Here is a 144,179-nt window from a genome sequence, read left to right on the forward strand (position 1 = left end):
CAATGGCAGCGCACTGGCTGCTATTTCTGGCCTCTCCTCCATAGGGAGAGCGCCGGAGCAACAAGTATCTATCATTGCTACATCCGGTTCTCATGCTAACCTGTCTGCGCTGCATCTGCTGTCTCTGTGCATTGTCTAATGCTCTCGGTTTCCACAACATATCAGTATCCTTTGTTACCTGGTTATATCAGCAACCATCTGGGCCTAAGCCATCCCGTTCCGCCTACAGCCATCCGAGTTCAAGGACTGTGTGAAGGTCACTGGACTCCTTACCAACTAACTGGATCCAGGACCCAGCGCATTACGGACTCTGCTGTAACTTTTGTTATCCCTTTTGGTTCTGCTGGGACAGCTGCCACGTGTTCGGGGTCTAACTGGAGGTAGCACCCGTGTCCTCCGGGTATTCCATTCTGGCCCTGCCTGAGGGGCTTTACTACGGGTGCCCGGGGCTCACTAGTCATGCCCCCTTCAGAGCCCCCCGGACTGTGGTCCCGAGGTTCCACTTAAAAAATAAAAATGAATGTGAACTTCACCATCTCTGTCTCCGCTTCCATTCATTACAATATGCCACCCACAACCTCCATATGCCAGCTCCCTGTATATGCCATGCACAACCTCCATATGCCACCTCACCCCTGTATATGCCATGCACAACCTCCATATGCCAGCTCACCCCTGTATATACCACACACAACCTCCATATGCCAGCTCACCTCTGTATATGCTATCCACCACCTCCATATGCCAGCTCACCTCTGTATATGCTATCCACCACCTCCATATGCTTCTTCCCCCCTGACACATACCATCAACCACCTCTCATATTTTTGCCTCTGTTCAAAAAGCATTATTACTGGCCCTTCACCTCTGCAGCCATGTTAGTTACCAATGGATGATGTCACCACCCCACTCCTGTCGTTGCTGCAGCACAACTGGTATACAGCAGGTCGTCTTGTCTCCAGCAGCTCGCTGGGTCTACGGCAGGGAGCAGCTCGTCGGGTCTACGGCAGGCAGCAGCTCGTCGGGTCTACGGCAGGCAGCAGCTTGTCGGGACTCCAGGAGCTCGTCCGGTATCCTGTCCTGATCTCCTGCAGCTCCTCCGGTAGGCGCAACGTGACCATCCAAGACCTGTTATGCCAGAAGTGAACAGTACAGCTTCTGACATAATAGGGCTTGCGATAGAGTGTAAATGGAGCTCAGCGGATAGCGCTGGCCTCTAATAAAATGGCGCCTGGCCACACATACAGCTGTGAATTGAGAAGCCCACAGAGGCGTACCCAGATCACAGCTGATGCGGCTGCAATGTTAGAGATAGGGTCGGTGTCCGACTGCTGTCTCCTATGCCCAGGGACTGCCGTATTTGAGGATGGAAAGTGTCGTTCAGCAAACCATGCAAACTAGTGACAGAAAGTAAATTACTTATTGTCATAATTCTGCAGCCCAGATATGTACTGAGATTATGTGAAAAGCCCGGACAACCCCTTTAAAGCATAAACATAAATGCCGTGCCTGTTGACCTCACAGGTCTCAGCGGTGTTCACGTACGGTATATGGTTACAGGACTTGGGCCCAAGACACAGGGTCGGTGTCCATCTAGACCTACCGTGCATGCGATGGCGCAACCGCGGACGCCCCAAGTGCTGCTGACTGCAGCGCGGTGACTGAACCAGCCGCTGTACGACAATGCCCAAGAGGGGGCGCACTGTTGGACACTAGCACTGTGTAAATGTGCAATGCGGCCTGAAGCGTGCCACTGACTGGCACTGACTCTAAGACTAACTCCCTATCCACACACGTAATATCAGAGGGAGGGGATCTTAATGAGTCATTCGCAGGTACATGCATCCATCATCATTCACACAGTAGCAAGTAAAGTCTATACTAGCGCATGGCCGAGTGGCCATATGGACCTTTTATAGCCATGCGGGACCATCCAGATCTCTGGGATGGACCAATCAGATCTGGAGAAGGACCTGAGCACGTGACTCCCGATCTCCAATGGGAGATCGTCTCGTGAGCATGCCCAGTAGCGTGACGAGAGGACTTAGCCACTGGAGTGGCTTGCTGCAGGGCAGCCTGCGCTGCTATTGCTGACCCAGAGGTGGCAGCAACAACCAGTCCTACAGAGCTGGTCTGAGCAGAGCGCCGGGGACGCCGAGATTGCTGTGCAGGCCACTGAGCAGTTGGTGGAGAATGGGGGACCACTGGATGCAAGGCTCTGGATTCCCGCTGTGCAGTCACAGGAACCCGACGCCTAACATTACTGTACCACAAAACAGGCAGATAACACATAGCACAGTACCCAAGATGGGGCAGATTACAGAGTCTCACCCTTCCACTGACCCGCCTTGATAATGGCAGCTGTAACTACAGATCTTCCAGGATGGCTACCTCACCTGTAGCACGCACACAGAGAGGAGGTAACAACAAGTGTAGGAAGATGACAGTCCATACAAGGCCAGTTGTTCCGAGGATCACAACCTGGCTTCTCCAAATGTATCCATGGTTCAGCGATGGTCAGTGGAGCAGATCTGTATTCTTCCAACTGAGGCTGAAAACCCCTAGGTTGTTTCCTATAGAATGATAGATCAGTGTCCCTCGTAATGGAGCCATGATGTAAAATAGCTGCTGTCCTGTCTCTGGTCCTTTTGAGATGTATGGATGTCTTGGCAGAATCTTTTCCTGTTTCTCTCTCTCAGTCTCTTTATACAGAGGCATGTAACCTATTTTTAGACTTAACAAGTGTCCCTCATTCAGTATTTACATAAAGGGTAAGAATGGAGATGAGATTATTATAGCATTACTTGATTATTTAAACGATTTGCATAGTTTTCCCTCTCTGCTTTAGAGGTCAACAAACTGGCTCCATAACACAAGGCATAATTAGCATATCAGCAAACATCAGTAGTGATCAAGGATAAGAGCACAATAAAAGTCAATATTACTGGCTTACACAAACAAAAGTCTGTTTTCTTGACCAACCAGAAATCAGCACTTAAATATGAAAGCCAACATACAGATAACATTCTATTATTCTTCATCTGCTAAAATAGTCCTCTGATTAATTAAGATACAATGCGGTAAAAAATAAAATAAAAATATATAAAAGTTCAAATTACCTCTTTTCGCCCCATTCAAACTAAAACAATAAAAAAAATAAAACATACACATATTTGGTATCACCACATTCAGAATCACTTGATCTATCAATATAAAAAAAGAATTAACCCGATCGCTAAATGGCTTAAGGAGAAAAAAAGTCAAAACCCCACAAAGAGGGTTTTTTGGTCACTGCAACATTGCATTTAAATGCAATAATGGACGATCAAAGGATCGTATTTGCACCAATATGGTATCATTGAAAACATCAGCTCGGCGTGCAAAAAATAAACCTTGACCCAACCCAAGATCATGAAAAATGGAAACGCAACGGGTTTCGGAAAATGGCGCAATTCTTTTATATTTTACCTAATAAAGTTGAGTTGTTTTTACTGATAAATGTTTGTTTTGGGTCGTTTATTTTCTGTTGGTATTTGGTTTATTCTTTAAAACTTCCATATAATATTCTCACCTTGAATTTATCCTATAAAACTCCCATATACCGCATACACTCGAGTATAAGCCGGCCCCCCTAATTTTGCCACAAAAAAACTGGGAAAACTGACTCGAGTATAAGCCTAGGGTGGAAAATGCAGCAGCTACTGGTAAATTTCAAAAATAAAAATACATACCAATAAAAGTAAAATTAATTGAGACATCAGTAGAATAAATGTTTTTGAATAGCCATATGGAATTAGTAGCCCCATATAATGCTCCATACAGTTCATGATGGGCCCCATAAGATGCTCCATACAAAATAGACCCATAATGCTGCACAAAGGTTAATAATGGCCCCTTAAGATGCTCCCTAGAATAATATGCCACATATGCTGCTCCATAAATGTTATGGCCCCATAAGATGCTCCAGAAATTATGCCCCAATATGCTGTCCCCATAAGATGCTCCACAGATTATGCCCCCATATGCTGTCCCCATAAGATGCTCCATAGATTATGCCCCCATATGCTGCTCCGATATGCTGCTCCATAGATTATGCCCCCATAAGATGCTTCATAGATTATGCCCCCATATGCTGTCCCCATAAGATGCTCAATAGATTATCCCCCAATATGCTGTCCCCATAAGATTCTCCACAGATTATGCCCCCATATACTGCTCCATAGATTATTCCCCCATAAGATGCTTCATAGATTATGCCCCCATATGCTGCCCCATAAGATGCTCCATAGATTATCCCCCCATATGCTGTCCCCATAAGATGCTCCATAGATTATGCCCCCCCATATGCTGCTCCATAGATTATGCCCCCATAAGATGCTCCATAGATTATGCTCCCATATGCTGCTCCATGGATTATGCCCCCATATGCTGCCCCCATAAGATGCTCCAAACATTATACCCCCATATGCTGCTCCATAGATTATGCCCCCATATGCTGCTCCATATATTATGCCCCCATATGCTGCCACCACAAGATGCTCCATATATCATGCCCCCATATGTTGTCCCCATATGCTGCTCCACATATCATGCCCCCATATGCTGTTCCATATATCATGCCCCCATATGCTGCTCCATGTATCAAGCCCCCATAAGATGCTCCATACATTATGCCCCCATATGCTGCTCCACATATCATGCCCCCATATACTGCTCCATATATGCCCTCATAAGATGTTCCATGCCCCCATATGCTGCCACTGCTGCAAATAAAAATAAAAAAATGACATACTCACCTCCCTGTTGCTGGGTGCCAGGTGCCGATGTCGCTGCTGCCTCAGGACCCGGCACCTGAGACATTCACCTGTCCTGCGTCCATCGCTGCTCATCGCTATCTTCCACGTCATCTGTCAGTGACGATCAGACAGCAGAGAGCACGGTGCGTACTAACCACATCACCGCGCCCTCTGCTGTCTGAATGTCATTGACAAGAGGACACATCAGACAGCAGAAAGCACTGATGGACCGGGAACAGGTGAATATAGCCTATTCTTACCCCGTCCTGGCTCAGTCTCTGCAGTCTCGTTCTCCCAGTCTTCCTTCCTGCCTTCAGTGGTCACATGGTAGCACTCAAACTCATGAATATGCGCATATTCATGAGTTTAATGCGCAGTACCATGTGACCGCTGAAGCTCCCATATACAGTAATATTCTACAGTAATATTCTAACCTTGAATTTATCCTATAAAGCTTCAATATTATATTCTTGTGACGAACATCCCACCGCTGCCACCAATATGTGATGAATGGGCGGACCGCTGTTGCCAAATTGCGACGGACAGCGGACCCTGTGCCACCAATATGTCATGATCCCACCACCAACACGGGTTTGTCAGCTGACGGAGGGACGCGACGCACTGCTGGCACACAGCTATCACAGGCACAGTGGGGCTTATCTTAGTTATCCCACCACCGGCATCACGTGACAAAAATACAGCAAGCTAATCTTGCTCTAACAATTTACCGCAGGTGGGTATTTTGGATGCCCCACCACTGCTAACAACCTTCCAAGAACTGAGAGGATTTATGTATATCCCACTTTCTCCGTTCCACTTTGGAACTCGCAGCTCTCCGGCACCCCCCTTACCATCAGGTCAGTCAGGGAACTGCACCTAGGCTAATTAGTCGCCGGACGGGCCTGCTTGTTGTGCACGGGCAATTAGGCTACTGCAGTAAGGGAATTATCAATGCTGTGGCCACAGCCGCCCTTCAGCAATATAAGACCCTTCTGTACTGCCAACTAGCCTAACCCACCGCGGACACCACGCTGCCACCAGCAACGCTTTACTTAATCAAAGAGTTAATTAAGAGGGTCCGTGACAAACCCCTGAAATTAGTAGCGGTTAGCTAAAAAAGGCACGTAGTTCGTTTCTTAGAGCATGGAGGCAAACTAATAGATTTTATCATTTATTCCCAAAGTGGGCAGTGATTAAATAAAAATTGTTATAAAGTTGAGACTAGTGTTGAGCATTCCGATACCGCAAGTATCGGGTATCGGCCGATACTTGCTGTATCGGAATTCCGATACCGACTTCCGATATTTTTTCAATATCGGAAGTCGGCATCGGAATCGAAAGTTCAAAGTTGATTGACAGCCGAAATGACGTCATCATGATGCGCGGTGTGTGCGCATCATGATGCGCCGTCATTTCGGGCCTTCCGGGGGTCTCTGCCGGCCTGCCGGGGGGCTGTGCCGGCCTGCCGGTGGTCTGTGCACCCTGTGGGGGTCTGTACCGGCCTGCCGGGGGGCTGTGCCGGCCTGCCGGGGGGCTGTGCTGATGTCCGGGGGTCTGTGCAAGCATCGTCCGATGGGACTACAAGTCCCATCTGGCGATGCCTGCTACCATGACAGTGATTGACACATTAGCCAATGATGGGACAGTAGTAGTCCCATCATCCGGCTAATGTGTTAAATGTTAAAAAAAAAAAATATATATATATATATATATATACTACATACATACTACATACATACTACATGCATGCTACATACATACTACATGCTACATGCATACCACATATATACTACATGCATGCTACATACATACTACATGCTACATACATACTACATATATACTACATGCATGCTACATACATACTACATGCTACATACATACTACATATATACTACATGCATGCTACATACATACTACATGCTACATACATACTACATATATACTACATGCATGCTACATACATGCTACATACATACTACATATATACTACATGCATGCTACATACATACTACATGCTACATACATACTACATATATACTACATGCATGCTACATACATACTACATGCTACATACATAACACATATATACTACATGCATGCTACATACATACTACATGCTACATACATACTACATATATACTACATGCATGCTACATACATACTACATGCTACATACATACCACATATATACTACATACATACTACATGCATGCTACATACATACCACATACATACTACATACATACTACATGCATGCTACATACATACTACATGCTACATACATAACACATATATACTACATGCATGCTACATACATACTACATGCTACATACATACCACATACATACTACATACATACTACATACATACTACATGCATGCTACATACATACTACATGCTACATACATACTACATATATACTACATGCATGCTACATACATACTGCATACTAAATACATACTACATACATACTACATGCATGCTACATACATACTACATACATACTACATGCTACATACATACCACATGTACCAAATTCCCACACAGCAATGGCATAAAGTGAGACTAGGGACTTTTTTTTTTTTAAGTGGCGGAGGAATACAGTGCGGAAGGATACCTACCTTCCGTCATTGGATTCCTGCAGCCCGTAGAGAACGGCAGCATCAGCTGATGCTGCAGTTCTTTACCCAAGATCGTCGTGGGACACACTCGTGGACTGCTTCGGATCATGGGTGAGTATTTTTGTGGTTTGTTATGTTAATATTTATTCCGTAAAAGACAATGGCTTTGGGGAACAATGTGACAAGTATTGGTAAGTATGTTACTCTATGTTATATGTACTGTATGTCTATGTATGTATTGTATGTAGCATGCATGTAGTATGTATGTAGTATATATGTGGTATGTATGTAGCATGTAGTATGTATGTAGCATGCATGTAGTATGTATGTAGTATATATGTGGTATGTAGCATGTAGTATGTATGTAGTATGTATGTAGCATGCATGTAGTATGTATGTAGTATGTATGTAGCATGCATGTAGTATATATGTAGTATGTATGTAGCATGTAGTATGTATGTAGCATGCAAGTAGTATGTATGTAGTATGTATGTGGTATGTATGTAGCATGTAGTATGTATGTAGCATGCATGTAGTATATATGTGTTATGTATGTAGCATGTAGTATGTATGTAGCATGCATGTAGTATGTATGTAGTATGTATGTAGTATGTATGTGGTATGTATGTAGCATGTAGCATGCATGTAGTATGTACGTAGTATATATGTGGTATGTATGTAGCATGTAGTATGTATGTAGCATGCATGTAGTATGTATGTAGTATGTATGTGGTATGTATGTAGCATGTAGTATGTATGTAGCATGCATGTAGTATATATGTGTTATGTATGTAGCATGTAGTATGTATGTAGCATGCATGTAGTATGTATGTAGCATGCATGTAGTATGTATGTGGTATGTATGTAGCATGTAGCATGCATGTAGTATGTATGCAGTATATATGTGGTATGTATGTAGCATGTAGTATGTATGTAGCATGCATGTAGTATGTATGTAGCATGCATGTAGTATGTATGTAGCATGCATGTAGTATGTATGTAGTATGTATGTAGCATGCATGTAGTATGTATGTAGCATGCATGTAGTATGTAGCATGTATGTAGTATGCATGTAGTATATATGTAGTATGTATGTTACATGTAGTATATATGTAGTATGCATGTTGCATGCATGTAGTATATATGTTGTATGTATGTTGCATGTAGTATATATGTAGTATGAATGTAGCATGTATGTAGTATGTAGTATGAATGTAGCATGTATGTAGTATGCATGTTGCATGTAGTATATATGTAGTATGCATGTTGTATGTATGTAGCATGTAGTATATATGTAGTATGTATGTAGTATGTATATATGTAGTATGTATGTAGCATGTAATTTTTTATTTTTTTTATTTTTTTTTACATTCAACACATTAGCCGGATGATGGGACTACTACTGTCCCATCATTGGCTAATGTGTCAATCACTGTCATGGTAGCAAGCATCGCCCGATGGGACTTGTAGTCCCATCGGACGATGCCTGCACAGACCCCCGAAGCCTGCACAGCCCCCCGGAGCCTGCACAGACCACCGGCAGGCCGGCACAGCCCCCCGGCAGGCCGGCACAGCCCACCGGAGCCTGCACAGACCCCCTGGCAGGCCGGCACAGCCCCCCGAAAGGCCCGTACAGACCCCAGAGAGGCTGTACAAGGCAAAAACAGGGTTTTTCTTATTCCGATACGGAAGTCCCATAGACTTGAATGGGACTTCCGGTATCGGAATCGGCGATACCGATACTTTTTTTTAAGATCGGCCGATCCATTCCGATCCGATACTTTGAAGTATCGGACGGTATCGCTCAACTCTAGTTGAGACATTACATATGTACAACTACAAATATAAAACAAAGTGGATGAAAGAACAGAAAGTAACACTCACATGTGCGTAGTTGGTATTAGGCAGACCATGTGGCTGGGGGAGGGGCGCTTAACCAAACGTCCCCACTCATTGGCACATCTCTCTGGCAAGAGGACTTCAGCTGAACTGACTGGAATTTGGTAGGGAAGACCTATAGCCTAGGGTCTGTGACCTCACAAAATGGGCGGTATGGAGAGGTCCAACCTCCCTCTCTCCAAGTTATGATTTGGCTACAAAACTTAGAATAACTATATCTAAATGAGAAAAGCCCATACAAACACACATAGGGCATCATTGTTTGTGATTTACCAAATAGAATCCGAAGACACCAAGCATGCCATAATTAAGACCCTCCATTTGGGAGCAATCCATATCTCAGTTTCTGGAGAGATTAGGATTTTGCAAGAGCCACCGGAAGCCGGGTCCGCGCAGATCACAGAAATGTTAATTTCGTTTTTCTGTCGCGATCGGAGCCCATGCTAGCCTATTTTAATATCTCTCACAGTTTTATTTCAGACACATGTCCCAGAGGACAAAGGACTTACTTTAGCTGTGCAGGAAGGAGGGAGAATTCTACACTGAGGCTTCAGGTTTCAAAGAGCTGCACGCAGGAAGACGCTGGTGTGTGTGTTGTGGGGGAAGAGGAGGGTTGCAGCTACATGACAGGCTCGTCTCCTCAGTGTGTAGCAATGGGAGATTTCTAGAAGGTTCTAGAAACATCATACTTTACTTTAACATACAGATCTTACAGACATTTTACATTACAATTCTCACCTTGAATTTATCCTATAAAACTCCCATATAATATTCTCACCTTGAATTTATTCTATAATACTCCCATGTAATATTCCCACCTTGATTTTATTCTATAAAGCTCCCATATAATATTCTCACCTTGAATTTATCCTATAAAACGCCCATATAATATTCTCACCTTGAATTTATCCTATAAAACGCCCATATAATATTCTCACCTTGAATTTATCCTATAAAACTCCCATATAATACTCCCACCTTGAATTTCAAACAGAGGCTGGACAGACATCTGACTGGGATGATTTAGCGAATCCTGCTTTGAGCAGGGGGTTGGACAGATGGCCCATGAGGTCCCTTCCAACTCTATGATTCTATTCTCACCTTTAATTTATTCTATAAAACTCCCATATAATATTTTCACCTTGAAATTATTATTATTATTGTGCATTTATATAGCGCCATTTATTCCATGGCGCTTTACACGTGAAAAGTGGAAAAATAGACAAGTATAATAAACATGTGTAAGACAAGGGACACACAAGTACATAAGGAGAGGGGACCCTGCCCGCGAGGGCTCACAGTCTACAGGGATGGGTGAGGATACAGTAGGAGAGTGTAGAGCAGGTCGTGCGGTGGTTCTGTAGACCGAGGATCAATGCAGGCTGTAGGCTTACCCGAACAGGTGGGTCTTCAGGTTCTTCTTGAAGGTTTCCTTTGATGGTGAGAGTCTGATGTGTTGCAGCATAGAGTTCGAGTATGGGGGAAGCACGGGAGAAGTCTTGTATGCGGTTGTGGCAAGAAGAGATAAGGGGGGAGTAGAGGAGATTTTGAGATGCGCGAAGGTTGTGTGCGGGTAGGTACCTGGAGACCATGTCACATATGTATGGAGGAGACAGGTTGTGGATGGCTTTGTATGTCATGGTTAGGGTTTTGAATGGGAGCCTCTGGGCAATTTGAAGCCAGTGAAGGGTCTGGCATAGGGGGGAGGCTGGGGAATAGCGGGGAGACAGGTGGATTAGTTGGGCAGCAGAGTGTAGGATGGACTGGAGTGGAGCCAGAGTGCTAGAGGGGAGGCCAAAGAGTAGGAGGTTGCAGTAATCAAGGCGGGAGATAAGAGCATGCACTAGTGTTTTTGTGGTTTCGTGGTTGAGGAATGAGTGGATCTGGGAAATATTTTTGAGTTTGAGTCGGCAGGGGGAGGCGAGGGCTTGGATATGTGGTTTGAAAGAGAGTGCAGAGTCGAGGATCACCCCAAGGCACCAAGCGTGCGGGACTGGGGAAAGAGAGCAGCCATTGACATTGATGGATAGGTCTGGTGGAGGGGTAGAGTGAGATGGGGAAAGATGATGAATTCTGTTTTGTCCATGTTCAGTTTGAGAAAGCGAGCAGAGAAGAAAGCTGAGATAGTAGACAGACATTGTGGGATTTCAGTCAGTAAGGAGGCGAGGTCGGGTCCAGATAGGTAGATCTGCGTGTCATCGGCATAGAGGTGATACTGCAAACCGTGGGATTCTATGAGCTGCCCAAGCCAAAGGTGTAGATGGAGAACAGTAGGGGTCGTAGAACAGGGCCTTGAGGAACACCAACATACAGGGGGCGAGGTGTGGAGGTGGTGTGTGAGAGGGGGACACTAAATGTTCGGTCTGTTAGGTATGATGAGATCCAGGATAGGACCAAGTCTGTGATGCCAAGAGATGAGAGAGTCTGTAGCAGGAGGGAATGGTCTACGGTTTCGAAGGCAGAGGACAGGTCCAGGAGAAGGAGGACAGAGTAGTGTCGCTTGCTCTTCGCGGTAAGTCGTTAGTGACTTTAGTTAGGGCAGTTTCAGTTGAGTGATGCGGTCGGAAGCCAGATTGTAACCGGTCAAAGAGGGAAAAGGAGGAGAGGTGGGAGGACAGTTCAAGATATACATGCTGTTCCAGTAGTTTTGAGGCGTAAGGGAGAAGAGATATCAGGCAATAGTTAGACACAGAGGATTGGTCAAGGGAGGGCTTTTTGAGGATGGGTGTGATTGAGGCATGTTTGAAGGATGAGGGAAAGACACCATTTGTAAGTGAAAGGTTGAAGAGGTGTGTTAGAGATGGGATGAAGAGTGTGGCCAAGTTAGGGATGAGGTGAGATGGGAGTGGGTCGAGGGCACAAGTGGTGAGGTGTGATCTTGACAGAAGGGTGGAGAGCTGATCTTCTGTCATGGTGGAGAATCTGGCTTTTGCAGAACAGGGCTGAGTGGTTAAGAGGGGCATTGGGGGCTGCGGGCCAAAGTTTTGTCTGATCGTGTCGATCTTTTGCTTAAAGGAGGCAAAGTCTTCAGCAGAGATGAGGAGGGGGAGGAGGTGCTGTGGGACGGAGTAGAGAATTGAAAGTGTTGAAGAGCTGTTTAGGGTTGTGAGACAGGGAGGATATGAGGGATGCGAAGTAAGTTTGTTTTGCGGCAGAGAGTGTGGACTTAAAGCTGGCAAGGGACTGCTTGTATGTGCTGAAGTGCTCAGTAGAATGGATTCTCTTCCATCTCCGCTCAGCGGCCCTGGAAACCCGTCTCAGCTCTTTGGTCAGTCTGGTCAACCAGGGCTGCCTGTTGATTGTTCGAGTTTTGCTCTGCATGAGGGGGGCAGCCGAATCAAGTGTTGCTGTTATTGTGGTGTTATAAAAAGTGGCAGCAGCATCTGTGTCATGAAGGGAAGCTATGTCTCTAAGAGGGAGAAGGGACTCAGAGAGTGATTGTAAATTGAGGTGTTTGAGATTCCGGCGAGGGTGAGCAAGTTTATGGAGCGGGGGTTGCGCAGTAGGAGAGGAGAGGGAAGAAAATGTCAGTAGGTTGTGGTCAGACAGGGGGAGGGTTGAGTTATTGAGATTAGTGAGGGAACAGAGACGGGTGAAGATAAGTTCCAGCGTGTGACCATCTTTGTGAGTGGCCAGAGGACCATTGAGTGAGGCCGAGGGAAGCCGTGAGCGATAGAAGTTTAGAGGCAGCCGGGGTGGAAGTGTCAATGGGGATGTTGAAGTCACCCATGATGATGGTGGGGATGTCAGCAGAAAGGAAATGGAGTAGCCAGGTGGTGAAGTGGTCGAGAAAGGTGGAGATGGCTAGCTCTGGGGGGTGGTAGGTGACAGCCGGTTGGAGGGGGAATAGATGCGGACGGAGTGCACCTCGAACGAGGGAAGAGTAGTGGAGGGTGTCAGAGGAATTGGGGTAAAGGAGCAGGTATCAGACAGGAGCAAGCGAACTCCTTCACCACGTTTGTTGCTGGGGCGAGGGGTGTGAGAGAGATGGAATCCGCCATAGGAAAGCGCAGCTGGAGAGGCTGTGTCAGAGGGAGTGAGCCAGGTTTCAGTGATGGCAAGGAAGAAGAGTTTGTTGGTGATAAAGAGGTGATGGATAAATGATAGCTTGTTGCAGACAGAGCGTGCGTTCCATAAGGCCCCAGGTAAGAGGACCGGGGGAGTGGGGGCTGGATGAATAGGTATGAGGTTATGATGGTTGCAGAAACGAGTAGAGGATCGTGGCAGGGTGATAGAAATGAGTGGGGATGTGTTGAGGAGGGCTAGGATTAGGGAATACGTTACCAGCAATGAGGAGTAGTAGACAGAGCATTAGAAGTTGGGAGCAGGATGAAACATGATGTGGCCGTGCGTGTCTGGAGAAAAAGGATTGTATGTGGAGGAGCAGTTGTGATGATGAGGTGAGAACACTGGGGAGAATGGAGGGGGAGATGAATAGTTCCTTACTAGGAGGGGGGATTGCAGGAGTAAGGGAGAAATAGAATAGTATGGGGGTGATAGTAAAAAGAAGGCGAAACATTGTTGAGGTGTTGTAGTCCGTTACCTTACAGTCAATTCCAGTTCAATTCTAGTCTAATTTAGAGTACTTAGAAATATGTACTTTAAAGTATGGATTTTGAGATACTGTAGATGAAGCCAACTACGTCTGGAGCAGACCCATGGAGCTGAATATATGTGCAGCTAACCCACAATCAGCTGTGAGTGAGAGTGGGGTGTGACTGCCCAGGCCAAATGAGTTAAGCAAACGTCATGAAGGGGTTATCTGTGTGGCAAAGATAACAAGATGGAGTACAATTATGAATACAAGAAGGTGGGTAAGCAATGCATACCATATAAAATACAATGCAGTTCACATGGGGCATTCAGGAGCAAGGGAGGGGTGGAAATTCAGCAATGCATACCATATAAAATACAATGCAGTTGACATGGGGCATTCAGGAGCATGGGAGAGAGGGGTGGAAATTCAGCAATGCATACCTGTGGGAACAGAAGAACTTATCCTATAAAACTTTATCCTATAAAACTCCCATATAATATTCTCACCTTCAATTTATCCTATAAAGCTCCCATATAATATTCTCACCTTGAATTTATCCTATACAACTCCCATATATTCTCACCTTGAATTTATTCTATAAAGCTCCCATATAATATTCCCACCTTGAATTTATCCTATAAAACTCCCATATAATATTCCATCCTTGAATTTATCCTGTAAAGCTCCCATATATTCTCACCTTGAATTTATCCTATAAAATGCCCATATAATATTCTCACCTTTAATTTATTCTATAAAGCTCCCATATAATATTCTCACCTTGAATTTATTATATGAAACTCCCATATAATATTCTCACCTTGAATTTAACCTATAAAACTCCCAAATAATATCATCTTGAATTTATTCTATAAAGCTCTCATATAATATTCTCACCTTGAATTTATCTTATAAATCTCCCATATAATAATCTCACCTTGAATTTATAATACACAGCTCCCATATAATATTCTCACCTTGAATTCATCCTATAAAACTCCCATATAATATTCTCACCTTGAATTTATCCTATACAACTCCCATATAATATTCCATCCTTGAATTTATCCTATGAAACTCCCATATAATATTCTCACCTTGAATTTATTCTATGAAACTCCCATATAATATTCCATCCTTGAATTTATCCTATAAAACTCGCATACAATATTCTCACCTTGAATTTATCCTATAAAAGTCCCATATAATATTCTCACCTTGAATTTATTCTATAAAGCTCCCATATAATATTCTCACCTTGAATTTATCCTATAAAACGCCAATATAATATTCTCACCTTGAATTTATTCTATAAAGCTCCCATATAATATTCCATCCTTGAATTTATCCTATAAAACTCCCATAATATTCTCACCTTGAATTTATTCTATAAAGCTCCCATATAATATTCCATCCTTGAATTTATCCTATAAAACTCCCATAGAATATTCTCACCTTGAATTTATTCTATAAAACTCCCATATAATATTCTCACCTTGAATTTATCTTATAAAACTCCCATATAATACTCCGCCCTTGAATTTATTCTATAAAACTTCAATATAATATTCTCACCTTGAATTTATCCTATAAAACTCCGATATAATATTCTCACCTTCAATTTATCCTATAAAGCTCCCATATAATATTCTCACCTTCAATTTATCCTATAAAGCTCCCATAGAATATTCTCACCTTCAATTTATCCTATAAAGCTCCCATAGAATATTCTCACCTTGAATTTATTCTATAAAACTCCCATATAATATTCTCACCTTGAATTTATTCTATAAAACTCCCATATAATATTCTCACCTTGTATTTATTCTATAAAGATCCCATATAATATTCTCACCTTGAATTTATCCTATAAAACTCCCATATAATATTCTCACCTTGAATTGATCCTATAAAACTCCCATATTATATTCCATCATTGAATGTATCCTATAAAACTCCCATATAATATTCTCACCTTGAATTTATTCTATAAAACTCCCATATAAAATTCTCACCTTAAATTTATCCTATAAAACTCCCATATAATATTCTCACCTTGAATTATTCTATAAAACTCCCATATAATATTCTCACCTTGAATTTATCCTAATACTCCCATGCCATATTCTCACGTCAAATTTATCCTATAAAACTCCCATATAATATTCTCACCTTGAATTTATCCTATAAAATTCCCATATAATATTCCATCCTTGAATTTATCCTATAAAACTTCCATATATTTGCACCTTAAATTTATCCTATAAAGATCCCATATAATATTCTCACCTTGAATTTACTCTATAAAATTCCCATATAATATTCTCACCTTGAATTTATCCTATAAAACTCCCATATAATATTCTCATAAAACTCCCATATAATATTCCATTCTTGAATTTACCCTATAAAATTCCCATATAATATTCCATCCTTGAATTTATTCTATAAAGCTCCCATATAATATTCTCACTTTGAATTTATCCTATAAAACGCCCATATAATATTCTCACCTTGAATTTGTTCTATAAAGCTCCCATATAATATTCCATCCTTGAATTTATTCTATAAAACTTCCATATAATATTCTCACCTTGAATTTAGCCTATAAAACTCCCAATATTCCATCCTTGAATTTATCGTATAAAACTTCCATATATTCTCACCTTGAATTTATCCTATAAAACTCCCATATAATATTCCATCCTTGAATTTATCCTATAACACTTCCATATAATATTCTCACCTTGAATTTTTACTATAAAACTCTCGTATAAAATTCCATCCTTGAATTTATCCTATAAAACTCCCATATAAAATTCTCACCTTGAATTTATCCTATAAAACTCCCATATAACATTCTCACCTTGAATTTATTCTATAAAACTCCCATATATTCCATCCTTGAATTTATTCTATAAAGCTCCCATATAATATTATCACCTTGAATTTATTCTATAAAGCTCCCATATAATATTCTCACCTTGAATTTATCCTATAAAACTCCCATATAATATTCCATCCTTGAATTTATCCTATAAAACTCCCATATAATATTCTCACCTTGAATTTATCCTATAAAGCTCCCATATAATATTCTCACCTTGAATTTATCTTATAAAGCTCCCATATATTATCACCTTGAACTTATCGTATAAAACGCCCATATAATATTCTCACCTTGAATTTATCCTATAAAACTCCCATATAATATTCTCACCTTGAATTTATTCTATAAAGCTCCCATATAATATTCTCACTTTGAATTTATCCTATAAAACGCCCATATAATATTCTCACCTTGAATTTGTTCTATAAAGCTCCCATATAATATTCCATCCTTGAATTTATTCTATAAAACTTCCATATAATATTCTCACCTTGAATTTAGCCTATAAAACTCCCAATATTCCATCCTTGAATTTATCGTATAAAACTTCCATATAATATTCCATCCTTGAATTTATCCTATAACACTTCCATATAATATTCTCACCTTGAATTTATACTATAAAACTCTCGTATAAAATTCTCACCTTGAATTTATCCTATAAAACTCCCATATAATATTCTCACCTTGAATTTATTCTATAAAACTCCCATATATTCCATCCTTGAATTTATTCTATAAAGCTCCCATATAATATTATCACCTTGAATTTATTCTATAAAGCTCCCATATATTCTCACCTTGAATTTATCCTATAAAACTCCCATATAATATTCCATCCTTGAATTTATCCTATAAAACTCCCATATAATATTCTCACCTTGAATTTATCCTATAAAGCTCCCATATAATATTCTCACCTTGAATTTATCTTATAAAGCTCCCATATATTATCACCTTGAATTTATCGTATAAAACTCCCATATAATATTCTCACCTTGAATTTATCCTATAAAACTCCCATATAATATTCCATCCTTGAATTTATCCTATAAAACTTCTATATAATATTCTCACCTTGTATTTATTCTGTAAAGATCCCATATAATAGTCTCACCTTGAATTTATTCTATAAAACTACCATATAATATTCTCACCTTGAATTTATCCTATAAAACTCCCATATAATATTCTCACCTTGAATTTATCCTATAAAACTCCCATATAATATTCTCACCTTGAATTTATCCTATAAAGCTCCCATATAATATTCTCACCTTGAATTTATCCTATAAAACTCCCATATAATATTCTCACCTTGAATTTACTCTATAAAGCTCCCATATAATATTCTCACCTTGAATTTATTCTATAAAACTCCCATATAATATTCCATCCTTGAATTTATCCTATAAAACTCCCATATAATATTCTCACCTTGAATTTATCCTATAAAGCTCCCATATAATATTCTCACCTTGAATTTATATTATAAAGCTCCCATATAATATTCCATCCTTGAATTTATCCTATAAAACTCCCATATATTCTCACCTTGAATTTATCCTATAAAACTCCCATATAATATTCCATCCTTGAATTTATCCTATAAAACTTCTACATAATATTCTCACCTTGTATTTATTCTATAAAGATCCCATATAATAGTCTCACCTTGAATTTATTCTATAAAACTTCCATATAATATTCTCACCTTGAATTTATTATATAAAACTCCCATATAATATTCCATCCTTGAATTTATCCTGTAAAACTCCCATATAATATTCTCACCTTGAATTTATCCTATAAAGCTCCCATATAATATTCTCACCTTGAATTTATCCTATAAAGCTCCCATATAATATTCTCACCTTGAATTTATCCTATAAAACTCCCATATAATATTCCATCCTTGAATTTATCCTGTAAAACTCCCATATAATATTCCATTCTTGAACGCACGCCGCGCGCATCATGTTTTTGTACAATTTGTGAATAATATATATAGGTTCTCCCCGTCTGAGTTATTTTTAAAGGTCAACAAAATACGATTTTCCTGTAATTCATTTCTCACACTCTAGGTATAATAATGACTTTTACCTGTGTGGGATTTTTGATAAAAAGGTTGACAACTAGTCGTCAGAGAGCAGCCGCAGCCCTGGCTTCCTGCCCATGTTCAATACGTCCGAAGGAAGGAACAGTGAAGCTGCCGCTGATTGGGCGCAGGGCTCGTGTGATGTGAGAACCTCACATAAGCCCCGGGACAGTGAGTCTCAACACCGCTGAAGTGGAGCCGGCACGCCAGCAGAGTATGAGTGTTTTTATTTTAATGAGGCCAAACATGAGGAACGAGTTCACTGAGAAAAAAAAATATATGTACCGTGTTTTTTTGGACTATAAGACGCACCTAGGATTTAGAGGAGCAAATTAGGAAAAAAAATTGAAGCAAAAAATGTAGTAAATTCTGTACTTAATATGCCCTATCCTGGTATGCACGGCCCCCTCATCCCTTCCCTGGTATGCATGGCCCCCTCATCCCTACCCTGGCATATATGGCCCCCTCATCCCTATCCTGGTATGCATGGCCCCCTCATCCCTTCCCTGGTATGCAAGGCCCCCTCATCCCTTCCCTGGTATGCAAGGCCCCCTCATCCCTACCCTGGCATATATGGCCCCCTCATCCCTATCCTGGTATGCATGGCCCCCTCATCCCTATCCTGGTATGCATGGCTCTCCCTCATCCCTATCCTGGTATGCATGGCCCCCTCATCCCTATCCTGGTATGCATGGCTCTCCCTCATCCCTATCCTGGTATGCATGGATCCGTCATTCCCATCCTGGTATGCATGGCCCCCTCATCCCCACCCTGGTATGCATGGCCCCCTCATCCCCACCCTGGTATGCATGGCCCCCTCATCCCCACCCTGGTATGCATGGCTCTCCCTCATCCCTATCCTGGTATGCATGGCCCCCTCATCCCCACCCTGGTATGCATGGCCCCCTCATCCTTAGGCTAAGTGCACACGTACCGAAACTCTCGCGGAAATTACAGCGAGAATTCCGGAATTCCATTCCGCGGGAAAATCGCATTTTAAATTCCCGCGATTTTCCCGCGGAAAAACTAGCATTTTGCAAGCGTATTTAGCTTGCAAAATGCTAGCGTTTTCCAAGCGATCTGTAGCATCGCTTGGAGAACTGATTGACAGGTTGGTCACACTCGTCAAACATAGTGTTTGACGAGTGTAACCAACTTTTTACTACTGAGGCCGCCTATGCAGCATCAGTAGTAAAAGATGGAATGTAAAAAATAATAAAAAATAGTGTTATTCTTACCTTCCGATGTCCCGCGCATCCGTTCCCAGTAATCCTTTGCGAAAATGCCCGCGATGACGTCCGTTCTCGCGGTTATTCGCGATGACGTCGCGCGAATGACCGCGAGACTTCGCGATCCCGCGAGAACGGACGCCATCGCGGGCATTTTCGCAAAGGATTACTGGGACCGGAAGCGTGGAGAGAGGCGGGAATGCTGCGCGGGACGCCGGAAGGTGAGAATAACAATATTTTTTATTTTAAATTCTATTTTTTACAGGGATATGGTACCCAAAGCCTGGAGGAGTTTCCTCTCCTCCGGACCGTGGGTACCATCCGCAATTGTTCTGCTTACTTTCCGCATGGTGTACACAGCCACATGCGGGAAGTAAGCGGAACAATGCATTCCTAAGGGTGCGGGATCACCGCGATTCCGCAAATGAGCATGCTGCGTTTTTTTACCGCAAAGCGATTCCGCCGCGGTAAAAACTGCAGCATTAGCACAGCATTGCGGAATCCCATAGGAATGCATGGGATGCTTATTTTTCGCGGTTAAACCGCCGCAGAAATGTGAAAAAAATGCCACGTGTGAACTCAGCCTTACCCTGGTATGCATAGCCCCCTCATCCCTACCCTGGTATGCGTGCCCCCTCATCCCTATCCTGGTATGCATGGCCCCCTCATCCTTACCCTGGTATGCATGGCCCCCTCATCCCTATCCTGGTATGCATAGCTCTCCCTCATCCCTATCCTGGTATGCATGGATCCCTCATCCCTATCCTGGTATGCATGGCTCTCCCTCATCCATGTCCTGGTTTGCATGGCCTCCTCATCGCTATCCTGGTATGCATGGCCCTTCATCCCTATCCTGGCAGGAATTATCGCCCTCATCCCTATACTAGTATGCATGGCCCCATCCCTATCCTGGTATACAGGGCCCCCATTTCATCCTGGTATACAGGGCCCCCCATCTCATCCTGGTATACAGGGCCCCCCATCTCATCCTGGTATGCAGGGCCCCATCAGAAAACATTAAAAAACACAAAATATTCCTTCTCTAGTTTTCTTCTGGACCTTTTTGTGCCCCGTTGTACACTCATTGCATGGGAGATGGATTCGTCGTGTGTTCGTTGTTTCCCATATACATCATTGTATTGACATCATATCTTGCACATGGATACAAGAATTGCAGTTTGGAGGACATCGTATTTCCCTATGTATTCTGCATTTTTTGCATGATTATCTGTATTCGGTTATTTTACAGTTTTATATATATATATATATGTATATGTGGAGTGGGGAATTATGCCCCGCATACTGACAGGGGATCCGGTTCTTTCAGTATCCTCTACCCATTATGCATTTTATAATCTGTTGTATGATCTCTGATTTTTGTTGTTTATTATGTTATCTTTATTCAGTGCTATTCTTTTGATGATTCATGTGTGCTTATGGTTTTTGTATATAACTAGCTCATGCCCATCTCTGTGTACTTTCTAATTGATATTGCCTGTTACTCTTGGGCTCTGGTTGTGCGCATGCCCGCTGTGCCTGCTTCTGTTCGGCTGTGGGGCGAGCGTCTCTACACGTCTCTCCTGGCCTCTGGGAATTTCCCCCTCCCCCTGGCCTTGGGCGATGTGTGACGCTTTGTCCCTGCATTGCCGGCGTTTGCTGTGCCCATCGCGCATGCGCCGCTCTAAACCATTCCCATTGGCTCACCGGCGGTCATGTGATCCGGTCACATGGTGCATAAGAAGGTCCTTCACCCTTCCCTGCGATACTTCCCTTGAGAAAGCGTGTGTTTAAACACGCGAAACGCGCGTCGGGCTTGCCCCTTACCTGGCCCTGGACTCATTCAGCCTCTGTCTCCACCTTTGGTAAGATACCGCTCTTTACATTCGGCGCACTTAGCGCCTCTGGTATACCCCCATACTCACATATTGCGGTGTAGCACTGTCCAGGTGGATGCTGTGCGGTGATACTTACCATTGAACTACACACATTTGTACGCCACGACATGCATGGTGGCTGTCTTTTTGCCCGGGGGTTTCTGTTCTTTTATCCTGCGGTGTTGCTATTTTCACGATTTTATCCATTACTATTTGTTATTATACTTGTTTGTACTTAACTAATAAAGATGACTACTTTTTTACTTCATTCACCCGTCTGCTCTATTTTTCTCCTTGCATGAACAGATTGCTCTTGGAGTGGGTGCTTTGTGGCTTCTTGCCTTAGGGGGGCTGTTGGTACAGCCTTACCTTTTTGTTGACATCTAGATAATGTCACTGAGGTTTGTGTTTACTAACTTGTTCTGTGTTTTTCACAGTTGTCCTCAGCCATATAATGGATTTTCGTGCTCGCGATCAGACTTGGCGTGCACTTATTAATGACACACTGCAGGATGACCCAGAAGGGGGACCTGAGGGTGTGAGTAGGGCAATTCAGGATACCATTAAACAATTTAAAGACCTTCTCCGTAAACGGACTCGAACCTGGTGGAATCATGCATTTCTTGAGAAATACCTCCTTAAGGACCTCATACCACGAGGACTACGCATACAGGTTTTTCCATCTTTTCCGATTCAAGATGATGTCTTTATTAACAATTGGGAAACCCTGGCTAATACATGTTCCAGGGGTTTCATGGAACTCCTGAAAAAAATGAATCAGGAATCATTAGCATCAATTGTATCTGAGATGGAAGCCTTGCAAGTAATTCTCCGTAGAGATATGGCTAGTGACGCCTTAAAGAAATTCAATGAGGAAATGGATGATCTCTCTCAAAAATGGGCACAAGAAATCCAGTCCACAAAGGCCAAAAAATTTCAGAGAGATGTGGAGGATAAGAAATTAGCACGCATGTATAAATGGCGTAACCCTCTGGACCGTTCTAGGCCTCAATACAGGAGCTACTCTCGTTCCAGATCTAGGTCAGCTTCTATCAGGTCCAACATTTCCGGTGAGAATGAAAATTGATCCAAGATTTATCCGGGTGTTGGTCTCTCTGGGTCTAACTCTACAATCAAACGTATCATGACTAGGCAAACTGCTAAAAATAAGTCCAACACTGGGAAGGCCCTCCAATCTCAGGGTGGCCTACAGGTACTTAATTTGTCTTCCCATACATTATCCAAAATACAGCTGGATGTTCTGTCGAGAGGCCTTTCTTTTTGTCCCACTAATTCTTTTCATTTTTTTACAGCCATGAAGGACCTGCATTTATTTTCTCGCAAACTTTTGCTGCGGAAATTGCATGCCAAGAAGACCTCCAGGGAGGTGATGAGTGAGGTCGAGAGAGAAGCTCTTCGCACTTTAGAGGAATTGCTTGATGAGCAGGCGACTCCATCTTCAAGTAGGTTTCCGTCTTCGATTTTGCCAAGGTCCGCAAAGTTCCCCCCCTTGTCGTTAAGTCCGGCTATTGAGGTCTTTACTAAACTAGTTTGTGAGGACTTCAAGGAATTATCAACTAAACGTCAATTTGATAATTTGACTCACGCTCAACGCACTGCTATTTTCGAATTACAATCTTTGCCTGATGTGGTTTTCAAACCGGCTGACAAGGGGGGGAACATTGTGGTATGGCCACATGATAAATATGAACGGGAGGCTTTCCGTCAACTTAGGGATACTGATACTTATCTTCGTCTGCCTTCCAATCCTCTTGCGACCTTCTCTCTCGACCTCCAATGCACCCTCATGGAGGCTCTGGATGATAATGTTATTTCCAAGCAGGTCTTTGATGGCTTGGTGGCCAAATACCCAAGAGTTCCAACTTTTTGATACCAAAGGTCCACAAGAATGCCCTCGACCCTCCTGGACGTCCCATAGTGTCCGGCGTTGATGGGTTATGTGACCCTATCTGCCAATTTATTGACTTTTATCTAAAACCGTTAGTAGAAACTTTGCCATCATACATACGTGACACTACGGACGCCCTGGTTAGGGTCGATGGCATTTCTGTGGACCAAGGGACTCTTCTAGTCACTGCCGACGTGGAGTCTATATACTTGCATTGGACATACTGATGGCATGAATGCGGTCCGCCTCTTCCTGGGTGCCTCCGACCTGGACGGCCCCTTATGTGGGCTCATCCTCGAGCTGTTGCACTTTATTCTTACCCACAATTTTTTTACTTTTAAAGATCAATTTTTATTGCAGCAACGTGGCACAGCCATGGGCGCGGCCTGTGCGCCCGCGTATGCCAATCTCTTCCTTGGCTCGTGGGAGAGATCTTTATTTGGCGACGCGGGCGTGCCGGCCGCTTCCCATGTGCTGTGTTGGCATAGATATATAGATATTTTCTTTTTGTGGGACGGATCGGTGCAGCAGCTCAGGGACTTTATGGAGATGCTGAACCATAATCATTTGAACATTCGTTTGACTTATTCATTTGATGCTGTCAAAATTAATTTTCTGGATATCACTGTGTGTTGATCACACTGGTCGCATCCAGACTGATGTTTATCGCAAACCAACATCAGTAAATTCTTTGGTTCATGCGTCTTCTGCCCACAATCCTTCCACCATAGGGGCTGTCCCGGTCGGACAGTTCTTACGGATGAGGTGGATCTGTTCGTCAGATGCCAAGTTTGAGATGCAATCGGCCGATTTGAAAACGCGTTTTTCGAGCCGAGGCTATTCCAACAGATGCATCAAAAAAGGTTACCTAAGAGCAAGAGCCACTCCACGCGGTAGTCTCTTGGTATCTCGTAACAGGGCCTCTCGACAGACCATGGATGGACGAATTAGGTTCATCTCTACATTTAACCATCAATGGGAAAACATGAGGCAGATCCTTACCAAACATTGGTCGATTCTTGGGACTGAACCTTCTTTGGGTTCATCGTTGGGACAATATCCCTCAATGACTGCAAGGTCAAGAAATCTCAGCGACCTTCTGGTGAGGAGTCACTATCTCCCAGTGTCGACTAATGTATTTGGGTCTAGGGGCCCTATACCTGGCTCCATACCTTGTGGTCACTGTCTTGCATGCACAAATGTCCTGCGCTGCGACACCTTCACCTCCTCCGATGGACGGAGACAGTTTGATATTCGCCATCGGATTTCATGCAGCAGCACAAATGTGATTTATTACGCCACATGTGGCTGCTCAAAAATCTATGTTGGTCTCACGTCGAGAGAACTTAGGAAGAGGGTGCGTGAGCATGTGCGGGACATTTGTGCGTCCAAGACAGTGACGGACTTTTCTCTTCTTAAGACTCTGCCTCGCCTTTTTCGGCAGTACCATAATGGTGATCCTACTTCCCTCAAAATTAGAGGCATTGATCAGGTCCATTTGGGGGTGAGAGGTGGCAACTATAAACGGAGACTGGCTCAAGTCGAAGCTAAATGGATTGTCACATTGGACACCCTGACCCCCAAGGGCCTTAATGAATCGTTATCTTTTGCCTCTTTTTTGTAGGTGATCCTTACTTTTTCTTAATATTCATGTATACATTTAAAAATACAATTTAAAAAAAACCCTTCCGTTTCATTTTATTTGCCCTTTCATGTCCCTCTGCTACCCCCCATTCCAGTGATTGGGGGTTTTTCTTTTGTTTTATTATAATACATTTTATTCATTGTTTTTATTTTTACTTTTCCTTCTCTAGTTTTCTTCTGGACCTTTTTGTGCCCCGTTGTACACTCATTGCATGGGAGATGGATTTGTCGTGTGTTCGTTGTTTCCCATATACATCATTGTATTGACATCATATCTTGCACATGGATACAAGAATTGCAGTTTGGAGGACATCGAATTTCCCTATATATACAGTGGGGCAAAAAAGTATTTAGTCAGTCAGCAATAGTGCAAGTTCCACCACTTAAAAAGATGAGAGGCGTCTGTAATTTACATCATAGGTAGACCTCAACTATGGGAGACAAACTGAGAAAAAAAAATCCAGAAAATCACATTGTCTGTTTTGTTTTCATTTTATTTGCATATTATGGTGGAAAATAAGTATTTGGTCAGAAACAAAATTTCATCTCAATACTTTGTGATATATCCTTTGTTGGCAATGACAGAGGTCAAACGTTTTCTGTAAGTCTTCACAAGGTTGCCACACACTGTTGTTGGTATGTTGGCCCATTCCTCCATGCAGATCTCCTCTAGAGCAGTGATGTTTTTGGCTTTTCGCTTGGCAACACGGACTTTCAACTCCCTCCAAAGGTTTTCTATAGGGTTGAGATCTGGAGACTGGCTAGGCCACTCCAGGACCTTGAAATGCTTCTTACGAAGCCACTCCTTTGTTGCCCTGGCGGTGTGCTTTGGATCATTGTCATGTTGAAAGACCCAGCCACGTTTCATCTTCAATGCCCTTGCTGATGGAAGGAGGTTTGCACTCAAAATCTCACGATACATGGCCCCATTCATTCTTTCATGTACCCGGATCAGTCGTCCTGGCCCCTTTGCAGAGAAACAGCCCCAAAGCATGATGTTTCCACCACCATGCTTTACAGTAGGTATGGTGTTTGATGGATGCAACTCAATATTCTTTTTCCTCCAAACACGACAAGTTGTGTTTCTACCAAACAGTTCCAGTTTGGTTTCATCAGACCATAGGACATTCTCCCAAAACTCCTCTGGATCATCCAAATGCTCTCTAGCAAACTTCAGACGGGCCCGGACATGTACAGGCTTAAGCAGTGGGACACGTCTGGCACTGCAGGATCTGAGTCCATGGTGGCGTAGTGTGTTACTTATGGTAGGCCTTGTTACATTGGTCCCAGCTCTCTGCAGTTCATTCACTAGGTCCCCCCGCGTGGTTCTGGGATTTTTGCGCACCGTTCTTGTGATCATTCTGACCCCACGGGGTGGGATTTTGCGTGGAGCACCAGATCGAGGGAGATTATCAGTGGTCTTGTATGTCTTCCATTTTCTAATTATTGCTCCCACAGTTGATTTCTTCACTCCAAGCTGGTTGGCTATTGCAGATTCAGTCTTCCCAGTCTTCTACAATTTTGTTTCTGGTGTCCTTTGACAGCTCTTTGGTCTTCACCATAGTGGAGTTTGGAGTCAGACTGTTTGAGGGTGTGCACAGGTGTCTTTTTATACTGATAAGTTTAAACAGGTGCCATTACTACAGGTAATGAGTGGAGGAAAGAGGAGACTCTTAAAGAAGTTGTTACAGGTCTGTGAGAGCCAGAAATCTTGATTGCTTGTTTCTGACCAAATACTTATTTTCCACCATAATATGCAAATAAAATGAAAACAAAACAGACAATGTGATTTTCTGGATTTTTTTTTCTCAGTTTGTCTCCCATAGTTGAGGTCTACCTATGATGTAAATTACAGACGCCTCTCATCTTTTTAAGTGGTGGAACTTGCACTATTGCTGACTGGCTAAATACTTTTTTGCCCCACTGTATGTATTCTGCATTTTTTGCATGATTATCTGTATTCGGTTATTTTAGTTTTATATATATATATGTATATGTGGAGTGGGGAATTATGCCCCGCATACTGACAGGGGATCCGGTTCTTTCAGTATCCTCTACCCATTATGCATTTTATAATCTGTTGTATGATCTCTGAATTTTGTTGTTTATTATGTTATCTTTATTCAGTGCTATTCTTTTGATGATTCATGTGTGCTTATGGTTTTTGTATATAACTAGCTCATGCCCATCTCTGTGTACTTTTTAATTGATATTGCCTGTTACTCTTGGGCTCTGGTTGTGCGCATGCCCGCTGTGCCTGATTCCGTTCGGCTGTGGGGCGAGCGTCTCTACACGTCTCTCCTGGCCTCTGGGAATTTCCCCCTCCCCCTGGGCGATGTGTGACGCTTTGTCCCTGCATTGCCGGCGTTTGCTGTGCCCATCGCGCATGCGCCGCTCTAAACCATTCCCATTGGCTCACCGGCGGTCATGTGATCCGGTCACATGGTGCATAAGAAGGTCCTTCACCCTTCCCTGCGATACTTCCCTTGAGAAAGCGTGTGTAAACACGCGAAACGCGCGTCGGGCTTGCCCCTTACCTGGCCCCGGACTCATTCAGCCTGTCTCCACCTTTGGTAAGATACCGCTCTTTACATTCGGCGCACTTAGCGCCTCTGGTATACCCCCATACTCACATATTGCGGTGTAGCACTGTCCAGGTGGATGCTGTGCGGTGATACTTACCATTGAACTACACACATTTGTACGCCACGACATGCATGGTGGCTGCCTTTTTGCCCGGGGGTTTCTGTTCTTTTATCCTGCGGTGTTGCTATTTTCACGATTTTATCCATTACTATTTATTATACTTGTTTGTACTTAATAAAGATGACTACTTTTTTACTTCATTCACCCGTCTGCTCTATTTTTCTCCTTGCATGAAGATTGCTCTTGGAGTGGGTGCTTTGTGGCTTCTTGCCTTAGGGGGGCTGTTGGTACAGCCTTACCTTTTTGTTGACATCTAGATAATGTCACTGAGGTTTGTGTGTTTACTTACCTATCCTGCGCTCCCTCGCAGCGTCCTGCTCCGATGCAGCAACTGCTTTATGCTTGTAAGCAGCACATGGCGGGGACGTCATGTACTGGTCACAAGCAGAGCACAGCTGCCGGAGTACTCACCGTGACTGTGCGCACAGAAAGCAGCGAGTATTCTTTCCTCTTCAGTAGTGCGCAGTGTCAGCCACCGGCTTCCTGCTGCTGCAGGTGGTCACGTGTGCCGCAACTTAAGAGAAATGAATATTCATTGGATTCATCATTCATTCACCAGGAGACTATTTAGTATTGAACTATATTTAAGTGAGACTAGAGGAAGAAAACCCTAAAATCACGTATCATGTTATCCGAAACAGTCAGCCACATATTGGCCGACCCCAAACTATATACTTTTAAAGTTAAGTGTTCCCTGAGCAGTATATACGTTATTGTCACATACTATCTATTCCTGACACTGGAGTGGCTTATAAACTTTCAGAGATAATTTCCATATTCATACTAAATAATGGCACAGATCTCCCAGACATTATGACTGCACATATCCCTAGTCTTTATAACGATATTGCAATCATTCCGACAGGCCGCAGCATGGCCATTAGTTAGAAGGTGCTAATGATCTTTGGAGCAGGTAAGTTTTCCCTGAGTGGTACATATTGGGCCGTCTGAAAACTGAGTTTAGTCTAGGACAATTTGTCTGCACTACTAATTAACAGCTGTTACATTACCAAACTAGGGCAGTCCCTATAGGAGAAAAACACAAGAATTATACTGTATTGTCACACACTATCTATTCCTGACACTGGAGGGGCTTATAAACTTACACAGTATATAGTTTGAGGTCTGGGATCTGCCAATATGTGGCTAGTTTTCTGACTGTTTCGGATAACATGATTTTAGGTTTTTTTTGTCTAGTCTCGCTTGAATATAGGTCAATATTAAAGAGTCTCCTGCTGAGTCGCCTTTGGTGAGGACGATGAAACCCGTAGAAATGAGAGGTTTGGAGAGTGAGTGTGTATACGTCACCTCACCCTATACACTGAACTGTGGGGTATATGTTTTTTCTATTAGTCACCTACTGACTAACCTTCAGGGGGTGAATTATGTGTATAGATTTACATTTGGAATTAATAAAGTTGTTTTATCCTTTTGGCAGCGAACATGAGGAATGACAAGAGACAACCCATTTAAGAAGATTCAATTTTGGTCAAAACTATTCCAACATTATGAATATAAAAAGGCTTCTCCCCTATGTGACGTCTCTGATGTTTATTAACAGTTAATTTCCAAGTAAAATATTTCCCACATTAAGAAAATGAAGAAGGCTTCTCCTCTGTGTGACTGCTCTGATGTCTAACAAGAAGAGTTTTCTGGTTAAAACATTTCAAACATTCTGAACAGGAAAAAGGCTTCTCCCCTGTGTGAGTTCTCTGATGGCGATCAAGAACCGATTTCAATTTAAAACATTTTCCACATTTTGAACATGAAAAAGGTTTCTCCCCTGTGTGAGTTCTCTGATGCTTAACCAAATCTGATTTCTGGATAAAACATTTCCCACATTCTGAACATGAAAAAGGCTTCTCCCCTGTGTGAGTTCTCTGATGGCGATCAAGAACCGATTTCAATTTAAAACATTTTCCACATTTTGAACATGAAAAAGGTTTCTCCCCTGTGTGAATTCTCTGATGCTTAACTAAATCTGATTTCTGGATAAAACATTTCCCACATTCTGAGCATGAAAAAGGCTTCTCCCCTGTGTGAGTTCTCTGGTGGTTAACAAAAGCTGATTTTTGTGCAAAACATTTCCCACATTCTGAACATGAAAAAGGCTTCTCCCCTGTGTGAGTTCTCTGGTGATTAACCAAATATGATTTCTGGTTAAAACATTTCCCACATTCTGAACATGAAAAAGGCTTCTCCCCTATGTGGGTTCTTTGGTGTAGCGCAAGTTTCCATTTATGGTTATAACATTTCCCACAATCTGAACATGAAAAAGGCTTCTCTCCTGTGTGAGTTCTCTGATGCTTAACCAAATATGATTTCTGCTTAAAACATTTCCCACATTCTGAACATGAAAAAGGCTTCTCCCCTGTGTGAGTTCTCTGGTGATTAACCAAATGTAATTTCTGGCTAAAACATTTCTCACATTCTGAACATGAAAAAGGCTTCTGCCATATGTGAGTTATTTGGTGTTGCTCAAGATTCCCTTTATGGTTAAAACATTTCCCACATTCTGAACATGAAAAAGGCTTCTCCCCTGTGTGGGTTGTTTGGTGTAGCGTAAGATTCCATTTTCTGTTAAAACATTTCCCACATTCTGAACATGAGAATGACTTCTTTGCTTTATGAGCAGTTTGTTTTTTATTGCCTCTTTTGTGACTTTGATTTTCCTTTGTAGTCAGTAATGAATCAGAAGATGGGACCTGTTTCATAGGATCAGATGACAGATCTTTGCTGTGAATGGATGATGATATATCTGGAGTAACAGCAATCACTTCAGTTGTATCTTGTAGGATCTCAAGATAATCTGATTTAAAAATTGAAGATGTCAGCTGTCCCTCTGATCTCCTGGTACAGTCATCTGCTAAGATAAAAAAAACGGATTACTTACCGGTAATACTCTTTTGTAGAGTCCACGACAGCACCCACTGAGAGAGGGGATCCGCCCCAGGAACAGGAAACCTACAGAGAGATAAATGGGGCGGTCCCCCTCGCTCCCTCAGTTTGTATTACCGAGAACAACGGAGGAACCGCCATACATGTTTTAGTCATTTTGCTTGGGCGATTCATATATCTTACCCATATAGCCTTTAGATTCGCTAAGTTTAATCACATATTAAATTCTAACTACAATCTCCACCACCAAGGAGACCCATGTGTGAAAAAATTTTTAACGGGGGGGGAAGTGAGCGGGTGCTGTCGTGGACTCTACAAAAGAGTATTACCGGTAAGTAATCCGGTTTTTCCTCTTCGCCACGACAGCACCCACTGAGAGATTTCCAGAGATAATCACTTGGGAGGGCACACCGTGTTAAGGACCGATCTACCAAAGGTCAAATCCTCTGTAGAGGACAAATCTAGTCTATAGTGACTATAGAAGGTAGATGGAGAAGACCAGGTTGCAGCCTTACATATTTGTTCAATTGGGACGTTTGCCCTCTCGGCCCAGGAGGATGATATGGCTCTAGTAGAGTGCGCCTTAATCCCCAGCGGAGGTTCTTCTCCTTTAGCCAGATATGCCATTGTGATCACATCTCTGATCCATCTGGATAATGTGCCTGTTGTGACTCCAGACCCCTTTCTGCTGCCCTGGAAGGAGACAAAAAGAGACCTACTCTGCCTCCAGGGACTGGTCCTATCAAGGTAGGCTAGTACCGCTCTTCTTACATCTAAGGTGTGATATTTCACCTCGTCCTGGTTTGACGGGTTCTCATAGAAGGAAGGTAGGCATATCTCCTGAGACCTATGAAACTTAGTTGCCCGTTTGGGAAGGTAGGCCGGGTCTGTTTTCAAAATCAGTCTGTCTCGAGTTATTGACAGGAACGGAGGGTCTACTGATAAAGCATGAAGATCACTTACTCTTCTAGCTGATACTAAAGCTACTAATGTAGCAGTTTTTAATGAGAGGCACTTCACCGATGTCGAGCTTATGGGCTCAAACGGGGCCTGAGTAAAGGCATCCAAGACCAGAGTAAGGTTCCATGCCGGAAGCCGAGGAATATGCACCGGTTCTGACCGTTGACAAGCTGAAACAAAACGGTTTACCCATCTATTTGCTGCCACGTTATAGTTAAATAGAGCTCCTAGGGCCGATATATGGACCTTTAGAGTATTAAATGAGAGGCCCAATTCTCGGCCTCTTTGAAGAAACTCTAAGATGGGCGTAATGGGTACTTCACCGGCTAGCTCTGCTGGGTGAAAAGCTAGGAATTTCCTCCACACCTTAGCGTATATTTTTGTAGTAGACTCTTTCCTACTTTGCAGCAGGGTATTAATTAGGTTTTCAGAAAAGCCCTTCTGCTTCAATAGTTCCCTTTCAAATTCCAGGCCGCTAGGTGTAGGGCTTTGGCCTGTGGATGGTAGCAGGGTCCCTGCGAGAGAATGTCCTGGTGCAGCGGCAGGATCCATGGGTCGGTTATTGACATGGCTCTCAGCCATGAAAACCACGGCCCTTTTGGGCCAAAACGGGGCTATCAAGATGACCCTCGCCCTCTCTTGTCTTATTTTCCTGATTACCGATGGAAGTAGAACCATTGGAGGAAAGGCATAGGCTAGCCGGAATGCCCAGGGTGCTTGGAGGGCATCTAGAATGTCTGGGTTGTCTGACCTGTAGAGCGAAGCGAACCTCTTTACGCGTCTGTTGGCTCTGGTAGCAAACAGGTCTATTTCCGGTCTGCCCCATTCTGTCGCTATTGTCTCGAAGACGTGTCCGCTGAGGACCCACTCGCCCTGATATAGGACCTGGCGACTGAGATAGTCTGCTTGAGAGTTGTCCACTCCTCTTATGTGGAGTGCCGACAAGGAGTGAAGATGTACCTCGGCTATTTCTAGGATCTCTTCCGCGATAGACATCAACGGTCCCGACCGCGTACCTCCCTGTCGGTTTACATAGGCTACCGCGGTGGTATTGTCTGTCTGGATTCTCACGTGGGTTCCTCTTAACTGCGGGAGAAATTGAGATATCGCATAGTAAATTGCTTTTAGCTCCTTTACATTAGAGGAGGTTTCTATCTCATGTTTACCCCACCGGCCTTGTGTCATGTGCTCCTCCAGGTGGGCCCCCAGCCCCAGGGGCTAGCATCCGTGGTGAGCACCTTGGAGGGAGTTACCCACCATTGCACTCCCTTAGACAAATTGGTAAGATTTAACCACCACTTTAGGGATTTAACAACTTCTGGTGATAGGGACATCCTCCCTTTCAACCGCCCCTGCAGTCTCTCTGTTTCCTGCAGAATAGTCCACTGTAGTGTTCTAGAGTGGAACTGGGCCCATTGCAACGCTGGGATGCACGATATCAGGGACCCCAGCAAAGACATACCCTGTCTTAATGATATTACGGGTCTTTCTGTAGTATTCTGTATCTTATTGATTATGGCCACTGCTTTAGCGTCTGGCAGAAAGCATTTCTGACTTACAGAATCTACTTGCAGGCATAGGAACCTCTGACAGGTAACTGGTTCTAGTCTGGACTTCTCCCAGTTGATTAGCCATCCTAGCGTTTGTAGGGATGAGATAATCTTGGTCATTCTTGTTTTGCACTGAGAAACAGAATTCCCCACTACAAGCAGGTCGTCCAAGTAAGGGACCACTAGTGTGTCATTCAGCCTTACATACGACATCACTTCCAGCATCAATTTGGTAAATACCCGAGGAGCCATGGATAGCCCGAATGGCATTGCCATAAACTGGAAATGCTGAACCCGACCCTTGAACCAGACCGCTACCCGCAGGATCTTCTGGTGCTCTTGGTATATGGGTAGATGGTAATGGGCATCCTTTAGGTCCAAAACTGCCATGTAACACCTGGGAAACAAGTTTTATTGCAGAATTTATTGACTCCATCTTAAATGGCCTCGGCCTTAAGAAGGTATTAAGCTTCTTTAAATTTATTATGGTCCTAAAAGAGCCATCTGGTTTTGGGACTAAAAATAGAGGAGAATAAAAGCCCATTCCTTCTTCGTCCCCTGGGACCTCTATTAGAACCTGTTTAGTTAGTAATACTGCAATCTCCATCTCCAGTGCTTCCTGCTGTATCTGGGACTTCATGGAAGTCAATAGGAAGAAGTTCGGTGGATTCCGAACAAATTCTAGTTTTAGGCCTGATGAGACTATATCAATGGCCCATGGGTTTGATGTTACCTTCCCCCATTGGTGGCTGAATTTCAGTAGTCTGCCACCTACCGGTGTACTGGTATTAGCGGAACCTGTCTCCTCTGAAGGGACGCTTCCCGAATAGATTGCCCCTCTGTTTGGGGTCCTTATTTCCCCAGCGATCCTGGGGTTTAAAGTCCTTCTTTTTGCCAAACGGTGGCTTTCTGTAGGACCTCCTATTGAAGGGAACATACGGGTTAGGAAAACCTTTTTTTCTCTCCCCCGCTTTTGTTAAAATCTCGTCCAGTTCCGTGCCAAATAGGTACTTACCCTGGCAGGGTATAGCACACAGTTTAGTTTTTGTCTGCGTGTCCCCTTTCCAACCTTTCAACCATAAGGCCCGCCGGCCTGCATTGGTTAGCCCCGCTGCTCTAGCCGATAAACGGAGAGAGTCCGCCGAGGAATCGGAGAGGAAGGCCGCTGCTCCTTTTATGAGGGGCATAGAGGACAGGAGTTTATTCCTGGCCACTCCGTTTTTAATATTGTCCTCTTGGTCATTTAGCCATACTAACAATGATCTTGCTGTGCACGTGGCTGCTATTGCGGGCTTAAAAGCTGCCGCACATGCTTCCCAGGATCGTTTAAGGAGTGTATCGGTCTTACGATCTGATGAGTCAGCCAAAGTTCCTGAATCCTCTACCGGCAGGGAGGATCTACGAGAGGTAGAGGCCACCGCCGCATCCACTTTGGGGGCTCTCGATCAAGCTGTCAATTCCTCATCGTCAAACGGATATTTACGCTTTGACGTTAAGGGCAGGAAGGTTTTCTGCCCGTTTTTCCCACTCCCTTTTCACCAGCTCTTTTATAGCTGGGACCACTGGGAATGCTCGGACCTTCCTACGGGATATGCCTGCGAACATTATGTCTTGTGGAGTCTTGGGGTCCTTACTCTCAGGTTGCCCCATGGTATTTTGGACAGACTTAACTAAGTTACTGACGCTGTCCGTAGGAAAACACGCCTGCTCCTCATCCTCTGAGGAAGGGTATTCCTGGGATCTATCAGAGTCTAGCTCCCCGGATTCTGATGGCGACCTTGACGCCGGCGAAGCGCCTCCTCTTGGTGAACTTATCTGTCTCACGGAGGAGTGACCCCCCAGACTACTGGTGCTGCCCAAGGCCCGTAACTCTTCCCTAATTATCGCTCGGATATCCTCTTTTTTCCGTGAGGATTCCTCTTGTAAGGCCTCCTCAATACATGCTTGGCATAATCTTTTAGGGTGGCCGTCTGGGAGGGGCTGAGAACAGAAGGCACACTCTCTATTTTTCGCCTTCTCTGTTCTTTTGGCCTAAAGGGGGTATGGACCAGAAAAAAGAGGGCCATCAGTTATTTATTCTGACTAAACACACTCACCCGTGAGTCTCGTCAGCAAACTACCGGCTGCGGGGTCCGCGCCTCAAGCTGAGGCGAGGCGTGGGATGATTTCTTCTCCTTCCGTTTTTTCTCCAGGGGCTCAATTTGCCTGGATGGTCCACTAGATTCCTTCCTGGAGTTGCCACTTCTTCTGGTGCTGCTGCTTCTCCTAGTAGCACCGCTTTGTCTGCTGCCATGTGGGGATTCCACTGGCTGACTTAGCGGGAGCGAAGCTGGGTCATCTATGGATGACATGACTGCGCACTGGCGCTGCCTCCGTGGCTTCCTTTTATAATCTTACCATTTTTTTTTTTTTTTCCTCCTCCATTTTTTTTTTTTTTTAGCCTCTTCTGCGCATGCGCGGGCGTTCTCTCGCGAGCGCCGCCTCCTGCGCTGATCCCGGAAGTCCTCCATGCTCCTACTTCCGGGTTGCCTGCGAGCGCTGATGCCGCGGCCCCGACAGTGACCCACGCACACGGCCCCCACGTTAACCCCTGCAGGTATGACCCCCGGTAGCGCTGCCTGGCACAACGCTCAGGCTCTTCTGTCTCTCTCGGGGGGGGGGGGGGGGGCGCGGCCACCATCCGTGACATGCCTAATGGCACTGTGTAATGCGATTCGTCCCCTTCCTGGGGGGGGGGGGGAATATACGCCCCTGTCCCCTTAGTGAGCCTTGGCACCATCTTACCTCCGGCCTCACCTGCATTACCAGCCCTGGGGGGGGGGGGGGGAACCATCACCTCTCCGCCCGACGCTGCCTCCGGTCCTGGGGCCCCTGCTGCTCATATTATGCAGGCAGGCGGCTACCAGACCAGGTATCCTCTTCTGCGGGTTCCTTCCTAGGAACAGGAAACCAAACTGAGGGAGCGAGGGGGACCGCCCCATTTATCTCTCTGTAGGTTTCCTGTTCCTGGGGCGGATCCCCTCTCTCAGTGGGTGCTGTCGTGGCAAAGAGGAAAAAACAATTATTATTTTCTAATAAAATATCCTTGAGTTTTATATTTATGAACATTTCTACTTAAACTGTCCATAAAAATGGCAAGCTATGTAAAAAACTTTATTTACCAAGACAATGACTGTTCACAGTCTAATAGAAAACCTTGTTGGATGAACCAGTAGTGTGTGGTGTTCAACTGTTTGTTCATTCTGCCTCCCAAATATCAAATAAAAAGGAACCAATCAATGTTATGTAGGTGAAAATAATACCAATTCTCATCTAACAAAAACAAGTCCCCACTCAGGTCCATCATCTGTCAGTGGAAAACACGGGTATTACATACCTGGTTATGTGTTTTTTCATGAGACATGACGGCACCACGAGAGAGGGGATCCGCCCAACAAGAACAGGAAGCCTTCAAGATAAAAGGGGCGGTTCCTCTCTCCGCATCAGTTGTTTTACAGAGCACGAGAGGAACTCCGCAGATCAGTGTACATATAAATAATACATCCTTTATACTACTAAATTTCCAACACCCAAGGGAGTGTATAATGTTAATAATGCACCCAACTAATGATGTGAGCAATAGGGAGGGAATATAAGGGTGCCGTCATGTCTCATGAAAAAATACATTACCAGGTATGTAATACTCGTGTTTTTCCATTCTACAGTCATGGCCAAAAGTTTTGAGAATGACACAAATATTAATTTTTACAAAGTCTACTGCTTCATTTTTTCTAATGGCAATTTGCATATACTCCAGAATGTTATAAAGAGTGATCAGCTTAACAGCAATTACTTGCAAAGTCAATATTTGCCTAGAAAATGAACTTTATCCCCCAAAACACATTTCAACATCATTGCAGCCCTGCCTTAAAAGGACCAGCTAACATCGTTTCAGTGATTGCTCCATTAACACAGGTGTGGGTGTTGATGAGGACAGGGCTGGAGATCAATCTGTCATGATTAAGTAAGAATGACACCACTGGACACTTTAAAAGGAGGCTGGTGCTTGGCATCATTGTTTCTCTTCTGTTAACCATGGTTATCTCTAAAGAAACACGTGCAGTCATCATTGCACTGCACAAAAATGGCCTAACAGGGAAGAGTATCGCAGCTAGAAAGATTGCACCTCAGTCAACAATCTATTGCATCATCAAGAACTTCAAGGAGAGAGGTTCCCTTGTTGCCAAAAAGGCTCCAGGGCGCCCAAGAAAGACCAGGAAGCGCCAGGACCGTCTCAAAAGTGTTTCAGCTGCGGCATCGGGCTACCAGCAGTGCAGAGCTTGCTCAGGAATGGCAGCAGGCAGGTGTGAGTGTATCTGCACGCACTGTGAGGCGGAGACTCTTGGATCAAGGCCTGGTCTCTAGGAGGGCAGCAAAGAAGCCACTTCTCTCCAGGAAAAACATCATGGACAGACTGATATTCTGCAAGAGGTACAGGGAGTGGACTGCTGAGGACTGGGGTAAAGTCATTTTCTCTGATGAATCCCCTTTTCGATTGTTTGGGACATCTGGAAAACGGCTTATTCGGAGAAGACCAGGTGAGCGCTACCACCAGTCTTGTCTCATGCTAACTGTCAAGCATCCTGAAACCATTCATGTGGGGGGTGGCTTCTCAGCCAAGGGAATGGGCTCTCTCTCAGTCTTGCCTAAAAACACAGCCATGAATAAAGAATGGTACCAGAATGTCCTCCAAGAGCAACTTCTCCCAACCGTCCAAGAGCAGTTTGGCGATCAACAATGCCTTTTTCAACATGATGGAGCACCTTGCCATAAAGCAAAGGTGATAACTAAATGGCTCAGGGAACAAAACAGAGATTTTGGGACCATGGCCTGGAAACTCCCCAGATCTTAATCCCATTGAGAACTTGTGGTCAATCATCAAGAGACGGGTGGACAAACAAAAACCTTCAAATTCAGACAAAATAAAAGCATTGATTTTGCAAGAATGGACTGCTATCAGTCAGTATTTGATCCAGAAGTTGATTGAGAGCATGCCAGGGAGAATTGCTGAGGTCCTGAAGAAGAAGGGTCAACACTGCAAATATTGACTTGCTGCATTAACTCATTCTAACTGTCAATATAACCTTTTGCTACTCATAATATGATTGCAATTATATTTCTGTATGTGATAAAAACATCTGACAAAACACACATAAAAACCAGAGGCCAGCAGATCATGTGGATATATAATATTTGTGTCATTCTCAAAACTTTTGGCCATGACTGTACATGACGGCACCACGAGAGAGTTACAGAGATTTGTATCCTCTTAGGGAGGGATCACTGCTTGTAACACTCATCTCCCGAATGTGAGATCAGAGGTAGCAGATAGATCTAATCTATAATGTTTGAAAAAGGTAGATGGAGAGGACCAAGTGGCCGCCTTACAGATTTGGTCTATGGAGGCGTCAGCTCTCTGCCCAAGACGTCACCATGGCCCTCATGGAGTGGGCTTTTAGGACCGCTGGAACAGCCCTGCCTGCACTACTATACGCTAGCATGATGGCCTCTCTCACCCATCTAGCTATAGTCTGTTTAGAGGCTTTAAGGCCCTTTCTTGCCCCCTGGTATGAGACAAATAAGGCCCTCTGGTTTCTCCAGGGTCTTGTCACCTCTAAATACTGCAGGATACATCTCCTAACGTCTAGGCAATGAAGTCTCTCATCTTTCTGGTTACTGGGGTTAGGACAAAAGGATGGCAAGACTATCTCCTGAGCCATGTGGAATTTCGATACCACCTTAGGAAGATATGCTGGGTCTAATTTTAACACCACTATTGTCCATGACCCGAGTGTAGGGAGGGTCTGCTGATGTTGTGTTTAGTGGTTCAAAAGGACTTCGTCAGAGATGATAGGACTAAATTTAGACTCCAAGGAGGAGTAGGGGACAGGACAGAGCCAGCTCTAGTACAGGCCCGGATAAACCTGGCCACCCACCTATTGTTTGCTAGGTCACAGTTGAATAAGGCTGCCAGGGCTGAGACGTGTAATTTGAGGGTACTGACAGCTAACCCCAACTCTAAACCTTTTTTCAGAAATTCCAGTATTGCCACTATCGGGACTTCCCCTTCTGGTATTGGGACCGAGGTAGATAAGAATTTTTTCCATGTCCTCCCATAAATTCTTGTAGTCACTCGTTTTCTGCTACTGAGTAAGGTGGATATTAACCCTGCTGAGAATCCCTTCTTCTCTAGTAGTGACCTTTCAAATTCCAGGCTCTCAAATGCAGTCCGGACTTCTGATGGTAATTAAAGTGACCCTGTGTTATGAGGTCGTGGTCCTTCAGGAGCACCCATGGGTCCATCACCGACATCACTCTCAGCCAGTAGAACCATGGTCTTTTCGGCCAAAAGGGAGCTATCACAATCACTCTGGCTTTATCCTCCCTGATCTTCCTCAGAACTGCTGGAATGAGGCATATTGGAGGGAAGGCATACAGGAGACCTGATGTCCACTCTATCCTGAAGGCGTCTACTGCCAATGGCCTGTCTGCTGGACTTAGGGAGCAGAATTTTTGAACCTTCCTGTTGGCTTTTGAGGCGAAGAGATCAATGTTGGGTCTCCCCCACATATGCACAATCTGTTGAAAAATGGACTCTTTTAGGTACCATTCTCCTTGCCTCAAGTAACATAGTAACATAGTTATTAAGGTTGAAGGGAGACTAAGTCCATCTAGTTCAACCCATATCCTATCCTAACTTGCCCTAACATGTTGATCCAGAGGAAGGCAAAAAAAACCCATGTGGCAACAGTAAGCTTCACATTGGGGAAAAAAATTCCTTCCCGACTCCACATACGGCAATCAGACTAGCTCCCTGGATCAACGCAATATTAAGGAGACTAGTGTATATACCCTGTAATATTATACTTTTCAAGAAAGGCATCCAGTCCCTTCTTAAATTTTAGTAGGGAATCACTCATTACAACATCATAGAATCGTAGAGTTGGAAGGGACCTCCTGGGCCATCTGGTCCAACCCCCTGCTCAAAGCAGGATTCGCTAAATCATCCCAGTCAGATGTCTGTCCAGCCTCTGTTTGAAGACTTCCATTGAAGGAGAACTCACCACTTCTCGTGGCAGCCTGTTCCACTCATTGATCACTCTAACTGTCAAAAAGTTTTTTCTAATATCTAATCTGTGTCTCCTCCCATTCAGTTTCATCCCATTGCTTCTAGTCTTTCCTTGTGCAAATGAGAATAAAGTTGATCCTTCTACAATGTGACAGCCCTTTAGATATTTGTAGACAGCTATTAAGTCTCCTCTCAGTCTTCTCTTTTGCAAACTAAACATTCCCAAATCCTGCAACCTTTCCTCATAAGACAGGGTTTGCAGACCGGTCACCATTCTGGTCGCTCTTTTCTGAACTTGCTCCAGTTTGTTGATGTCTTTTTTAAAATGTGGTGCCCAAAACTGGACACAATATTCCAGATGAGGTCTGACCAAAGAGGAGTAGAGGGAAATAATGACTTCACGTGATCTAGACTGTATGCTTCTGTTAATACATCCTAGAATTGCATTTGCCTTTTTTGCTGCTGCATCACACTGTTGACTCATATTCAGTCTGTGATCTATTAGTATACCCAAGTCTTTCACATGTGCTGTCACTTAGCCCTATTCCTCCCATTCTATATATGCTTTTTCCATTTTTATTGCCTAGATGTAGTACTTTGCATTTCTCCCTGTTAAAAACCATTCTGTTAGTTGCTGCCCACTTCTCCAGTTTATTTAAATCTTTTTGAATCCTCTCTCTCTCTTCTCTAGTATTAGCTATCCCTCCTAGCTTTGTGTCATCAGCAAATTTAATCAGTTTACCCTCAATTCCTTCATCTAAATCGTTGATAAAGATGTTGAACAATACAGGGCCCAGGACAGAGCCCTGTGGTACCCCACTTGAGACATTCTTCCAATTGGATGTGCAGCCATTTACGACCACTCTTTGGGTCCGATCACTAAGCCAGTTATGAATCCACCTAACGGTTGCCTTGTCCATTCCATACTTAATCATTTTTTCAATAAGGATTGTATGAGAGACTTTGTCAAATGCTTTGCTGAAGTCAAGATATACTATATGTACAGCATTTCCTTGATCCACCCAATTAGTGATACCGTCATAGAAGGAAATTAAGTTAGTCTGACATGACTTATTAGTTACAAACCCATGCTGACTCTGTTTAATCACTTCATTCTTATCCAGGTATTGACATACATGTTGTTTAATAATTTGTTCAAAGATCTTTCCTGGTATAGAAGTCAGACTCACCGGCCTATAGTTACCTGGGTCCACCTTCTTCCCCTTTTTGAAGATAGGAACAACATTTGCTCTTCTCCAGTCTTCTGGCACTTCTCCTGTTCTCCAAGAATTTTCAAAGATTATAGAGAGGGGTTCAAAAATTTCTTCTGCTATCTCCTTCAGTACTCTGGGGTGTAATTCATCTGGACCTGGAGACTTGAATTCATTTAGGCTAGCTAAGTGTTTCCTCACTATCTTTCTGTTTATAGATATCCTGGATTCTTCTATTCCCTTAATAGGACAGTGAATAACAGTTGATGTTACATTTCCTTTCTGAGAGAAAACAGATGCAAAATAGGAATTTAAAAGTTCAGCCTTCTCAACATCTTGTCTTACCATTTCATCATTTAATCCTATAGCATCTTTGACTTTTCTTTTACTTTTGACATATCTCCAAAATCCTTTATTATTGCTTTTGACATCTCTTGCAAGCCTCAATTCATTTTCAGCTTTAGATAATCTGATTTGTGCCCTGCAGGTTCTGCAGACAGCATTATATTCTTCTTTAGATATGCCTCCCTCTTTCCATTTTATAAACATTTTTTTCTTCCTTTTTAGCATGTGCTTAAGTTCTGTGTTCATCCATCCTGGTTTCCTTAACTGCTTCCTATTCTTCCCTCTTTTCGGAATTGTTAACAACTGTGCTTTGAGAATTTCATTTTTCAAGATTTCCCATCCTTCCTGGACATTTTTGTCTTTAAGGTTATACAGCCATTGGATCCCTCCAATTCTCTTTCTGAATCCCTTAAAATCTGCCTTTCTGAAATCTAACCTTGACGTCTGAGTCTTCACAGGTCTTCCGCCTCTAGTTATCCAAAATTCTAAAATAGCATGGTCGCTACCTCCTAGGGTCCCAGCCACTTTTAACTCCTCAACCATTTCCTCCCTGTTTATAAGGATTAGATCCAAGGTAGCAGTTCCCCTTGTTTTCTCCCTTACCTTTTGGAAGATAAAGTTGTCAGCAAGAGAGGATAAGAATTTCCTTGACCTGTTAGTTTTGCCTGAGAGAGATTCCCAACAAATGTCTGGATAGTTGAAATCTCCCATGACAACTATGTCATATTTTTTGGAGAACTTGGCCATTTGATGCATAAAGAGTTCATCCATAGCTTCAGCTTGCACAGGCGGCCTGTAGTAAATGCCTACAATGGTGTCCTTTCCATTGTTCTGTCCTTGTATTCTTACCCAAACAGTTTCCACAGAACTCCCAGTCTCTGAAGCTTCAATCTCTGTGCAGATATACGCGTTTCTAACATACAATGCGACACCCCCTCCTCGTTTATCAAGTCTGTTTCTTGCAAATAAGTTGTATCCTTCTAGTCTTGTATTCCAATCATGTGTATTGTCCCACCAAGTTTCAGTGATTCCAATGACATCATATTTCTTTTCCTGTGTTAGTAGTTCCAATTCTCCTTGTTTGTTGCCCATGCTTTGTGCATTAGTATAGAAACATTTTAGTTTGTGATTGGTTTCTCTTTCTCCAATATTTTTATTAATTAGATTGTTTCGTCTTTGTTCTTCCTTTCCACTTCTAATAGCAGAGTTCTCAATAGCATTTGTCAGGTGTATGGCTTTTTCTGGTCTTTTGCTTCCCTTCCCATGTTGTTCTAGTTTAAAGCTCTCCTTACAAGTGTAGCAAGGCGACTTCCAAATACATGCTTACCAGTCTTCGTAAGGTGCACCCCATCTCTAGCAAGTAGTCCATCGTATAAGTAGTTCACTCCGTGATCCAGAAATCCAAATCGTTGCTGACGGCACCATCGACGTAGCCAGTTGTTCACCTGCAGAATCTTATTCCACCTCCTTGTTCCATGGCCATCCACTGGGAGGATGGAAGAGAAGACCACCTGCGCTCCCAGTTCTTTCACTTTCTTGCCTAAGTCTTCAAAGTCTCTGCAGATGGTTTCCAGGTCGTTTCTTGCAGTGTCATTTGTCCCCACATGTAGTAGCAGGAATGGGTAGTCATCTGTAGGTCTGAAGAGTCCTGATATCCTGTCAGACACATCTTTAATTTTTGCACCTGGAAGACAACACATTTCTCTTGAAGTTATATCCGGTCTGCAGATAGCGGCCTCAGTTCCTCTCAACAGGGAATCCCCCATGACCACCACTCTCCGTTTCTTCTTCACAACATTTTTCTTTCTCCATCCAGGAGGACTCTGAAGGCGTACAAGGTTGCTGCTTGTTGGCAAAGTCTTATCCTGATGTATTTCTTCATTGTTTTCCTGCGTGAGAGCCTGGTACTGGTTTCTGAGCAGTATGGGTGCTGACTGCCTCCTGATCCTCCTGCTTCTCTGGGTCACATGTCTCCATTCCTCTGTTTCTTCAGGTGCACTTCGAATTTCTTCTCTTTCTGTAACATGAAGAGATAATTCTGCTCTGTCCAAGAACTCTTCACCTTCCTTAATGATCTTCAACGTAGCTAACCTCTCTTCGAGATTTTGCAACTTTTCCTCCAACAGGGACACAAGCTTGCATTTGTGGCATGTGAAGTTTGGCTTTTCCACTGGTAAGTCTGTGAACATGTAGCAAGAAATGCAGCTCACCAAATGGCTCCTGGCCTCTTCCATCTTGAGATTTCTTAAAAACGATGAAAGATGAGCCCAAATTCGGCGCGCGGTTTTTCCGATTTCCTCTTTTCAGCTGCAACGGCCAAAACCCAGTGATCGTTGAGCTTGCGGAGACTCTTCACTTATCCCAGAAGGCACTGGGAATATGCAAATGATCTCCTCAAGACTCTTCCCCTGGTTTTCCGATTTCCTCTTTTCAGCTGCAACGGCCAAAACCCAGTGATCGTTGAGCTTGCGGAGACTCTTCACTTATCCCAGAAGGCACTGGGAATATGCAAATGATCTCCTCAAGACTTCCCCTGGTTTTCCGATTTCCTCTTTTCAGCTGCAACGGCCAAAACCCAGTGATCGTTGAGCTTGCGGAGACTCTTCACTTATCCCAGAAGGCACTGGGAATATGCAAATGATCTCAAGACTCTTCCCCTGGTTCATATGGCAGAGAGTTCCATAGTCTCACTGCTCTTACAGTAAAGAATCCGCGTCTGTGAGTATGCTTAAACCTTCTTTCCTCCAGACGTAGAGGATGCCCCCTTGTCCCCGTCACAGGTCTAAGAGTAAAAAGATCATTAGAAAGGTCTTTGTATTGTCCCCGCATATATTTATACATTGTAATAAGATCACCCCTAAGCCTTCGATTCTCCAAACTAAATAACCCCAAGTGTAATAACCTGTCTTGGTATTGCAGACCCCCTAGTTCCCTAATAACCTTGGTCGCTCTTCTCTGCACCCGCTCCAGTTCAGCTATGTCTTTCTTATACACCGGAGACCAGAACTGTACACAGTATTCTAAGTGTGGTCGCACTAGTGACTTATATAGAGGTAAAATTATGTTCTCCTCATGAGCATCTATGCCTTTTAATGCATCCCATTTTATTTGCCTTTGCAGCAGCTGCCTGACTCTGGCCACTAAATGTGAGTTTGTCATCCACCCATACACCCAGGTCTTTTTCAGTGACTGTTTTGCCCAGTGTTTTACAATTAAGCACATAATTATACAACTTGTTCGTTCTACCCAAGTGAATGACCTTACATTTATCCCCATTAAAGCTCATTTGCCATTTATCAGCCCAAGCTTCTAGTTTACATAAATCCTCCTGTAATAGAAAATTGTCCTCCTCTGTATTAATTACCCTGCAGAGTTTAGTGTCATCTGCAAATATTGAAATTCTACTCTCTATGCCCCTACAAGGTCATTAATAAATATGTTAAAAAGAAGCGGGCCCAAAACTGACCCCTGTGGTACCCCACTGCTAACCGTGACCCAGTCCGAGTGTGCTCCATTAATAACCACCCTTTGTTTCCTATCCCTGAGCCAGCTCTTAACCCACCTACACATATTTTCCCCTATCCCCATTGTTCTCATTTTATGTATCAACCTTTTGTGTGGCACCGTATCAAAAGCTTTTGAAAAGTCCATGTACACCACGTCCACTGCATTCCCTTGGTCCAGTCCGGAACTTACCTCTTCATAAAAGCTTATCAGATTAGTCTGACAGGAACGGTCTCTTGTAAACCCATGTTGATATTGGGTCATAAGGTTATTCTTCTCCAGATACTCCAGTATAGTATCTCTTAGAAAACCCTCCAGGATTTTACCCACAGTTGAGGTTAAACTTACTGGCCTATAATTTCCAAGTTCAGTTTTTGTCCCCTTTTTGAATATTGGCACCACATTTGCTATACGCCAGTCCTGTGGTACAGACCCTGTTATTATGGAATCTTTAAAGATTAAAAATAATGGTCTATCTATGACTGTGCTTAATTCCTGCAGTACTCGGGGGTGTATCCCATCCGGGCCCGGGGATTTGTCAATTTTAGTGATTTGTAGACGCCGCCGTACTTCCTGCTGGGTTAAGCAGGTGACATTTAACGGAGAATTTTTATCCCTGATCATGTTATCCGTCATGGGATTTTCTTGTGTAAATACTGTTGAAAAAAAGTCATTTAGCATATTGGCTTTTTCCTCATCCTCATCCACCATTTCACCCAGACTATTTTTAAGGGGACCAACACTATCATTTTTTAGCTTCTTACTATTTATGTAGTTAAAGAATATTTTGGGATTATTTTTACTTTCTCTGGCAATGAGTCTCTCTGTCTCAATCTTTGCTGTCTTGATTTGCTTTTTACAGAATTTATTCAATCTTCTGTATTTATTTAATGCCTCTTCACTACCTACTTGCTTTAATTCTCTAAATGCTTTATTTTTATCTCTTATTGCGCCCCTTACAGCTCTATTTAGCCATAGTGGTTTCCTCCTATTTCTCGCATGTTTATTCCCATACGGTATATATTGTGCACAGGTCCTATTCAGGATGCTAATAAACGTCTCCCATTTTCTTTGTGTATTTTTATGTCTCAGGATATCGTCCCAGTTAATTGCACCAAGATCATCTCTCATCCGTTGGAAATTTGCCTTCCTGAAGTCTAGTGTCCTTGTAACCCCTCTACTACACATCTTATTAAAGGATACATGAAAGCTTATTAATTTGTGATCACTATTACCCAAGTGACCCTCAACCCTTACATTTGATATGCGGTCTGGCCTGTTGGTTAATATTAGGTCTAGCAGTGCCCCTCCTCTTGTTGGGTCCTGAACCAGTTGTGAAAGGTAATTGTCTCATCATTGTCAGAAACCTATTACCTTTGCTGGAACTGCAGGTTTCGGTTCCCCAATGTATTTCAGGGTAGTTGAAGTCCCCCATAATAATGACTTCTCCTTGAGTCGCAGCTTCATCTATTTGCTTTATGAGGATATTCTCAGTTGCTTCCATTATTTTTGGAGATTTATAACAAACCCCTATCAGTAATTTATTATTTTTCCCCCCTCCCCTTATATCTACCAACAGGGACTCTACATTTTCATTAGATTCATATATATTATGACGAAGGATGGGTTTTAAGGATGATTTTACATATAAACACACGCCTCCCCCTCGCTTATTTGTACGGTCATTTCTGAACAGACTATAGCCCTGTAAATTAACGGCCCAGTCATGGCTCTCATCCAGCCATGTCTCAGATATCCCCACCATGTCATAATTATGTTCCAACAACATTAACTCCAATTCCTCCATTTTGTTGGCGAGGCTTCTGGCATTAGTATACATGCACTTTATGTATCTCTCTGTACCTCTATTCTTTCTTAAATTATTAACTGTTCTAACCCCACCCCCCATGCCACCCCCACCCCCAATGTCATTATTTGTGCCCAGGTCTCTATCTGCACTGTCTTCCCCTCCTATAAAAGGAATACCCTCCCCCCCCCCCCCTTCCCTAGTTTAAACACTCCTCCAACCTTCTAGCCATTTTCTCCCCCAGCACAGCTGCACCCTCCCCATTGAGGTGCAGCCCGTCCCTAGTGTAGAACCTGTAGCCAACTGAGAAGTCGGCCCAGTTCTGCAGGAACCCAAACCCCTCCTTCCTACACCAATTCCTGAGCCACTTATTAACCTCCCTAATCTCCCGTTGCCTCTCTGGCGTGGCACAGGAAGTATTTCCGAAAATACCACCTTGGAGGTCCTTGCTTTAAGCTTACAGCCTAATTCCCTGAAATCATCTTTAAGGACCTTCCACCTACCTCTAACTTTGTCATTTGTGCCAATGTGCACCATGACCGCTGGATCCTCTCCAGCCCCTCCCAGTAATCTGTCAACCCGATCAGCGATGTGTCGGACTCGAGCGCCAGGTAGGCAGCACACCGTTCGACGATCCCTGTCTTTGTGACAGATTGCCCTATCTGTTCCCCTAATAATTGAGTCTCCCACTACCAGAACCTGTCTGGCCTGCCCTGCTCTCCTATTTCCCCCCTTACTGGAGCAGACACTCCTCCGGCTTTCAGAGGACATGCCTTGCTGCAGCAGTGCTACTCCTGCACTAACACTCCCCTCATCTGCCAACTTAGCAAACTTATTGGGGTGTGCCAGATCAGGACTAGCCTCCCTGGTGCTCTTCCCTCTACCCCGCCTTCTAACTGTCACCCAGCTAGCTGCTTCATTGTCCTGCAGCTCCAACCTAGCATCCCCCCCCTCATCTATCCCATTGAGCGTCTGCTCAGTGAGCAGAAGACTCCTTTCCATATTGTCTATGGATCTCAGTGTTGCCAGCTGCATATTTAGATCCAGTATCTGGGCTTCCAAATGCACAACGTGCTCACATCTTGCAAAGCAGTATGCACCCTCGACCGGCTGTTCAAGGATTTCATACATGCAGCAAGACGTACACTGGATGGCATTGGCAATAGTGGAGCACATCCTAATGGGGATTGCACCAGACAATAAGATAAGCAAAAATAAATTAAAAAAAAAAAAAAAAAAAAGTATTAATATAACAGCAATTCAGTAAGACCTCCCTTGGAAACTCCCTGAATCCAAAGTCACTGAATCTCAAGTCACACACTTACCACAGTTCGCACTTACGCTCAGGTCACACTCAGCTCGTTCACACTCGCTCAGGCAGAAGATTTAAGAGTTTTTTTTTTCCCCTTTTACCAGCACACCACCTTGCTGCTCAATGCACTTCCAAAAGGAGTTGAGCCCCAACCAGCTGCCCCTTATAAACCATTACTGTATGAACTCCCACCCTTAATTAACCCCTTGTGAATATAGTTACACCTCAAGATTTAAATGCAATATAGTTAACCCTTAAAAACACAGATAGTAAAATAAGAGATTAACCCTGAAGAGAGAAAATATAGGTTAAACAAGCCCCCAAAGCCCCGCAAAAATTGAACAGGTAGAAAGCACTCAGCAACTTACAATTCAGCAACTCACACGTATTTGTTATAGGTTTTCCAAATACCTCTTCACTGAATCTCAAGTCACACACTTACCACAGTTCGCACTTACGCTCAGGTCACACTCAGCTCGTTCACACTCGCTCAGGCAGAAGATTTAAAAGTTTTTTTTTTTTGTTTTTTTTTTCCCCTTTTATGGTTCCTGCTCAGAAAGTCTGTCTTCAGGTTGTCCACGCCTCGAATATGCAGGGCCGATAATGAAAGGAACTGGTGTTCTGCCAGTCATGATCCTTTTTGCTATTTGCATCAGGGACTGAGAACGGGTACCCCCTGGTGGTTCACATATGCGACCGCCGTTCGGTTGTCTGATAGGACTCTCACCTGGTGTTTGCTTAGGTGTGTCAACAATCCTTTCAGTGCCTTTTCGATTGCTAGAAGTTCCCAATCTTTTGAAGATAGATTTCTTTCCTCCTGGGCCCAGGGATCCTGGAGCCATAGTGTGTCTAGATGGGCTCCCCACCCCCAAGGACTGGCATCTGTTGTGACTACCTTGGAGGCTGTGTACATCCAGGGTACTCCTCTCAGAGAGGACTCTATCTGTAACCACCACCTGAGTGACTGGAGTACAAGGTCCGGGAGGGTGAGCTTTTGCTCTAACTGTCCCTGAAGCCTCAGGTTGTTTTGTAGCACACACCACTGAAGTTCTCTTGTGTGGAACTGGGCCCATTTTACTGCTGGTATGCAGGAGGTTAGGGACCCCAACACTGACATGGCCCTTCTCAGTCATTTCTGTTTTTTTTTTATTGTCACGATTAAATTTTTGATCTTTTCTTTCTCCTTTGGGAGGCGACACTCCTGCACCACCGAGTCCATTGTTAAGCCTAAGAAATTCTGGATCATTGCTGGTTCCAGTTTGGATTTTTTGAGGTTCAGCTGCCAACCCAATGTATGTAGTGTCTCCATCACTATTTTGACTGGTTCTTGACAGTGAGAGAGATTCCCACTATCAAGAAGTCATCCAGATATGTTATCATCAAAGTGTCTTCTTCCCTGAGATGCACTGTGACCTCTGCAATTAATTTTGTGAAGACTCGGGGGGCTATCGCTACCCCAAAGGGCAGAGTCCTGTACTGAAAGCGACGCAATTGAGACCTCATCTGGACAGCTACCCTGAGGTATTTGCGATCTTGTTGCCAGATCGGGACATGATAATAAGCATCCTTGAGGTCCAGGACTGCCATATAGCACTGAGGAAAGAGGAGCTTCACCGCTGATCTTATTGTTTCCATTTTGAATGATGGGACTATCAGATATTTGTTGAGGCCTTTCAAATTTATAATCGTCCTCCAGGAGTTGTCTGTTTTTTTATGAGGAATAGGGGGGGGGGGGGGGGGGGGGAGTAAAAACCTTCCTTCCTTTCCTCTTCTGGAACTTCTTCCAGGACATGTTTGTCCAGACTTTCCTGTTTTTCTTGAGAGGACTGTACTGGAGTCTGCATGTATCTTCATGGCGGCCAGTAGTGGAATCTTAACTCCAGACCTGACCCTACAATTTGTCGGATCCAGGTGTTGGATGAGATAATAAATTTTATTTCTATAGCGCCGACATATTCTGCAGCACTTTACATTTCAGAGGGGACTTGTACAGACAATAGACATTACAGCATAACAATAATCACATAGATCATAACAGATACCAAGAGGAATGAGGGCCCTGCTCGCAAGCTTACAGTCTATGAGGAAAGAGGTAGACACGAAAGGTGGGTGGTAACAGTTGCCCTGATTGTGTGGACCAGCCATAATGTTAAATGTGTAACAGTACAGACACAGAGGGCAAATGGATGCATAAAGCATGTGGGAACATGATGCGGGGAACCTGGTTATGGTAAGACTTTTGGCTGTGCCACGCAGGGATAGATTAGGTTAATGTGTTGAGGCGGTAGGCCAGCCTGAATAAATGCATTTTCAGGGCACACTTAAAATTGTGGGGATTGGGGACTAATCATATTGACCTGGGAAGTGCATTCCAAAGAATTGGCGCAGCACGGGTATAGTCTTGGAGACGGGAGGTTCTGATTATTGAGGATGCTAACCTCAGGTCATCAGCAGAATGGAGGGTGCGGGTAGGGTGGTGCTGAGCCATGGAGAGCTTGGTGGGTGAGAGTAATAAGTTTATACTGAATTCTGGAGTGGATGGGTAGCCAGTGTAATGACTGGCACAAGGTAGAGGCATTGGTGTAACGATTGGTGAGTAATATGATCCTGGCTGCAGCATTCAAGACAGATTGGAGGGGGGAGAGTTTGGTAAGAGGGAGACCGATTAGAAGAGAGTTACAATAGTCCAGACGAGAATGAATAAAGAGAAACAGTAAGAGTTTTTGCGGAGTCAAAAGTAAGAAAAGGTCGAATTCTAGAAATGTTTTTGAGGTGCAGATGACAAGAGCGAGCCAGTGATCGAATGTGGGGGCAAAGGAAAGCTCGGAGTCAAGTATGACCCCAAGACAGCAGGCATGTTGCTGGGGAGTAATAGTGGAACCACACACGGAAATGGCAATGTCGGGTATAGGTACATTAGTAGCGGGAGGAAATGAGAGAGCCTTCCCCCACCTGAGAAGGCCCGTCACTGGAAAGGTTTTTTGGAGTCTTTGGAGGGCTTGCCGAAGTAGAAGCCTCTCCCACCTCTGGATCGCTTGTCAGCGTTGTTTCTGTCTCGATCGCTGTACTGCTGTCTTCTGAATTTTCGGCCCTTCTGAAAGGAACGCCGAAAGGCCTGAAATGGCTGTTTTGGGAAATTTTTCTTTTTCTCGCCGGCTTTCTCCAATACGTCATCCAGTGCCGGTCCAAACAGGAAATTTCCCTCACTTGGCAGAGAGCAGAGTTTCATCTTTGCCTGTGTGTCCCCCGGCCAGCACTTGAGCCATACTGCACGGCGTCCCACATTAGTTAAGGCTGCTGATTTTGCTGCTAGCCTGGACGAATCTGCTGAAGCCTCAGCAAGAAAGACTGCCGCTGCTCTGATGGCCGGCAATGCTTCTAAGATAGACTCCCTGGGGACTCATTGCTCTAGCTGATCCTCCAGGTTATAAACCCATATTTTTAAGGATCTAGCAACACAAGTGGCCGCGATAGCGGGCCTTAGTGCACCAGCCAAGGCCTCCCAGGCTGTTTTAAGACAATTGTCTGTCTTTCGGTCCAGAGGTTCCTTTAGGGAACCTAGATCCTCAAAGGGTAGGGAGGATTTTCTGGTGACTTTTGAGATCGCTACATCAATTTTTGGAGCTCTATCCCAGGATGAGGATGCCTCTTCATCAAAGGGGTACCTCCTTTTTAGGGAACTGATTATCTGGGACGACTTCTGATTTTTCCCATTCCCTTTTTATGAGCCCTTCCAGCTGTTCGTTAATAGGGAAGGCTCTACGTTTTTTCTTTTGCAACCCGCTAAACATGAGTTCCTGAGCCGTCTTTTTTGCTCACTCATCTACCAGCCCCATGGTAGATCGGATTGCTTTCATAAGTTTATCTGTCGCTTCCACTGGGAATGTGTCTTCCTCATCAGAGCTATCTGAATAGCGGGATTTATCAGAGTCCTCCTCTGATCCCGTGGAGTCCTCCTGAGAGACCACTGAGGGGCTGGATCTATCTCTTGCTTTGCTATCCGTATCCTCTGATTGTAATGCCCTCACTGATTTACCAACTTCTGATTGAATCAGAGATCTCAGGTTATCCGAAAAAGAGGGCGTTTCTTCTGTTACTGTTTTATTAATACAGTCCTGGCACAATCTTTTACTCCAAGATGCTCCTAAGGGACTATTGCATAAGGGACATTCTTTATTCTTGGATTTTGTCCTACTCTTTTTCGGGGCCTCCTATACTCCTCCCCGCCAATGTATGTAAAAAGAGGGGAGAGAGGAGACGAGAGAAGAGAACAGACATTAGCGTGCTGGACTTTTCTCAAAGCTCACTCACCACTCGGACGCTTCACAGAACGGGTACCGGGTCTGGAGGCTGACTGGTCTTCTCACCGTCTCCCAAAGAGACTAAGGACCCCTCCTTTTTGTGGTGACGATCCGCCCGCGTGCTGCCCGAGCGGCTCCCACTGCTACTGTGGCGCGTCTGGCTCTTCTCTTCTGAGCGAGACCGAATTTCCTGCACCTCCTGGTGCGGTTGCAGGTGCTCTGGCGAAGGACTCTCCATCTTACAAGCCGCTTTTCCTGCTGCTTCTTGACCAGAGTAGTCACACTCGACCTGGAAATGGTTTGGTGACGCCTACTAGCAGTTCTGCTGTGTTTAAATATCAGCACCCTCATTTTTTATTTTTTCTTATGTGTGCGCGCCCCCATCCATCATATCCGATGCACGCTCATTTAGTGCCCACCTTGCTACAATGACTGCGCTCGTGCACCCCCGGCTGAGGCAGGAACACGTGCACCCGGTAACTAGATCCGGTGCGCACTCTGTACTGCTGTCTCCTGCGCGCCCCTGTGCATGACAACCAGAGCTCCCCCGTCCCTGTAAGCATGGACTACAGAGGTGCTGGTCTCCCCGCCGATCGGAGAGTCGCCCACGTTGTGTCCTACCTCCAGCTCTGGCGCTGTCTTAGTGCCGGCCCCAGAAGCGCGCACCCAGTTTACTTCCGGTGCTCACCCGGGTCATTTCCGGTACGTGCCCAGAGCCTACCCCGGTGTGTACCTGCGCCATACACCTGACGTTCTCCTGCCATACAACTTTTAGACCGAGCCACCGCGCTCTGTCATGGCCGTCGGATCAGAGCACCACCCACGCTGTGTCCTACCTTGTCTGGACCGGAGGAAGCAAGAGCACTGCCACTTACTGCAGGTATTTTCTCCCCTGGGGCAGTTCTTCTGGCTCTTACCTGCTCAACAGGGAGGGTACACATATGCGGCCTCCAAGGAGCTTTAATTTCTGCCCGGGCACCGATGTGCCACACGGGCTGCATGGCCACCGTATGTCGACAGGGAGAGAGCACGGAAAGTGGCCTCCGTGGACTTCTATGGGGTATGCTTGGCATCAGGGAGGGAACACCCAAAGTGGCCTCCGAGGCTTCCAACTTCACCCGAGAATTTGCCTCAAGGGCTGTGGCCATGCACTCACTTAGGGGGGCATAGGAATATATGACCCCCGAGGCGACTACCAGTACCTGGTGACGGGTGTAGGAGACCGGTGCCTGCCAGTAATCACCCGACCCAGGCATACTCTTTTCTTCTTTCTTCAAGAATCTTCAAGAGGTTTTCATCTTCGAGGACGGGAAACCAACTGATGCGGAGGGAGGAGCCGCCCCTTTTATCTTGAAGGTTTCCTGTCCTTGTTGGGTGGATCCCCTCTCTCGTGGTGCCGTCATGTAGAATGGAAAAAAACAGTGGTTTCCCACACTGTTAGTGTCTCAAAGGCTGCTGAAAACCAACAAGATTTCCATAAACTAATCCAGCAAAATCCGCTCTCACTTCGGAGTCTTGCAGTGTGCGCAAACATTTAGGATCCCTGTATTTAGCAATATTATAGTGAGAAGAATCCACTTAATTTGCGGTATGTGTCTCCTGGAGCACAATCTGGGCACTATGTGCTGGGTAAGAAAATGGCAAATGTGTAATTTTCACTCTCCAACATCCACTGCGTGTTAATTTCCAGAAAGTGGCTGTGGAGTCAAAATATTCACTCGAAAATATCTTTTTTTTTCCCCAGAAAGAATACGATTTTTTTTCTGTCACAAAAATTTTCCTTTAGACATAATTTTTTTTATTTTTGCTAGAGTAACAGGAGAAAATGGATGATAAATTTTGTTTTACAATTTCTACTGAGTATGCCGATATCACATGTGGGGAAAATCTACTGTGTGGGTGCACTGCAGGGCTCGGAAGGGAAGAGCGCCATATTGGAGAGCAGATTTTGCTGGAATTGTTTGTAGGTGACATGTCATTGTCAGAGCCCCTGAGGTGTCTAAACAGTGGAAGCCCCCAACAAGTGACCCCATTTTGGAAAATAGACCTCCAAGGAGCTTTTCTAGATGTGTGGTGGGCTCTTTGATCCCCCAAGTGCTTCACAGAAGTTAATTACGTAGAAACGTGAAAATAAGTAAATGTTTATTTTTTCCTTCCACATGCCATTCATTCCTGTGGAGCACCTGAAGGGTTAATAAACTTCTTGAATGTGGTTTTGAGCACCTTGAGGGGTGCAGTTTTTTAGAATGGTGTCACTTTTTGGTATTTTCTGTCATATTGACCCCTCAAATTCACTTCAAATGTGAAGTGGTCCCTAAAAAAATTGTTTTGTAAATATAGAAAAAAATGAGAAATCGCTGGACAACTTTTAACCCTTATATCTTCCTAACAAAAAAATTCTGTTTCCAAAACAATCTCAGAATCACCAGGATTCGCTGAAGCTTTTTAGAGTTATGACCTCAAAGTGACACTGGTCAGAATTGAAACAAAATTGGCCCGGTCACGAAGGCAAAAACAGGCTCTGGCGTGAAAGGGTTAATATTTTGGTGCACAACCTTTTGAGGCAATCACACAATTCCTGTAACTGTCAATGAGACTTCAATTCACCTCTTGACAGGTATTTTGGCCCACTCCTCAAGAGCAAACTGCTCCCGTTGTCTCATGTGTGAAGGTCGCCTTTTCCAGACGGCATGTTTCAGCTCTTTCCAAAGATGCTCAATAGGATTTAGGCTCATAGAAGGCCACTTCAGAATAGTCCAAAGTTTCCTCTTAGCCATCCTTGGGTGTTTTTAGCTGTGTGTTTTGAGTCATTATCCTGTTGCAGGACCCATGACATGCGACTGAGATCAAGCTTTCTGACACTGGGCAGCACATTTCTCTCTAGAATCCCTTGATCGTCTTGAGATTTCATTGTACCCTGCACAGATTCTAGACACCCTGTGCCAGACGCAGCAAAGCAGCCCCAGAACATAACAGTCCCTCCTCCATGTTTCACAGTAGGGACAGTGTTCTTTTCTTCACATGCATCATTTTTCTGTCTGTGAACATAGAACTTATGTGCCTTGCCAAAAAGTTCCATTTTTGTCTCATCTGTCCATAGGACATTCTCCCAGGAGCTTTGTGGCTTGTCAACATGTAGTTTGGCAAATTCCACTCTGGTTTTTTTTATTTTTTTTTTTTACAACAATGTTGTCCTCCTTGGTTGTCTCCCATGAAGTCCACTTTGGCTCAGATAACGATGGTGCGATCTGACACTGATGTTCCTTGAGCTTGAAGTTCACCTTTAATCTGTTTATAAGTTTTTCTGGCCTCTTTTGTTACCATTTGTATTATCCGTCTCTTTGATTTGTCATCAGTTTTCCTCCTGCGGCCACGTCCAGGGAGGTCGGCTACAGTCCCATGTAGCTTACATTTCTAAATAATATGTGCAACTGTAGTCACAGGGACATCAAGCTGCTTGGAGATGGTCTTATAGCTTTTACCTGTAACATGGTTGTCTATAATTTTCCTTCTAATCTCCTGAGACAACTCTTCCCTTCGCTTCCTCTGGTCCATGTTGAGTGTGATACGCACCATGTCACCACACAGCACAGTGAGTATCTGTAGCCTCTATACAGGCCACTCACTGATTCCAGGATTGCAGACACCTGTGATAATTAGTGGACACACCGTGATTTCACATGTCCCTTTGTCACATTATTTTCAGGGGTCCCATCATTTCTGTCCAGGCCTATGTCATGATTTTTTTTTATTAATTCTGTGGAAGCATGGCTGAAAAGCAATGTCTGACTTTCTTTTGTTCATTTTCATAAATGTTTTATTATTACTTTTGTCAGATTCAAGTCATTTCTGTGACCATTGTGGGTTTTTCTGTCATTAAACGAGGGGTACCAACAATTTTGACCCCGTGTGTATAGATTATAATCCTCAGTGAATTAATTTATAAAATGGAATCACTTTATGGGGATTTCGACTGTTCTGGTTTTCTGTCATTTAGTTATATTAGGGCTTCTGCATATGGTGTGTCCAATCTCATCTGGGACCTGTTCCTGCTGTCCAGCTGGAGTAATCTGCTCCCTACTTCAGCCAATTGGAAAGTACCACACCCTACTAAAGCGCAAAGCACATGGCCGGAATCTGCCAGATACAGCGCTGTTCTCCTCTGGTTCAGTCCTCTGTGCTCAGCTTGTGTATTTGTTTCCTGCTGTGACCGTGTCCCGTTTATTGACTACTCTTGTGTCTTCTGATTCTGTATTCTGTCCTTCTGGGTCTGACCCAGCTACCTGACTATTCTTCTTGCCATCTAACACAGAATAGCAGGTAACACCATGATCCAAGCCTAGGGGTCCCAGTGTAAGGTCAGATCCATGTAAGGGTGTTAAAGGACGATGAGGAAGGCAATCCTCGGGATATGGAAAGCAGAGAAGATAGAGCCAAGCATGTTCATGGTGGATACCTTTTGAGCTGTCAGGTGACCATGAACAGTCCTCCCAATACATTGTGTCTGCAAACTATTCCAGCTAGATCTGCATTCAAATCGCTAAATGGCGCGCCTTCCCTTCTGAACACTGCCATGTGCCCAGACAGTAGTGTACAATCGTATGTAGGGTACAGTGCGAAGCTGGAAAATAATTTGTAAGATCCATTTGTTTCCTATTATCCTTTGTGAATAATTCCAAAGTTTTCACCACATAAAGAGACACACGTCAGATATTAACCCCTTCCCGACCAATGACGCCTACATTAGCGTCATGAAAACCTGTGCCATTATGACCAGTGACGCCTACGTAGGCGTCATGTTATAAATCACCCTGCTGCGGGTCGGGTGACCGGGGTCAATGAAAGGTCACCCGACACGCAGACACAGGACCCTTTGTGCTTCACCCCAGGGGTGGCTTCGCCCCCCGTGGCTACGATCGCTCTGACTCTTGAAAGTGAAACAGCCAATCAGAGCGATAGTAATATTTCATCAATGAAATTTGATGAAATATTACAATCCAGCCATGGCCGATGCTGAAATAGCATCGGGCATGGCTGGAGACACCGATCCGACCCCCCCAGACGATCGCCCCCGCCACCGACTGACGGCGCTGATCAGCCGCCTCCATCATCATCTGCTCCCATCCCCCTTGCCTCCGCTGCCCCCCACCTTCCAATCCCCCCTCCTCACCCCTCCCCCCGGTACCTCCCATGTCCCTCTGGCCGTCCCAGTGTCCTGTCGTCCCAGATCATGGGTGCCGTCACTTGGAAAATGGCAGGCGCATGCGCAGTACGCCCGCCGGAATCTGCCGGCTGCAGATTCATTCATTCTGATCACTGTGATAAACTCTCAAAATAAAAAAAAGTAAATAAACCCCCCTTTATCACCCCCATAGATAGGGACAAATAATAAAATAAAGAAAATATTTTTATTTTTACATTAGGGTTAGGATTGTGGTTAGGGTTAGAGTTCGGATTAGGGTTGTGGTAAGGGTTATGATTAGGTTTGGGATTAGGGTTAGGGGTGTGTTGGGGTTAGGGTTGGAGTTAGAATTGAGGGGTTTCAACTGTTTAGGCACATCAGGGGCTCTCCAAACGCAACATGGCGCCACCATTTATTCCAGTCAATTTTGAATTCAAAAAGTCAAACAGTGCTCCCTCCATTTCGAGCCCTGACGTGCGCCCAAACAGTGGTTTACCTCCACTTATGGGGTATCAGTGTACTCAGGAAAAATTGCACAACAACTGGAGGCTAAAAAAAAAATTTTTTGTAGAAAAAAAAATGATTTTTTATTTTCACGGCTCTGCATTATAAACTTCTATGAAGCACTTGGGGGTTCAAAGAGCTCACCACACATCTAGATATGTTCCTTAGGGAGTCTAGTTTCCAAAATGGGGTCACTTGTGGGGCGTTTCCACTGTTTAGACACATCAGGGGCTCTGCAAATGTAATATGACGCCCGCAGACCATTCCATCAAGTCTGCATTTCAAAACATCACTACTTCCCTTCCGAGCCCCGACGTGTGCCCAAACAGTGGTCCCCACCCACATATGGGGTACCAGCGTACTCAGGACAAACTGGACAACCTTTGAGGTCCACTTTATCCTGTTACCCTTATGAAAATAAAAAAATTATAGGCTAAAAAAATCATTTTTTGAGGAACAAAAATGATTTTTTATTTTCACAGCTCTGCGTTATAAACTTCTGTGAAGCACCTCGGGGTTCAAAGTGCTCACCACACATCTAGGCAAGTTCCTTGGGCGGTCTAGTTTCCAAAATGGGGTCATTTGTGGGGGAGCTCCAAACTTTAGGCACATCAGGGGCTCTCCAAACACGACATGGTGTTCGCTAACGATTGGAGCTAATTTCCAATTCAAAAAGTCAAATGGCGCTCCTTCCCTTCTGAGCCCTGCCGTGCGCCCAAACAGTGCCTCCCCCCCCACATATGGGGTACCAGCGTACTCAGGACAAACTGGACAACAACTTTTGATGTCCAATTACTCCTGTTACCCTTGGGAAAATAAAAGAATAGCGGGTTAAAAAATCATTTTTGAGGAAAAAAAAAATGATTTTTTATTTTCACGGCTCTGCGTTATAAACTTCTGTGAAGCACTTAGGGGTTCAAGGTGCTCACTACACATCTAGATAAGCTCCTTGGGGGGGGGTCTAGTTTCCAAAATGTCAGATTGACTGACCAATCACAGCGTTCTGGGTTCAGGGACTGACGGCATGGTTCCCCGCACCTCTTCCCATGCATGTCAGCTGTCTGTGTTTACACTCAGTGACGGTTTAAATGCTGGACACGGTCCGTCATGGTGCGGGAACTGACATCCTGCCATGACGGACTGTGCCCATCCTTGGACGTTAAGGGGTTAAACAGTAAACCAGAGTTGCCCTCATTTATGGTGGAGCATTGGAGCTACTATGAATCCTGAGCAGAAGATCAGAGAAATAATATTGCTCCCCATTTCAGGAGAGATTGTGCAGTAATCTGAATTCCTTTGGGTCAGAAACAATGTAATGTATGACGTGGAGTGACTCCATGACACCAGGGCTGGAGCCAACACATCTCCTGCAGGCGGGAATAAATGTGTATTACAGCCCTCAGCCGCGCACAGCTTAGAGATCTATCATGGCACAGGTGGAATGTTTGTCCTGTAGTTTATCACAATCCTCCTGAAGTTAGTTGGTTTTAATACAAATTGAAAGGTCAGGATAAAGGGAAACTCTGCTGTTATTGTGCAGAAATTCACACTTGGCCTCACTGCACATTTACTGGCGTCCATCATAAAAGGGAAGTTTGGCCAGAAAGACTGGACCTGGTCTTGTAGGGACCATGAAACATTCAGCAGCACAGAAGGGAGAGAAGATTCATCCGATAAGATCTCAGGGATCTAGGAAGCCAACAGCATCATTACCCTCCGCTTTCTCTTACAGGCCCAGCATAATACCTTTCTTCAAGTGATTTTCTATCTTGTCAGCACATTCTACGTACGCTGTCATTTGGCTTTATAGTTACAGATCTGGGCAGGTGACGGTCAGCGTCTCCTAATGTGAAGGAGAGAATGACTAATGAAATCAATTATTAAACCTTATACAAGTCAGTTCAGATATGGTGTACCAAGATGGCGTCTGTGTCTTCAGACAACACCTTGGAAGGAATCCCTGGAATGCAGAAGCTGAGATACTGGATACCATATATGGAAGTGAAGCTGAAATGGACCTATCATAGACTGACACTGGCTACTCAGAAGATTGTGTGACACCCATCTCCTGTCTCTTTGTCTCGAGAATAAACTTCAAATGTGTGCAAGTCTTTGCTGAGAAAGGAGTAGACATCTAACTCTGTGCTCGGTGTGACTCTTTAAGAGCGCACTCGGCCTATATTGGGTCAGGTACAAGCAATCATATAGAGCTCGCTTTAAGGGATCACCCTCACACTAATCCCAGTGGGTAGGTGGATCCTCCAGGTTGTAAGTTCTATAGAAAAGGACTTTCAATGCCCAAAGTCATTTGAACAGTTTTGGGTTGAGGAGAATGTTGTGGTCTAGAGGTAAAATGGTGATCATGATAATACGGCCGGACTACACCACCGATAAAGCAGCCACAGCCGGTGACTGAGAAGAATCTGTGACCTCTCTGCATTCAGTGGTTACTACTCACCTTTGTAGTCATATGTGGGAATCTCCTCTTTACACCACTCATCACCCCTCACATATGTCTCTGTAGTATTAATATGGGTCAGATCTTCACCCTGAAACAAATATTGTAAATGTCACCGACAGATGGAGAAGTCCCATCTATGATCAGCTCTAATCCTGCCATCTCCACCGTTCTCATTACACAAGTATAAAACATATAATACTGGTGGATAAAACAAGACTGAGCACAAGACCTTCACAGCCGTCTACACATCATAGGGGAGACCTCCTGACACCTTCTCTCCATCTACCTGATGATCCTGAGGAGCACTGGGATCTTCTTGGTTACAGTCCTGTGGAAGAAGAGGACGGGGACATCTCTCTGGTGTTGTCCTCTTACTGGATAGATCTGGAGGAAACACATACAGGGACTGAATTCATTCTCTACATACAGATAATTATAGGCCGTGTGTATTTAGTCTTGTCTATTACCTGGTGATGTGAGGGGCTGGGGAACCTCCATTATGACGTTCTTGTACATATCTCTGTGTCCTTCTAAATACTCCCACTCCTCCATCGAGAAATAGACAGCGACATCCTGCCACCTTATAGGAACCTGACACATACAATGATACCGTCATCCCCCGATCCCTTCATAATGTTACTGTATAATGTCCCAGCATTCCCAGCAGTGTCACCTCTCCAGTCAGCAGCTCAATCATCTTGTAGATGAGTTCTAGGATCTTCTGGTCATTGATGTCCTCATGGACCAGGGGGTGAGGTGGAGGCCCCGTGATTGGACTCAGGGGTCTTCCACATCCCTCAGACACAGGGTCCTGACAGCGATCACTAGAGGTTTTCTTCACCACGGTGTAATCCTGGTTATGGAGAGACACATTAATAAATCTCACTACAGACATTTCCAGAGTCCTCACCTCTCCAGTTCTGTCCATATGTTATTCCCATAGATAAAAATAATCTTTATTTATATAGCGCCAACATATTCCGCTGCGCTTCAGTTTAACAGTTCCAAACACAAGTCATAAGTAATGTTAACAATACAATAATTAAAGCAAAATAAGCCGCCCCTGCTGGTGAGAGCTTACAATCTACAATGAGGTGGAGGAGATACAGAGTACAGGGGTGTATATACAATGGTGTATTTACAATGAAGGTCCGGCCATCTTGTGGGAGTGAGGGATGGATGGAGATAGTGAATGGGCTACACACGCACACTTACACAGATAATGACTGTGATTAGTGAATGTGATAGGCTGCACTGAACAAATGTGTTTTGAGGGAGTGCCTAAAACTATGCAAATTGTGGATAGTCCTAATTTCTTGGGGTAGAGCATTCCAGAGGATTGGCGCAGCGCGGGAGAAGTCCTGTTGGAGTCGGGAGTGGGAGGTACGGATTAGTGCAGAGGTTAGTCGAAAGTCTTTTGCAGAGCGCAGCGGTCGATTAGGCCGATAGACAGAAATTAGGGAGGAGATGTAGGGGGGTGCTGCACTGTGGAGAGCTTTGTGGGTGAGAACAAGTACTTTGAATTGGATCCTATAATGAATGGGCAGCCAATGTAAGGACTGGCGAAGAGCGGACACGTCCGAGTACCGATTAGCCAGATGGACGACCCTAGCTGCTGCATTAAGTATGGACTGGAGAGGGGATAGTCGAGTAATGGGGAGGCCAATTAATAGAGAGTAACAGTAATCAAGGCGGGAGTGGATCGGGGCGACAGTGAGGGGTTTTGTTGTTTCCATGGTGAGAAACGGGCGGATTCTAGAGATGTTCTTTAGGTGTAAGCGGCAAGAGATTGTATATGGGATGTGAAGGAGAGATTGGTGTTAAACATAATACCCACACAGCGCGCCTGCTGCCGGGGTGTTATTATGGTGCCACCCACGGAGAGGGAAATGTCCGATTTAGGGAGGTTAGTAGACGGCGGGAGCAGAAGAAGTTCAGTTTTGGAGAGGTTGAGTTTCAGATAGAGAGCGGACATGATGTTGGAGACTGCGGACAGATAGTCCCTAGCGTTCTGTAGTACAGCGGGGTAAGGTCGGGGGATGACGTATATAGTTGTGTGTCATCAGCATAAAGATGGTACTGAAAGCCAAATCTGCTGATGATCTGTCCAATTGAGGCCGTGTAGAGAAAGAGAAGAGAAGGGGGCCAAGGACTGGGCCCTGAGGTACCCCGAAAGCGAGAGGAAGTGGATATGACATGGAGCCAGAGAACAAAACTCTGAAGGAGCGGTCAGAAAGATAGGAAGAGAACCAGGAGAGAGCAGTGTCCTTAATGCCTAGTGACTGGAGCCTAGAGAGTAGGAGATGGTGGTCAACAGTGTCGAAAGCTGCAGATAGGTCGAGAAGAATGAGTAAAGAGTGGTGACCATTACATTTTGCTGTCAGAAGGTCATTGGTCACTTTGATGAGTGCAGTTTCAGTCGAATGTAGGGGGTGGAAGCCAGACTGTGAAGGGTCTATGACGGAGTGAGTGGAGAGGTAATGGGTAAGGCTGGAGTAGACTAAGCGCTCCAAAAGTTTAGAGATGAAGGAGAGATTGGAGACTGGTCTGTAGTTGTTTGTGCAGATGGGTCGAGAGTGTTTTTTTTTTTTGTAATGGAGTATCGATGGCGTGTTTGAAGGAGGATGGGAAAATGCCCGAGAGAGAGATTGTAATTAGGTGAGTTGTGACGACTGGAGAGAGAGACTGGAGGAGATGTGAGGGAATGGGGTCGGTAGTGCATGTGGTCGGACAAGAGGAAGAGAGGAGTCTGGATACATAGATAAGAATGATGTAATGTGACGTCATCAGAATCTCTCACCTCTCCAGTGAGACGGAAGAGGATCTCTAGGGTGAGGTGTAACATCCTCTCCGCCATGTTCTCTCTCTCCATATCCATCCTTGATGGGTAAATCAGGAAAATTCTCTTTTGTAGAAGATCTTCACTGAGAGGATCCGATATTGTAGAGACCTGAATGAGAAGATGAGTCGGTGTAACATCATAAGAATCCTGTGTAATAATACAATTACTGGAGATAATAAGGGAAACATATGAGATTTATTATTTTACAGGGTTTAGTTTTCTTCCCTGACATCTACTAATAAAACCTATATATTTAGGCCACAGACAACAAGCAGTTTCCTCCTTGGAGTCAGCAGCTGAACACGTTCCTCATAGACTCATCTTCCATAACGCTAATTCTCGTCTCATTACCGACACTGGAATCGGCATTAGCAATACTGCAGGAGATATTCATTACACGCGACATGAGAAATAACTCCTTCATGATGAGGACGACATCTTCATCTTCAACTACGGCTCTAGAGACAGATTTGGCCAGAGTCGGTCACTGCCTCCATCCCCACCGGCCGTCTATATGAAGGTTTCCCGTCTTCCCCGCACTGGAATCTTCTATCACGTTAGATCTCAGCTCTGAGTCACATACAGAAGTTTGAGGCTTTTAGAAAAGATTTTTAGTTTCCACAAACACAATGGACAGAAATGATCTGATCCCAAAGTCTCCATGTACAGTGATTTATGGGGTTTATTTCTGGCCTCAGGCTTTCCTATATTACAAGAAAAACACCAGAAAAAGCAGATATTAAAATGTTTCTAAAGAAAATTGGCCCCAACAATTCTTGTAAGAAGAAAAAAGCAGAAGACACATTTTATAATTTTTAACACGTTAAACATTTATTACAAAAAAATAATCTTTTGGGTCCCCAGAACATAGATGTACACCGCAGAGACGGCACAGATGAGGCTTCAACAAAAACCCTGAAAAGAAAACATGGCATCTAAGGTGTGACAGAGTCCGGCTGAATGCCCCCCGCCTCCAAGTACTCGATAGTATGGGGCGGCCTAGTTACTACGATACTTACATGCCTAATAATGGGGTCTGGGCTGCAATGTATGAAGAGCTATTAGGCCAGGGGCAGCGTCCAATAAGTTACTGTTATGATTAGGTAACCGAGGAGGATAGCAGGTGAATAGGCTAGGCCACCAGATAACCAGAGAGGTTGGTAACTTAGCGGTTTCCAGACCCCTAAACTGACGACACAACTAGAATTAGCCGTGGGACGTACCTACAATGCCCTACAGTCATGGCCAAAAGTTTTGAGAATGACACAAATATTAATTTTTACAAAGTCTACTGCTTCATTTTTTCTAATGGCAATTTGCATATACTCCAGAATGTTATAAAGAGTGATCAGCTTAACAGCAATTACTTGCAAAGTCAATATTTGCCTAGAAAATGAACTTTATCCCCCAAAACACATTTCAACATCATTGCAGCCCTGCCTTAAAAGGACCAGCTAATATCGTTTCAGTGATTGCTCCATTAACACAGGTGTGGGTGTTGATGAGGACAGGGCTGGAGATCAATCTGTCATGATTAAGTAAGAATGACACCACTGGACACTTTAAAAGGAGGCTGGTGCTTGGCATCATTGTTTCTCTTCTGTTAACCATGGTTATCTCTAAAGAAACACGTGCAGTCATCATTGCACTGCACAAAAATGGCCTAAGAGGGAAGAGTATCGCAGCTAGAAAGATTGCACCTCAGTCAACAATCTATCGCATCATCAAGAACTTCAAGGAGAGAGGTTCCCTTGTTGCCAAAAAGGCTCCAGGGCGCCCAAGAAAGACCAGCAAGCGCCAGGCCGTCTCTTAAAAGTGTTTCAGCTGCGGGATCGGGCTACCAGCAGTGCAGAGCTTGCTCAGGAATGGCAGCAGGCAGGTGTGAGTGCATCTGCACGCACTGTGAGGCGGAGACTCTTGGAGCAAGGCCTGGTCTCAAGGAGGGCAGCAAAGAAGCCACTTCTCTCCAGGAAAAACATCATGGACAGACTGATACTCTGCAAGAGGTACAGGGAGTGGACTGCTGAGGACTGGGGTAAAGTCATTTTCTCTGATGAATCCCCTTTTCGATTGTTTGGGACATCTAGAAAACAGCTTATTCGGAGAAGACCAGGTGAGCGCTACCACCAGTCTTGTCTCATGCCAACTGTCAAGCATCCTGAAACCATTCATGTGTGAGGTGGCTTCTCAGCCAAGGGAATGGGCTCTCTCTCAGTCTTGCCTAAAAACACAGCCATGAATAAAGAATGGTACCAGAATGTCCTCCAAGAGCAGTTTGGCGATCAACAATGCCTTTTTCAACATGATGGAGCACCTTGCCATAAAGCAAAAGGTGATAACTAAATGGCTCAGGGAACAAAACAGAGATTTTGGGACCATGGCCTGGAAAGTCTTAGTTACTCACCGGTTAACGGTATTTTTCGGAGTCCATGACAGCACCACCTGAGAGAGGGGATCCGCCCTTCAGGAACAGGAAACCTACAGATACAAAAGGGCGGCACCTCTCCCGCGCATCAGTTGGATTACAGAGCACAGAGGACCACAATGGTTAATAGCATAACATATACAATACTATACACAACTATTTAAATTACCAGTGTACGTATAAGAGGAAGTGCACACCCAAAATAGACTAAAAGGGAGGGAATATACGGGTGCTGTCATGGACTCCGAAAAATACCGTTAACCGGTGAGTAACTAAGACTTTATCGGTCGTCCATGACAGCACCACCTGAGAGAATTACAGAGAGTAATAACTATTTAGGGAGGGACTACAGCCTGCAGTACCCTTATACCAAAAGAGAGGTCTGTGGAAGCACCCAGGTCTAGCCTATAATGACTATAAAAGGTGCTCGGAGAGGACCAAGTAGCCGCCTTACATATCTGGTCGATGGAGACTTCTGATCTCTCGGCTCACGAGGTCGCCATGGCTCTGGTGGAATGCGCCCTCAGCTTCCCAGGTGGCGACCTGCCTTTTGAAGTGTATGCTACAGAAATTGCTTCTCTAATCCACCTGGCTAGTGTATTTTTTGACACTCTACAACCTTTCCTAGGGCCTTGGTGGGAAATAAATAGGGCATTATCTTTCTTCCAAGGATCGGTAGCTGCCAGATATTCTATGAGGCATTTCCTAACATCCAGGGTATGTAGTTTTTCTTCCTTCTCATTAGCTGGATTAGGGAGGAAGGATGGAAGGACTATTTCCTGAGTCCTATGAAAGTTAGAAACCCCTTTAGGTAAGTGCGCCGGATCAGGTCTGAGTATTACCCTATCGTCCTTAACCTGTATATAAGGAGGACGCCTAAATAATGCCTGGATGTCGCTTACTCTGCGAGCTGAGGTTAGAGCTACCAGGAAGGCTATTTTGAGGGACGGATTTTTAATGGAAGCTGATGAAATAGGTTCGAATGGAGCTTCCGTCATGGCCGTAAGGACTAGATTCAAGTCCCATGGCATGAATCTATCCTTCACTACTGGCCTGGACCTACCTGCTGCCTTAATGAACCTACTGATCCAGTAATTACCTGCGATGTTGCAGCTAAAGAGAGCCCCCAAAGCTGATACTTGTACTTTAAGAGTACTAGTGGAAAGTCCCATATCCAGACCTTTCTGAAGAAACTCTAAAATCTGATTTATTGGAGTTGAACCCCCAGCAACTATCTCAGAGCGCTGCAGGAACTTCTTCCAAATTCTAGCATAGATCTTGGAAGTAATGGCCTTCCTACTCTTAAGTAGGGTGTTAATCAAGTCTGGGGAGAAGCCTTTTCCTTTTAAGAGTGCCCGCCCAAACTCCACGCCGTCAGATGTAGGCCAGCCACCTGAGGATGGAAGACTGGGCCGTGGGATAGGAGATCCGGGATGTCCGGAAGAACCCAAGGATCGGACACCGACATGGTCCTGAGGCATGAGAACCATGCCATCCTGGGCCAAAAATGGAACAATGACTATGACCCTTGCTCTGTCTCTCGATTTTTCTCAACACCAAGGGTAGTAGCGATAGGGGAGGGAAGGCGTATGCTAGCCTGAAGTCCCACTTTATCAGAAAGGCATCTACCGCCAAGGGGTTCTCTCTGGGATTTAGGGAGCAGAATAGTCATAATTTCCTGTTTTCCTTGGTGGCGAAGAGATCTCTACCTCTGGCTGTCCCCATTTTTGTATAATCAGGTCGAAGATCGAATTGTTTAGGGACCATTCTCCTTGTTTTAGTAGGTTGCGGCTTAAGAAATCTGCCATCATATTTTCTTTCCCTTTTATGTGTAGTGCTGTCAAAGATGGAAAATGCTGCTCTGCTAGTTGGAACAACCGTTCTGCCACATTCATCAGGGGTTTGGAACGAGTCCCACCTTGGTGGTTGATATAAGCCACTGTGACCTGATTGTCGGAGAACACTTGCACATGATGGCCCTGCAGATACATAAGTAACTTCTTAGCTGCCTGCTCTACTGCTGTCAGTTGTTTCAAATTAGATGACATTTTTATCTGGTGATGGTCCCATAGGCCCTGGACTAGGACTTCACCCATCTGAGCCCCCCAACCGGAAGGGCTAGCATCCATAGTGACTATGGGGGATATGTCACACTCCCAGGGAACCCCTCTGGACAAATTATCCTTTTCTAGCCACCACTCTAGGGACTCCCTTGTGCTTCGGGACAAGGTTAGCTGGCCCTCCAAGTAACCCCCAAGGATTTTTTGATGCAGTAAGACCTCGCCCTGTAGTGTTCTTAAATGAAACTGGGCCCACTGGACCGCCGGATACAGGAGGAAAGGGAACCCAGAAGGGACATGGCTTTCCTGAGGGACATGGTGGGGTTATTGGCAGCGTTTAGGATCTGATAGTGTAGGCGAACAGGCTTCTCCGGAGGCAGACGGCATTCCTGTTTCTCAGAATCTAGAATCAGGACTAAAAATTGAATTCTCATCGGCTGTAACCGAGATTTTTTGATATTAAGCAGGCAACCTAACCGCTCTAGGGCCGACATTGCCCTCTGTAGCTGTTCCTTACAATGTTTTGCCGTTTTCCCTATAATCAGGAAGTCATCTAAAGAAGGGGACTACTAGAATGTTAGATTCACGTAGATGGGCCATAACTTCCGCCACCACTTTAGTAAACACCCGGGGAGCGACTGCCACCCCAAAGGGGAGGGCCGCATATTGGAAATGTTCAACTGACCCATTTAACTGAACCGCCACTCTGAGGAAGCGCTGATGGGCTGTATGAATGGGTATATGGTAGTATGCATCTTTTAAATCTAACACCACCATAAAGCAGCTTTGAAACAACAACTTTATTGTTGAATTGATTGTTTCCATTTTGAACGGCCGTATAACCAAGAAATCGTTGAGGGACTTGAGATTAATTATAGTCCTAAAGGAGCCGTCTGGCTTGCGGACCAGGAACAGAGGGGAGTAGAAACCTTTCCCCCTCTGGAACCATAGTCAGGCCTTTCTTGTGGCAAAGCTCATGAACCTCGGCCTCCAGGGCAGCTTGTTCTGATGTGGAAGACCTGAGAAGGGTGACCTTAAATCGATCTAGGGGAACCCGGGTGAACTCTAGTCGTAAACCCGCAGCTATCACCCCCAGTATCCAGTTGCTACTAGAGATCAGCGACCAGGCTGGGTAGAAGGCAGCTAATCTCCCCCCACAGCATCTAGTCATTGGGGCGGTTTTTTAGTGTCACGTGATGGACCTTCCTGGCGCCCCCTCCTCCGAACATGAAACCTGTACCTCTCCTTTTGTCGTCCCATCTGCCCTGATCTCTAGACGGCCTTCTTTGGAAATATCCTTTCCTGGTGAAGGGGCGTCTATAAGAAGGATTCGGGAGGCTGGGGAACTTCTTTTTATCGTTCCCGGCTTTCTTCTAAAAGTTCGTCCAGGACGGGGCCAAACAGATATTCCCCCTCACATGGAATGGAGCAGAGTCGTGACCTGGCCTGGATATCTCCTGGCCAGCATTTTAACCAGAGGGCCCTTCGAGCTGCGTTTGATAACCCAGCTGATCTAGCCGCCATCCTTGCTGAGTCTGCTGAGGCATCAGCCAAGAAAGCCGCAGCACTCTGGATGATCGGTAGAGTTTTCCGAATGGATGCTCTTGGGGCTCCGTCCTTCAGATGGGAATCTAGTTGATCTAGCCAGACCATCACGGATCTGGCTATACAAGTGGCAGCTATCGCTTGTCTTAGGGCGCCTGCTGACATCTCCCATGTTCCCTTTAGAAAGGAATCCGCTTTTTTATCCAGCGGGTCTTTTAAGGAGGCCATATCATCGAACGGTATGGAGGGCTTTTTGGAGGCTTTGGCTACTGCCGCGTCCAGCTTAGGGGCCTTATCCCATCTGTTTACCACTGGGTCATCAAATGGGTACCTCCGTTTGAAGGCAGGTGGTAAGGAGCCCCTTTTTTCGGGTCTCTTCCATTCCCTTTCTATCAGGTTCTGGACCTTATCATTTAATGGAAAAGCTTTGTGCTTCCTGGGATCTAGACCTCCGAACATTACCTGTGCCGAAAGCTCTGGCTTTGAGTCTGCTACTGCCATGGTGGACCTTATTGCTTTAACTAGCTTGTCCATCTGGTCTAATGGGAAGCAGAATCGGCTTGAGTCTTCATCCGAAGAGGATGAAGTGGAGGCCGGGGAATCCGAGGAGTCATTGTTCCTAGGGGCAGCTGAGGACTCCGACCCTGAGAAACTAAATTCTCTCCCCCTAGAAGAGTCCCTTTTAGATAGGGCTTTCATCTCTGTCCCTGTAAGGATGGGGGAGAGTGTAAGGGCCTGTCAGTTTATGCCTGGGCCCCCGTCCCCTTCCAACCCCTACCGTCTGTCGCACACATGGCTGACATAGTCTTTTGGGGTGGCCGTCTGGTAAGGGGCAACTACAGAGGGCACATTCCCTGTGCTTCTGTTTTACCGTAGCTTTCCTCCCCTGCGAAACAAGCATAAGGGAACACTGCATCAGGGTACATTCACAGATCTCTTACCCATGCAGATGAGGCAGGTACCGGATCACGGAGGGAGGCAGGGGGAACCTTTAGACTGGAGGAACTTCTGCGGCTCTGCTCACTCGTCCGCTTCCTCTTCTGCTGGCCACTCGTATGAGGCTTCACCGAGGCCTCCTTCTGTGGGCGCTCCTGCACGTCCTGCTGCTCTATGGGGGCTTGTCATATCCATCGCTGGGCCTTCAGAAGCACCCCGGCAGCATCACCTCCTGCTCTTTAAGGCCTCCCAGTATCCGGTCAGCAGGGCACTGGCGCGGCACCTCCCCCAGGAACCCTCCCGCGACCTTCCCCCGCATGCTCCGTCCCCCCGCCTCGGGTACTGCGCGTCCCCCCGGATCGCCGCGCACACTAGGAAGGCGGCCGGCACCCAACTTCCGGTTTCGACGTTCCCGGCCCCGCCCCTTCCGCCGCGCGTCAGAGGCCGCGGGAGCGCGCGGAAAGGAGCCGGCACGGCGCCCCCGGCTCCGGTATGCCCGCCGCCCCCATGCGCGCCAGCCTGCGCTTGCCGACCGGACTCAACCGCAGGGGGTTTGAGACCGGACCCCGGGGGGGAGACTCATCAGGAGGGGCCTGCATACATACCTGGTGCCCGCATTCTGGAGACTGCTGTCCACCGGACCCTTTGCTCCGCCTGCTCTAACCACTGCCGTGGCGACCTACCCGGCCCCGCCGTGGCGCTTCCAGGTACCCAGAGCTTGACCGAGGTAGGAGATCCCCCGCTACCTGAGTCGGTCAGCCGGCCTGGGAATCCCTCGACGACTCCATGATGGACGATCTGAAGGAAGTCCCGTCCTCTAGGAACAGGAAACCAACTGATGCATGGGAGAGGTGCCGCCCTTTTGTATCTGTAGGTTTCCTGTTCCTGAAGGGCGGATCCCCTCTCTCAGGTGGTGCTGTCATGGACGACCGATAAACTCCCCAGATCTTAATCCCATTGAGAACTTGTGGTCAATCATCAAGAGACGGGTGGACAAACAAAAACCTTCAAATTCAGACAAAATAAAAGCATTGATTTTGCAAGAATGGACTGCTATCAGTCAGGATTTGATCCAGAAGTTGATTGAGAGCATGCCAGGGAGAATTGCTGAGGTCCTGAAGAAGAAGGGTCAACACTGCAAATATTGACTTGCTGCATTAACTCATTCTGTCAATATAACCTTTTGCTACTCATAATATGATTGCAATTATATTTCTGTATGTGATAAAAACATCTGACAAACACACATAAAAACCAGAGGCCAGCAGATCATGTGAAAATATAATATTTGTGTCATTCTCAAAACTTTTGGCCATGACTGTAGATGCCTCAGCACAGCCAAAGAATTAACTAAGTCTAAAGAGAGAAATGGGAAAGCCGAGTAAGCAAATGATGGGGCCCAAACTGTCTAGATAGAACAGGAAAGGATACTGTCTGCAATCACGCAAAAACCCTAAGAAAAATCCAACCCGTCTGATATGCAAAAATACTGAGGCCACACGACCTCTCCCCCACTAAATCGGAACTCTGGTGTAAACTGAACGCAAAACAAAGATACTGATATAACAGGGGATTAGAGATACAGACACAAGCTGTGACATATGAAACAGAGTCCAGCACAGGTCCCAGCAGGGAAACAGGCTTAACTCACACCAGCAGAGCTAAAATCAGAGAACAGCAAAAATGAATCAAAATGCAAAAAAGATTCAAGCAGACAAATAACTTATCTGAAAGATGCAGGACCAAGCAGGAGGCAAGCAGACTTCCAAAATGCTCAGGAAGGAAACCAAATCACTGGCAACAACGGAGGGAAGGTTGCTCACTTAAATCTCTCCAGTCTGTGACACCTGACCTCCATTCATCATCCTCAGGTGATTGATTTCTGTCAGCCAGACCAGCTCCATTACCAGCAGCAACCACAAGAGGGAGCCTACACTCAGAAGCCAGGTCAAAGGTGCTCTCAAAAGTACCCCCCCTTGAGGAGGGGTCACCGAACCCTCACCCAAGCCAATCAGGATGGGCCCGGTGAAAGGCGCCATCTAATCTCTCGGCATGAATGTCCGAAGCAAACACCCAAGAATTATCCTCCTGACCATAACCTTTCCACTTGACTAAGTACCGGAGTCTCCGTCTAGCCATATGAGAATCCAATACCTTCTCAACTTCATACTCCAGATTACCCTTAACCAATACAGGATCAGGGGTTGCAGCCATGGGAACTACTGGCTCCACAAACCTTTAACAAAGATTTATGAAAGACGTTGTGAATCTTGAATGATCCTGGAAGAGCCAAACGGAAAGAAACTGGATTAAGGATTTCCAAAATCTAATAATGAACCTTGGCTTAAATTTTGGAGAAGCAATTTTCATAGGAATATTTTTTGAGGACAACCAAACCAGGTCACCCACTTTAAACCGGGGACCTATAGTCCTATGCCGGTTGGAAAAACGTTGGGCCTTCTCCTGAGAGTGAGACAACTTATCCACTACTTGATCCTAAATCTGCTGCATTCTCTCTACCACAGAATCATCACCTGGACAGGCCAAAGCCTCCACCTGCCTTGAAGAAAACCGAGGATGAAACCCGAAGTTGCAGAAAAAAGGAGACATCAAAGTGGCAGAACTAGAGTTGAGCGACTTTGGTTGGATCGGGTTTCATGAAACAAAATTTGTTTCAGATGAAACAGGTCCGACTAGGGCAAAAAAAAGTCAGAGTTTCATCCGAAACCCGACCCCAATGCAAGTCAATGGGAAATAAAAGTCGGCATTGAGCGGATGACATTCATCCACTCAATGCAGACTTTTATTCCCCATTGACTGGCATTGGGGTCGGGTTTCGGACGAAACTCCGACTTTTTTTGCCCTAGTCGGACCAGTTTCGTCTGAAACAAATTTTGTTTCATGAAACCCGATCCGACCAAAGTCGCTCAACTCTAGGCAGAACTAGCCCTATTATTAAGAGCAAATTCAGCCAAGGGCAGAAAAGAGACCCAGTCATCTTCATCAGCAGACAAAACATCTCAAATAGGTTTCCAAAAGTCTGGTTTGCTCTCTCAGTCTGCCCATTGGTCTGAGGGTGAAACGCAGAGAAGGACAACTGAAATCCCAGTTTAGAATAAAAAGCTCTCCAAAATCTGGAAACAAAACTGGACTCCTCTGTCAGACACAATGTTCTCCGGAATACCGTGTAAATGAGCCACCTGCTGTAAAAACAAGGGCACCAACTCAGAAGAGGATGGCAACTTTGGGAGTGGTACAAGATGGTCCATCTTGGAAAATCTATCACAGATCACACAAATAACAGTTATTCTCTGAGAGACAGGGAGGTCGGAAATAAAAATCCATTGAAATATGGGTCCATGGCCTCCTGGGCACCGGCAGTGGCACTAATAATCCACCAGAATGAGAACAGGGTTTGGACCCTGAACAAGTCCCACAGGACTGCACAAAATTCCTGACATCACGAGATAAAGCAGGCCACCAAAAAGACTGACTCACCAAATCTCTGGTACCAAAAATACCAGGATGCCCAGCTAACGCGGAGCAATTAATTTCAGACATTACTCTTCTCCACTGGTCAGGGACATACAATTTTGCCATAGGGCATCATTCAGGCTTGTCCTCCTGAAATTCCTCCAGGGTAAGTCTCAAATCGGGTGAAATAGCGGAAAGAACCACACCCTCATTTAGAATGGTAGTAGGCTCAGTCACATCAAGAGAATCCGCAAAGAAACTCCTAGAGAAGGCATCTGCCTTAATATTCTTAGTACCAGGAAGAAAGGAGACCACAAAATTAAAACGCGTGTGTAATGATAATGTAAGATATGATAAGTACGAAATGACATAAGGTTCCATGAGCATTACACTACAGATGAGACTTCTGCCAGTCACGCGCTGCAGATGTGACCCCCCCTCCTTCCCCCCTTAGCAGCTGCAGCTGTGTGTGTCTCCTCTGCCTGCATCTGTAATAGGACACCAGACACTTCCTGTGCCAGCATTTATCTCCTCTACAGCTAAGGAATGTTAATTAAGCTAAGGGGAAAGAATGTCTTTGTTTGAAGCACCATGCGGCTGGATACAAGTATGGGTAATATTAAAGAGACTGGATCGCGAAAATCATACGCGACAGAGATATGAAAATTACATTTCTGCAAAATGCATGGACCCAGCGTTCTGGCCCATAATTTTCACGGTTCTAGCACCCACGGAATTCGAGAACTGGATTTCTCCTAAACAGTGTGTCATAATTACTGCCTGTTTGGTCTTGAATTATTGTCCTCGACAGGATAAAAAGAATGATACCAAGTGCGTGTTTATACAAGGTACCCTCTGCGAGATATAGTCATTATAAGTTTTGTAGTCAGAATTGTAACTCCTAGAGCAGGGGGAGGAACATCACCAGACCGCCCTTTCGTGATGTCACAAATCCAATGCTATAAAGGTACTCACCCCCCCCCCTAAAATTGTTCATTCCAGCTAAGTGATCTCATGCCAAGAGGTCCCCAGATGATTGGAGACGTGTGGCTCTGCCTTCTCCCCACATGGTTAGCCTAAGACCATCTAAGCAACTGTATGTGATAACCTCTATTTTCATACCTTTTGTTTTATATTTGCATTGTACATATCTAATGTCTCAACTTTGTAAGATCTTTTACCTGTGTAATCACTGCCCCCCTTTTGGGGAATACATTGTAACTTTATTAGCCTGTCTTCATGCTCTAAAAACGAACAAGTGCCTTTAAGATAATTCCGCTACTAATTTGGGGGTTTGCTATGGACCCTCTCAATTAACTCATATTAAGAGATTCGTAGCTGGTGGCGGCGACGTACGGTCTGGGCCCCGGGCACTGCTGGCTGTGACGGAAAGGGATTTTATAAGCCAATTGGGTGGCTGCTGCCAGAGCATTTTACATTTCCCTCAGACTAATGTAAGGTCTGCCGGGTGGCCAGACCTCATTGAAGCAGCCGGCCGGCAACCCATTATCCCATGTGTAGTTCCCTGACTGACAGGGTAAGGGGGGGCGCCGAGAGCTGCAAGTTCCAAAGTGGAACTGGAAAAGTAGGATATATACAAATCCCCGCAGTTCGTGGAAGATTGTTAGCAGTGGTGGGACATCCAAAATAACCCTCCTGCGATAAATTGTTAGGGCAAGACTAGCTTGCTGTTTTTATCACAGGGTGCCAGCGGTGGGATAACCAAGATAAGCCCCCCCTGTGCCTGTGACAGCCATGTGTCGGCAGTGCGTCGCATCCCTCAGTCGGTGACATACCGGTGTCAGCAGATGGGATCGTGACAGGCAGCAATGAGGAGCCGGACAAAACTCATGACCCGAGGTAAGATAAAAGGAAAAGCGCACGCTGCAGCAGTCAGTTTGGCGATAACCAGCAGCAGCGCACAGCTGAGAGAGCAGCGCGCTCCGTCCACCGTGCATCGGTGCTGCGGCAGGCTGCGTTCGCTGTCCGCAGCGGGACCGCGGGAGACAAAGGTGCCTTGCGCCCCATGACAGAAACCAAGAAAGGTGCTATGCACTCCGTGACTGAGTACCGCACACGCGCAGAGCAGAGAAAACCGAGCACCGGACATACATTGGCGGCCTTCCCTGCCAGTTGCTGCACGGCCATTTACGCTTCACTCTGGGAGTGCTGCGGTTTTGTTTGTTTCGGCTGCATTTGTTTATGGACTAGAGGCTCAGCGCAAGGTACCGGAGACCGACCGCTGCCGCCAGAAGACGGACCATCGTTTAAAGGACCCATGGACTATGGAGTTTTGGAGATGTCAGACGGGGAAATTGTGGACTGAGGACATTGCATGTTGGCCATCTACATGGATTTGTTGTACAAACATGGATTTATGGAAGAAAAATAGTTGCATCGGTAACCTGCCTAGGTGATTATTACACCCCACAACCTCAGATCTCCACAGGGATGATTTGTTCTCACTTCTCATTACACTAGCCCAGTGTTTGTTAATCATGGGCTATTAATCTTTTACAGGATCAGTTTTCCATATTACAGAATTGTATCTTTATAAATGTCACACTGATGGGCCGTATGGCATCCAATGCTTTCTGCTCCGACCCATCTGAGTTCAGTCACATTGCGAGTCCAGATGAGAAAACCCCACTGATCTGCCCGGCCTGATAGAAGAACATTGCTCCGAGTGCAGGCCAATATGCAGAGGATGGCACTCAGCTGATTATTATGCCAGCACGAGCGAGACACAAAATGTGAAGAGTCACATATTATACTGAACAGGCAGTAATAAGACAAGGGAAGCAGAACTATCAATATGGAATTCATCACCTTTCCCCCCTCTTACTCTACCCCTCCACCAGACCTATCCATCAATGTCAATGGCTGCTCTCTTTCCCCAGTCCGTTCGCTGCCTTGGGGTGATCCTCGACTCTGCCCTCTCAAACCACATATCCAAGCCCTTGCCTCCTCCTGCAACTCAAAAATATTTCCCGGATCCGCTCATTACTCAACCATGAAACCACAAAAACACTAGTGCACGCTCTTATCTCCCGCCTCGACTACTGCAACCTCCTACTCTCTGGCTTCCCCCCTCTAACACTGCTCCAGTCCATCCTACACTCTGCTGCCCAACGAATCCACCTGTCTCCCTGCTATTCCCCAGCCTCCCCCCTATGCCAGGCCCTTCACTGGCTTCCTATTGCCCAGAGGCTCCATTTCAAAACCTTAACTATGACATACAAAGCCAGCCACAATCTGTCTCCTCCATACATCTGTGACATGGTCTCCCAGTACCTACCCACACGCAACCGTCGATCCTCCCAAGATCTTCTTCTCTACACCCCCTTATCTCTTCTTCCCACAACCGCATACAAGACTTCTCCCGTGCTTCCCCCATACTCTGGAACACTCTGCCACAACATATCATACTCTCACCAACAACGGAAACCTTCAAGAATAACCTGAAGACGCACCTGTTCCGACAAGCCTACAGCCTGCAATGATCCTCAGTCTACTGAACCACTGCACGACCCACTCTACCCTCTCCTAGTGTACCCTCACCCATCCCTGTAGACTGTGAGCCCTTGCGGGCAGGGTCCTCTCTCCTTCTGTACTTGTGTGCCCCTTGTCTTACACATGTTTATTGTCTATATTTCGCCTTTTCATATGTAAAGCGCCATGGAATAAATGGCGCTATAAAAATGTATAATAATAATAATAATAATAATAATAAGGGAGAGTGATTAACAGTGGTGGCCAGAAATATTGGGGCAGTTCATAGATAAGGAGTGTGAGGTTTTAATGTCCTGTGATTTTAGGTCTGATCCAGGGTTGTAGTCTCCAGGAGGTCTGAGGAGCACATTCCTTCATTGATGTAGCAAGACATAAATCCATGTGACACATTCATTCCAGCTCTGTCACAGGTCGTCAGAGTTTTGTAAACCATTAGTAGCCAAAAAATAAAATGTGAATATTGCATAACATTACAAAGATATTTTTCCTCTGGAAAATCTGCCCTAGCCTGTCCCATCAGTGGTGACAGCAGCAGTCAGACCCTCAGCGAGGAGCAGCTTATTTATAAGAAAAAACAATTATGGACAAAAAAAAAACAAAAAAAAAAAACATACAACTGGTCCGGCTGTACGAGCTCCATGGAAGTGCGGGTCTGGTCTACTGGTGAGTACTTACCTGTAGAGAGTTCCCCCCAATAAACCGCAATGTGTGGACACAGCCAGATACAGATCCAACTGCAGTTACCGAATTTTTCGGATTATAAGACGCACCCCAAATTTTGAGGAGAAAAAAAAGAAAAAAAAAAAATTTTTTAATAAAATGGTGGTGCTTCTTATAATCCATGCATCTTATTGCCGGGGGTAGTGGCTGCGGTGAAGCTGTATCCCATGGTCGCTGCTGGAGGAGGCAGGAGTGGGGTGATTCTGCTGGTCGCAGGTAGGGATGAGGGGGTGCTCCGATGTGCGGCGCGCTGGTGCGGGGGTCTCCGGTGCGGCCTGGAGCTCTGCCGACATTTTGCAACATGCCAGAGCACCGATACTTCCGCGTTTCTCTGTGCGAATGCAGTGGACTCAGATACTCTGTCCGCCTCCAGTGGCGGCGCATGCGCAGACGGTGATCTTGGAACCAATATCTCGAGAGATGAGATTTCAGCACTGAGATCTCATCTCTCGAGATCACCGTCTGCCCATGCACCGCCCCTGATGGCGGCCATATTCCCGGTGTCCACAGCACACGCACAGGGAACCATGGATGTACTAGAGCTCTGGCATGTCGCAAAATGTCAGCAGAACCCCGGGCAGCGCCGGACACCCACGCAGCACCGCTAGGCACTGGACACACCCGCAGCAGCGGCCAACAACCGCCGGGCACCCCCCTCATCCCAGCCTACGGGGTACACCCACAGTATCGGTAAGGCATATACACTTTGTAAGACGCACCCCCATTTTCCCATCTTTGGGGAAAAAAAAGTGCGTCTTACAAAGCAAGAAATACAGGAACTCCACTAATGTCACACCGAGCTTTATCATTCTAGAAATGAAAATTCAACCCATATCTGTCAAACTATTTTATTACAAGTCAAATAGAACTAAAATATATAAATCTATGCATACATACAAAAGAATGATAATGAGTTTTAGAAATCAAAACAATTAAGGCACATTAGAGGTTAATGAGAAAAAACAAAACACATTTTGTACCAAAGTCCCTGGCGCTTCAGCTGCAAAAATCGTATTGCGGTACTTAACACAAAATTCCTCTCTCATTGAATCCACTATAGGACACGAGCGTGGGAAAAGGGAAGGGGACCTAGGTGGGCTCTGCGCCATAGATATCACGTCCTAGGATGACCCAAAAAACAAAACAAAGCCCCGAAAAAAGAGAAGCATCAAAAGTACAGCGAGTATGTAAGGCAAATACGGTAAAGGTGAGAAATATTAGACAAAGGAATTGAAAAGGTGGTAGGCCCCCACAGGAGCAACCCTAGCAAGCCATGAGCAGTGGAAAGAGGGGAATATCGGAGATCTTAGACTCCTCTGACATCGGAGGGGCGCTGGGTCACACCTATCCTGGCAGAACACGGATGGTGGAGGCAACAGCACTGCACTTGGTGGAGAGATGACAAATGATGAATTGGCATCCAAAGAGTTCACTACTGTGGTGGGCACGGTGAAAGAACATGGAGGAAACCCACAACACCTAGAATTTATTATACATTTATGTAAGAAAAATCATGCCTAAGTTGTACAAAAAGCCACGGCCGCACCTCCCAATATTCACACCGTGATCTAATGCCCATCAGCAACTATGTACAAACCGCATGTAAAGTAATAACCTCATGTTCACCCATGTCCAGCAGCATGCGCACCCCCGCAGAAACCTCGCACATCTGACTCTATTCTACCACTGTCCTCCATATCTTCATGACACAGACACTGCCACTAGTTTCTACAATGCCACTCTTGCATCAGCCATCGACTCAGTCGCCCCTGTCATGCATAACAGAGTGCGACGAATCAATAGACAACCCTGGCACAATAACACCACTAAAAAGCTTCGGCAAGCATCCAGAATTGCAGAACGGCGCTGGAAGAAAACGCATTCCCAAAATGACTTCACTGCACTCAAACAACCAACACTTGCATTCAAATCAGCTCTCACCTCTGCTAAACAGGCCTTCTTTACATCCCTTGTATCTTCCTTATCCCACAACCCCAAACAGTTGTTCAATACTTTTAACTCCCTCCTCCGCCCACCACTGCCCCCGACTTCGCCGCACACTTGAAAAACAAAATAGACCAAACACGGCAAGTCTTTATTGCCCAACCACCACAACCCCTTTCTATACCAGACCAATGCCCAAACCCCACAACCTCCTTATCTAACATCACTGAAGGGGAGTTTGCTCATCTTCTCTCCAAATCACACCTCACCACTTGTGCACTTGACCCTAACCCATCCCACCTCCTCCCCAACATCACCACTACTCTTATCCCATCCCTAACCCACCTCTTCAACCTATCACTAACTTCTGGTACTTTCCCTTCTGCTTCCAAACATGCCACAATCACAACTATCCTTAAAAAGCGAACCCTCAATCCAACAGCCACATCCAGCTATCACCCAATATTGCTGCTCCCATTCGCTTCCAAACTCCTGGAGCAGCACGTCCAGGCTGAACTTTCCTCCCACCTCTCATCTAACTTGCTCTTTGACAATCTACAATCTGGTTTCCGCCCCCATCATTCCACTGAGTCAGCCCTGACCAAAATTACCAACCACCTACATATAGCCAAAGCTAACTGACAATACGCTATACTCCTCCTTCTAGACCTGTCCTCTGCTTTCTACACAGTTGACAACTGCCTCCTACTACAGATCCTCTCCTCCTTTGGCATCAAAGACCTCGCCCTATCCTGGATCTCCTCATACCTTTCCAACCGCACATTCAGCGCCTCCCACACTACCTCCTCATCCCACCCTCTCTCTGTTGGAGTCCCCCCAAGGCTCTGTTCTAGGACCCCTACTCTTGCCAATCAATACACTTGGCCTGGGGCAACTCAAAGTCCATGGATTCCAGTACCACCTTTATGCCGATGATACTCAGATCTACCTCTCTGGCCCAGACATCACCTCTCTGCTCTCCAGAATCCCAGAGTGTCTATCAGCCATATCCTCCTTCTCCTCTCGCTTCCTCAAACTCAATGTGGACAAATCTGAACTGATCATCTTTCCCCCCCCATCTCACAGATCTTCCTTACCCGACCTTTCTATAACAATTGACATCACGCTTTCCCCCGTACCGGAGGTCCGCTGCCTCGGAGTAACCCTTGACTCTGCCCTGTCCTTCAAACCGCACATCCAAGCTCTCTCCACCTCCAGCTCAAAAATATTTCCAGAATCCGTCCCTTCCTCAACTCTCACTCTACTAAAATGCTTGTGCATGCACTCATCTCCCGCCTCGACTAATGCAACATCCTTTTCTGTGGCCTCCCTGCTAACGCCCTTGCACCTCCCCAGTCCATCAACTCTGCCGCCCGACTAATTAATCTCTCTCCTCGCTACTCCTCCGCAAACCTCTTCACTGGCTCCCACTCCCTCAGCGTATCCAGTTCAAATTACTAATACTGACCTAGAAGGCCATCTACAACCTGTCTCCTCCATACATCTCTGAACTAATCTCCCGATACCTTCCCTCACGTAATCTCTGGTCCTCCCAAGACCTCCTTCTCTACTCCACACTTATTCGCTCCTCACCCAACCGCCTCCAAGACTTCTCCCGAATAGCCCTAATCCTCTGGAATTCCTTGCCCCAACACGTCCGGCTATCAACCACACTCGGATCCTTCAGAGGGAACCTGAAAACCCACCTCTTCAAGAAAAGCCTACAGCCTGCAATGACCCCCGCTGCCTCCTCACCACTACCGGAGCTACTGCCTCACCATCACTGGAGCTGCTGCAACTCACCAACCTACTGTCTCCTTCCCCACCATCCTGCAGCATGTAAGCCCGAAAGGGCAGGGTCCTCTCCCCTCTATATCAGTCTGTGATTGTTAGTTTGCTGTAAGTGATATCTGTAATTTGTATGTAATCCCTTCTAATGTATAGCACCATGGGACCAATGGTGCTTTATAAATAAATAATAATAATGTTCAGATCAGCCTGTATGATCACTACCACATCATAGTGACCAAAACAATGGGTTCCTAGCCTTAAAGGGAATCTCTCACCCCATTTTTGGCCTATAAGCTGCGGCCACCGCCATCAGGGGCTTATCTACAGCATTCTGTAATGCATTCTGTAATGCTGTAGATAAGCCCACGATGTAACCTGAAAGATAAGAAAAACGAGTTATATTATACTCACCCCGGGAGGCGGTCCGGTCCAATTGGTGTCACGGTCCGGCGCCTCCCATCTTCTAGCGATGATGTCCTCCTCCTTGCTTCTCCCTTGGCTTCTGCGCAGGCATATTTTATCTGTCCTGTTGAGGGCAGAGCAGAGTACTGAAGTGCGCAGGCGCCGGACCTCTCTGACCTTTCCCGGCACCTGCACACTACAGTACTCTGCTCTGCCCTCAATAGGGCAGATAAAGTACGCCTGGCATTTTTATTTTTCCATTAGGCTTGGAGTTAAATTGAGGGGTTTCCACTGTTTAGGCTCTCCAAACGCAACATGGCGCCACCATTTATTCTAGTCAATTTTGCGTTCAAAAAGTCAGACAGTGCTCCCTCCATTCCGAGCCCCGACGTGTGCCCAAACAGTGGTTTACCCCCACATATGGAATATCAGCGTACTTAGGAAAAATTGCACAACAACTTTTGGGGTCTAATTTCTCCTGTTACCCTCGGGAAAATAAAAAATTGGGGCTAAAAAAAAATTATTTGTGGAAAAAAAATGATTTTTTATTTTCATGGCTCTGCGTTTTAAACTGTGAAGCACTTGGGGTTTCAAAGTGCTCACCACACAGATTAGTTCCTTGGGTGGTCTAATTTTCCAAAATGGGGTCACTTGTGGGGGATTTCCACTGTTTAGGCACATCAGGGGCTCTGCAAACGTAACATGACGCCCGCAGACCATTCCATCAAGTCAGCATTTCAAAACGTCATTACTTCCCTTCCGAGCCCCGACGTGTGCCCAAACAGTGGTTCCCCCCACATATGAGGTACCAGAGTACTCAGGACAAACTGGACAACAACTTTTGGGGTCCAATTTATCCTGTTACCCTTGGGAAAATAAATAGCGGGCTAAAAAAAAATCATTTTTGAGGAAAAGATAGGCACTATCGGAATTTCTGTGGGAAGAGAGGTTGTATAGAACTGCAGGAATTTTCTCCATATTTTGGTGTAAATTAGGGTGGTAGACTGCTTCCTGCTCTGTAAGAGCGTACCAATTAGAGTTTCGGAGAATCCTCTTGATATTAGTAGCTGCCTCAAATTCCACACCGTCAAATGTAGGCTGTCCACTTGGGGGGGGTGGAAAAAAGGGCCTTGGGAGAGTAGGTTGGGGATCGAAGGGAGGACCCAAGGATCTGATATCGACATGGCTTGTAGCCATGAGTACCACGGTCTCTTAGGCCAGCACGGTGCTATTAAAATTATCCTCGCCTTGTCCTCTCTGATCTTCCGAATGACCTGTGGTAGTAGGATTATCGGAGGGAAGGCATATGCCAGGTTGAATTTTCATGGAGCCTGAAGGGTGTCTAGTATGTCTGGATGATCCTTCAAGGATAGGGAGGCAAATTTTTCTACTTGTCTGTTCTTTTCCGTGGCAAAGAGGTCTATTTGAGGCTGCCCACATAGAGATACTATGTCCTTGAAGACGCGATGATTTAGGCACCACTCCCCCTGCCGTAGTGTATATCGGCTTAAGAAGTCCGCCTCTTGGTTGTTTTTTCCCCGACATGGAGGGCAGAAAGGGACAACAAATACTTTTCGGATAGGATTAAGATTTTTGCTGCGAAAGGCATCAGTCTCTGATCGAGTACCTCCCTGTCTGTTTAAATATGCCATTGTGGTGGTGTCGTCCGATAAAATCCTGACATGTTTTCCACAGAGCTGTGGAAGAAAATGATGTAATGCATAATCTACTGCTGTCAGCTCTTTTAAGTTAGACGAATATTGTAGTTCCTCCTTACTCCACCTTCCCTGATAGAAGCTATTCCCCATATGGGCTCCCCATCCGTGGGGGCTAGCGTCGGTGGTTAAAGTATGGGATGCCGATATTACCCATGGAACACCCACGGCCAAATGGTTACCATCTAGCCACCATACTAGAGAAGTCAAGACTTCCTGGGATAAGGTTATCTTCTTCTCGAGGTGACCGCAAAGCCGTCTGTCCTCTTGGAGAATGTGATGTTGGGCCCACTGAACTGCCGGGGTACAAAAGGTGAGGGACCCCAATAGCGACATTGCTTCTCTCAGAGATATGCGTGGTCTGTCCATTGCTGCTCTAACCTTATTTTTAATGAGCAAAATTTTTACCTGAGGAAGTAGACACCTTTGGGTCGTGGAGTCTAATCTGAACCCTAAAAACGTCTGGAGGGAGAGTGGAATAAGTATGAACTTCTGGAAGTTGATGATCCAGCCTAGATCCTGCAAAGATGAGACCGTATCAGCCAAACGTCTAGCACACTGGGCGGTCGAGTTCCCGATAACTAAGAAGTCATCAAGGTGTCTTTTTGATGAAGAGAGGCCATCACCTCCAACATCACTTTGGTGAAGATCCTCGGTGCTGTAGAGAGACCGAAGGGCATGGCCAGATTTCGCCTTCGAATGCTACTGCGACCCTTAGGTACCCTTTGGTATCTGTCATGGATAGGGAGATGGTAGTAAGCATCTTTTAGATCAATGTCCGCCATCATGCAGTTTGGAAAAAGAAGCCTAATGGTGGACCTGATTGATTCCATTGTATATTACTAGTTTTTGAGAAACGTATTGAGCTTTTATAGATTTATGAATGTTCTAAACGACCCATCGGGTTTGGGAACTAAAAATAAAGGAGAGTAGAATCCTCTACCCTCTTGCCCCTCTGGGACTTTCACTAAGACCCTCTTGGATAATAGACTATGAATTTCCATTTCGAGGGCTTTTTGTTGTATTGGTGAGCTAAGGGATGTTATAAATGAGTCGTGGGGAATACGAAGGAATTCTAATTTTATTCCTTCTTTGATTATATTTAAAATCCACGAGCTCGATGTTATTCTTTCCCATTTCGGAAAAAAAAGGTTCAGTCTACCCCCTACTGGGGGGACTGGTTTGTCAGGATCCTGACAGCGCCGGCGTACAGCCCTAGCTGAGCAGGGACTCACCAGTGCTGTAGGGGTCCCGGGGACAGTAACTGCTGGAAAGTACAGACGCACAGGACCTGAACGCTGAAGTATTAGCAAGCAGGCACGGGACCTACGGTCATGTGACCACAAGGGGGCGGGGCTTAGCGTCCTGCTTACTGAGATGGAAGAACACTCAGTCGGGCAAACCAGAGATCATACACAATACAGGCGAACGAGGTACAGGAGGGACAAGCAGATGGGAGGTCAGACGAAGCCAAAGGTCATACACAAGTGGGCGGTGCGGTACAAAAGGGACGAGCAGAGAGCAGTCGAGTCACAAGCAGAGGGTCATACACGAGAGGACGGTGCGGTACAAGAGGGTCAGACAGAACTCGTAACAGGGACAGAACCAGATCACAACCAAACAAGCAACAAGTTATCAGGCACACGTATACAAGAGGTCACTTAACTCAGCCGAGGGCAGGAGTATAACTGACACCGGACCTAGGTCCAGTGAGCATTAAATAGCCGCCCTCTGCCAGAGAGAGGCAGAAACAATTAACCCCCTGTCTGACCCGGCCGGTCAAAGCAAAACCCCGTCCTGGATCATGACATGGTTGTTCAGTATTTATTTTCTTTCCGGAATCCTGAACCTCTAAACATGGTACCCTTTTGCTTTTCTTCTTTTGTGGGCCATCTTGTTGATCTGTCCGTTTGTCTCCTCTTTCCAAACGGCCGCCTTTTAAAGGCTCTCCTGTAGAAAGGGATAGAAGTCAGAGAAAGCCTTTTTCCTTTCTTTTGCTATGGTGAGTATGTCTAGGGCTTTTCCAAAGAGAAACTCACCCTCACACGGGATAGCGCAGATCTTAGATTTCGACTGCGTGTCCCCCTTCCAACTTTTCATCCATATACTAATGTATTCCTGGGCTGGTGGGAGGAAACACTCATCTTTGGTGGTGAGGATATGTGGTGGCACTCCTATATTACACTATGGGCCACATATATCGGTGATATTCTGGTATTTTGGTCTGGCCCTGAGAGTGAGTTCCACCGTTTTACGTCTGCGATTTACGTCTGAGTGTCATAACAGGAGCATCAATTTTCTTGATTTGACCGTCACTAAGAAACAGAATGGTAATATCGAGACCTTCCCGTATCGAAAGCCGACATCCACGAATAATCTTCTAAAGTGGACGAGCCATCATCCAACTCCCCTAAAAAGAGGCATACCAAAAGGGCAGTTCCTCCGTATTAGGAGGAACTGTTCAGATTTGGATACCTTTAGGATCCAAGCCGATGATCTCCATGATCGGTTTAAAGCTAGGGGCTACCCAGAGCATGTCCTTAGGAAATCATATAAGGAGGCTTTATTTGCAGATAGATCCTCACTCCTGAGGGATAAGGACAAAAAAAGAGTTACAAAGGACTCAGTTAGGATGATAGGCACCTTTGATAGCCAGGGCGAAAGAGTTTATCAAATTTTCAGGAAGCATTGGGGAATTCTCTTAGATCCCGATTTGAAGGACATGATTGCCCCTAAACCAAGCATTACTTATAGGAGGGGTAGATCCCTAGGGGATCGTTTGGTCCATAGCTTTTATCAAAAACCAAAAAAGGAAGGTACCTGGTTGGATTGAAAACCAGTGGGTTTCTTTACATGTGGAAATTGCTGAAGATGTGGCGTCACGTCTCAATTAAAAACATTCTGTAGCTCAGTGGATGCTAAAAGGTTTATTATATCAGAGATTTTGGCAACTGTAGGTCTTCGGGTATGGTTTATAAAGCTACATGTACCTGCCCCCTTGATTATGTTGGGAAGACCATTAGGGAGCTCAGAATAAGGGTGGGTGAGCATTTGAATGATATAAGAAATGAGAGATACACCCATTGCCCGCCACATGAACGAGGTTCATGGTGGATCCCTTAAGGATATAACCTTTGGCATGATTGCGTTGGTTAGACGGAAACCCCAAGGGGGTGATTTGGACAAAATCATACAAAAAAAGAGAAACAGAATGGATATATAGGCTCCAATCCCTTTCCCCTAAAGGCCTCAATGAATGCCTGTCATTCACTTGCTTCTTGTAAACGTTATTTATTTAGTGATAGGTTTTGGTTTTTCTCTGCTTTTTAACTTAATTTGGGTGTTTTGAAAATGTTCTAGCTAATCTATTGCAGGTAGTGTGTTTTTATGTCGCTCTAGCTCCATTATGAGCGTCATTATTATTATTGTTTGCATTTCATCATTATTTGTTCTTTGCTCTCAATTATGCTTGCTTTATTTCTCTATGCTAATAATGTTGCATTTCTCGCTACTTCTGTAAGCGGCTATGTAAGAGTTAAAAGTTCCTTCTTTTTCTGCCGAGCGCATCATAGTACTCTGCGCATGCGCGTGTCGGCGCTGCTGCGCTCTGGGAGATGGAGTTCGAGTATCTCTTTTGAGACATTCGCTGTAGGATTTGGAGTATATCATTTCCGGTCATGCGCAGTAGGCTTGACACGCACGCTAACTGCAGATGGAACGCAGGAGGGTCGCACTCCATAAAGGTAATCAGTGATTGGTTAAGTAAGCGAGCGGTTTGATTTCCTATGACCGTGTCACTTTTGAGTGATGCTGATTGGGCATCCTGACACATTGTTTGCATACATCATGAAGGGGGTTATTTAAGTCTGCCACCATGCCTTTTTCAGCATGGTATTTGGGGCATCATGAAGTTTATCTAATATCTTTTGGTACTAAAGTCTCAGTCCTCCTGATGAACCGTCACACCGGGGAAACGCGTCGAGGCGACTTCCTATGATAAGTAACCACATGTGGTGCCTTTAATTGATGCTCTGTGCGTGTATATCTACTGGACTTTAATGTCCAGGATAAGGCTGTGTATTAGCACGGTTCTAGGCGCTTGTTTATTACTGCATGAGGTCATAAGGATTAGCCATCTCCATTATGTACCTTTGTATAGGCCATTTGGAGACATAAGGCCTGTCATCTTTTGTGGCAACATATTTAGTACTCTTTTTTGATCACATTTTGTATCTCTGTAATGTGGTCTATGTATGTTGGGGTTATATATGCTACTCAATATCTTTAGGCTGTTAGCCCTTTTGTATGCTAGCTTCCCACGTGCATATATTAGGTATCCATGATCATTTTTTCCTATAAAAAGGTTCGTTCGGTATTTACCTTCATCCCCTTCCTATCTAATATTGTTTTCCCACCTTTTTATCTAGGGTGAGGTAGGGGAGATGGGGTGAGTCTACGTTGAGTGGGGGTGCCAACCTCCACGTAAGGAAGGTTTACAGATAGGTCATTGTAGTCCTTTTGTAGGGCTTTATTTTTGGTCTTTGATTGTAGTTATCTATTGTGGACTTTGTTCCATTTTTTTTCACGGGATTAGGCGTTTCATTTATCAATAAAAGGTATTAATTTTAATAGGGAATACATGTTCACAAATTGATGTTTGTATTCCAATAAGTCTCATAATGCCCGCTTGACACTATTCCCAAGACCTGCAGACCTTGCCGCTAGGCGTAGCGAGTCTGCTGAGGCATCGGCCATGAAGGCTGCTGCCCCTCTAAAGGAATAGCAGCACGCAGCAGCTTCTCCCTAGACACTTTCTGCTCAAACCATACGAGCATTGATCTGGCGGTGCATGTGCTGGCTACTGCTGGATGAAAATGCCCATAGTTGCCTCCCATGACCTTTTTAATGATGACTCTGCTTTACGGTCTACTGGGTCAGAAAGGCCCGCATCTTCTACTGGTAGTGTAGATTCTTTAGAGGTGGAGGCCACAGCTGCGTCCACGTTAGGAACTTTTCTCCATTTTAGCAGCTCTTCGTCACTAAAGGGGCATTTCCTTTTTGAGGCCGATAGGAGGAAACTTCTCTAGTCTTGTTTCTCCCATTCTCTCTTAATCAGGGCCTTAATTGCCGGGATTACCGGAAAGGCTTTCGTTTTTCTCTCAGCCAAACATTATATCCTGCGTGGTTTGAGAGCCCTTTGTTTCCTCACACCCCATAGTGTTTCTTACGGATTTCACCAAATTATCTACACTATCCAGGGGAAAACATGATCGTCCCTCAATTTCTGATGACGATGATGATAATGTGAGTGAGGAGTCTGAGGCCATCTCCTTTTCCTCCGCAGATTCTGAGCTGAGGGTTACTTGTTTCTTACTCCTACCCTCTGGGGGTGTACTAGCATAGGCGATAGCCTGTAATTCTTCTCTAATTATGGTCCGCATGTCTTTAGACGACACTGCGGCTCCCTGCCTGGTCTCCATAATGCATTGCTTGCAAAGTTTTTTGGGGTAGGAGTCAGGGAGAGACTGAGTACATAAAGCACATTCTTTGTGTTTTGATTTTTCCTTTTTCTTGGCCTGAAAAGGGGGGAGACATAGCGAGAAAAAAGGGGTGTCAGCTTGATAGGCAGAGTTTTGTGCGCACTCACCCAGTGAAGCTTACGGTACCGGATCAGATGGCTGAGGTACAGTCCTGGACCTTGAATCTGCTGCGTCCCTTCTGCGAGCGGTATCCGTGGATCCTCTGCTGGAGCGGTCTCAGGAGGTACTACCACCCGCAGAGTTCCCTGCCGGAGGATGCGCATCTCCTGGGGATAATATAATTTCACCGCCGACTGCCCCATGGCGGTTAGTTTAAATAGGTTATTTATTTTTTTCTCTCTCTTGATCCAGAAGTTCCCTCTAGTTCCGGGTCAATTGCCGCCGCTTCGCGCCTGCGCAGTAGCGCTTAAGGGTGGCACTGTATTTCCGCCATTATGCCCTGGAAGTTCACTCTTTACTTCCGGGGCATCCACGTCGGGCGGCACATGCACGGGCCCGGCTTCGTGCACCGGGCCGCGTCCCCCAGGCCCCTGAAAGCTGCGTCTTCTTTATGACCCCACACCACTGGTGCTCTCACCTGCCCGCGATTCTACTGCGGTGGCTCCTCCATGCTCCCAGAGCAGCCGCTGAGCTTGGACAGCAACTGTCCTGTAGCTCCATGCGACTCCCCGGTGAGCTCCTGAGTTAGTCCGGGCAGCCTTCCCCGAACCCGGTCATCTCTCCAGCCATCCATCAGACGAGGGGGGAGCTGTTTAACGGAAACTCCCCCGACGCTGCTTCTGGACCGCAGCCCTTGCCGTTCCGCAGATACTGCACAGGCGGCGTGCATTGGCCCAGGTATGTTCTCTGTAGGAGACTCTTCCTGTGGTTTCCCTAGGAACAGGAAACCAACTGAGGAGGAGAGGGGGACCGCCCCTCTTATTTTCTGTAGGTTTCCTGTTCCTATGGGGCGGATCCCTCTCTACAGTGGGTGCTGTCGTGGCAAAGGGTAAAAAAAAAAAAAAAAATGATTTTTTTATTTTCACGGCTCTGCGTTATAAACTTCTGTGAAGCACTTAGGGGTTGAAAGTGCTCATTATGCATCTAGATAAGTTCCTTGGGGAGGTCTAGTTTCCAAAATGGGGTCACTTGTGGGGGAGCTCCAATGTTTAGGCGCACAGGGACTCTCCAAACGCGACATGGCACCCGCTAAATATTCCAGCATATTTTCCATTCAAAAAGTCAAATGGCGCTCCTTCCCTTCTGAGGCCTACCGCGCGCCCAAACAGTGGTTTTCCCCCACATATGGGGTATCGGTGTATTCAGGAGAAATTGCCCAACAAGTTTTAGGATCCATGTTACCCTGTTACTCATGTGAAAATGAAAAAACTGATGCTAAAAGAAAATTTTTGTTGGAAAAATTAAAATGTCCATTTTTTCCCTTCCACGTTGCTTTAGTTCCTGTGATGCACCTGAAGGGTTAATAATCTTCTTGAATGTGGTTTTGAGTAGCTTGAGGGGTGCAGTTTTTAGAATGGTGTCAGATTTGGGTGTTTTCTTGTTGTCTTTGCCACACACCTAAGTGGTCTGTATAACCCCCTTCCCCCTTTTATGACCTCTGCTTAACTGTGCATTTGGCCTGGGCAGTCACACCCCACTCTCACTCACACCTGATTGTCTGTAGCTGCACATATATTCTGCTCCATGGGTCTGCTCCAGACGTAGTCGGCTCCATCTGTTTCAAAATCCATATCTCAAAGTACAGATTTCTAAGTACACTGAATTAGACCAGAATCGCAGTGGAATTGGACTGGAATTGACTGTAAGGTAACGGACTACAACATCTGTCTGCAACAAGCTGTCGTTTATCCATGACCTCTTTATCACCAACAAACTCTCCTGTTGTGAACTCATTTTCTGGTTTACCTCTGGCTTCTGGTGAAGGTGCTGGAGCTGGCTGTGTTGACAGAGGAGTCGTGAGTTCTCCATCCGGGCTCCCTCTAGTGGTGACAGTAGGTAATGAAGCTGATCTAAATGGCAGAGACCTGCCACCTGAGGAGGACTGTGAGTGGACATCAGGAGTCTCTGACTGGATTTAAGACAGCTGACTCCCTAATTTTGTGCTGATTTTTTTACTGCCCTGAGGTTCTGGTTTCCAGTTCTGTTCCTGCCTTCTCAAGCTAAGTGTGCTCTGCTATTTTTTCACATGAGATTTGGTCTGTTTACTCAGTTTTTGTGGTCAGCCAGCCCCTGCTGGGGCTGTGCTGAATTTCCATTCTTATGTCTCTGTTTACGCCAGTTTGCTTTTTGTCCCTGATCAGATTGGTCTCTTTTTGCTCTGTCTTCAGAATATACCAGAGTGCTGATATAGGGAATTGAAGTCTAGTGACTTCAGGGTTTTTGTTATCAGACGTGTTCGACATTTTTTGGCAGGGTTTTGCGCGTGATTGCAGACAGCATCTTTCCTTTCTAGTTAGTGTGGGCCCCATCGTTTGTCAGCCTATTTTTCTATTTGTGTTTGTGTTTTCATCTTGTCTCACCGACAATACATGTTTGGGGGCTGTCTATTGCTTTGGGGCAGTTTAGATTTCCCCTTTTCTTGCTTTAGGTGTATTTAGTTCTCCGGCTGTGACGAGGTGTCTAGGATTATCCTAGGTACGCTCCACGGCTACTGTTAGTTGTGTGGATAGGATCAGGGGTCTGCAATCCGCTTAGTTACCAACCTCTCTGGTTTGCTGTGGCTTGCTTTTGTTTTTCCTCCTCGGTGACTCATTCATAACACTCTCCTTCCTTGCCGTCACTGAAACCTGGCTCACTCCCTCTGACACAGCCTCTCCAGCTGCGCTTTCCTATGGCGGATTCCATCTCTCTCACACCCCTTGCCCCAGCAACACATGTGGTGGAGGAGTTGGCTTGCTCCTGTCTGACACCTGCTCCTTTACCCCAATTTCTCTGCCACCCTCCGCTACTCTTCCCTCGTTCGAGGTGCATTCCGTCCGCATCTATTCCCCCTCCATCCGGCTGTCATCTACCGCCCCCCAGAATCTCCACCTTTCTCGACCACTTCACCACCTGGCTACTCCATTTCCTTTCTGCTGACATCTCCACCATCATCATGGGCGACTTCCGCCCCGGCTGCCTCTAAACTTCTATCGCTCACGGCTTCCCTCGGCCTCACTCACTGGTCTTCTGCGGCCACTCACAAAGATGGTCACATGCTGGACCTTATCTTCACCCGTCTCTGTTCCCTCACTAATCTCAATAACTCAACCCGCCCCCTGTCTGACCACAACCTACTGACATTCTCTTTCCTCTCCTACTGCGCAACCCCCGCTCCATAAACTCGCTCACCCTCGCAGGAATCTCAAACACCTCAATTTACAATCACTCTCTGAGTCCCTTCTCCCTCTTACAGACATAGCTTCCCTTCACGACACAGATGCTGATGCCACTTTTTATAACACCACAATAACAGCAACACTTGATTCAGCTTCCCCCCTCATGCAGAGCAAAACTCGAACAATCAACATGCAGACCTGGCTGACCAAAGAACTGCGACGGGTTTCCAGGGCCACTGAGCGGAGATGGAAGAGAACCCATTCTACTGAGCACTTCAGCACATACAAGCAGTCCCTTGCCAGCTTCAAGTCCACGCTCTCTGCCGCAAAACAAACTTACTTTGCATCTCTCATATCCTCCCTGTCTCACAACCCTAAACAGCTCTTCAACACGTTCAATTCTCTACTCCGTCCCACAGCACCTCCTCCCCCTCCTCTCATTTCTGCTGAAGACTTTGCCTCCTTCTTTAAGCAGAAGATCGACACAATCAGACAAAACTTTGGCCCGCAGCCCCAATGCCCCTCTTAGCCGCTCAGCTCTTTTCTGCAAAAGCCAGCTTCTCCACCATGACAGAAGCTCAGCTCTACACCCTTCTGTCAAGATCAGCACCTCACCCACTCCCCTCTCATCCCCAACTTGGCCACAGTCCTCATGCCATCTCTAACACACCTTTTCAACCTTTCACTTACAAATGGTGTCTTTCCCTCATCCTTCAAACATGCCTCAATCACACCCATCCTCAAAAAGCCCTTCTTTGACCAATCCTCTGTGTCTATCGCCCAATATCTCTTCTCCCTTACGCCTCAAAACTACTGGAACAGCATGTATATCTTCCTCCCACCTCTCCTCCTTTTCCCTCTTTGACTGGTTACAATCCGGCTTCCGACCGCATCACTCAACTGAAACGGCCCTAACTAAAGTCACTAACGACTTACTAACCGCCAAGAGCAAGCGACACTACTCTGTCCTCCTTCTCCTGGACCTGTCCTCTGCCTTCGACGCTGTGGACCATTCCCTCATCTCTTGGCATCACAGACTTGGCCCTATCCTGGATCTCATCATACCCAACGGACCGTACATTCACTGTCTCCCTCTCACACACCACCTCCTCACCTCGCCCCCTGTCTGTCGGTGTTCCCCAAGGCTCTGTCCTAGGACCCCTACTATTCTCCATCTATACCTTCGGCTTGGGACAGCTCATAGAATCCCACGGTTTGCAGTATCACCTCTACGCCGATGACACGCAGATCTACCTATCTGGCCCCGACCTTGCCTCCTTACTGACTGAAATCCCACAATGTCTGTCTGCTATCTCAGCCTTCTTTTCTGCTCGCTTTCTCAAACTGAACATGGACAAAACCAGAATTCATCATCTTTCCCCATCTCACTCCACCCCTCCACCAGACCTATCCATCAATGTCAACGGCTGCTCTCTTTCCCCAGTCCCGCACGCTCGGTGCCTTGGGGTGATCCTCGACTCTGCGTTCTCCTTCAAACCACATATCCAAGCCCTCGCCTCCTCCTGCCGCCTCAAACTCAAATAGTTCCTGGATCAGCTCATTCATCAACCACAAAAACACTAGGGCATGCTCTTATCTCCCGCCTCGACTACTGCAACCTCCTACTCTCTGGCCTCCCCTCTAGCACTCTGGCTCGGCTCCAGTCCATCCTACACTCTGCTGCCCGACTAATCCACCTGTCTCCCCGCTACTCCCCAGCCTCCCCCCTATGCCAGGCCCTTCACTGGCTTCCTATCGCCCAGAGGATCCAATTCAAAACCCTAACCATGACATACAAAGCCATCCACAACCTGTCTCCTCCATACATCTGCGACATGGTCTCTAGGTACCTACCCGCACGCAACCTTCGATCATCCCAAGATCTCCTTCTCTACTCCCCCCTTATCTCCTCTTCCCACAATCGCATACAAGACTTCTCCCGTGCTTCCCCCATACTCTGGAACTCTCTACCCCAACACCTCAGACTCACCATCAACGGAAACCTTCAAGAAGAACCTGAAGACCCACCTGTTCCGACAAGCCTACAGCCTGCAGTGATCCTTGGTCTACTGAACCACCGCACGACCTGCTCTACCCCCTCCTACTGTATCCTCACCCATCCCTGTAGACTGTGAGCCCTCGCTGGCAGGATCCCCTCTCCTTATGTACTTGTGTGTCCCTTGTCTTACACATGTTTAGTATACTTGTCTATAGTTCCACTTTTCCCATGTAAAGCACCATGGAATAAATGGCGCTATATAAATGCATAATAATAATAATAATAATAAATAATAATAATAATAATATAGGCCCCTCAAAGTGACTTCAGATGTGAGGGGGTCCCTAAAAAAATGGTGTCAAAATGAGAAACCGCTGGTCGACTTTTAACCCTTACGACGTCCTAATACAGCAGCCATGTTTCCACTCCGCGCTGATGTGACGCAGACGTGTGGGGCGCCATCTAGGAACTATCCGGGGTCACACAACAACTCTCTGGTGTAACAGGATAAAGATTCAAAGGGGGAAAGTGCAACATAATCAAATTTCACAAAGAAACGCAAAAATTATCGACCTAAAGTTACCAGTGACATGAAGCCCGACATGTCCCGAGAAAGCAAGGCCAGAACGGCCGGGTTCCACGGAAGCGTTCCCGCGTCACCCCCTCATAGAGGCCAGAACGGCCGGGATCCACGGAAGCGTTCCCGCGCCACCCCCTCATAGAGGCCAGAACGGCCGGGATCCACGGAAGCGTTCCCGCGCCACCCCCTCATAGAGGCCAGAACGGCCGGGATCCACGGAAGCGTTCCCGCGCCACCCCCTCATAGAGGCCAGAACGGCCGGGATCCACGGAAGCGTTCCCGCGCCACCCCCTCATAGAGGCCAGAACGGCCGGGATCCACGGAAGCGTTCCCGCGCCACCCCCTCATAGAGGCCAGAACGGCCGGGATCCACGGAAGCGTTCCCGCGTCACCCCCTCATAGAGGCCAGAACGGCCGGGATCCACGGAAGCGTTCCCGCGTCACCCCCTCATAGAGGCCAGAACGGCCGGGATCCACGGAAGCGTTCCCGCGTCACCCCCTCATAGAGGCCAGAACGGCCGGGATCCACGGAAGCGTTCCCGCGTCACCCCCTCATAGAGGCCAGAACGGCCGGGATCCACGGAAGCGTTCCCGCGTCACCCCCTCATAGAGGCCAGAACGGCCGGGATCCACGGAAGCGTTCCCGCGTCACCCCCACATAGAGGTCAGAACGGCCGGGATCCACGGAAGCGTTCCCGCGTCACCCCCTCATAGAGGTCAGAACGGCCGGGATCCACGGAAGCGTTCCCGCGTCACCCCCACATAGAGGTCAGAACGGCCGGGATCCACGGAAGCGTTCCCGCGTCACCCCCACATAGAGGCCAGAACGGCCGGGATCCACGGAAGCGTTCCCGCGTCACCCCCTCATAGAGGCCAGAACGGCCGGGATCCACGGAAGCGTTCCCGCGTCACCCCCTCATAGAGGCCAGAACGGCCGGGATCCACGGAAGCGTTCCCGCGTCACCCCCTCATAGAGGCCAGAACGGCCGGGATCCACGGAAGCGTTCCCGCGTCACCCCCTCATAGAGGCCAGAACGGCCGGGATCCACGGAAGCGTTCCCGCGTCACCCCCTCATAGAGGCCAGAACGGCCGGGATCCACGGAAGCGTTCCCGCGTCACCCCCACATAGAGGCCAGAACGGCCGGGATCCACGGAAGCGTTCCCGCGTCACCCCCTCATAGAGGCCAGAACGGCCGGGATCCACGGAAGCGTTCCCGCGTCACCCCCTCATAGAGGCCACAACGGCCGGGATCCACGGAAGCGTTCCCGCGTCACCCCCACATAGAGGCCAGAACGGCCGGGATCCACGGAAGCGTTCCCGCGTCACCCCCTCATAGAGGCCAGAACGGCCGGGATCCACGGAAGCGTTCCCGCGTCACCCCCTCATAGAGGCCAGAACGGCCGGGATCCACGGAAGCGTTCCCGCGTCACCCCCTCATAGAGGCCAGAACGGCCGGGATCCACGGAAGCGTTCCCGCGTCACCCCCTCATAGAGGCCAGAACGGCCGGGATCCACGGAAGCGTTCCCGCGTCACCCCCTCATAGAGGCCACAACGGCCGGGATCCACGGAAGCGTTCCCGCGTCACCCCCTCATAGAGGCCACAACGGCCGGGATCCACGGAAGCGTTCCCGCGTCACCCCCTCATAGAGGCCACAACGGCCGGGATCCACGGAAGCGTTCCCGCGTCACCCCCTCATAGAGGCCACAACGGCCGGGATCCACGGAAGCGTTCCCGCGTCACCCCCTCATAGAGGCCACAACGGCCGGGATCCACGGAAGCGTTCCCGCGTCACCCCCTCATAGAGGCCAGAACGGCCGGGATCCACGGAAGCGTTCCCGCGTCACCCCCTCATAGAGGCCAGAACGGCCGGGATCCACGGAAGCGTTCCCGCGTCACCCCCTCATAGAGGCCAGAACGGCCGGGATCCACGGAAGCGTTCCCGCGTCACCCCCTCATAGAGGCCAGAACGGCCGGGATCCACGGAAGCGTTCCCGCGTCACCCCCTCATAGAGGCCAGAACGGCCGGGATCCACGGAAGCGTTCCCGCGTCACCCCCTCATAGAGGCCAGAACGGCCGGGATCCACGGAAGCGTTCCCGCGTCACCCCCTCATAGAGGCCAGAACGGCCGGGATCCACGGAAGCGTTCCCGCGTCACCCCCTCATAGAGGCCAGAACGGCCGGGATCCACGGAAGCGTTCCCGCGTCACCCCCTCATAGAGGCCAGAACGGCCGGGATCCACGGAAGCGTTCCCGCGTCACCCCCTCATAGAGGCCAGAACGGCCGGGATCCACGGAAGCGTTCCCGCGTCACCCCCTCATAGAGGCCAGAACGGCCGGGATCCACGGAAGCGTTCCCGCGTCACCCCCTCATAGAGGCCAGAACGGCCGGGATCCACGGAAGCGTTCCCGCGTCACCCCCTCATAGAGGCCAGAACGGCCGGGATCCACGGAAGCGTTCCCGCGTCACCCCCTCATAGAGGCCAGAACGGCCGGGATCCACGGAAGCGTTCCCGCGTCACCCCCTCATAGAGGCCAGAACGGCCGGGATCCACGGAAGCGTTCCCGCGTCACCCCCTCATAGAGGCCAGAACGGCCGGGATCCACGGAAGCGTTCCCGCGTCACCCCCTCATAGAGGCCAGAACGGCCGGGATCCACGGAAGCGTTCCCGCGTCACCCCCTCATAGAGGCCAGAACGGCCGGGATCCACGGAAGCGTTCCCGCGTCACCCCCTCATAGAGGCCAGAACGGCCGGGATCCACGGAAGCGTTCCCGCGTCACCCCCTCATAGAGGCCAGAACGGCCGGGATCCACGGAAGCGTTCCCGCGTCACCCCCTCATAGAGGCCAGAACGGCCGGGATCCACGGAAGCGTTCCCGCGTCACCCCCTCATAGAGGCCACAACGGCCGGGATCCACGGAAGCGTTCCCGCGTCACCCCCTCATAGAGGTCAGAACGGCCGGGATCCACGGAAGCGTTCCCGCGTCACCCCCTCATAGAGGCCAGAACGGCCGGGATCCACGGAAGCGTTCCCGCGTCACCCCCTCATAGAGGCCAGAACGGCCGGGATCCACGGAAGCGTTCCCGCGTCACCCCCTCATAGAGGCCACAACGGCCGGGATCCACGGAAGCGTTCCCGCGTCACCCCCTCATAGAGGCCACAACGGCCGGGATCCACGGAAGCGTTCCCGCGTCACCCCCTCATAGAGGCCACAACGGCCGGGATCCACGGAAGCGTTCCCGCGTCACCCCCTCATAGAGGCCACAACGGCCGGGATCCACGGAAGCGTTCCCGCGTCACCCCCTCATAGAGGTCAGAACGGCCGGGATCCACGGAAGCGTTCCCGCGTCACCCCCTCATAGAGGTCAGAACGGCCGGGATCCACGGAAGCGTTCCCGCGTCACCCCCTCATAGAGGCCAGAACGGCCGGGATCCACGGAAGCGTTCCCGCGTCACCCCCTCATAGAGGCCACAACGGCAGGAGCCGGCCCGGGCATGAGGGGATTACGGGGGGGCTGCAGTGCACTAACTTCCCCAGGCTGTCCCAAGCAAGCAACGTCCACTTACCTGATCCGTCCACCCAAAACACAACACCCGCCGCCATGACACCTGAGGCTTCCTCCTGCCTGCTGCATGGAGGAGGAGGCGGCGCCCTTTCTGGTCACATGGGCGTGACGTCACCACAGCGCTTTCTGGCTCCCAAGATTTAGCCTCTTCACGTCAGAACACGCCCCCTGAAGGTATGACACGCCCCTAGAAATGACGTCACACATGGAAGGCGCCCATATAGTTAAGTATCTAGCATATCGCTGGTGTCAGCCCTCCGGAGATCATGTGACCGCTGACTCCTCCCCTCCTGTGACCTCATCACAGGTCCTGTGCACAGAGCGGCCATATATGTGGAGGGCGGCTCTGCAGGTGGAGATTCCCCCCATTACTGAGCACGGGGGACATTAACCCCTTCTGCGCTGAGACTTTCTATAAGAATCCTCACGGTTCTGTTTCCTGTAATAGATACAGACGATCCCACTATGGAGACAGGCAGTGAGGAGACGGAGTGTTCCCATAGTACAGGGCCCCTTTCTTGGCCCCACACAGTGTAATGCCCCCATTATGCCCCTGTAAGCAGAGTTCTGCCCCACACCCAGCTGCCTCGGGCACTTTACCATGGCCGGTACCTCACATTCCTCCCCGCACCCCTTTCCTTTGGGGCTATGGCCGATATAATATCAGGAAACTGCGGGGTCATCAAGGTCACCTGACCTGGTGCACCATCTAGACTAGTGATGTGTTTTCCATGAACGATCCGATTCAAAGAGCCAGCTCCCCGCTGGGAACAAAATGAGCCGGCTCTGCACTGTGAACGAGCTGGTTCTTTTTTTTTTTTTCTGGTGCCAGGCAGTGGCAGTGACTCATCTGGGAGGAGGCGGAGCTGTCAGGAGACAGAGAGGGGAATGTGTGCTGTCTGTGCTGGAGTGAGTGGAAATATTTAAAGTGATATACCTACTCTACAGTAGGCGATATACCTCGCCTACTGTATTATCACCCATCCCTTGTAGATTGTGAGCCTTCGCGGGCAGGGTCCTCTCTCCTCCTGTACCAGTTATGACTTGTATTGTTCAACATTATTGTACTTGTTTTTCTGTATACCCCTCCCTACATGTAAAGCGCCATGGAATAAATGGCGCTATAACAATAAATAATAATAATATACTCCTAGCTTCAGACATGCATGGCATACAATATATGGCATGTGACTGTAGAGGGGTTAATCTCAAGTGACTCAGCAAATTGGTGTCATGTAGACTCTGACATATACTATAGTATACTATAAAGGTATTGTCACACTTAGCGATGCACCAGCGATCCCGACCAGCGATATGACGCGATCAGGATCGCTGGTGCATCGCTAAGTGGTCGCTAGTGAGCTGCCACACAGGCAGATCTCACCAGCGACATCGCAGGGGTCGGCGGTCGTTACTTACCTGTCACACCTGGTGGTCCTGCGTCCTCCCGCCCGGCTCCACGCTCGTCTCTCCACAGGAAGCTGACGACGAGAAGCAGTCCAGGACGTTCTCGCGCGGTCGGAGGTAAGTATCACACACAGCGATGTCGCTAGCAATATAGTGTGACGGGGCCTTTAGTTAAAGTCAGCAGCAGTGCAGCACTGAGTGAGGAGGATTCCGGACAGTCACACAGGACAGGAACCCTACAGGGAGAAGCGTCAGTTCTTGCTGAGGGGAGGGTAAGCAATATAATAAAGTGACTTCAAGCAAGACTGCAGAAATCTAGGTCCAGCCCCAATCATTAGGCCATGTGCACACATCATTTTTGGTGCTGCGGATTTGGAAAAATCCGAAGGTAAAAAAGACCTGCGGTTTAGCCCTGCGGTTTCACACCTCTACAATGGAGGTTTGAAACCGCAGCGGATTCCGCACAAAGAATTGACATGCTGTGGATTTGAACCCGCAGCAAATCCGCATGGAAAAATCTGCAGCATGTGCACAGCGTTATTCAGTTTACCATTGAAAACAATGGCGCTGTACAAGGCACCTAAATCTGCTGCGGAGCCTGAAACACTGCGGATCCGCAGCAGAATCCGCACCGTGGCCTTATAGGGTTAAGCTGGTCTCACACTTGCATATTTTGGATGCACACGGATCCGTTTTCGTCTCCATTGACTTTCAGTGGTGACGGATGGGACTGTGCATCCAGCTGTCACCGTTTTCCCATGGATCGCTGTGTCTGCATATTTTTCGGATGCACAAAAACGCAACTTGTTGCAGTTTTGCGTCATCTGAAAAACACGCAGGCGCAGGGAGACGCACGGATCCGCGGCTACACGTCTGGAATTAAAATGGAACACGGATCCAGGAGAACACTGGTCCGTGTGCAGGGATCCGTGTTGCGGCACTGATGCTCGGACTATGTCCGCATTCTTCTCTGTCATACAGCGATCTTTCCTGCCTCACTAGAAGGGCTTGTGCCCTGTGTTACAGTGTGGTAATGATAATATAATGTATTGGGAGCATGTATATAACATGGGGGCACCTGGTTAGGGGCTGCACGGGTGGAGCTGCGTTCACACTAGCGTTTTGGTACGGTGCGTTGTGAAGCGTAGCAATCCTGATCCAGATTACATCCCTATACTTAACATAGGGAGGCACGGACCTGCGTTTGCATCAGGAGGCATCAGGATTTTCCATGTTCTCCCAAAACGCAGCTTGTTGCGAGTTTTGGGTGTTAAAAAAAATCAGCAGACATTCTGATATGTGTCAGCAAAACCATATGATTGTCAATGTAGGCGCACCTGAATCAGGATGCCTGCGCCCAATCTGCATGTGGATTTCATCCTGCGCAGGCTCCGAGCCCCATTGTCTTTTTGTCTTTCACCAGTCTCTCTCTTCCCTCTTGAATCCATTTGCAGAAAAAACACGGATGCGGATAAATCGCATCCAAGAGGGAATGACTGCAGCAATGAAGGTGCGGACTCCTAGTCTGGGGGAATAGATGTCCCGCTGGGCTACTGCTGGGTCATTATCAGATCACCAGGGCCGATATGAAACTATTCTTACTGCACATGACTTTATTACACTGCAGTAATAGGGGGGTCAGGAGGAAGGGCGCCAGTGGGGGAACAGAAAGGGTCTTTTCAGTGTAATATGGAAACAAAACTGGCCCCAGTCCAAATCATTCTGCAGGCTCCAAATAAGTGCACCTGCGAGGTTGTCCATGACTTTAATGCTGGCTGACCTTAGAATAGGTCAGCAATGTCTGATCAGTGAGGGGGCGACGCCAGGCAGCTGCTCTTAGTGTCTGATTTTACCATTCAGTATGCTTTGCTTACATATTCTGGAGTGTGTGTTGGCGCAGTGCTTCCAACATTTACAGATTATAATCTTATACAGCGCCAACACAGATTGCAGCACTTACTAATCCAGACAGGACATGTACAAAAAACACCACAGATTAGAAAGGAATACATGGTAAGACTGTCTGCAACCAAGGAGCCGGGGCCTGATCACAAGAGCTGACAATCTGAGGAAACAGCAATGCTGAATAACAGTCTACACTGCGTCACTAGATCCTTATACAGGGGTATAATGAGGCCTCACTGTACAGGAGAGACTGGAGCGAGGAGCAGAGGCCTGATCACGAGAGCTGACAATCTGAGGAGACAGCAATGCTGAATAACAGTCTACACTGCGTCATTAGATCCTTATACAGGAGAATGAGGCCTCACTGTACAGGAGAGACCGGAGCGAGGAGCTGGGGCCTGATCTCAAGAGCTGACAATCTGAGGAAACAGCAATGCTGAATAACAGTCTACACTGTGTCACTAGACCCTTATACAGGGGTATAATGAGATCTCACTGTACAGGAGAGACCGGAGCGAGGAGCAGAGGCCTGATCACAAGAGCTGACAATCTGAGGACACAGCAATGCTGAATAACTGTCTACACTGCGTCACTAGATCCTTATACAGGGGTATAATGAGGCCTCACTGTACAGGAGAGACCGGAGCGAGGAGCAGAGGCCTGATGACAAGAGCTGACAATCTGAGGAAACAGCAATGCTGAATAACAGTCTACACTGCGTCACTAGATCCTTATACAGGAGTATAATGAGGTCTCACTGTACAGGAGAGACCGGAGCGAGGAGCCGGGGCCTCATCACAAGTGCTGACAATCTGATGAGACAGCAGTGCTGAATAACAGTCTACACTGCATCACTAGATCCGTATACAGGGGTATAATGAGACCTCACTGTACAGGAGAGACTGGAGCGAGGAGCAGGGGCATGATCACAAGAGCTGACAATCTGAGGAAGCAGCAATGCTGAATAACAGTCTACACTGCGTCACTAGATCCTTATACAGGGGTATAATGAGGCCTCACTGTACAGGAGAGACCGGAGCGAGGAGCAGGGGCCTGATCACAAGAGCTGACAATCTGCGGAAACAGCAATGCTGAATAACAGTCTACACTGCGTCACTAGACCCTTATACAGGGGTATAATGAGATCTCACTGTACAGGAGAGACCGGAGCGAGGAGCAGAGGCCTGATCACAAGAGCTGACAATCTGAGGACACAGCAATGCTGAATAACTGTCTACACTGCGTCACTAGATCCTTATACAGGGGTATAATGAGGCCTCACTGTACAGGAGAGACCGGAGCGAGGAGCAGAGGCCTGATCACAAGAGCTGACAATCTGAGGAAACAGCAATGCTGAATAACAGTCTACACTGCGTCACTAGATCCTTATACAGGAGTATAATGAGGCCTCACTGTACAGGAGAGACCGGAGCGAGGAGCCGGGGCCTCATCACAAGTGCTGACAATCTGATGAGACAGCAGTGCTGAATAACAGTCTACACTGCATCACTAGATCCTTATACAGGGGTATAATGAGACCTCACTGTACAGGAGAGACTGGAGCGAGGAGCAGGGGCATGATCACAAGAGCTGACAATCTGAGGAAGCAGCAATGCTGAATAACAGTCTACACTGCGTCACTAGATCCTTATACAGGGGTATAATGAGGCCTCACTGTACAGGAGAGACCGGAGCGAGGAGCAGGGGCCTGATCACAAGAGCTGACAATCTGAGGAGACAGCAATGCTGAATAACAGTCTACACTGCGTCATTAGATCCTTATACAGGGGTATAATGAGGCCTCACTGTACAGGAGAGACCGGAGCGAGGAGCAGGGGCCTGATCACAAGAGCTGACAATCTGAGGACACAGCAATGCTGAATAACAGTCTACACTGCATCACTAGATCCTTATACAGGGGTATAATGTGGCCTCACTGTACAGGAGAGACCTGAGCGAGGAGCGGGAGCCTGATCACAAGAGCTGACAATCTGAGGAGACAGCAATGCTGAATAACAGTCTACACTGCGTCACTAGATCCTTATACAGGGGTATAATGAGGCCTCACTGTACAGGAGAGATCGGAGCGAGGAGCAGGGGCCTGATCACAAGAGCTGACAATCTGAGGACACAGCAATGCTGAATAACAGTCTACACTGCGTCACTAGATCCTTATACAGGGGTATAATGTGGCCTCACTGTACAGGAGAGACCTGAGCGAGGAGCGGGAGCCTGATCACAAGAGCTGACAATCTGAGGAGACAGCAATGCTGAATAACAGTCTACACTGCATCACTAGATCCTTATACAGGGGTATAATGAGGCCTCACTGTACAGGAGAGACCGGAGCGATTGGAGGGGTGCAAGAGTGTTAGCGGGGAGGCCACAGAGCAGGAGGTTGCAGTAGTCAAGGCGGGAGATCATGAGGGCATGGACTAGGGTTTTTGCAGATTCTTGGTTGAGGAATATACGGATCCGCGAGATATTTTTGAGTTGAAGTCGACAGGAAGCGGAAAGGGCTTGGATATGTGGTTTGAAAGAGAGATCAGTGTCAAGGATAACCCCGAGGCAGCGAGCTTGTGGGACTGGAGAGAGTGGGCAGCCATTTACTGTAATGGATAGGTTCGTTGGGGGGGTCATGTGAGATGGGGGAAAGATGATGAATTCTGTTTTGTCCATGTTAAGTTTCAGAAATCTGGTGGAGAAGAAGGATGAAATAGTGGACAGACATTGAGGGATTCTGGTTAGCAGGGATGTGATATCTGGTCCAGAGATGTAGATCTGTGTGTCATCAGCATAGAGATGATACTGAAAGCCATGAGATTCTATAAGCTGTCCCAGGCCAAAGGTGTAAATGGAGAAGAGCAGGGGTCCTAGGACTGAACCTTGTGGGACTCTGACAGATAGGGGGTGAGGTGAGGAGGTGGTGTGTGAGTGGGAGACGTTGAATGTCCGGTCTGTTAGGTATGATGAGATCCAGGACAAGGCCAAGTCTGTGATGCCAAGGCATGAGAGGGTCTGTAATAGTAGGGAATGGTCCACTGTGTCAAAGGCAGCCGACAGGTCCAGGAGGAGGAGGACAGAGTAGTGTCGCTTGCTCTTGGCGGTTAAGAGGTCATTGGTGACCTTAGTAACGGCAGTTTCGGTGGAGTGGTGTGACCGGAAGCCAGATTGTAAGCGGTCGAATAGGGAGCAAGAAGAGAGATGGGAGGACAGTTCAAGGTAGACGTGTTGTTCCAGTAGCTTGGAGGCATAGGGGAGAAGTGATATAGGGCGATAGCTAGATACAGAGGATTGGTCAAGAGAGGGCTTTTTGAGGATAGGTGTGATTGAGGCATGTTTAAAGCTTGAGGGGAAAACACCAGTTGTTAGTGATAGGTTGAAGAGATGGGTTAGGGTTGGGATGAAGACTGTGGTGAGGTTTGGGATGAAGTGGGAAGGGATCGGGTCAAGTGCACAAGTGGTGAGATGTGATCTTGAGAGTAGAGTGGAGAGTCGATCTTCTGTAATGGTGGAGAAGTTGGTTTTGGAGGTGGAGGGCTGGGAAGTCGGGAGAAGGGGCTCTGGGGGTTTTTGACCAAAACTGGCTCTGATGTTATCAATCTTCTGCTTGAAAAATGAGGCAAAGTCTTCAGCTGAGATGAGTGGGGAGGGAGGAGGTGCTGGGGGATGGAGGAGAGAATTGAAGGTGTTGAATAACTGTTTAGGGTTGTGAGACAGGGCGGGTATGAGCGATGAGAAGTAGGTTTGTTTAGCTGTGGCGAGTGTGGTCTTGAAAGTAGTGAGAGACTGTTTGAATGGGATGAAGTGCTCGTTGGAGTGGGATCTTTTCCATCTGCGCTCAGCAGCCCTGGAAGCTCGCCTCAGTTCTTTGGTCAGGCTGGTGTGCCAGGGCTGTCTGTTGATTTTGCGAGCTTTGGTATGTGTAAGTGGGGCAGCAGATTCCAAAGCTACAGCTATTGTGGTGTCATATAGAGCAGCAGCGTCATCCGCATTGTGTAAGGAACTTATATCTGTGAGAGGGAGGAGGGATTCAGAGAATGAGTGTAGGTCAAGGTGTTTAAGATTCCTGCGAGGGTGTGAAAGTTTGTGGGGTGGGGATTGTAGACATGGAGTGGAGAGGGAAGAGAATGTGAGAAGGTTGTGGTCAGAGAGAGGAAGAGGTGAGTTAGAGAGGTTAGATAGGGAGCAGAGGCGGGTGAAGATGAGGTCCAGTGTGTGGCCATCTTTGTGGGTGGCTGTAGAAGACCATTGAGTGAGGCCGAAGGAGGAAGTGAGAGATAGAAGTTTAGTGGAAGCTGAGAGGGAAGTGTCAATGGGGATGTTGAAGTCGCCCATGATGATAGTAGGGATGTCCGCGGAAAGGAAATGAAGTAGCCAGGTGGTGAAGAGGTCAAAGAAGGTGGTGGCAGGCCCTGGGGGCCGGTAGATGACAGCCAGTTGCAGGTTGGAGGGGGAGTAGATGCGCACAGAGTGCACCTCAAAGGGAGGGAGGGTAACAGAGGGTGGCAGTGGGATTGGGGTGAAGGAGCAGGTATCTGACAGGAGAAGACCAACTCCTCCGCCATGTTTGCTGGTGGGGCGGGGGGTGTGAGAAAGGTGGAAGCCACCATATGAAAGTGCAGCAGGAGAGGCTGTGTCAGAAGGGGTGAGCCAGGTTTCGGTGATGGCGAGGAAGGAAAGTTTGGTAGTAACAAAAAGATCATGGATGTAGGAAAGCTTGTTGCAGACAGAGCGAGCGTTCCACAGAGCTCCTGTTAGTGGAACTGGGGAAGCGGGGGCTGGGTGAATGGGTATAAGGTTGGAGTGGTTACGGAAGGTTGTGATAGAGCGTGGATGGGAGGTAGAAATGACTGTGGGAATGTGGTGAGGAGGACCAGGATTTTGAGAGATATCACCAGCAGTGAGAAGGAGCAGAGAAAGTGTTAGCAGGTGGGAGCAGGAGAGGGCATGAGGGGGCTGTCTGTTTGGAGACAGAGGATTGTATGTTAAGGAAAAGTTTTGAGATGTAGTTAAGATGGCGATAACATAGGTGAAAAACAACTGATGAAACAACCACTCTCGACCTACCAAGTGGCTATTTCATCAGTATTTTTGCGCCTCTGTTACCGCTATCTTAACTACATGGGTCTGCTGCATCCTGACCGTCTGGAGGACTGGGCAGGTAAACATCGCTGCCTTCCTTCTGCTGGGTTTTGAAAATGTTATGAGAATTTTCAGTCCACTTTTAGTTGCTTAGATAAAAAAAAGAACCTAGACATGTTTGGTGTCTATGAACTTGTAATGACCTGGAGAATCATAATGGCAGGGCAGTTTTAGCATTTAGTGAACACAAAAAAGCAAAACAACTGTGGGATTGCACTTTTTTTTTTGCAATTTCCTTGCACTTGGAATTTTTTTCCTGTTTTCCAGCACACAATGTGTTAAAACCAATGGTGTCATTCAAAAGTACAACTTGTCCCGCAAAAAACAAGCCCTCATATTGAATGAAAAGTAAAAAAAAAAAAAGTTATGGCTCTGGGAAGGAGAGCGAAAAACAAAACACAAGAACAAAATACCTCATGTCATGAAGGGATTAACCCCTTCCTGACATCCGACGTACTATCCCGTCCACGGTACCCGGGCCCGTATGACCGTGGACGGGATAGTACGTCTACCGCGATCAGCGGCGCCCACGTGGTGAGCGCCGCTGATCGCGGCCGGGTGTCAGCTGATTATCACAGCTGACACCCGGCACAATGTGTCAGGGGCGGTCACGGACCGCCCCCGACACGTTAACCCCTTGCACACCGCGATCAAACATGATCGCGGTGTACCGGGAGTTAAAGGGAAGCATCGGCAGGGAGGGGGCTCCCTCCGTGCTTCCCTGAGTCCCTCACGGCAGCGCAATGTGCAGCGCTGCTGCGGGGGGCTCCTATCCTCCAGGCCCCCGAATCCAAGATGGCGACGGGGGCCTTCGGGGACCTGAGGAAGCTGGCTTCCTCAGTGCCTGCAAAGCGCAGGCATGAGGAAGCCTTCGGCACTGCCTGTGACAGATCGCTGATCTGTCACAGTGATCTGTGATGTGACAGATCAGCGATCTGTCACAGGACAGTGATGTCCCACCTGGGACTATGTAATAAAGTAAAAAAAAAATTAAAAAAAAATGTAAAAATAAATTTAAAAAAATCGCTAAATAAATTAGTAAAAAAAAAAAAAAATATTCCCCAATAAATTCATTTTTTGAAAATAATAAAAAAAAAACAATAAAAGTACACATATTAGGTATTGCCGCGAACGTAACGACCTGCCCTATAAAACTGTCCCATTAGTTAACCCCTTTAGCGAACCCCTTAAAAAATAAAAATAAAAAACGAAGCAGAAAATAATGATTTATTATCATACCGCCAAACAAAAAGTGTAATAACGCGCGATCAAAAAGACGCATATAAATATCCATGGTACCGCTGAAAACGTCATCTTGTCCCGCAAAAAACGAGCCACCACACAGCATCATCAGCGAAAAAATAAAAAAGTTATAGCTCGCAGAATAAAGCGATGCAAAAATAATTATTTTTTATATAAAATAGTTTTCATTGCATAAAACCGACAAAACATAAAAAAACGACCTAAATGAGGTATCGCTGTAACCGTACTGACCCAAAAAATAAAACCGCTTTATCAATTTTACCGCACGCGGAACGGTGTAAACGCACCCCCCCAAAAGAAATTCATGAAACGCTGGTTTTTGTTCATTCTGCGTCCCAAAAATCGGAATAAAAAGTGATCAAAAAATGTCACGTGCCCGAAAATGGTACCAATAAAAACGTCAACTCGTCCCGCAAAAAATAAGACCTCACATGACTCGGTGGGTCAAAATACAGAAAAATTATAGCTCTCAATATGTGGTGATGCAAAAACTATTTTTACAATAAAAAGCGTCTTTTAGCGTGCGACAGCTGCCAAACATAAAAACCGCCACAAATAGTAAATCAAACCCCCCGATATCACCCCCTTAGTTAGGGAAAAATAATAAAATAAAAAAAATGTATTTATTTCCATTTTTCCATTAGGGCTAGGGTTAGGGCTAGGGCTAGGGTTAGGGTTAGGGCTAGGGTTAGGGTTAGGGCTGAGATTAGGGTTAGGGGTGTGATGGGGTTCGGGTTGGAGTTAGAATTGGGGGTTTCCACTGTTTGGGTACATCAGGTGCTCTCCAAATGCAACATTGCGTCTGATCTCAATTTCAGCCAATTCTGAGTTGAAAAAGTCATATGGTGCTCCTTCCCTTCCAAGCTCTGCCATGCGCCCAAACAGTGTTTTACCCCCACATGTAGGGTATCAGCCTACTCAGGACAAATTGCAAAACAATTTTTGGGGTCCAATTTCTCCTGTTACCCTTAGGAAAATAAAAATTTGGGGGCAAAAATATCATTTTTGTGGAAAAAAATGATTTTTTTATTTTCATGTCCGAGCGTTATAAACTTTTGTGAAGCACTTGGGGGTTCAAAGTGCTCACCACTAGAGTTGAGCGATACCGTCCGATACTTCAAAGTATCGGATCGGAATGGATCGGCCGATCTTAAAAAAAAGTATCGGTATCGCCGATTCCGATACCGGAAGTCCCATTCAAGTCTATGGGACTTCCGGTATCGGAATAAGAAAAACCCTATTTTTGCCTTGTACAGCCTCTCTGGGGTCTGTACGGGCCTTTCGGGGGGCTGCGCCGGCCTGCCAGGGGATCTGTGCAGGCTCCGGTGGTCTGTGCCGGCCTGCCGGGGGGCTGTGCCGGCCTGCCGGTGGTCTGTGCAGGCTCCGGTGGGCTGTGCCAGCCTGCCGGGGGGGCTGTGCCGGCCTGCCGGTGGTCTGTGCAGGCTCCAGGGGGCTGTGCCGGCCTGCCGGGGGGCTGTGCCGGCCTGCCGGTGGGCTGTGCAGGCTTCGGGGGTCTGTGCAGGCATCGTCCGATGGGACTACAAGTCCCATCGGGCGATGCCTGCTACCATGACAGTGATTGACACATTAGCCAATGATGGGACAGTAGTAGTCCCATCATCCGGCTAATGTGTTGAATGTAAAAAAAAAAAAAAAAATTACATGCTACATACATGCTACATACATACAACATGCATACTACATATATACTACATGTAACATGCATACTACATGCATGCTACATACATGCTACATACTACATACATGCTACATTCATACTACATATATACTACATGCAACATACATACTACATATATACTACATGCAACATACATACTACATATATACTACATGCATGCAACATACATACTACATATATACTACATGCATGCAACATACATACTACATATATACTACATATATACTACATACATACCACATACATACTACATACATACTGCATGCAACATACATACTACATATATACTACATGCATGCAACATGCATACTACAGATATACTACATGTAACAGACATACTACATATATACTACATGCATACTACATACATGCTACATACTACATGCATGCTACATACATACTACATGCATGCTACATACATACTACATGCATGCTACATACATACTACATGCATGCTACATACATACTACATGCTACATACATACTACATACATACTACATATATACTACATTACAGTTGAGCGATACCAGCCGATACTTGAAAATATCGGATCGGAATGGATCGGCCGATCTTAAAAAAAAGTATCGGTATCGCCGATTCCGATACCGGGAACCAATGCAAGTCAATGGGGCCAAAATATCGGAATTAAAAAAAACCCTTTCTTTCCTTGTAGGTTAATTCTACATGAAGAAAAACAACTAAGAATAATGTAGAATGTATTGTGGGAGGTGGAGGAGACATTAAAGCCATAGAGGTTTAGCCCAATCAAATGGAATAGCAGGAATTAAACTTTTTTTTTAAAGACGTTAGGAGTTACAAAGATATTGACTATGTTAGCCTCATTTATATTTTGCCAGACATGTATGTCTTCTTCTTCTTTCTTCTTTCTTCTTCTTTCTTATTCTTCTTCCTTTTTTTACCTTCTTCTTCTTATTCCTTTTTTTACATTCTTCTTCTTCTTCCTTTTTTTACATTCTTCTACTTCCTTTTTTTACATTCTTCTTCTTATTCCTTTTTTTACATTCTTCTTCTTCCTTTTTTTAAATTCTTCTACTTCCTTTTTTTACATTCTTCTTCTTCTTCCTTTTCTTACATTCTTCATATTCTTCTTATTCAACAATTATTATTCTACATATTCAACTTCTTCATCTTCTTCCTATTCTTCTTCATCATATTCTTGTTTGTGTCAGGCATTCCTGTAGTTGTTATCTAGAAAAGTTAGAAGTTTACACCTTCCGTTCTGCCTGTCACAAAAGATTTACAACAGGATTTGTCCGCGTTCAGTTTGGCCTGCAGCAGCAGGCCTTTTCCAGGGGCACCACGAGGAGGAACGGACTCACCCCCATACACTGCTTAGTCTTCTTCTGCTCATAAATAAGATAATATCATTTGCTCGGAGTATTAGTCTTATGCTTAATGTTCTTCTGCTTTGTTTTTTTATGCTTCTTTGTCTTCTCTCTCTTGTTGTTCTGCATCTTGGTGGTTGTCTTCCTGTTCTTTGTCCTCTTGAACCAGCTGACTGTACTGGCACCCGGAGGGGCAGCAGAAGGAACAAGAGCCAATGGCACTACCGAGGACCAGCTGACGGTGCTGGAACCCGGTTACTAAGCAGGAGGTACCTGTGCTACAAAGCACTACCAAGGACCAGCAGACGTTGCCGGAACTCGGATACCGAGATGGAGGCACCTAGGCCAAAGGCTCTGACGAGAACCAGCTGACGGTGCTGGAACCCGGAGGGGTAGCATAAGCTGCAAGAGCAAATGGAAATAGCGAGGACCAGCTGACAGTGCTGGCACCCGGAGGGGCAGCAGAAGGAATAAGAGCCAATGGCACAACCGAGGACCAGCTGACGGTGCTGGAACCCGGTTACTAAGCAGGAGGTACCTGTGCTACAAAGCACTACCAAGGACCAGCAGACGTTGCCGGAACTCGGATACCGAGATGGAGGCACCTAGGCCAAAGGCTCTGACGAGAACCAGCTGACGGTGCTGGAACCCGGAGGGGTAGCATAAGCTGCAAGAGCAAATGGAAATAGCGAGGACCAGCTGACAGTGCTGGCACCCGGAGGGGCAGCAGAAGGAATAAGAGCCAATGGCACAACCGAGGACCAGCTGACGGTGCTGGAACCCGGTTACTAAGCAGGAGGTACCTGTGCTACAAAGCACTACCAAGGACCAGCAGACGTTGCCGGAACTCAGATACCGAGATGGAGGCACCTAGGCCAAAGGCTCTGACGAGAACCAGCTGACGGTGCTGGAACCCGGAGGGGTAGCATAAGCTGCAAGAGCAAATGGAAATAGCGAGGACCAGCTGACAGTGCTGGCACCCGGAGGGGCAGCAGAAGGAATAAGAGCCAATGGCACAACCGAGGACCAGCTGACGGTGCTGGAACCCGGTTACTAAGCAGGAGGTACCTGTGCTACAAAGCACTACCAAGGACCAGCAGACGTTGCCGGAACTCCGATACCGAGATGGAGGCACCTAGGCCAAAGGCTCTGACGAGAACCAGCTGACGGTGCTGGAACCCGGAGGGGTAGCAGAAGTTACCCCTGAAAAGCAAAGTTGGCATGCCGCAAGCTGGCCGCAGTTACCGAATCACACAGTCCTACAGGGGGTGCTTGTCCTACTGGCACTACGGAACAAGCCTTTCTTACCAGAACCCGCAGTCCACATAGGAAGCACCTAAACTGCTGGCACCCTAGCCTCGGCTAACCCAACCGCAACACGACATGGCAACTTGGGGTGGCAAACTGACATTGACACTTCCCGGAAACAGCAGGCAGGGCAGGAACCAAGCTGGGCAGGAGGGAGTACCCATGCCAAAGTCAGTTATGAGCAGCAACTGGCGATGTTGGAGCCCAGGACAAGCACTTAGCAGGCTGAGGCCTGATGTGCTGTCAATTGGGAGGCAGCAGGACAGATTGCCATCAAAACAGCAGGGGAACAGCTGACGTTACTGAACCCCACAAACACAGGAGCTAGTGTTTTACTCTGTGAAGACGGCACTTCCGAGCAACAACTGGCTGTGTTGAAGCCCAGGGACAAGCACGGAGCAGGCTGAGGCTGCATTGAAGAAATTTTAAGATCGGTTGTAGACTTCTACTAATTTTAACCAAGCTCCACTTAGGCCTGTGGCTTCACTGATTTTCGTATTTCCCCTGTCCTCCAACCCCGCCAGTTACAGCTCCGAAGTGGCGTCTGCAAAATCCACACTTGTTCCTGTGTAACAGGTGTTCAGTCCGGTCAGTTAATCCCCTGATGTGTGTCCGGCAATGTCGCCTGCTCTGTCCACATTCCCATAACTAGTTATGGTGTGCAGACGCCACTTCGGAGCTGTAACTGGCGGGGTTGGAGGACAGGGGAAATACGAGAGACAGTGGAGCCACAGGCCTAATTGGAGCACGGTTAAAAATCAGTAGTGGTACGACTGTGTAGGCAGCAGGAGACTTTGCCATCCACACAGCAGGGGATCAGCTGACGTTACTGAACCCCACTGAGACACGGGAGCAAGTATCTCTTTCCGTGTGGACGGCACTTCCGAGCTACAACTGGCTGTGTTGAAGCCCAGGAAATAGGAGGGTGTAGGCAGAGGCCTACTGTATTTGGAATGAGGTGACAGCAGGAGAGACTGCCATCCACACAGCAGGGGATCAGCTGACGCTACTGAACCCCACTGAGACACGGGAGCAAGTATCTCTTTCCGTGCGGACGGCACTTCCGAGCTACAACTGGCTGTGTTGAAGCCCAGGAAATAGGAGGGTGTAGGCAGAGGCCTACTGTATTTGGAATGAGGTGACAGCAGGAGAGACTGCCATCCACACAGCAGGGGATCAGCTGACGTTACTGAACCCCACTGAGACACGGGAGCAAGTGTCTCTTTCCGTGTGGACGGCACTTCCGAGCTACAACTGGCTGTGTTGAAGCCCAGGAAATAGGAGGGTGTAGGCAGAGGCCTACTGTATTTGGAATGAGGTGACAGCAGGAGAGACTGCCATCCACACAGCAGGGGATCAGCTGACGTTACTGAACCCCACTGAGACACGGGAGCAAGTATCTCTTTCCGTGTGGACGGCACTTCCGAGCTACAACTGGCTGTGTTGAAGCCCAGGAAATAGGAGGGTGTAGGCACAGGCCTACTGTATTTGGAATGAGGTGACAGCAGGAGAGACTGCCATCCACACAGCAGGGGATCAGCTGACGTTACTGAACCCCACTGAGACACGGGAGCAAGTATCTCTTTCCGTGTGGACGGCACTTCCGAGCTACAACTGGCTGTGTTGAAGCCCAGGAAATAGGAGGGTGTAGGCACAGGCCTACTGTATTTGGAATGAGGTGACAGCAGGAGAGACTGCCATCCACACAGCAGGGGATCAGCTGACGTTACTGAACCCCACTGAGACACGGGAGCAAGTATCTCTTTCCGTGTGGACGGCACTTCCGAGCTACAACTGGCTGTGTTGAAGCCCAGGAAATAGGAGGGTGTAGGCACAGGCCTACTGTATTTGGAATGAGGTGACAGCAGGAGAGACTGCCATCCACACAGCAGGGGATCAGCTGACGTTACTGAACCCCACTGAGACACGGGAGCAAGTATCTCTTTCCGTGTGGACGGCACTTCCGAGCTACAACTGGCTGTGTTGAAGCCCAGGAAATAGGAGGGTGTAGGCACAGGCCTACTGTATTTGGAATGAGGTGACAGCAGGAGAGACTGCCATCCACACAGCAGGGGATCAGCTGACGTTACTGAACCCCACTGAGACACGGGAGCAAGTATCTCTTTCCGTGTGGACGGTACTTCCGAGCTACAACTGGCTGTGTTGAAGCCCAGGAAATAGGAGGGTGTAGGCAGAGGCCTACTGTATTTGGAATGAGGTGACAGCAGGAGAGACTGCCATCTCCACAGCAGGGGAACAGCTGGCAGTGCTGAACCCCACTAACACTTGAACGAATGTGTTTGGCTCTGTGGAGATGTCACTTCTGAACACCAACTGACGCTGTTGGAGCCCAGGATTAGGCGTGGAGCAGGCTGGGGCCTACTGGATTTTGGCAGGTGTAGGCAGCAGGAGACTTGCCATCTCCACAGCAGGGGAACAGCTGGCAGTGCTGAAACCCACTAACACTCGAACGAATGTGTTTGGCTCTGTGGAGACGACACTTCTGAACACCAACTGACGCTGTTGGAGCCCAGGATTAGGCGAGGAGCAGGCTGGGGCCTGTTGCTTTTGGCAGGTGAAGGCAGCAGGAGACTTGCCATCTCCACAGCAGGGGAACAGCTGGCAGTGCTGAACCCCACTAACACTCGAACGAATGTGTTTGGCTCTGTGGAGATGACACTTCTGAACACCAACTGACGCTGTTGGAGCCCAGGATTAGGCGAGGAGCAGGCTGGGGCCTGTTGCTTTTGGCAGGTGAAGGCAGCAGGAGACTTGCCATCTCCACAGCAGGGGAACAGCTGGCAGTGCTGAAACCCACTAACACTCGAACGAATGTGTTTGGCTCTGTGGAGATGTCACTTCTGAACACCAACTGACGCTGTTGGAGCCCAGGATTAGGCGAGGAGCAGGCTGGGGCCTGTTGCTTTTGGCAGGTGAAGGCAGCAGGAGACTTGCCATCTCCACAGCAGGGGAACAGCTGGCAGTGCTGAAACCCACTAACACTCGAACGAATGTGTTTGGCTCTGTGGAGATGTCACTTCTGAACACCAACTGATGCTGTTGGAGCCCAGGATTAGGCGTGGAGCAGGCTGGGGCCTACTGGATTTTGGCAGGTGTAGGCAGCAGGAGACTTGCCATCTCCACAGCAGGGGAACAGCTGGCAGTGCTGAAACCCACTAACACTCGAACGAATGTGTTTGGCTCTGTGGAGATGTCACTTCTGAACACCAACTGACGCTGTTGGAGCCCAGGATTAGGCGTGGAGCAGGCTGGGGCCTACTGGATTTTGGCAGGTGTAGGCAGCAGGAGACTTGCCATCTCCACAGCAGGGGAACAGCTGGCAGTGCTGAAACCCACTAACACTCGAACGAATGTGTTTGGCTCTGTGGAGACGACACTTCTGAACACCAACTGACGCTGTTGGAGCCCAGGATTAGGCGAGGAGCAGGCTGGGGCCTGTTGCTTTTGGCAGGTGAAGGCAGCAGGAGACTTGCCATCTCCACAGCAGGGAAACAGCTGGCAGTGCTGAACCCCACTAACACTTGAACGAATGTGTTTGGCTCTGTGGAGACAACACTTCTGAACACCAACTGACACTTTTGGAGCCCAGGATTACGCATGCCGCATGCAGAGGCCAATGGGCAGCGGTTTTTATGGAGGTTGTTGACTACTACTGATTCTAACCATGCTCCACTTAGGCCTCTGGCTCCACTGTCTCTACTATTTACCCTGGCCTCCAACCCCGCCAGCTACATCTCTGAAGTGGCGTCAGCACAATCTACACTTGTTCCTGTGTTACTGGTGCTCAGTCCCGTCAGTTGATCCCCTGATGTTTGTCCGGCAAGTTCGCCAGCTCTGTCCTCATTCCCACTACTGGTTATGGGAATGTGGACAGAGCAGGAGACCTTGCCGGACACACATCAGGGGATAAACTGATGGGACTGAGCCACAGGAACACAGGAACAAGTGTAGATTGTGCTGACGCCACTTCAGAGATGTAGATGGCGGGGTTGGAGGTCAGGGGAAATAGTAGAGACAGTGGAGCCAGAGACCTAAGTTGGGCACGGTTAAAAATCAGTAGTGGTTTGAATGTTGATGGAGCTGGTGACTTTGCCGTCCACACAGCAGGGGATCAGCTGGCGTTACTGAACCCCACTAACACAGGAGCTAGTGTGTTTCTCTGTGCAGACGACACATCTGAGCGACAACTGGCTGTGTTGAAGCACAGGGATTATTGTTCAGGTGGTAGAAAAATGAACACACCAGCAGACCTGGATACAGTTGCCAACCACTAATTTAGTCTGTAAGAGGAATGGCAAAGTCTTTGGAGATCCAGGCCTTGTTCATTTTCAGAAAAGTCAGCCGGTCAACATTATCGGAAGATAGTCGCGTGCGACGGTCTGTTAGTACACCACCTGCGGCACTAAAGACACGTTCCGATAATACACTGGCAGCAGGGCAAGCCAGCACCTCCAATGCATACTGGCTAAGCTCTGGCCATGTATCCAGCTTAGAGACCCAAAACTTGAAGGGGGAAGAGCCATCTGGGAGTACAGCGACAGGGCAAGACATGTAGTCTGACACCATCTGACGGAAGCGTTGCCTCCTGCTGACTCGAGGCGTCGCTGATGGTGTAGACAATTGTGGTGGACACACAAAACTTTGCCACATTTGGGCCATAGTGGTCTTGCCTTGTGCTGCGGCGCTGCCTCTGCTCCCTCTTTGTGCAGAGTTTCCTCCACTGCCTCGACGCACAGAGCTGCTTTGTAAAGCACTAGCAACAATGCTGTCGGGTGGAATGGAAAACATTATGGACTGCACCAGTGACTCTTCGTACTCCCGCAGTTTACGCTCCCGGTTCAACGTTGGTGTGAGCCTTTGTACGCTGTCCCGGTAGCGAGGATCTAGGAGGGTGTACACCCAATAATCAGCCGAGACGAGAATGTGGGCGATGCGGCGGTCGTTTCTCAGGCACTGCAGCATGAAATCAACCATGTGCTGCAGACTCCCAACTGCCAAAGAACCGCTGTCCCCTGTTTGAGGCGTGACCTCGGCCTGCTCTGCATCACCCCACCCTCGCTGTACATACTGAGTAGAGGTTTGTGTACCTCCCTCCTCTGGAGAGATGTCTTCCTCCTCCATCGACTCCTCCTCACAAAGTGTCCCCTGCCTAGGCCTTTGTGAGGAAACACGTAGCGCAGACTGTCCAGAAGCAGATGGCATTTGGGACTCCTCATCCTCCACCTCTTCCGAAACCTCATCCCTTAGTGCTTGCAGTGTTTGTTGAAGCAGGCAGATAAGGGGGACAGTCATGCTGACTAGTGCATCATCTGCACTCGCCATCCGCGTGGATTCATCGAAGGCACGCAAAACGAGGCAGATGTCCTTCATAGAGGCCCACTCAATGGTGCTGAAGTGTGAACGGCGCACAGTGCGACTTGTTTGCGCCTGATGCAGCTGGTACTCCATGACTGCTGCCTGCTGCTCACACAACCGCTCCAACATATGTAACGTTGAATTCCACCGGGTGGGTAGGTCACATATGATGCGATGTTCCGGAAGGCCAAATCGTCGCTGCAGAGCAGCGAGGCGCGATCTTGCCGTGCTGGAACGTCGCAAGTGAGCGCACTCTATGCGGACCTTGTGCAACAGTGCATCAAGATCCGGATAGTCCCTCAGAAAGCTCTGCACGACCAAGTTAAGCACATGTGCCAGACATGGGATGTGTGAGGTTGCCTAGGCCAAGAGCTGCCACCAGATTTCGGACATTGTCACACACTACCAAGCCCGGCTGGAGATTCGCTGGCCCAAACCACACATCGCTCTCCAGCTTGATAGCATTCCAGAGCTCCTGCGCTGTGTGGCTTCGATTCCCCAAAGAAATTAATTTGAGTACAGCCTGTTGACGTTTGGCCACGGCTGTGCTCATATCGGTCGTAACAGGCTCCTGCTCTGCTGTTTCTGAGGAACTTGAGTAGGAGGAGGAGTCTATGTGTACAGACTGGAGTCCTGCAATCCGTGGCGTTGGAAGAACACGTACAGCGCCACTCTCCAGATCTGTACCCGGCTCCACAACATTGACCCAGTGGGCAGTGAGGGAAAGGTATCGTCCCTGTCCATGGTTACTGGTCCACGCATCGGTGGTCAGGTGGACCTTGCTACTAACGGCGTTTAGTAGCGCATGTTTTATTTTGCCCTCAACATGTTTCTGCAGGGCAGGGACGGCTCGCCTGCTGAAATAAAAGCGGCTGGGCACGTTGTATTGGGGGACTGCCAATGCCATTAAGTCCCGGAAGGTGTCAGTGTCCACCAGCCTGAATGACAGCATTTCAACTGCCAGAAGTTTGGCAATGCCAGCATTCAGAGACTGTGCTCGGGGATGGTTTGCCGAGTAAGGGCACCTTTTATCCCATGCCTGTGCTACCGATGGCTGTGATGGATGGGAACGTGATGGTATGGGTGGAATCTGACAGGGTCTCCGGACAACAGTGGCAGAGGTTCTTCCTTGGCGATCCTGTGAGGAAGCCGAACCAGCAGTGTGTGAGCTGGAGGAAGAGGCCCCAACACGAACTGAAGAGGTGGTAGGTGGTGCTGTACGTTGGCCTACGTCTTCAGGGTGTCTCTGCAACTCCAACTCGTGCTTGGTGCGCACATGTTTCCACATATTTGTGGTATTGAGGTTGCTGACATTTCTCCCTCTTTTGACTATCTGATGACACAGCTTGCATTTGACAAAGCAAATGTCATCTGCAACTGTGTCAAAAAAGGACCACGCACTGCAACTCTTGGGAGCGCCCGGTTTGCCTTTGGAATGAGGAATGCTCCTAACGGGTGCCGAAGTGGAGGGTACAGGCAACCAAGTCTTCCCCCTCCCTCTGCCTCCTGTTTTGGCCGGTAGGGGAATCTCTTCCTCCGAGCTGCTCCCACCACCTTCCTGTTCCTCACGCCATGATGGGTCAAGGACCTCATCATCTTCCCTCCCCTCTTCAAACAGCTGCTTCTCCGGGGTTGTTTCGCCAGCACCGTACGCACCAGAAAGTGGCAACTGAGTCTCGTCATCATCTGATGCGTACTGAGGTGTGCTGACCATAGGCACTGGCCCACTCGCCTCTTCAGATTCAGAGGGACAAAGAAGTTGCGCATCACTGCATACTCCCTCTTCTTCACATTCAGGAATGCTGCTTGGCTGGCCCCCTCTCTCCAAGCCAACAGATTCCGAGAACAGAAGTAGAGACTGTGATGGCTCCTGTCCATGTCTCTCTGACTGCCTGGGCACTTTGGCAGGTGAAGAGACAGATGGTTGCTCTTCGGTGCTCTGATCCTGAGAGGATGCGGAAGTAATTGAAGTCGATGCGTTAGCTGCCATCCATCCGACAACGGCTTCAATTTGTTCCTCCCGCAGCAGTGGGGTACGTTGAGGTCCTACAAAGCTGCACATAAAGGACTGTTGCCTGCTAAAACTGGGGGATGCTGATCCACTGGTGCCCGCAGCAGGCCCAGAATCCCTACGTCCTCTACCTGCAGAATCCCCACGTCCTCTCCCTGCAGAATCCCCACGTCCTCTCCCTGCTGAAACTCCACGCCCACGCGCCTTACTCCCTGCCTTCTTCATCTTGCCAGACTGCTTAAGATAGGCAGAAAAGTACAAAGGGGGGCCTTAGTGTGCTTATTCCTGAACAGCTGGTTACAGGTACAAGAAACACTAATTTTATGAAGTGTGTGTGTGTGGACTACACTTTAATAGGAGCTGATGTGGCCTACACAAGTTCCAAATGTAGTGTTTGGTGAACTTTTTTTGTGGTTTCTTTGTTGGAAACAAACTCAAAGTATGTGAACAAAGAATTGAAACTGATAGTATCACCAACTTTTTGGAGCTATTACAATGCAGGCAGGTAACCTACAATGCAAAAGATGAGGCTCCAAAAAAATTGGGTAATACTAATCTGGCTGCGCCGGCAGGGCACAAGCCAGAAAAAAAGGCTCCTCTATCTACTCCTATATAGCGTTTGCAACCAACCAATGTTGATGGATACGGATGGATGCACACTAATAGAAGAAAAAATGAGCTGCACTCAAAGACAAATATGTGTGAGGCAGTGACGCACGTTGAGCGTCCTACAACCAGACGTAGCTGCAGGACACTCTACTCAGCGTGAGCTGCACTCACACACAGTCAGAGACCTCTCAGACAGCCGTCAACAGTGCAGCTAAGTGGGCACTGGCACTGACAGGCTGCAGAAAGGCTCCGCTGTGTACTCCTATATAGTGTTTGCAACCACCGTAGATGGAGACTGATGGATGCACACTAATAGAAGAAAAAATGAGCTGCACTCAAATAAAAATATGTGTGAGGCACTGACGCACGCTGAGCGTCCTACAGCCAGACGTAGCTGCAGGACACACTACTCAGCGTGAGCTGCACTCACACACAGTCAGAGACCTCTCTGACAGCCGTGAACAGTGCAGCAAAGTGGACACTAGCACTGAAAGGCTGCAGAAAGGCTCCGCTGTCTACTACTAGTGTTTGCAACCAACGTATATGGATACGGATGGAAGCACACTAGATTGAAATTATGTAAAAAATGCAGCTCAAAAAATAAAAGATGTATGAGGCAGCAGTGATCACACTGGGCGGCCTACAGCCTGACGTGGGCTGCACTCACACGGCCCTTGCAGACAGCTGTGAACACTGCTGCTAGGGCAAAGAAGGCTACAGTGGTGGTTTATGTAGCCTGGGTAAAGCACTAGATGTTTGGTGGAATCGCTATTTCTAACTGTCCCTCACAGTCTTCTACAGCAGCCTGTCCCTAACTGAATTCACAGCAGAGTGACCAGAAATGGCGGCTGCGGTGGCTTTTATAGTGCATCATGACATCATTTCGGCAGCCAATCACAGCCATGCCAATAGTTAACATGCCTACATGCCTAACAGGATGTGCCCACACTTCGGAGGATTCCCATTGGCTTAATCAAAGCAAGCAGGCTCATAGCATGATGGGAACTTCCGATTCCGATTCCGGAATCCGATATGACAAAAGTATCGGAAGTCAGTATCGGAATTCCGATACCGCTAATATCGGCCGATACCCGATACTTGCGGTATCGGAATGCTCAACACTATACTACATGCATGCTACATACATACTACATGCTACATACATACTACATACATGCTACATGCATGCTACATACATACTACATGCTACATACATACTACATACATACTACATGCATGCTACATACAATACATTCATACAATACATACATAGACATACAGTACATATAACATAGAGTAACATACTTACCAATACTTGTCACATTGTTCCCCGAAGCCATTGTCTTTTACGGAATAAATATTAACATAACAAACCACAAAAATACTCACCCATGATCCGAAGCAGTCCACGAGTGTGTCCCACGACGATCTTGGGTAGAGAACTGCAGCATCAGCTGATGCTGCCGTTCTCTACGGGCTGCAGGAATCCAATGACGGAAGGTAGGTATCCTTCCGCACTGTATTCCTCCGCCACTTAAAAAAAAAAAAAGTCCCTAGTCTCACTTTATGCCATTGCTGTGTGGGAATTTCCCACGCAGCAATGGCATAAAGTGAGACTAGGGACTTTTTTTTTTTAAGTGGCGGAGGAATACAGTGCGGAAGGATACCTACCTTCCGTCATTGGCTTCCTGCAGCCCATAGAGAGCGGCAGCATCAGCTGATGCTGCAGTTCTCTACCCAAGATTGTCATGCGACACACTCGTGGACTGCTTCGGATCATGGGTGAGTATTTTTGTGTTTTATTATGTTAATATTTATTCCGTAAAAGACAATGGCTTCGGGGAACAATGTGACAAGTATTGGTAAGTATGTTACTCTATGTTATATGTACTGTATGTCTATGTATGTATTGTATGAATGTATTGTACACTCACTGGCCACTTTATTAGGTACACCTGTCCAACTGTGTGTTAAGACTTAATTTCTAATCAGCCAATCACATGGCGGCAACTCAGTGCATTTAGGCATGTAGACATGGTCAAGACAATCTCCTGCAGTTCAAACCGAGCATCAGTATGGGGAAGAAAGGTGATTTGAGTGCCTTTGAACGTGGCATGATTGTTGGTGCCAGAAGGGCTGGTCTGAGAATTTCAGAAACTGCTGATCTACTGGGATTTTCACGCACAACCATCTCTAGGGTTTACAGAGAATGGTCCGAAAAAGAAAAAAAATCCAGTGAGCGGCAGTTCTGTGGCCGGAAATGCCATGTTGATGCCAGAGGTCAGAGGAGAATGGGCAGACTGGTTCGAGCTGATAGAAAGGCAACAGTGACTCAAATTGCCACCCGTTACAACCAAGGTAGGCAGAAGAGCATCTCTGAACGCACAGTGCGTCGAACTTTGAGGCAGATGGGCTACAGCAGCAGAAGACCACACTGGGTACCACTCCTCTCAGCTAAGAACAGGAAACTGAGGCTACAATTTGCACAAGCTCATCGAAATTGGACAGTAGAAGATTGGAAAAACGTTGCCTGGTCTGATGAGTCTCGATTTCTGCTGCGACATTCGGATGGTAGGGTCAGAATTTGGAGTAAACAACATGAAAGCATGGATCCATCCTGCCTTGTATCAACGGTTCAGGCTGGTGGTGGTGGTGTCATGGTGTGGGGAATTTTTTCTGGGCACTCTTTGGGCCCCTTGGTACCAATTGAGCATCGTTGCAACGCCACAGCCTACCTGAGTATTGTTGCTGACCATGTCCATCCCTTTATGACCACAATGTACCCAACATCTGATGGCTACTTTCAGCAGGATAATGCGCCATGTCATAAAGCTCGAATCATCTCAGATTGGTTTCTTGAACATGACAATGAGTTTACTGTACTCAAATGGCCTCCTCAGTCACCAGATCTCAATCCAATAGAGCATCTTTGGGATGTGGTGGAACGGGAGATTCGCATCAGGGATGTGCAGCCGACAAATCTGCGCCAACTGTGTGATGCCATCATGTCAATATGGTTCAAAATCTCGGAGGAATGCTTCCAGCACCTTGTTGAATCTCTGCCACGAAGAATTGAGGCAGTTCTGAAGGCAAAAGGGGGCCCAACCCCTTACTAGCATGGTGTACCTAATAAAGTGGCCAGTGAGTGTATGTAGCATGCATGTAGTATGTATGTAGTATGTATGTAGCATGTAGTATGTATGTAGCATGCATGTAGTATGTATGTAGTATGTATGTAGTATGTATGTGGTATGTATGTAGCATGTAGTATGTATGTAGCATGCATGTAGTATATATGTGGTATGTATGTAGCATGTAGTATGTATGTAGCATGTATGTGGTATGTATGTAGCATGTAGCATGCATGTAGTATGTAGCATATTTGTGGTATGTATGTAGCATGTAGTATGTATGTAGCATGCATGTAGTATGCATGTAGTATATATGTGGTATGTATGTAGCATGTAGTATGTATGTAGTATGTATGTAGTATGTATGTAGCATGCATGTAGTATGTATGTAGTATGTATGTAGCATGCAGTATGTATGTAGCATGCATGTAGTATATATGTAGTATGTATGTAGCATGCAGTATGTATGTAGCATGCATGTAGTATATATGTAGTATGTATGTAGCATGTAGTATGTATGTAGCATGCATGTAGTATATATGTAGTATGTATGTAGCATGTAGTATGTATGTAGCATGCATGTAGTATATATGTGGTATGTATGTAGCATGTAGTATGTATGTAGCATGCATGTAGTATATATGTGGTATGTATGTAGTATGTATGTAGTATGTATGTGGTATGTATGTAGCATGTAGCATGCATGTAGTATGTATGTAGTATATATGTGGTATGTATGTAGCATGTAGTATGTATGTAGCATGCATGTAGTATGTATGTAGTATATATGTGGTATGTATGTAGCATGTAGTATGTATGTAGTATGTAGTATGTATGTAGCATGCATGTAGTATGTATGTAGTATGTATGTAGCATGCAGTATGTATGTAGCATGCATGTAGTATATATGTGGTATGTATGTAGCATGTAGTATGTATGTAGCATGCATGTAGTATATATGTAGTATGTATGTAGCATGTAGTATGTATGTAGCATGCATGTAGTATATATGTGGTATGTATGTAGCATGTAGTATGTATGTAGCATGCATGTAGTATATATGTGGTATGTATGTAGTATGTATGTAGCATGCATGTGGTATGTATGTAGCATGTAGTATGTATGTAGCATGCATGTAGTATATATGTGGTATGTATGTAGCATGTAGTATGTATGTAGCATGCATGTAGTATATATGTGGTATGTATGTAGCATGTAGTATGTATGTAGCATGCATGTAGTATGTATGTAGTATATATATATATATATATATATATATCTTTTTTTTAAACATTTAACACATTAGCCGGATGATGGGACTACTACTGTCCCATCATTGGCTAATGTGTCAATCACTCTCATGGTAGCAGACATCGCCAGATGGGACTTGTAGTCCCATCGGACGATGCTTGCACAGACCCCCGGACATCAGCACAGCCCCCCGGCAGGCCGGCACAGCCCCCCGGCAGGCCGGTACAGACCCCCACAGGGTGCACAGACCACCGGCAGGCCGGCACAGCCCCCCGGCAGGCCGGTACAGACCCCCACAGGGTGCACAGACCACCGGCAGGCCGGCACAGCCCCCCGGCAGGCCGGTACAGACCCCCACAGGGTGCACAGACCACCGGCAGGCCGGTACAGACCCCCACAGGGTGCACAGACCACCGGCAGGCCGGCACAGCCCCCCGGCAGGCCGGTACAGACCCCGGGCAGTCCACACAGCCCCCCGGCAGGCCGGCAGAGACCCCCGGAAGGCCCGAAATGACGGCGCATCATGATGCGCACACACCGCGCATCATGATGACGTCATTTCGGCTGTCAATCAACTTTGAACTTCCGATTCCGATGCTGATGCCCGATATTGAAAAAATATCGGAAGTCGGTATCGGAATTCCGATACAGCAAGTATCGGCCGATACCCGATACTTGCGGTATCGGAATGCTCAACACTACTCACCAGACATCTAGATAAGTTCCGTGAGGGGGTCTAGTGTCCAAAATGGGGTCACTTGTGGGGAGTTTCAATAGTTTAGGTACATCAGGGGCTCTCCAAACGCACATGACACCCGCAGACTATTCCATCAAAGTCTGCATTCCAAAACGTCACTGCTTCCCTTCCGAGCCCCGACGTGTGTCCATACAGTAGTTTTCTCCCACATATGGGGTGTCAGCGTACTCATGACAAATTGGACAACAACTTTTGGGGTCCAATTTCTCCTGTTACCCTTGGGAAAATGAAAAAATTGGGGACTAATTGATCATGTTTGTGGAAAAAATACGATTTTTTTATTTTCATGCCCGGGCATTATAAACTTCTGTGAAGCCCTTGGGGGTTCAAAGTACTCACCACAGATCTAGATAAGTTCCTTAGGGGTTCTCGTTTCCAAAATGGGGTCATTTGTGGGTGTTTCCACTGTTTAGGTACATTAGGGGCTCTCCAAAGGCAACATGACACCCGCAGACCATTCCATCAAAGTCTGCATTCCAAAACGTCACTACTTCCCTTCCGAGCCCTGACGTGTGTCCATACAGTAGTTTTCTCCCACATATGGGGTGTCAGCGTACTCATGACAAATTGGACAACAACTTTTGAGGTCCAATTTCTCCTGTTACCCTTGGGAAAATGAAAAAATTGGGGACTAATTGATCATGTTTGTGGAAAAAATACGATTTTTTTATTTTCATGCCCGGGCATTATAAACTTCTGTGAAGCCCTTGGGGGTTCAAAGTGCTCACCTCACATCTAGATAAGTTCCTTAGGGGGTCTAGTTTCCAAAATGGGGTCATTTGTGGGGGGGTTTCCACTGTTTAGGTACATTAGGGGCTCTCCAAAGGCAACATGACACCCGCAGACCATTCCATCAATGTCTGCATTCCAAAACATCACTACTTCCCTTCCGAGCCCTGACGTGTGTCCATACAGTGGTTTTCTCCCACATATGGGGTGTCAGCGTACTCAGGACAAATTGGACAACAACTTTTGGGGTTCAATTTCTCCTGTTACCCTTGGGAAAATAAAAAAAATGGTGACTAAAAGATCATGTTTGTGGAAAAAATACGAATTTTTTATTTTCACGCCCGGGCGTTATAAACTTCTGTGAAGCACTGGGGGGTTCAAAGTGCTCACCTCACATCTAGATAAATTCCTTGGGGGGTCTAGTTTACAAAATGGTGTCATTTGTGGGGGGTTTCCACTGTTTAGGTACATCAGGGGTTTTCCAATCGCGACATGGTGTCCGATCTCAATTCCAGCCAAAAACGTCAAATGGCGCTGCTTCCCTTCCGAGCTCTGCCATGCGCCCAAATAGTGGTTTACCCCCACATGTGGTGTATCAGCGTACTCAGGACAAATTGCACAATAACTTTTAGGGTGCTGTTACCCTTGGAAAAATAAGAATTGAGGGTGAAAAGATAATTTTTGTGGAAAAAATATGATTTTTTAATTGTACGGCTTTATGTTATAAACTTCTGTGAAGCCCTTGGGGGTTCAAAGTTCTCACCACACATCTAGATAAGTTCCTTATGGGGTCTAGTTTCCAAAATGGTGTCATTTGTTGGGGGTTTCCACTGTTTAGGTACATCAGGGGTTTTCCAATCGCGACATGGTGTCCGATCTCAATTCCAGCCAAAAACGTCAAATGGCGCTGCTTCCCTTCCGAGTTCTGCCATGCACCCAAATAGTGGTTTACCCCCACATGTGGGGTATCAGCGTACTCAGGACAAATTGCACAATAACTTTTAGGGTGCTGTTACCCTTGGAAAAATAAGAATTGAGGGTGAAAAGATCATTTTTGTGGAAAAAATATGATTTTTTAATTGTACGGCTTTATGTTATAAACTTCTGTGAAGCCCTTGGGGGTTCAAAGTTCTCACCACACATCTAGATAAGTTCCTTAGGGGGTCTAGTTTCCAAAATGGTGTCATTTGTTGGGGGTTTCCACTGTTTAGGTACATCAGGGGTTTTCCAATCGCGACATGTTGTCAACAAATTTTGGGGTCCAATTTCTCCTGGTACCCTTGGGAAAATAAAAAAATGGTGACTAAAAGATCATGTTTGTGGAAAAAATACGAATTTTTTATTTTCACGCCCGGGCGTTATAAACTTCTGTGAAGCACTGGGGGGTTCAAAGTGCTCACCACACATCTACATAAGTTCCTTGGGGGGTCTAGTTTACAAAATGGTGTCATTTGTGGGGGGTTTCCACTGTTTCGGTACATTAGGGGCTCTCCAAAGGCAACATGACACCCGCAGACTATTCCATCAAAGTCTGCATTCCAAAACGTCACTACTTCCCTTCCGATCCCCGACGTGTGCCCATACAGTAGTTTTCTCCCACATATGGGGTATCACCATACTCAGGACAAATTGGACAACAACTTCTGGGGTCCAATTTCTCCTGGTACCCTTGGGAAAATAAAAAAATGGTGACTAAAAGATCATGTTTGTGGAAAAAATACGAATTTTTTATTTTCACGCCCGGGCGTTATAAACTTCTGTGAAGCACTGGGGGGTCAAAGTGCTCACCACACATCTAGATAAGTTCCTTAGGGGGTCTAGTTTCCAAAATGGTGTCATTTGTGGGGGGTTTCCACTGTTTAGGTACATCAGGGGTTTTCCAATCGCGACATGGTGTCCGATCTCAATTCCAGCCAAAAACGTCAAATGGCGCTGCTTCCCTTCCGAGCTCTGCCATGCGCCCAAATAGTGGTTTACCCCCACATGTGGGGTATCCGCATACTCAGGACAAATTGCACAATAACTTTTAGGGTCCTGTTACCCTTGGGAAAATAAAAATTGGGGTGAAAAGATCATTTTTGTGGAAAAAATATGATTTTTTAATTGTACCGCTGTACGTTATAAACTTCTGTAAAGCCCTTGTGGGTTCAAAGTTCTCACCACATATTTAGATAAGTTCCTTGGGGGGTCTAGTTTCCAAAATGGGGTCACTTGTAGGGGGTTTCCACTGTTTAGGTACATCAGGGACTCTCCAAACGTGACATGGCGTCCGATCTGAATTCCAGCCAATTTTGCATTGAAAAAGTCAAACGGCGCTCCTTCCATTCTGAGCTCTGCCATGCGCCGAAACAGTCGTTCCCCCCCACAAATCAGGTATCAGCGTACTCAGGACAAATTGCACAATAACTTTTGCAGTCCAATTTCTCCTGTTACCCTTGGTAAAATAAAAAAAATTGAACCTGAAGTATTTTTTTTGTGAAAAAAAGTTAGATGTTCATTTCTTTTTAAATATTCAAAAAAATTCCTGTGACGCACCTAATGGGTTAATAAACTTCTTGAATGTGGTTTTGAGCACCTTAAGGGGTTCAGTTTTTAGAATGGTGTCACTTTTGGGTATTTTCTATCATATAGACCCCTCAAAGTGGCTTCAAATGTGATGTGGTCCTAAAAATAAAATGGTGTTGTAAAAATGAGAAATCGCTGGTCAACTTTTAACCCTTATAACTTCCTAACAAAAAAAAATTTTGGTTCCAAAATTGTGCTGATGTAAAGTAAACATGTGGGAAATGTTACTTATCAAGTTTTTTGTGTGCCGTATCTCTGTGATTTAAGGGCATAAAAATTCAAAGTTGGAAAATTGCAAAATTTTCAAAATTTTTGCCAAATTTCCATTTTTTTCACAAATAAACGCAAGTTATTTGAATGAAATTTTACCACTAACATGAAGTACAATATGTCACGAGAAAACAATGTCAGAATCACCGGGATCCATGGAAGCGTTCCAGAGTTATGACCTCATAAAGGTACAGTGGTCAGAATTGTAAAAATTGGCCCGGTCATGAAGGTGCAAACCATCCTTGGGGGTGAAGGGGTTAAAGAAAACATTTTTTTATAAGTGTATACACTTCACAACAAACAGTTTTCCATATATTTTATATTTTTTTTTTCTCAAATTATCCATCACTGTCTTTTCAAGCTGCTTTTATCTTTATAACTTTATCATATCACTTTTTATTCTGCATTTCTCATCCGTTGCACATTTGCGCTTTCACTGGTCACTTGGTGGTGTCACATTTGGCTCTTTTCACTTGCATTGTTTTGTTTCCTGACACCCCTCACTATCACTTTACCTGACTGATCACTACCAGACAGCTCTATACAGCATTATTCATCTTGGTCTCATCAACAGGTTTTCATCCTGAACCTCCTGCTTCACTGGGGATGCTGTACGCTCGCATGGTTTGGGCCCATCTGGTCTCCATGGTGACAGGTCCATCCAGCGTTGTTCCGGGCACTCCCCCTCGCCATCCAATTGGAGTTGACTGGAGGAGTTACCCGGGACGGCGTGTGACACTGTTTCATGGACTCCGCATGTGACACATCACCCGGGAGCATCACAGATGCATTTACCCATGTGGGGTATACTCACTCCCTGTGAGCTCTGATCGGCATTTGCCCCAGGTCATTCAGTTTACACCATTAAGCCATCAAGGTCATCATATGTCCCAACCCCTATTAGGCGTCACACCAATAACATGAACCTGGACAGGAAAGGGGTGGTCAGGGCCGGTTGTGGGCAAAGTGGCGCCATAGGAAAAAGGTTAAAATGGAGCCCCAATTGCACAATGATACAGTAGCATTTCGGTTGTATTTCCATGCGCTGAGTTCAGGCTGCTAAACAAGTGTGATTGACAATATTGAAGTCGTTCAACACTTGTTTCCCGGCCTCTTTCCACCAGCTCAGGAACAATGATGGGACAGAACAATCGCTATTAGATCAATCTGTCCTCATACAGCACCAAGTTATCAGCAGCTTACACCGGGCGATGTGCTGCTGAGAACAATCATATTTGTTACAGCATAAATAATCCAAACTCTTGATGAATATGCAGCATTTTGCTTGTTTAGTGTAATACACCCAATAGTCCTCTATATAGTATAATGTGCACCACAGTCCTCCATATTGTATAATGCACACTACAGTCCTCCATATAAGATAATGTGCCATATAATACATCCCATAGTCCTCCATACGGTATAATGTGCACCAGTCCTCCATATTGTATAATGCACACTACAGTCCTCCATATAATATAATGTGCCATATAATACACTCCCTATAGTCCTCCATATAGTATTATATACTCTTCTTAGTCCTCCATATAGTTTAATACACTCCTCAGTTCTCCATATAGTAGAATACACTCCTCAATCCTCCATATAGTATAATACACTCCTCAGTTCTCCATATATTAAAATATGCTCAGTCCTCCATATAGTATAATATACTATATGGAGGACTGAGTAGTGTAATACACTCCTCATAGTCCTCCATATATTAAAATACACTCCTCAGTCCTCCACATAGTATAATACACTCCTCATAGTGTTCCATATAGTATAATGCACCCCATAGTCCTCAATGTAGTACAATTCACTTCCCATAGTATAATGCACCCCATAGTCCTTCATATATCATAATGTATTCCCGATAGTCCTCGATACAGTATAATGCATCTCCCATATAGTATAATGCAGCCACCCCACAGAATATAATGCAGTCCCCCTTATATAGTATAACGCAGCCCCCCATAGAATACAATGTAGCCCCCTCAGAGTACAGTGAAGTCACACCATACATTATAATGCAGCCCCCCCATAGAATACAATGTAACCTCCTCATAGAATATCATGCAACCCCACATAGAATATAAGACAGCCCACATAGAATATAATGTAGTGCCCATAGAACATAATACAGCGCACCTCCCCATAAAAATAATGTAGCCCCCTCACAGTGTATGATGCAACCCCCTCAGAATATAATACAGCCCCCATAAAATATAATGTAGCCCCCCCAACCCCAGAGAATATAATTCAACCCCACAGTCCAGTACTTACTCACTGATATATTTAAAAACAAAACAAACAAAAAAAAAAAGCACAATCCTCATATCTCTTCCTCGTTCCCCGTGCTGCTCCCATCTTGGCTCTGGTCTCAGCGGCTTCACTGCCCAGCACACAGTGGGTGTGCAATGAAGTGACATCACGCACCCGCAGTGTCAGAGGCTGAGTGGAAATGATGGGAGAGGGAGCATCATCTGACACTCTCCTCCATCATTGATTTCAACTGTATCGGCGTAATATAGTTGAATGCGGCACGTGGGCAGGAAATCGACGCTGGTCCTAGGTGGGCCCCCTGACCCACGGGCCACATAGGGGGAGCGGGGGCCCTAGGCAGCTGCCTAGTCTACCTGCACCTAACACCAGCCCTGGGGATGGTATAAATAATAACCACCAATATGATGGGTTTACATGTGTTCCATAGATATGACCGGGGAACAGCCCCAATTCCTTTAGAAACACTCCCACTCTATCCCAGAGTTCCTCTCCTTGCCTGGATTAGTGCAGGACCTTGGATTGTTGGAAGCCCATATAAATACACCTTTGGAAACCCTTATCCATACACTCTCTGAGGAAGTTGAGTGGCGAAACGCGTGTAAGAGGGAATAGTGGTGAATCTGCCATCTTTATCTGTACACTACTGGCATGTCGTCTATAGGATGTGTAATCTCCATCTCTTGTTAGGAGGTTTCCTCCTATACACTATATGGGCTGTAATATGTTCCTGGAATATTCCATATGGCACTTGCTGCACGTTATATCTCCTATTTGTATTCCAGGAATGTAATGCGCTGTTAGCTCTTTATTCTCTCACTATTTATACCCTTTGCTCTGTGTCCTCTCATTATATAAGCTATTCATTTATAAGTGCACAGTATCTATTCACCTTATAATCTGGTATCAGGTGATATATGGATACACCCCTTCTGAGGAAGATTCTCAAAACGCGCGTCAGGGGGTACATTGCAGCATCCTGGACCCTGGGTAATTATGTGCACCCTATAATTAATATACATCTTGTACCTTCTTTTTGCTGGTATTATTATTTACTCTGTTTCATTTTATGATCAGCTATGGTGTGCGAAAGACCTTTCTGCTCTCTTGGCTCCTCATTAATTTTTGATTTTCATATATCATATTTTACATTTTTCCCACAAATTTCTTGAGTCTTCTTATTGAGACAAAAATAACCCAGTGTAGTCCTGTTGGATGTGTTTATGCCCTTATTCTCATTGTGCATTTTTCCCTGGTCTATTTGAGCATTGTGCTCTCATTTATTAATTCAGGGACGTCATTGGAAGTTTCTATGTATTTGTTACGATTGCTAGACATAATTCATCCTTCTGCTCAATGTTAGCTTGTTTTTTTCAGTTTTTCTCTTGTGTGATTTCATCCCTTTTTAAAAAATAATTTTTAAACATGGTTCCATAAAATTTACACTTTATATATGAATTTGTTGGAGGACTTTCTTTCCTGTAGGTTCCTTCTGTTCTCACGGTCCTCCGTGTTTATTTTTAGGGGCAATCTTTTTGGGCATCACATGTGACATTTGCCTGAATTTTTATATCTACACATGGTTTACACACATTACATTTTCTTGTCTTAACTCTATACTATTTCACATTATAAGCTGTGTATTTTTGTAATTATTTGTATGTATACATGATTACCACTTCTGTCTCTGTAAAAACAATCCCCTTTAACCCCTTTCCGACATCGGGTGTAAATGTACGCTGATGTCGGACCTCCCTTTGATTTGGGCTGCGGCGCTGAGCCCACATATTTTCCAGCACATGATGGGCCAGAAATCCCACCTATCGGTGACCCTGTCACATGATCGCGGGTCACTGATGGGTTAGCATGACAACCATGGGTCTCCAGCAGACCTGTATGGTTGTCACTGCCGGATCCTATGAGCGCTGCCCGGTGGTCGGCACTCATAGCAAGTGAGCAACTCTGCTACATACAGGCGATCTGATCATCACATGTATGTAGTAGAGCCAAATGGGTTATGGCAGCTACTAGGAGTGGCGGAAGACACTAAATAAAAATAAAGTGCCTTCGCCACTTGGGGTCCACCGTGCAGTGGATGGAAAAATCGCTGCTAAAAGAGGCAGAGCACTATGGCGGTAATGTGCACAAAGTTTTAACTGCACCCTATGTGCACTGAGGCAAGCTCTGTTATACTCACAGAGCTGCAGGCATAAAGCATAAACTAAACGCTGAGTCTGTTCAGGGTCCCAGACTTTCAGCGCTGCAGACACGGTATTAAGGGTCACAGGAGTAGCCTTAGACAGCAGGACTACTCCATCTAGACCTACCGTAAAGTAATGTGCGAGGCATCGCAACCGCGAACGCCCGGCAGGACTGCAAGCGCAGCGCGGCGTAAGCTGTGCTGCAGAGATGGCACCGCTAAATCGCAAGCACGATGCAGGACGCTAGCTGCTGAGGTAAATGGAGCGTAGGCACGCTGGCGATAGCGCTGCTACTGGCTGAACCCAAACACTCACACAATCGTATTATCAGAGGGAAGGGGTTTCTTAAGTCAGTCACCAGTCCAAGCATCCATCACCATACATACAGCAGCCGTATGAAAATACTAGCGCATGGCGGAACAGCCATGCACACTTTTTATAGTGAACGGGACCTTCTGGAAATCTCCAGAGCCCTGGGCTGAACCACCTGCTGAACCTCCTCCTCCTCCCTCCTCCTCCATCATCCCTCCTCCTCCTCCTCCATCATCCCTCCTCCTCCTCCATCATCCCTCCTCCTCCTCCATCATCCCTCCTCCTCCATCATTCCTCCTCCTCCTCCATCATCCCTCCTCCTCCTCCATCATCCCTCCTCCTCCTCCTCCATCATCCCTCCTCCTCCTCCATCATCCCTCCTCCTCCTCCATCATCCCTCCTCCATCATCCCTCCTCCTCCATCATCCCTCCTCCTCCATCATCCCTCCTCCTCCTCCTCCATCATCCCTCCTCCTCCTCCATCATCCCTCCTCCTCCTTCTCCTCCATCATCCCTCTTCCTCCTCCATCATCCCTCCTCCTCCTCCCTCCTTCTCCTCCATTATTCCTCCTCCATCATTCCTCCTCCTCCATCATCCCTCCTCCTCCTCCATCATTCCTCCTCCTCCTCCTCCATCATCCCTCCTCCTCTTCCATCATCCCTCCTCCTCCTCCATCATCCCTCCTCCTCCATCATCCCTCCTCCTCCTTCTCCATCATTCCTCCTCCTCCATCTTCCCTCCTCCTCCATCATCCCTCCTCCATCATCCCTCCTCCTCCTCCCTCTCCTCCATCATCCCTCCTCCTCCTCCCTCTCCTCCATCATCCCTCCTCCTCCTCCATCATCCCTCCCCCTCCTCCATCATCCCTCATCCATCATCCCTCCTCCTCCGTCATCCCTCCTCCATCATCCCTCCTACTCCCTCCTCCATCATCCCTCCTCCTCCTCCTCCATCATCCCTCCTCCTCCATCATCCCTCCTCCCCCTCCCTCCTCCTCCTCCATCCCTCCTCCTCCTCCATCAATCCTCCTCCTCCATCATCCCTCCTCCTCCTCCTCCATCATCCCTCCTCCTCCATCCCTCCTCCTCTCCCTCCTCCTCCTTCATCATCCCTCCTCCATCATCCCTCCTCCATCATCCCTCCTCCATCATCCCTCCTCCTCCATCCCTCCTCCTCCTCCATCCCTCCTCCTCCTCCTCCATCATCCCTCCTCCTCCTCCATCATCCCTCCTCCTCCATCCCTCCTCCTCCATCATCCCTCCTCCTCCATCCCTCCTCCTCCTCCATCATCCCTCCTCCACCTCCATCATCCCTCCTCCTCCTCCATCATCCCTTCTCCTCCTCCTCCATCATCCCTTCTCCTCCTCCTCCATCATCCCTTCTCCTCCTCCTCCATCATCCCTTCTCCTCCTCCTCCATCATCCCTCCTCCATCATCCCTCCTCCTCCATCATCCCTCCTCCATCCCTCCTCCTCCATCATCCCTCCTCCTCCATCATCCCTCCTCCATCATCCCTCCTACTCCCTCCTCCATCATCCCTCCTCCTCCTCCTCCTCCATCATCCCTCCTCCTCCATCATCCCTCCTCCTCCTCCATCATCCCTCCTCCTCCATCATCCCTCCTCCTCCTCCATCCCTCCTCCTCCTCCATCATCCCTCCTCCTCCTCCATCCCTCCTCCTCTCCCTCCTCCTCCTCCTCCTCCATCATCCCTCCTCCTCCTCCTCCTCCATCATCCCTCCTCCTCCTCCATCATCCCTCCATCATCCCTCCTCCATCATCCCTCCTCCATCATCCCTCCTCCATCATCCCTCCTCCTCCATCATCCCTCCTCCTCCATCATCCCTCCTCCTCCTCCTCCATCATCCCTCCTCCATCCCTCCTCCTCCTCCATCCCTCCTCCTCCATCCCTCCTCCTCCATCCCTCCTCCTCCTCCATCCCTCCTCCTCCTCCATCCCTCCTCCTCCATCATCCCTCCTCCTCCATCCCTCCTCCTCCATCATCCCTCCTCCTCCATCCCTCCTCCTCCTCCATCATCCCTCCTCCACCTCCATCATCCCTCCTCCTCCTCCATCATCCCTTCTCCTCCTGCTCCATCATCCCTTCTCCTCCTCCTCCATCATCCCTTCTCCTCCTCCATCATCCCTTCTCCTCCTCCTCCATCATCCCTCCTCCATCATCCCTCCTCCTCCATCATCCCTCCTCCATCCCTCCTCCTCCATCATCCCTCCTCCTCCTCCTCCATCATCCCTCCTCCTCCATCATCCCTCCTCCCTCCTCCATCATCCCTCCTCCTCCTCCATCATCCCTCCTCCTCCTCCTCCTCCATCATTCCTCCTCCATCATCCCTCCTCCTCCTCCTCCATCATCCCTCCTCCATCATCCCTCCTCCGTGCCAAGGACCAGCTGACGGTACTGGAACCCAGAATGACAGTAGAAGGAACAAGAGCCACTGGCACAACCGTGGACCAGATGACGGTGCTGGAACACGGTTACTAAGCAGGAGGTACCTGTGCTACAAAGCACTATCAAGGACCAGCAGACATTGATGGAACTCAGATACCGAGAAGGAGGCACCTAGGCCAAAGGCACTGCCGAGAACCAGCTGACGGTGCTGGAACCCAGATGGGTAGCAGAAGCCACCCCTGAAAAACAACATTGCAAGAGCCAAATATAAAAGAGTGATGTTTAGAGTATTTGGCTCTATGATATGCATGCTTAATTGCACCCCTACCATAACCTCTTTCATGAAACCGTTCAGTGAGATCACGTGCCTGCATTTCAAATTCATGATCACTTGAACAGATCCACCGCAATCAGAGGAACTGTCCAGTGGGGATTGAATTGATCATATATCTCGGGTGGGCAGAGGAGGCATGCAGCAACATATATGTCAAAGTCTCCTTTCTAAAGATTGTGGTTTGTAATATACCATCATTATCCTTTCGAACAGTTACATTAAGAAAGTTAATTACATCCATGTCACCATGATAGGTGACAAAAATATTCCTGTCATTTATATTCAGATTACTCATGAACTCACTGAGCTGTTCATTGGATCCCTGCCAGATCAGGAAAATGTCGATGTACCGCATCCAAAGTGGGATGCGGTCCATCGACAACTGATCTGACAGGGAGAGGTACCTCTCCCACAGTCCCAGGAATAAATTTGCATATGACGGAGCAAAAGAGGCCCCCATTGCAGTGCCCTGGAGCTGCAGGTAGAAGGACCCCTTAAAAAGACCTATCATGGTGACATGGATGTAATTAACTTTCTTGATGTAACTGTTCAAATGATCATGAATTTGAAATGCAGGCACGTGATCTCACTGAACGGTTTCGTTAAAGAGGTTATGGTTGGTGCACAATTAAGCGTGCATATCATAGAGCCAAATACTCTTCTCATCACTCTTTTATACAATCGAAATGACCGTAAATTGACCAACCAAATACAGTTCATTAGCAATTACCACGCACAATTTTCTAGAATGAAGGATTGTTTTAAGAGAGCTTGGCCCATCCTTCAAGCTGATTCAGTTCTCAAACAATTCCTTCCCAAAACACCTGGTATTGCTATTCGGCGCTCTAAAAATCTTAGGGACTGTCTTGTTTGGAGCCACTATCATGGTGACCCTAGATCTGCATTTATTGATGGTGTTGGGCCTGAACATGGTTGTAGACCATGCGGTAAATGTGTTGCCTGTTCTAACATTGATCGGGCTAATACATTTTTTAATTCGGCAGGATCTAGGACGTATGAGATTAGGAGATACATTACATGTACCTCTAAAAATATCATTTATTTTGCTGTCTGTCCATGCAATTTAATCTACATTGGACTAACCACTAGACAGTTTAAGGTACGTGTAAGCGAACACGTACTAGGAATTGAGGCGGCAGCCACTCAGGATGATATATCTATGCTTAGGACCCTGCCCCGCCATTTCAAGCAACATCATAACTGACAAGTTCTCTTTTTCTTTTGAGATTCAGGGGAATTGATATGGTTGACCCTGGTATTCGCGGCGGGAGGATTTCCTCTAGATTAGCCCAACGTGAGACCAGGTGGATTTGGGCTTTGGATACTGTGCAACCCAAAGGACTCAATGAGAATATTAGCTTCGTCCCATTTCTGTGAACCACTTTAGTTCAGAATGTACATGTTCTGTTTTTAAGTTTATTTTATGTTTTTATTCAGCCTCATCCATCATATGTCATGCGATCAGCTATTCCTGTATGGATTTTCCAGTTGGCCTTGCAGATTTTATACAGTCTATATACAGTAGTTTATTACTGGATTGTCGCCATGTGTCAAGATATGAAGATACGTCCCAACTATTGCCTGTATTTGATCTTTTGATATAATTATGTATTTTGGCATGTTGCAATCTGTTTTGTGATGTATTTTCTGGATTGTATGGATATCTGTTTGATTCTTAATTCAATTGTTATGCATAGATTGTACTAACTGGTGTCCTTTATGTAACTTCTTTTGCTGCTGTATGCGTGATATTTTTTTTATTTAACTGTCATGCATGTGCCCCCCCCCTTTCAAGTGATCCTCTCTGCAACTGCTGCACGCTTGTGTGTCACGGTCCCGGTCCGCCTGTCGGCTTTCGTTGCTGCAGTGACGGTCACGTGGTGTGACGTCATGGGCACGTGACGCCGACGCCGCTAGGCGTCCGGTTACCGTGGTATCGCCAGTGTCATCGAGCGGCTGCGGTGGGTGTAGTGATGGTCGCGTGCAGTGACGTCACTGACATGTGACACTGACGCCGTTGGGCGCTTGGTTTCCATGGCGGCGTTTGTATCATCTAGCAGCACCGGCGCTTCATATGAGGTAATTTGACAAACATCCGCATAGCGGCCTCCATTATAATACGCTGAATTTGTGGGCACCTGTGTGTAATCAGCGGTCGCTGTGTTCATTGGTTGGTGGGGCTTTTTATACCTTCCCCTCCTTTACTTCCTGTACCCCTTGAGAAAGGCACAATCTGCCGAAACGCGCGTTGGGGGTGGATGCTCCTGGACATACTCCCGCCTAATAATCTGGTAATATTACATAAGGATGATTAATTATCTATGCGGGTTTTACATGCTTCCTTAGTTCCTCTTAGGCCATATGGGATATGTGCAATATATCTTTTGATTAGATGAATATTATCCTATCTGTGGTTTCTTAAGAATGGATATATGTATGTATATACTAATATGATCACCATCTAGATGTCCGGTGAGCTTCCCTTTTAACATGTGTCATTTGGTGGTCCCCTTCCCCTCCAGATACCCTTGTAATTAATAAAGCACTGATTTTTGCATAAACTTATATAGTATTGGAATTTTTGGTCGCAGGTTGTCTTTGTTTTTCACTGTTGTTAGCAGAATTGGTGTTCTCTGACATCCATACTATTAAGAGTTGTGATGGAGCACAAAGTCGCTGACTCCATCACTTACTCCAGCAGACCACAGGTATTAGAAATTAATAGAAATACTGGACTTGTAGTAAATCTTGCTTTCCTCTATCCAGGGTAATATTTGTAGTAACATATCCCATCTGGTGCTTAGGGAGGGGACAGCATGGGCCTGTATGATTTCAAATGCCAGGGCTGAATTTCCGCCACAGTTCATAGCTGCCAGGACCCCATTCCACCAATGTAATGACCGAACTGCAAAACAGATTTGAGTAGAACCCTTTGGGTCCTTCGTTTAGTGGGACCGGAACAATTCCGTCTTAACGCAGTGAATCTATGGTGTCTGAATATGGATTTGTTGTTGACACCGAAAAGGACGTCTAAGCCTTGCTGTGGAGGAAATTTGCTCTTTCCTTCCGTAGCATCTGAGACAAGCTGGGAAGGAAGAGATGTCAGAGAACTTTTACACAGAGTCTGTTTTCTATTTACTGAGCCATAATGTTCTTTAGAACGTAATGGCATCTGCTGCATCTAAAAGGGGCGTCTAGGAGACCATGGCTTTAGCTACCCCTGCCGCGGCCCCAAGTTCAGTGGGTTGATATCCATTCGGTCCAGGATCGAAGGGTTCTGGACCCAGACAAAATACTGGCGGGTCTACAGCAGGAGATTCAGCTCAATCTTTCTGCAGATCTGAAAAAAGGGGATACCTCGTCTCAAGAAGCCTCTGACCTGTGAGGCGTTTATCAGGTCGCTCTTTTTGCCGGTTAAGTATAACTCGAACCTCCGGGTGAATGGCAAAGGCTGTATGAGGGTGAGTAGCCTCCTGAGAGACACTGCGAGTTCCGGGACAGAAGCAGAATCCTCATCAACCTTCAAAGTCTGGTTGATGGCCCTGATAAGTGAATCCCTCGTATTCTGGAACTCTGGCAAGTCCAGATTTGAGGAAACATCCGATTCCCACTCAGAGTCCTCTTTGCTGCAAATCTCTGGTGAGAGAGAGTGAGAGACAGATCTCACGGACGTCCAGGTACGCGATTACTCCGATAGCGTGCTATGGATCCGTTTTCTAGACGCCTGCACGTTTCTAGAATGCTTGCAGCCCCTGCTAGCAGAGGATCCATCTGTATCAGTCCTGCGAATGCTCTGATCCACAGATGGATCACGGAGGTATTCAATCTGTTTGGCCAGAGAAGCCATGGAATGCGATAGTGATGAAGCCCACTCAGTGGGGCTAGATACACTGGGATCAGTGGCAGCGGAGGGATTGTGAGCGAATTTGGGGTCGCGGGCTTAGTGAAGAATGTAATAGGGACATTCCCGCCTGGGGACTGCAAGGGAATACAGCAGAGGGGGAGGGAGCTGGGCCTCCTTACCTAGAACCTGAGATCCCAGGCGTCCACATTGGAAAAGCGCTGTTATCAGCTTCATATATCGCCGGGCAGTCACCACTTCCGGATCGTGTCCAGAAGCAGCAGGAGATGAAGGTGTGAGTAGCCGCTTCCGGACGCCAGTTCGTGTCCGGAAGAGGCAGGAGGATGAAAAATGGCCGCTGAGATTTGCAGAGGTGCTTCTCGTCCTGAAGAGTGGGCGGAACCGCCGGAGCGCGTCATAGCACAGGCGGAGCCTCAGAGTTGCGGCCTACACAAGGCTGCAGGCGGGGACTAAAATTTTGTTGCCGGCCGGCAAGCAGGGAGAATTAAAGAAACCCCCTCCCCGCCCAGATCGCTGCGCAGAGCCCTCCAGTCACTTCAGACCCGGCACTAACCCGGAAGCTGCCGGATAGCAGAGTGCGCAGCTCTATCCAGCAGGTCAGAGAAAAATAAAAAATGCTCTCTGCTGCTGCTTTGGATGGTGCAGGGAACCCTCGATTCACCTTCTCTTTGTTAGGGAGGTGGAGAGGGACTGTCCGCCTCCTTCCATCACCGCAGTTTTCCGCATTGGTGATGCAGTGAGGGCCGCACGGACTATCTCTGTGCAGCCTAGGGTTTCACTACCTCAGGGTGGACAGGGCTGTGTCCGGCGTGGTGTCCCAAGTCGCAGGAGAGGATACATAGAGGCGATACTCCACGTGCTCGCCTGTTGTTGGTTTGGGGAGATAGGGTCCGTCGCTCTTATCTCGTCTTCATGGTGGAAGTAAAAAAAAGAATGGTCTGAAAACCAGACCTGTGTGCCTCCTACAGACACTAAGCATGAACTGGTTCTCTGGGAGCCAGCAGGAAGGTGTATACTGTGGAGATTTTTTGTATTCACTTAGTGTCAGCCTCCTAGTGGCAGCAGCATAATACCCATGGTCTGTGTCCCCTAATGAGGCGAAGGAGAAAAAAGGAAAAGAAAAAATTGCCGAATAAGAAACCAACTTTAGCCTCGTACACTCTCCTCTCACAGACTTACTACAAGCATCTAAACTCCACCAAACCCTCCTGTAATCTCACCGGAATGGGGGGAACCGGAAATCTGCTGCTGGCCGATACCAGAGAACAGGAGCTGCACACAACCAGGAAGTTGCAGGGAGAGCTGAAGGACCTGTGGTGATGTTATAGTCATGTGATCAGGGGGCAGAGTGAAGGTGCTAGCAGCAGCAAGAAGACTGAGGTGAGTGGGTGGGCCGACCCCTCGTGCTAAAAAAACAAAAAAAAAATTTGCTCAGGTGCGCCCCCTTCCCGCAACCTCCCGCCCTAGGTACATGCCTTTGAGTGCCTAGTGGCAAATACGGCCCTGGGACAACCCCTTCTCATTGCTCATGTTTGGTCCTGTTAAAATAAAAATACTTATACAAACCTCCTATTCTGGCACCATTTCAGCAGTGTTGGCACTTGTGTTCTTGGGTCTCTTTTCAGGCTGTATAAGGGGACAATACAAATATCTCTCCGAGGATCTATTTATACCAAGGAATGTGACGGACACAAGGGGGCATACTCTGTCTGGAGGAGGTTTTTCCAGCAACATAGAAGAGAATTCTTTACTGTTAGGGCAGTGAGAATATGGAATTCCTTGCCTGATGAGGTGATTATGGCAAACTCAGTCGAGGGGTTCAAGAGAGGCCTGGATGTCTTCCTGGAGCGTAACAATATTGTATCTTGCAGTCATTAGGTTCTTTAGAAGGACGTAGATCTGGGGATTTGATTATTCTGATGGAATATAGGCTGAACTGGATGGAAAAATGTCTTTTTTTCGGCCTTGCTAACTATGTTACTATATCACAATGTCTCCACTTTTGGACAAATCAAGCATCATGAGGCAGTCAGAGCAGCTGCAGTCCTGGCTTTCTGTTAATGTTCAATACATCCAAAGGCAGGAACAGTGAAGCTGCCGCCGATTAAGCGCAGGGCTTGTGTGTTGTGACAAACTCACATAAGCCCCGGGAAAGAAAGTCTCGACACCACTGAAATGGAGCCGGCGCGCCAGAGGAGTATGAGTGTTTTCATTTTATTGAGGCCAAACATGAGGAATGAGTTCACTGAGAAAATATTATTTATATAT

The 144,179-nt window shown here is 46.8% G+C and overlaps 1 protein-coding gene across 3 annotated transcripts; it reads right to left on the reverse strand.

Moving 5' to 3' along the window:
• Nucleotides 1-29,666: 29,666 nt before the first annotated feature.
• On the reverse strand, nt 29,667-99,881 carry LOC141059280 (uncharacterized). Of its 3 annotated transcripts, none has more exons than XM_073555589.1 (7): nt 99,721-99,881; nt 64,147-64,296; nt 62,020-62,199; nt 61,814-61,937; nt 61,633-61,730; nt 61,344-61,434; nt 29,667-31,069 (listed from the first exon to the last, which is right to left on the reverse strand). In XM_073555589.1, exons 2-7 carry the CDS (start codon nt 64,222-64,224, stop codon nt 29,793-29,795), a joined length of 1,848 nt encoding a protein of 615 aa, XP_073411690.1. In that variant the 5' UTR covers nt 64,225-64,296; nt 99,721-99,881; the 3' UTR covers nt 29,667-29,792. The 3 variants fall into 3 exon arrangements, with proteins under 3 accessions (XP_073411690.1, XP_073411692.1, XP_073411691.1); XM_073555591.1 differs by having other exon boundaries at nt 29,667-31,066; nt 99,721-99,880; XM_073555590.1 differs by lacking the exon at nt 99,721-99,881 and adding an exon at nt 64,396-64,532.
• Nucleotides 99,882-144,179: the final 44,298 nt, after the last annotated feature.

The sequence above is a fragment of the Dendrobates tinctorius genome, unplaced genomic scaffold (genome assembly GCF_039654945.1).
Source record: "Dendrobates tinctorius isolate UK_male_01 unplaced genomic scaffold, ASM3965494v1 ptg000226l, whole genome shotgun sequence".
Lineage (NCBI taxonomy): Eukaryota > Metazoa > Chordata > Amphibia > Anura > Dendrobatidae > Dendrobates > Dendrobates tinctorius.

What these genes read in the sequence shown, in the direction of transcription:
- LOC141059280 (XM_073555589.1), bottom strand. Translation starts at nt 64,224, where the DNA reads ATGGATATGGAGAGAGAGAACATGGCGGAGAGGATGTTACACCTCACC. An exon ending in TTGAGCTGCTGACTGGAGAG is followed by an intron (nt 61,938 to 62,019) that starts GTGACACTGCTG and finishes TGTATGTGTCAG; the next exon opens with GTTCCTATAAGGTGGCAGGA. An exon ending in CCAGCCCCTCACATCACCAG is followed by an intron (nt 61,731 to 61,813) that starts GTAATAGACAAG and finishes TGTTTCCTCCAG; the next exon opens with ATCTATCCAGTAAGAGGACA.